Below are 110,488 nucleotides of genomic sequence, written 5' to 3'. Positions count from 1 at the left end.
CAGTACGCGCTGTCCTGGCCCGCCTGGCTCCGAGCCGCCCTCTGATTCCAGAGGGATGCCGGGTTCCGGTCCTCACCCACGTCGCGGCTCCGCCCGGGACCGACCTCCCTTCCCTGTCACTGCCTGTGTCCCGAGTTTGTGTACCAGCCCCGTCTTCACTGCCATCATCCTATCTCAGGCCACCATCCATCCCCCGTTTCGCCGACCACTACCGTAACCTCTTAAGTGGTCTTTCCTTCCTTCGCCCTGTCTGTCCTTACATGCTGTCATCCACCAGGCAGCCAAAGCTCTTATCAAGCGCTTACCAGACCAGGTCGCTCCTCTATAATACCCTCCACTGGCTTCCCAGCACTCAGCCTGAAATCCAACTTCTTAGCCCCCTGGAAGAGCAGAATGACGTGCCTCTCTGCCCTCCTCTCCATCTTCATTGCCTCCACTCTCCTTACGCACATCCCCTAGTTACACTGGCCTTCTTGACCTTCACAGAACACACCAAGCTCATTCCTGCCTCAGGGCCTTTGCACGTGCTGTACCATCTACCCCGAAGGCTCTTCTCTCAGAGCTTTAGTGGCTGGACTCTTCGCTCAGATTCCAGTTCATATGTCTCTTCAGAAAGGCCTTTCCTGATCCATATTTCCCCTACCTTCCCCTCCTACCCCTACCCCCACCCCCACCCCCCTTTTTAAGGAGGCTTTCCTCCAAATTATCATGCTGCAGTATGTTTTCCTGAGGACCCGTCATCACAATATAAAATTATCTTGCTTATGTATTTGTTTATTGTCAGTGTTCTTCATACTATTCCTGCATAGCAAACCACCTCAAATTTAGTGGTTTAAATAACAACCATTTTATAATGCTCATGAATTCTGTAGGTCAGTAATTTGGACAAAACACAGTGGGATGGCTTGTCTCTATGCCACGATATGTGTGGGGCCACAGCTGGGAAGTCTCGAAGGCTGGAGTGATTGGACAGCTAGGGGCTGGAAACATCTGAAGATTCACTCACTCACATGTCTGGCAGTTGATGCTGGCTGTTGGCTGGGACCCCAGCTGGGATGTCAGCCAGAACACACATGCATGGCCTCTCCATGTGACCAGGGCCACCTCACAGCATGGCAGTCTCAGGGTAGCAGGACCTCCTACATCTCAAGGCTCCAAAGGCATGTATGTGTCCCAGCTAACAAGGCAGAAGCTGCATTGCCTTTTATGACCTAGCCTCAGAAGTCACACAGAAGCACTTCTGCTGCATTCTGTTGGCTACAAATGAGTCACCCGTCTGCCTAGACTGAATGGAAAGGATGTTAGACACCACCTTTTGATGAGGAAGAGGCAAAGTTCTAGAAGACATGTGACTGTCTTTGGAAAGTGCCACCTACACAGTCAAGTCTTACCCCGCTAGAATATCGTCTCCATGCAAACCGCTTCTCATTTGTTTATTGTTGCATCCCCAGGGCCTGGCATGGTGCAAAAGCACATAGTAGGTGGTCAATCCATGTTTTAGAATGAGTAAGTAAAGGTCGGTCTTTCGAAGAGTCACTTGAGTGCAGCTCTTCTCCCTGTAAGTGTACTTACTGCCCCAGTCCTTGGTGTAGGCCTGGTCTGCTCTGGAGGAAGCCCAGTGCTTGCACTAGAAAGTAACTATAGCTTTTGTTTTGTTTTGTTTTGTTTCTGGTTGGGGAGTGGGCGGGGGTTGGGGGTCAAAGGGAGTGGAGTTACTAGGGATTGAGAAATATGTAGCCAAAGAGATTCTGGAACAGTGTTCTACTTGTAAGGGATGTTGAAAACCCAGCCTGCTGTTTCTCATGCTGAACTCTTGAAATGCCCAGGAGAGGACGGTGGTTTTGTCCTCCAGGCCATGGGGAGCAGGAAAATGGCCCCATGGGAATGGAGCTTTGGAGAGGTACCTCCAGCAGCAGGGGGAGGGGCTTGTGATGCCTCAGGAGCCATTGCAGAGCCCTCAGGTCTGTACGGATGCACAGGTTCTTCCTGCTGCCCTGTGGGTGTTCCTCCCAAAGCCCGGAGGCACATCCAGTTTCTTCTCGTTTTCTCCTTTTCCACGAGGGGCGTGGGCAGAGGGGCAAGCCCAGCCGTGTCCCTGCGCCCCTCCTCTCCCCAATCTGTCTGGCTTCCCAAATCTCTCCACTGTTGTTCTGAGAGTTTGGATGTCATATTGCGGCAACGGCCATCCCAATGTTCTCCCCACTTCTAGTGCCACCCCCAAACTGGCAATCCTCCAGTCCAGCCCCACAGCGGCTCCCCGCCACCTCTACCATAAAGCCCGCGCTCCTTAGGCCATCAGGCCCTTCCGGTGCAGCTGCTTCCTGCCTCTCCCCATCCTCTCTCCCGCGAGAATCTACCTCCTAGGTGCTGTAAGGTTCTGGCCAGGCTGTCAGGCCACCCTGGCTTTGCCTAGGGCCAGCTTACTCATTGGGCACAGTAGGCATGTCTTGGGCCAACCATATTTTTAAGCACCCTTGAAATGTTTTACCTTCTTTTTTTTAATTTAATTTTTGTTGTTGTTAATCCTAACCCAAGGATATTTTTCCATTGACTTTTAGAGAGAGGAAGGGAGGGGGAGAGACACAAAGAGAGAAACATTGATGTGAGAGAGACATGGATTGGTTGCCTCCCACACATGCCAGGATCAGGGCTGGGGATGGAGCCTGCAACCAAGGTATGTGCCTTTAATGGGAATCCAACCAGGGACCCTTCAGTCCACTGGCCCACGCTCTATCCACTGAGACCAGCTAGGGCTGTTTTACCTTCTTTTTAAAATTAGAAGCAAGAAAAAAAAAAACTTTTAGGTAGGAGAAAATGTTTTAATGCATAACATTTACATACGCATCTTTATACCACAAGTTGGTAAAATATAGTTTAAAAAATATTTTTATGGAGGAAGGAGCCCATGTAGGCAAAAGTGCCCCCGGCTTACGATAATCGTAATGCAGCCCTGGGTTTGCTGGCGCTGTGCGGGCCTCACCCCCTTACTGTCCACCCTGGAGACTTGGTCTTGGAGAATCAGCTCTGAGGCAACCTCTTCAAGGAAGCCGAAGCCATGGCTAGTGTCCTTTGACCTCTCCACCGTAGGACATACTGTAGTTTAGATAATCCGGTTGTAACCTTTCGGTTTTGTGTGTCTCTCCCTCACTGTATTGTTAGTAGCTGCAGATCAACACCCCCCCACCCCCCCACCCCCTTCCCCTCAGCCCCGCTTTTCTCCATCTTGGTACCTGCTCCCCACCTCTGGCAGAGCTGCCAAGTTAGAAGCCAGCTAACTTCAAAGAAAACTCCAGTAGAGGCTCAGCCTGGGGGCACCCGGGAATAGCCCCCTGGCCCCCAAACCAGGGCCGAGGGGGGCGTGGCGTGCGGGTGCCGGCAGCCAGCCCGGGAGGCGCGGGCGCGGGGCGGGGACTCGGGTCTCGGGCGGCGCTGGGCCACACGCCCCTGCGGCTCCACCCGTCCGGGATCGCGAGAAGGAAACTGGCTCTGCGCCTCTCCCTTCTGGCCCCGTGCTCCCCCCCCCCCGCCCCCCGCCGACGCACGTCTTTCCTTCTCCCCTCCCGCCTACCCTGCTAGGTTTCTTAGGAAAAAGTGCTGCTGAGAATTCCCAGAAGGTCCCGGACGTGAAGTCACTGGTGTGAGGTCACCCAGCCCGGTTCCAGGAATCAGATGCTTGTGGGGGAGGAAGGAAAGAACAGAAAGAGGGAGAGTGGAGCCCTGGTTGTCGCTGGCGGGGCAGCCGGGCCGGCTGGGTCCCAGGCTCCATCTTCAGCCCGGTCTCGGCAGTTCTGAGGCAGGGAAAGGTTCCCGGGAAAAGAGGCTTCACTCCTCCTAAATCAGAAATGCTAATTAGACACAAATGCGCCCGACCTGTGTTAACCAAGATCTGGGTGTTGGAGCAGGTGGGCCAACAGGAGGGAGAGGTGAGGAGGGGGGCGGGGGGCGGGGGGGGGTGGGACTGGCTGGGCCTTCCAGTTTGGAGAAAAGCTTGGCCATCGGGTCAGAATTTTAAAGAAACATACCCTTTGGCCCAACCAATTGCTCACACATAGGGATTTAGCCAAGGGACATGAACACAAGGATGAATGCCTACGATGGCTCATAGCAGCGTTGTGTGAAATACCAAAGAGTGGAAGCCACCTTAGTGTCCATCCGCAGGGAACCGATTAAATGAAGGATATGGGATATATACTCTGTGCCTGGGAGACTATGCCTTGTGGGAAAGAATGAGGCGGTTGTGTAGGGGCTAAATGTCCGAGCTGTAGTGTTGGGGAAACAGAACTGGGGAGCATCCTCTGACCTCCTGTCTGTGCCCCCTCCCTTGTGATGTTTTAAAGATATATATTAATTTAACAAAAACTAGTATATACTGAACACCTGCCACGTACCGGGCATGTTGCAGACACGGGATATAGCAGTGATTTGTGCAGGCCGGAGGTGGGAATAAAATGAAACGTACTGGGTTGGGTGTGGATACATGAGTGCTGTGAAGGGAATGGGAGTGAGGAGTTGAGAAAAGGCTGGAGGTCGTGCTATTTTAGACGGGATGGTCAGGGACGGCCTCTTGCACACGTTGACATTTAAGCAGAGAATGAGGGGAGAGAACTTCCGGTATCTCTCAGGCAGAGGGCAGAGAAAGTGCAAAGGCCCTGAGGCAAGATTTTACTTGGTATGTGAAGGAGCAGTGGGGAGTCCAAGCACAAGGGTCAAGGGGCAGAGTGATAGAAGGGAGCGTGGCCAGGTTGGGAAGGTGCGGGAGGTGGGCCATGGAGGCCTCTGTAGGGGGTTTAGCTTTCATAGTGAGGTGGGAAGCCAGGGGAGGGTCTTAAGCAAAGAAGGCCATGATCTGACTTTAATAGATCACTCGGGCTGCTGAGTGGAGAGAGATGACAAAGGGTTAAGGGTGGAATCTGAGAGCCCAGGGAGGAAGCTGTTGCAATAATCCAGGGGAGACACAACAGTGGCTGGACAAGGGTGATAGAAGATGTCTTCTGATAGTCGAACTGATAAAATTTGCTGATAGAACAGCTGTGCCTGTGAGAGAAAGAGGAGTCAGGAGTGATTGTGTAACTATAAGCATAGAGTTGTCATTGACCAGGACAGGGAAGACTGTGGGAGGAGCAGTTTTAGGGAGTGGGGTAAGGAGGCAGTAGTCTGAGCTGCTTCTGTGGGTCAGGGGTTCAGGGGTGACAGAAATATGAGAGCTGTTTGGAATTTGTAGCAGGGAGGGTCCCCGAGGGAAACAGCCAGCACACTTGGGTTGAGAAATCTGAGAAGGGTTTAATAAAAGCACTCTTTACAGAAGTGTAGCAGGGTATAGGGAAACATGAGGACCATGCAGGACCCCAGGGCTAATCGCAATCCATAGTTCTGAAGGGGGAGAGGGGGGAGCTGCTGGAACCTGGGGACAGAGAGAGCTGAGTGAAGAGGACAACATCCAAACTTGTGTGATTTCATCCAAGGAAGGAAGATTCATTTTTGATAGACAAGTTTGAATGTTGCCAACTGACAAGAGCTGAGGCATTTGGTGGATGAGTGCAGCCAGTCTATGGCAGCCCTACAGGGAGAACATATATCCTCACCTCATTCTCGTCCCCCCCGCACCCCCTCCAATCGCATGTCTGTGTTGGCCAGCGGTCAAACCCCATAGGAAACCAAAGGGCAAGAGAATCACTGATTGGCTCATACAGGTCAGCCCCCAGGCACAGAGCAGGGAGGAGAAGGCGGGACAGCGAGTGGAACAGGCCCAGTACAGGGTCAGTGGTGAGGATGATATGCGAAGCCATGGCTGGAGAAGGGGCCACTTGGAGGCTGGATATAGGTAGACAAGGAGCGGAAGTCATTGCCCTGGGGTCATCTGATATTTAGAGATTGAGAGATAAAAGGACCGGGAAAGGATCCTCCAGCAAAGCAGTGGGTGAGACAGGAGAAGAGTCACGTCATGGCCAAGTGACACAAATGTGTCTAGTAGGAGAGAGGGAGGGAGGGGCAGGGAGGGCCGGGATAAATGGTCCCCATAGGTCAAGTAGGATGAGGTGTGAGTGTACATAGACTGTTTCTGGAAAGAGACTAAAAGAAAACCAAAAACAAAACCTCGTAATAGTGCCTCTAGTAGAGATCCCAAGAGTAAGCTGAAGGAAGAAGACCAAACTTTTCATTTTCTTCCCACTTGGATATTCTTAACCATGTACATATATGAATTTTATCAAAGGTACGAAAATATAATTTTAAAAAAAGACTCTCCATGGCAGGAAAGATACAATTTTACAGAAAGTAGACCCAGTTTCCCCTCCTCGCCTGGAAGACAGGCCTGGGGGAGCACTGGGACTTGAGGAAGAGAATTGAGGGAGCCTCGGAGGGCAGCCCAGCACAGAGGTGCAGAAGGGTCTCCCTGGCTAAGTTCTGCCCATGGCGTTAGGAGCAGTGACACCAAAAGCCTGGTGTGAGCCATGTCCTGTTGCTTACTGCAATCCCCTGTTATTTGCACCCGTCAACCTGCTTCTGCCCCACCCAAGATGTCAGGAAAACTTTAATTCTTCACAGCTTAGTATCTTTTCAGTAATTTTACATATCACTCTTTAAGATTTTTAATCTTGTACATAAAAAATAAATCTGCTTCCTCGGAAGAAGTTGCACACGCTTGAAGGAGAGCGAGTCCCCTTAATTCCGATGAAGCTGTGCTTGAGGCCGGTGACTTCTCTGCAGAGTCTGACTCCTTTGGATCGGAAGCATTTTTTCCCCCCAGTTAAGAATCAGCTCCAGGTGAAAATTATTTCAGGATTGTGCACTGATTCTTATCTCTGTTGCAGATGCCGAGGATGGTGACCCACTTAAGGGTCCCAGCAGAACCAGACTCTCAGTAGCCTGAGCACAACTAAGCAAGCTTCTCACCAGCTGGAGGGCTGGGGATGGGAGGAGGAGGGTGGGGGCCACCCTGGGAAACCCGTGTCCCTCCTTTCCTGGGGTTGCTGCATTGGGCGGGGAGGGGAGACTCCCAATGGAACAGGCTTGCGACTTTTCTAACTCAGGGTTTCTCCCAACGGAAGGGCCAAGAAAGGGCCATCTCCTTTCTTGGGGACTGACTGTGAGATGCTCACTCTCCATCTCCCACTCCAGAATAACTCAAACTTCTCAGTATGCCCTCGCCTTTGAGCCTGTCTGTCTCTGTCCTGCTAAAAAAGAAAATTCCAGGAGAGCAGAGACCTTGTCTGTATTATTTGCCACTAATGATCCATGACTAGAACAGTCTCTGGCGTTGTAGTTCAGTAAACAGCTTGAACGAATGCGCAAAATGACTTTTCCGCAGCTCACCCTGGATTTCAAGGAAGAAATCTGGAACACTCTCCTGACCATCCATCACTACACACATTCTCTCCATCTTCTCAGAGCAGGGGTCCTGGGCTGGCAGCCTGCGCCCAGTGGTGGACTGGAGCCACCACCAGCTGCCTGGAGAGCGGTGTGTGCCCATCTCTTCCCAAGTTCACCTGCAGTGCCACTAGCTTGAAACCAGCCGCGGTAAGAGAATTTCTACCACGGAAATTGGGAAACACTGCAAATTATGACCTTTTCTATTTTTTCCCCAGAGAACTGGTTGTTAAACATGTATCGGCTCACTACTGCCTCGGGTCCTGTTTCTGCCACTTACAGGTTCTATAATCCAGGCAAGTTAGTCACCCTGAGCTTCCATTCTCCATATGACGGCGAACCCACAGAACCTACCTAACAGGACCGTCTGGAGGATGAAATGTGATTACAGTCCTGTAATGTCTTTAGCACAATGCTTGGCTACTAGTAAATACACAATCCACTTTAGTATCGTTCAGGTTATCTGTTGCTGCATAACAAACCACCCGCACAAATTAGTGGCTTAACACACAATGTTTATTTTGTTCAAGAATCTATAGTATGGGCAGGACTTAGTGAAGATAGCCCATAACTAAAGAGGCATGAAGGCTGGGGGTTGGGATCATCTGAAACCATGCTCACTCATACATCTGGCATTTGATGCTGGCTGTCAGCTGGGACCTCAGCTGGGGTTAGATAGAGATCAGAACACCCACACATGGCTTCTCCGTGTAAGCTGGGCTTTCTCACCATATGGTGGCTGTGGTCCAAGGGTGAGCATCCCAAGAAAAAGCCAGCCAATAGCTGTATCACCTTTTTTTTTTTTTTTTAACTTACCTTGGAAATCACACAGTATCATTTCTTCCACAATTTATTGATTGGAAGCAAGTCACTAAGGCTGCCTATATTCAAGGGGAGAGGAATTAGATATTACCTCTTGATAAGAAGATTGTGAAAGAGTTTGTGGACATTTTTAAAACATCACAGCTAATATTATTGTGGCCCTTAGCATAGTCCAACTTCTAGTAAGTGAATTGCCCTACTTCTTAGCCTCAGCTCCCTGTGGAAGGGCAGGGATTCATGAAGGTCCCTGCACCCCGCAGCTCTCCACGGGAATCCGGGCCCTGCCCCCTGCAGAGTTCACAAAGGTTAGAAAGTGAACTTCCTCTCCTAGGAACTGGCCTTGACAATTGGTGCTCCAGCTTCTTTGGATGCCATCTCTGCTTGCTCCATAGAGACTAAGGCGAGGGACCTGGGCAGGGCAGGACATGACCTCAACAGGCTGTACTCATCCTGGGGCTGTGGGTGACCAGGAGGGTCAGTTATAAACTCACTCACCAGCCTGCACTGAAGTTGGGACGGCAAGGTCACCATCTGGGAGTCAGGTCATAGGCTCATGGTCTGTGTTATTCCTTGGCCTCAGGTTTCCCACTCTGTCAGTTGGGAATAAGTAAAGGTCTGTGGGTTGGGCATTTGGAACAAATCATCTTATTATTTAGGAAGCTGGGCTAGAAGCCAATTTCTTCTTCTGGCAACGGTTGACCGGGTCACAAGCTACTCTCATAGGAAACAGGGAAAGACAAGGCAGAGAGAAGGCTCCATCTCACATTGTGCTTAGACCACAGACCTGGGGCCTAACCCCAGAGAGAAGTGCGTGTGCATGTGTGTATGTGTGTGTGATGTTGGGGTGACTTCTTTAGGAAAGACCCAGAAAATCTCATTTCAGTGATGGGGTAGGGAATAGGAGGAGCACCCACAAGAGCTGGAGAACAAGCTGGGAGGGGCTCAGGAGGATGAGAAGGTGCAGTGGGGTCACGCGCAGGCCCCATTCAGCCTCAGCTGCCCCTCCTCTTCTTCCTCTCCAGCCCAGTTTATGGCGGCAGTTCCTGTCCTCTCTCAGTAGCTCTTCCAGGTGAGCCTAAGAAGGGCTGAAGGCCCCGTGTGCCACGCCTGGGTCAGGGAGCTCCAGACCCTCTATTACAGCCCCCAAGAGCATAGGACCTCTGCCTGTGCCGGTTCCCTCTCGGAGCTCCAGGACCAACCGGACTGCCTGTGTGTGACACAGTGTGACCCTCGGCACATCAGGCCCCCCTCCAGGCGTCAGTCTTCTCATCTGTAAAATGACCAGAGTTGTCTAAAGCAGTTTTCCCTAAAGTGAGGCTCATGAATCTCACAGTTAGCAAGGGTATCTCAGAGCAAAAACCAGCCTGGGGCTCATTTTCCCCAGAAGCGGGCCCTGAGGCAAAGATGTGAGTGTGGGAGTTTCACTTTGCAGGTGATCGACCCCAGGAAGCACCAGTGGAGGAAAGAGAAGGTGGACAGTGAAGGAAAGGGACCAACCCAAGGTGTGTGGATGAGCATTTGCAATTATGGCTCAGTCCCACTGGGACCTCTGGGACGCAGTGTGGGACAGCCTCAGAGCCCCCCGTCCCAGCCCACTAAGGGTAAGGGCCGCAGCCAAGGGTATCAGCTCCCTGGCACTCCCGCCTGCCCTGTGTGCCAGCCGAGCACAGTTCTGAGGCCAGAGAAATCCCCCGGGGCTGAGAGTTGCATGTGTTTACAGGGAGAAGCCATGAGCACATGTGAGGATTGTGAGTGCGAGGGGAGAGAGGAAGGTGTGGCAGGGTCTGCTACACAGGTAAGCAGTTTTGTTCATGTACATTTCACGAATGTGAGATCAGCAATAATTTCCACAGAAATCCATTACCTTTGTAATAGTTATCATGGCCTTGCAGGTGCACCTGTGCCACCAGAACAGAGTTGGCCAGTTGAGCTCAGTTCATTTTTAGTAAAAAGAATGCTCTTAACTATAGTTCAACTTGCTAAAATATAATTTTTTAATATTTAGTAAATTTATTGGGATGACATTGGTCAACATGAATGTATAGGTTTCAGGGGAGGGCTTCTGTGTTACAAGATCTGTATATTGCACTGTGTGCCCACCACCCTAAAATATTATTTTTACACCACTTTCATGTTATTGCTTACATTTGTTATATTTTCATCTTACAGTTACTATTATACAGTAGTATGGCCCTAAATCATAAAGATGGATCAGTAGTTCCAAAGAGGCTCATTAAAGCAAAAAAGCAGTATTGAAAATAGTAGCAAAAACACTGCAAAATAAAATGTGATTGTGTAGAGCCATGTAGATGAGGTTGTAGAATGAGATAATTTTATACAAGCGGGGGGAAAAAAGTATGAATAAGAAAGACAGCTATGGGAATGAATATCTGCAATGGGATTTTGTTAGCTGGCAATACATTTCCTCGGGTCCTAAAGGCACTTTCTATTATGCAATTTTGTCAAGTAGTGGCACAAAGCCCACTGAGATGTTTGCATCAAGCCTCTCCAGAATGTAGAAAGTAATGATGTCCGGGGTGATATCAATGCATTTTATCATTAAAGACAGAGAAAAGATCAAAACCAGAGGAGTGTCACTAAAGTTGTCCAACTTACACTGAAAACCAACACAATTCACACTATGGCTTGTGAATTGAGTCATAGGCTACTGAGAAATAGTATGATCAGAGAAAAAGTAGAGCAAGCCCTTGACAAAACTCCTCGATCAAACAACACTTTTGGACGTCACAGAGAATCAATGGCACACAGTGTGAAAGAGCCATCGCTGTCCTGAGAGCTGGCAGACAATCGCTTTATTGTTGAATGAAACCACTTGTGGCAAGCCTTGTTCATTGTGGGTCCAGAATTTATCCCATCCCTTCTCTCTTGATAACAGACCTCTGATTTTGATCCATGCACCCAGATCTCCAGTCTCAGGCCATAAATGACGAGTGGTCCAAATCAGTCATGACCAGACCATTTCCCACATTCCCAATCTCCCTTGCTGGTATAGGAGACCATGAGACCCCGTCCTGGCCAATGAAACACGATGGGAAGTCTGCTGAAGGTAATTCTATAAAAATTTTTGGATTTTAAAAAACAAATAGGCAAACGTGCTGGGACCTCTCTTCCCCTTTCTTCCTAACTTAATGATGGTCATGATCCTGGTGCTGGGCAGCCATCTTTGCAAACAGGAAGCAACCAGCACAAGGCCAAGCCTGGGAACTCTAAGACGCCAGCATTGACATGACTGACGTGACCAAAGGTGAGTGGCTGCCTCCTTCCAGCCTTCCTGTTCAGGCACAGGAGCAACCCTCTCTCTGTTGAAAGCCACTCCATTACCGGTAGTTGACAGCATTCCTAATGGGTCTACCACTGATGTGTCTGCTCTCTACCTATTTGCAGAATACACGAGAGAAATGTACCTGATGACTTTTTGTTCTCTTTGCAAGATAAGATAAATGAGGCCCGGCCCGCCTGGCTCAGTGGTTAAGCATCGACCTATGATCCATGGTTCAATTCCCAGTCGGGCCACATGCCTGGGTTGCAGGCTCAATTCCCGGTGTGGGGCGTGTAGGAGGCAGCCAGTCAGTGATTCTCTCTCATCATTGATGTTTCTCTTTTTCCCTCTCTCTTCCTCTAATGAGCTATAGATCCCAGTTGGGTTTAGCCATGAGGAGCCTCAGCAAGAAAGGGAAAGGGAAGAGACTGAGATCGAGGCATTTAGTCCCCTGGGTCCCTGCCTGTGAGTCTCCATGTGTTGGATACATCCTTCACCGAGGGGCCACTGAGCCTCCCGAGGCAGCCAGCCCACTCTACTCGGTTCTCTCCTTCTGGTGATTTTCCCCTGCCCTTTCCTCTTCAGGTGCTAACAGCTCTGTTGGTGCTCATGCAGGTTATTGCACCATTCCTTGGGATGCTCCTACACGAACACGTCAGTCTTTTTGTAAATAAGCTTTGGATAGTCTTTTTGTAAATAAGCTTTCCTAAAAGTATCCTATTTTTTGAGTGTGCTATTATATTTGGTAACTGGCTGAACAACCAGCATCAATTCACAGGTTTAAAAGAAAACACACACACACACACACACACACACACACACACACGCATCTGAATGCCAATCACACACCACTGTATTTATAAACACCAGCTGTCAGGCAACAATCTGGCTCCTGATCTCGGTATGTGTGGAAACAAATAGCAAGAAGGGTCAATGCCCTATATTCATGTCTTCTCCGACGGACTGTGTCTTTTCAGACACTGTGGGGAGAGATGGACAGCAAGTGAGAGACACTGTTAAACAGTATGCTGCCTGTTCAGGAAAATATATTCACATGAGGTTTTGATATGAGAGGCGATACAGCATCCCTTTGTGCTATCGCTTTTGCTATAGGTGGCTGGCTCAAGCAGCATCTCAGTGGCCTGTTCAAAATCTTGATTACTTCGAACTCTTCGCTCCAGGGCAAGACTATCACTATTTTCCACGTTGAAGATAAGATACCAAGAATTCAAAGACAGAATGGTGGTGCCAAGGCTCAACCTTTGAGAGTATGACTCTTTCTCTACATATGAAGGTTTTCTTCTCTTGGCAGAGAAATAACTCAATATAAAGGCAACCACTAGAAAAATTAAAAGCAGACTATAAACCTTCAAATCATCAGGCAAAAATACAAACACATGTGCGCGCACACATGCATATCAAAGAAAACAAAAAAATACACATAGTAAAACAGAGAACAGAGGAAGCATTGAAATAGAAAACACAGAAGATAAGATGACAGAATTAAGACTAATATATCAGTTACATCAACAAATATAAATAGGATAAACCCGTCCTTATAATAGAAAAAAGATTCTCACATTGGATCAAAAACAATGTCCTGTTGTGTGTTGTATAGAAGAGATACATCATTACCAAAACAACGTGGAAAAGTTAAAAATAAAATGTAAACCAGATATAGAAGAAAATACTGAGTTGAGGCTGCAGTGCTACCATCAGCCAAGAGTAAATTTAAAATAAAAATGTTAAATGAGACAAAAGGAAGTTAAACAGAAGAGAGAACAGTATCCATATTCAGAATCTAGTTTTTAGAAATCTCTATGCACCAAATAGCATAACTTCAAAATCAAGAGTAAGATATGATAGTGGAGAATAAAAATATACAGAAGACGCAAGTAGAAAGGGGGTGAAACAGAAGAGTATATTTTAACTGAGCACATCAGCTCATGAGCTAGCAAAAAAACAAAAGACAGAGAGGAATGTGGAGAATCTGAATAATATTAAATATGATTGAGCTTGAGGTGCAAAAATCTCAAATAAAATACAAGCAAATATAAATCATCAATATCTCAAAAAAATCAGTTATCACCTCCAAGTAAGTTCATTGTAGTAACATTCAGGTGGTTCAATAATATTAGGGAGTCTAATAAAATTGACCGTATTATTAGATCAAAGCAGAATGACATAATTTCTTCTCAATAGATGCCAAAAAGAGATTTGATACATATCTACATCTAGTCCTGCTTAAAACAAACAAAACCATAACAATAGCAAAAGTATGTAGAGATGATGCGATTGAAAAATGCACAATAATCAGAGACAAAAAGAATTCAGGATGAGGGTGGTTTCCAAGGTTAATATAAAAAACTCAGTAGCCTTCTTTTATATTGAAAAAATACAACTTATCAGAAAATATAATAGCAAGGAATTGAAGTGACAATAGCACTCAAAAAGATGAAATATTCAGAAAAATATTTAAAAGACATATAAGGGCCTTTACAAAGATAATACTAAAGTTATACAGGGAACATTCTATACTGTGCTTTTGAATAGAAAGACACAATATTAAAATGTCAGTGCTCCCGGGCCGGGTAGCTCAGTTGGTTAGAGTGTCATCCTGATACGCCAAGGTTGCCGGTCTGGGCACATACAAGAAACAACCAATGAATGCATACATAAGTGGAACAACAAATTAATACTTCTCTCTGTCTCTGTTTCTCTCTCTAAGCATCAATAAATGTAAAAATGTAAGTGCTCAATTAACATGTTAATTCAATGTGATCCTAATTAAAATATATTGACCCTTGAAAAAGTGGAGTTAGAGGCACTAAACCCCTGCAGTCAAAAGTCTGAATATAACTTTTGACTCCCCCAAAACTTAACAATGGTCTTCCCTCAGTATCCACAGGGCATTGATTCCAGGATCCCCTGCAGATACCAAAATCTGTAGATGCCCAAGCCCCTTATATAAACTGGCACAGAACAATGCACACAGCCCTCTGAATCCAATGACTCCCAACCATGAACTGAAAATACTGTTTTCCGTCAGTGGATGGTTGAACCTTTGGATGCAAAACTGAGGATACAGAGGGCAGACTGTATATTTATTGAAAGAGTCCCCATATAAGTGTGAAGTTCAAACCCATGTTGTTTAAGAGTCAACTATATTCATAGGACTTTTTTGTTTGTCAGGTGGGGAACGCGTAAAATGATATGAAACTCAACTGCGGAAATAAATAAGAGCCAGGAAAGCCCTGGAAAAGAAAAGTAACACAATGGGTTCCAGGGGTGGGCAAACTTTTTGACTCGAGGGCCACAATGGGTTCTTAAACTGGACCGGAGGGCCGGAACAAAAGCATGGATGGAGTGTTTGTGTGAACTCATATAAATTCAAAGTAAACATCATTACATAAAAGGGTACGGTCTTTTTTTTTTTTTTTTTTTTTTTAGTTTTATTCATTTCAAACGGGCCGGATCCGGCCCCCGGGCTGTAGTTTGCCCACGGCTGGGTTAGACCTATCAGATGATAAAACCCACTATGAAATTATAATCTGTAAAGCAATGTGGTACTTAAAGATGAAATAGATAACCCAGTGGACCAGAATAGAGAACCCGAAGCAGGTCCCAATATACATGAGAAGTCCATTTCTGTTTAAGGTAACTGACATTAGAAGAGAAAGGAGATAGGAAAATGAACTGATCATGTTGGAGGGGAAGGGTAAAGTGGGAACCCTATTCCATTCCTTAAATCAAAATATTCCAAATGGATAAAGGTTTTAGATATTAAAAGACAATAAAATGCTAGAGAAAACAATAGGTAAATTTATTTATAATATTCTGATAGGAGTGCTACACAACAAACCCAGGGTCCCTCAATGGACTGTACTATAAACATTCAAAACTTCTGTATGGTAATACAACAGACTAGAAACCAAGGTAATAAACCAACCAGGAATAAGTGTGACAGGCAGAAGGGCTTATTTCCTCACTCCTCAAAGACTTAAAACAACCCAATACAAAATAAGCAAAGACTATAAACCAGCAGTTGAGAGAGAGATATACAAATGGCTTATAAAAGTCTCAACTTCACTCATAATTAGAGATATGCCAATGTAAGCAGTAAAATATCTTCTTTGTTTCTCCTATCAGATCGGCAGAGATCAGTAAGTTTGATAAGACCTAGTGCCAGGGAGGGTGTTAGGAAACAGGCATGTTCAGATGCTACTGGCTGAGTGAAATTGGTGCAACTCTTGGGAGGATGATTTGGCAATATCTGTCAAAATCCTTTGACCCAGAATTCAACAGCTCGGATTTTTAATCCACAGATCTACACTCAAAAGCCTTCCAGTTTAGCTCAGCCAGTGTGGCTCAGTGGTTGAGTGTCAACCCATGCACCAAGAGGTTGTCCATTCGATTCCTGGTCAGGACACATACCCAGGTTGTGGGCTCGATCCCTGGTAGGGGGCATGCAGGAGGCAGCCGACTGATGTTTCTCTCTCATCGATAAACAAGAACGTTCCTTGTAGGAACATTCACTCCTACATCCATAGCAGGAGCCTGGAGAAGTAAGTTCCTTTGAGTAGAAGGAGGAAGAGGCAAGGTGGAGACGGACAGGACTCTCCCCAGGACTGGAGGGGTGGGGCTGTCCAGAGACGGGTGTTTGAGCATCCTAAGGAGATGGGACCTTAGTCCTTACTCCCAGCCTCATGAAAGACTCCTGTCTTCCCTCCCACAACAGAGGTGCCACCACCTACTCTGGGTAAATCCATAGGCTTGGATAAGAGGTTGTTAATGTAAAAAAAACCATTGAAACCTGTAAAGAATTTTTGTGAGTTTATTTGAGCCAAACTGTCGACATATGCCGGGAAGCAGAACCTCAATGAATTGAGATAGTGCTCCGGAGAAGGGCAGGGTTACACCTGTATTTATACATGAAATTCATTGGTGACAGATTTAAGGAGGTGGGATTAAGCTAAGCAGGGGGGGCGGGGGGGGGGGAAGAGGGCGGGGGGACCTCTGTGATAGGATAAAAAGTAAAATGATGGACACATACTTAGGTGGGTGCAGGATCAATTAACATGATAATGAAGGAATTTGTAGTATCTGTCCTGGCGCCCAGAACATTTGGTTGTGCTCCAGGGGCTCCAGAAAAAGGGAAGTTACAAGTTACCCAGACATTTCAAGGGTATGTTATCTTAGAGGCAAAAAGGCAAATGGACTCAGTAAGGATCAAAGTTGATCTTGTCAGTGAAGATACTGGCCTAGGACATAACTGCCCACCATAACTGCTTTTAGTTGAAGTTTAATTTCAGACCATCCTTTGTGGTTATTTTAGGTCTCTGAGTCTGCTAGGCTGCCATGCAGGCCTTCCCTGAGCTTGTCAGGTCAGCGTGTGGCCCCTTTCGTCCACAAGGTGCATTAGCCATGAGCAGACAACTTGGATGAAAAATCAGCCAGGCCTTCCTCGACAGAGAAAGGCATCCCCATGTGTGAGCTAAGCCTTGGAGGTGGTGGGGTTGGGGCAGCACGTGGGAGAGTGTCCCTGCGGACTGAGGTTGAAGTTCTGGGGACTCAGCTGCTTTGATTTGATTTTGAAAAATAATATCTTTTCAATCAATGTTGCTGGAAAAACTGGCTATTTACCTGCAAAAGAATGAAGTTGGACTCTGACCTTATACCACATACAAAAATTAACTCTTAACTAAAAGACCTAAATGTAAGAGCTAAAACTATAAAACTCTTAGATGCAAAATAACATGTAGCTCCTGGCAACCTAAGAATCATGGTGGAATAAAATCCTTCCCCGCTCCACTAATGTAGATGGAGAGAACCCTACACCGTTGAAACTGACCTGTGAGCCCCAGGTATCCCTCATTGATAAGGAGGTGGACTTACTGGTGGAAGGCTGAAAACAAGGGCACCGACTGTCGTGCCCTCTCCCTCCTCTTATCAAGGCAAAACCTGCATGGAGTGAATCAGTCTGAAGTGTTGAACTTGACTTCTTACATGTGGACATACTTGTCCGTCCAACCACTGCCCAGATCAAAATAAACATCTCCAGCATCTAGAAGATTGGCTGGTGGCTCTTCCCAGTCACTACTCCCTAAGGTAATGTTATCTGTTGCTGTGCTTTAGTTCTGCCTATTTTTAAACTTCATGCAAATAACTGGAATCGTAGTTATTCCTCTTTTATGGTTGGCTTCTTTTCCTCAGTATAATGTTTTAAAGAGTCATCCCTGTCATTGAATGAAGCAATTGTTTGTGTGTGTTTTCTCAATGCTAAAATTCCATTGTATGATAAATCATAATTTGTTCCCACACGCAGGTTGGATATTTAGGTTGTTTCCAGTTTTAGGCTGTTAGGAATAAAGCTGCCATAACATTCTTGTGGCTTTTGGTGAACATTAAAACCTTTTTTTCTCTTGGGCATATACTAAGGAAAAAAAATTATAAGATCATAGAGTTTACCTATGTTTGACCTTAGTAGGTACTACCAAATTATTTTCCAAACTGTATCAATTCACTGACCCGCCAACAATGTTTAATAAAGCTGGTGAATTTTCAATCTTGCTGCATTTGCTACTATTTTTTTAAAAAAATTGTCCTTTTAATTTTAGTCTTTATGATGGGAACTCATCAATTTTTAAAAATATTTAAAACTAGTCATTTTTTATTTACCTAAAACAGGTGGTCCATGGATGCTGAATGTATGAGAAACTTGTTGGACTCTCCTAAGTATTCAGCAGTTCCCTGAGGATGTGTGGGTGTGTTTCTGCCATAGTCATAGATGGATGCTGCTCCAGACCCCACCCTCCCTGACTTGGAACAGACCCTTTATTTCCCCACCAACAGGAAGCACTTATTTGGGATCCCAGAGGGAGATGTTTTCCATCATCGGCAACATCTGGGCAACATCTGGCGAGCCCATCCCAGGTCAGGGAGGCTTTTCTGGAGAAAACGCACCTCTTATTTGATTCTTTTTAGTCTCCTATATTTTCCCTTATTGTCTCCTCTCTTCCTGGCCCCAAACCCCGTCATCCATTGGGCTCCCTGCTCTAAGCCCCCAATCCCTTGCCAACTCCCTGCCCTGGTGCCCAACAGGATGCAAACCCAGGCAGCCTGAGAGATCCTCATGAACTCTAGTGCTCAACCTGGCCCAGTTCCCTGATCAGCAGGCAGGGTCTTCTCACTCAAGGCATGTTGAAGCTGGTGGGGTTCTCTGGTCTAGTGCTCCCATTTATGAGAGAGGAGAGGAGAGGGGAGGGGAGGGGAGGGGAGGGGAGGGGAGGGAATTAGAGACAGGAAGGAGGCAGCTACAGGGAGGGCATAGCTGAGTGCCTGATGGGGAGGGTGGTGGGCATCATAGCCCTAATGGCTGAGTCACCTCTAGCAACTGACACCCAGCTCCACAGCCTTTACACTCCCTCCTGAGCCGTCTCAGCCATCAGCTGTGGCTTCAGCACCAGCCTTATGCTGATGACCCTTCCGTCTCCACTTCCAGCCCCACCTCCCTGTGCACATTCACTGGGCGCATGTAATTCGCTCGGCAAGCTTGCCCACGTGCAGGACACACCCTAGAGCTTTATCGAGGGTGTGGGGTGGCAGTGTAGAGGTAAGGCTGGGAGAAACCGAATGAGATACAGAGTAGATAACCTCACGTGTAAGTTAAAACTGTGTGCAGCTGGACCGTCGTTACAAGCACAATGCACAAATAAAAAGAAATGCGCACAAATTAAAGACGTTAAAATGGAGGTGGGAGTATGAAGAGAGCCCCAAGCCCGCACAGATGGGCCAGGGAGTTAGTGGAGACGTCAACCTGAGGGCGCTGCGAAGTCACGGGAACGTGGCCGCAGCTGTGCAGACACCTCCGGCGGCCGGCCCCGGTCCACACACTCCGGGAAGGACGGGGACCGTGGCTGCCCCCAACCCGCTTTCTCCTACTGCAGCGGTTCTCAACCCTGGCTGCACATTAGAATCACCTGGGGATCTTTTTAAAATCCTGCCTTCTGGGCCTCATCCTCTGGAAATTCTGTTTCTTTGTTATGGGGTGAGACCACAACATTAGCAACAGAGAAACTGAATTCCCGGAGGATGAGGCTCAGAAATCAGGATTTTAAAACGATTCCCAGGTGATTCTAATGTGCAGCCAAGGTTGAGAACCACTGCACTGGTGCCCCTCCCTGAGAAATAGAGGCAGGCAGCCCCTGCTACACGTACAGTTCTGGCGGAAGAGGGGCCTTCACCACCATCGCCGAGGCAGAGCCATCCAGGGAGCACCCCCAACCCCTCCACACACCCCTGGAGGGGGGAGAAAGGAGCACTGAGCGCTGGGCTTGTCGCTGACAACTTTCACCTGGGACAGTCCGAGAACCCAGGATGCTGCGGGGGAGGCCTGGGCGGGGGAGGGCCAGGCGTCCCCGCAGGCTGCCCGGAGGAGGCACTGGAAGCTGAGGCCTTAGGCGATGGGGTGCTAGGCAGCAGCCAGCGGTCGGACAGGCGAGAGGACGGGCTGCACGAAGGTGTGAGGGTGGGGACGCTCCGGGACGCGTGGTGGGGAGGGTGGCGCCCGCGGCCGGGAAGAGCGGCGCAGCGGGGCGCCCGCAGGGCTCGCTGCGGGCGTGCACACCTTCCCTGCGGGAGTGCGGGGAGCGCGGGCTCGCGGTCCGGCCGGGCCGGGGCGGAGCGGGGAGGCCGTGAGCGGCGCCGGTGGGTCGGGGGCGGTGCCTCCGGGGCGGGGCGGGGCGGGGCGGGGGCGGTGCCTCCGGGGCGGGGCGGCGGGAGGCCTGGCCAGCGGCCGGGCTGCGTCAGCGCGGCCAGCCCCGGAGTTTTCCACTGACGACGAGGGCGGAGCGGCGGGCGGGGCCGCGCAGACTGTCTCCCGCCGCCGCCGCTGCCGGACCGCAGAGCCCGGGGAGGCAGGGCCGACGGCTGCGGGCCGAGTGGACGTGGGGTCGCGGAGCGGAGGGCGTCCGGCGGGACGTGGGTCGCGTCGGGGTCCGTGGAGCGCACCCGGCTGGCAGGTAAGCGCGGAGGGTTCCGGGCCGGACGGGACGGGACGGGACTTTGGGGAGGGGGCGTCCCGCGCCGGGGCCGCTGCTCCTCGGCCCGCCGTGGGCCCCCCGACCCCTAGAGCGGGCGCGGGGCCAGGACAGCCCCGCAGGCCCCAGACGGCGTGACACGGCCGGGGTCCGGGCGGGGGGCAGGGCGCGGAGGCGCCGGCTTTCGGCTCCCCTCCCCCGCCCCGCCGCGGGCACCCCACGAAGTCCCGGCGCCCCGAGCCCCGTGCCGGCGGCGGCCGAGCGGAGCTGCGCGCGGAGGCCGGGGCACGGGGTGCGCGCGTCCGCGGGCGAGTTTCCTTTTGACCCAGTTGCCGGCGAACTTTTGCGAAGTTCCTCTCGTGGCCGGAGCAGGTGACATTTGTCGCTTTCTTCCTCGGGCTCCCCCCGGGGGTGGATGCTGGGGCTGCGGCGCGTGCCCGGCTCCCCTGGGAGGCGGGACCGGGAGTGGAGGGATGAGCGAGGAGGAGGCTCCGTGAGTCACGGACCCCGGGAGAGAGGGAGGTGGGAGGAGGGAGGGGGCGGGATCGTGTCGTACACTCACCTGTTTGTCAGTCGCCGTCACACGCAGAGGCCACCACGGTGAGTCACGGCGCAGCTCCACCGGCCACCCCGGGCATCGCGGGCTGCCTCCCACGCACTTCCTCTCCTCTTCCCAGCACGCACTTCCTCCCCGGCCTCCGTGCCCGCCCCCCCGGGGGGCTTTTCCACCGGCACCCACTGGAGATGCCGGCTCCACAGCAACCGCCACGCACTTAGTCACTCCTGCCCCCTGGCACAGTCACACGCAGAGCCCACACTCCTGACACACAGGGTCCCTCCCCAGCTCCACTGCCCACCGACACCCCCGTGCAGATGCCCCACAGCCCTTCTGGCACAGCTCACCGCAGCCCCCACACCCCGAAGGTCCCTGCCCTCTGCGGTGTCCACAGCCTGAGGTCACCCAGGCCACTCACCTTCCTCCCGTGTCCTTGTCCTGTCACCTCTCGCTGAGCTCAGGCTGCGCGGCGCAACCCGTCACACCCCCTCCTGTCCCGGTGCTGAGCCATCTTCTTAAAATGCAAATCTGGCATTGTCACTCCCTGCTGAAACCCTGCTGTGGCTCCCTGTGCCCTCGGGCTGAGGCCTGACCTGGGCGCCCGGGGCCTGCAGCACCGCCCACCCCGCCTCTCCTCTCACGTCCCTCACTCACGCTGTGCCCCCTGTCTGAACTCTTTCTACATCCTTCCCGCGGAGAGCCCTGTACCCCGCCTGCCCACCCCTTCCACCTACCCTCGCGGCTCACAGCAGGGCTTGTAAACTCTGATTGTAGCCCTACCCCCTAAACTCGGCACTGCAGGGGGCCGCACCAATGTATGTCTCGCTCCCTCTGTGCCCAAGTGCCTGAGCAGTGCCTAGCACCTCACTGGAGTCCAGTAATTATTTGTGGGATGAATGAATGGAGGAGAGTGAGGGAGGCCTGGCTGGGTGGAGGAGGCAGCCGCTGTCAGGTGCAGCTTCCCTGCTGCAGAAGCAATTGCCTCACGTAGCCAGCAAGCATCTGGCACCTGCCCAGTGCCAGGCCCTGGAGGCCAAGGCGAGGAACTGTCCCCGCCCCCCCCTGATCACTTTCAGAGGGAGAGGTGGGGGAGGGGTGTGCCCAGGCTTCCTGTCTGCCCTCTGGGCTGCCCAGGCTGTTTCTCCAGCCAATCCCAGTGGGGGCCCCAGTGCTCAGAGGTGCCCTCCCCTTCTCCCAGGAAGTAGTCGGGGGTTGGGGTGGGGGTGGGGGGCTCGGGGCTTGGGGGAAACTGACCTGCCCTAGTCAGGGGCTCTGAGGTTAAATGACACATTTTTCAGATTCTTGGAGTTAGAAGGAGGCTGCTGAAGGTGACCCCTCCCCAATACTAGGCTGGGGCATTGGGACTGCTGAAGTGCGCAGAGGAATTGGTGTGACTTCAGAGGCCCTGAGATTGTCTCTTCCCCCAACCCCTACCCCCTCCCACCCCCCACAATAGCCTTGGTTTGTTTGGTGCCCAGGGTGAGGTGCCCTGTCCTGGATTCACAGAGTATGGCCTGAGTGTGTAGAGAGTGATGGTGAGCAGGGTCGGGAGGTGTGCCCCCCTCGCCCTGGACTGTCAGCTCCTGTGTGTGTTGGCAGGAAGGCGGTCTGATTCTCAGGGCCCAGGCAGATCCCGGAAGAAGCCTGGTGGTTCTCTTTGATTCAGGCCTGTCTGTGGGGCTCCTGGGGGTGTGGCATTTCTGTCTGAGCCAGCTCCTGGGAATTGCTTTTCCTTCCTCCAGGACCCTGGGAGGGGGGCTGTGCTCACCCTGGGAACAGAGCCACGGCCGGGAATCTTGATTCCTGGGTAGCTGCTGGAGGCCCCTCCCCCACCCTCTGACTCACTGTCTGACACTTTTCTTGGACTCTTCCACTATCTTTCATTCCTTTTTCTTGGCTTCTCCTTGTCTCTGGCTGAGTCTTTTTGTCTTATCGCCTGCCTCTGCCTCTCTCAGCCTCTAGATTCCCAGGTGGGATGGTGGCTCTTCCTTCTTCCCTCACCGCAAAGGAGTATCGGGGAGGAGATGGTTTCTCGTTTGATTCCAGGCCTGCAGATCCTGCGGGGTTCATCACAAAACCTGCAGTGCGGCGGCCCTGGTTTCTCCGTCTGCAGTTTTGGAGCTGGTAGCCCCTCACCTTAAGTTCCCATTCTGTAGCTATCCCTGAGGCAGAACCACAGCTTAAACCTGATTCCTTGACCCCGCAGTTTGTTTACTCGGGAACAGGGAGCCTCCTGAGATGCATGCGTTGGCACCTGCTTTGGCACCTGCTTGCAGCAGAGCTTTCTTCTCCCTCAGAGCCACCCCCTTCTGGGTATCATTCTAGTTCAAACCCTCTGCTGCAGGCTGGGGGAGGGGTGTGAACCCCGCCCCCCTTAAACTGACTGTGACAGGAGCATGCGATCACACTGACCACTCACTCCCCCCCCCCCCAACTCCTGTGCTTAATCTTGTTTCTGTGTTTATACAAAGGACCCACCTGCCTACCTCTGATGGTCCTCAGTTGCCTTCTCTATGCCAGACTCCGTTCTAGGCCTGGGCACAGTGACAGCCAGGCTGAGAGGCCCTCAGCCTGGTGTGAGGGAGATGAGCAGTGAAGCCACTGCAGGGTGGGGAGGTGAGGGCTGTGTTGTGGGGATCTCAGAGAGGCATGTGGTGAGTGAGGAGCCGGGGGGTTTCGGGGAGGCCCTCTAGGAGATGATGGGCCAGGAGGTAAGCAAGTTGTGGCGATTAGGGGTGCCACAGTTCTGCTGGAGTGTAAAGTGAGAGGTGGGTGGGGAGACTCCCAGGATGAGCCTGGAGGATGGGCTGCAGCTAGGCCTGCTCTGGCCTCGCTGGCCCTTCGTGGAATCCCCTAAGGGAGTGATTCTAAACGTGGGGGTGGCAGGCAGATAGGGGGTTTAATAAGAGTACTCTGGCTGCAGGGTAAAGAATGGCTGTGGGGTGAGGACATGGATAATAGCAGTGAGGGTGGAGACATAGGGTAATAAACTTTTTAAATTGCAGGTGACGTACATAAAATGCATGACGTATATGAATCTTACGTGCACAGCTAGATGGATTTTATGGTTTTAGACACGCATGGAACAAATATCAACTCAGATCAACTTAGAACATTTCCAGACTGCCCCCCCCCGCCCCCCCGCCCCACTTCCGCCAAGATTCCCTCCTGGCTGTTCTAGTGCATCCCTCCCCTCCCCCAGTAACCACCGTTCTAACTCGCATCAGCATTGGTGGGTCTGCCTTTTCTTGAGCTTCATTCACATGCATTCTTGCGTCTGGCTCCTTTCATCTAACATGGCATCAGTGAGATTCATCTGTGTGTGTGTGTGTGTGTGTGTGTGTGTGTGTCCAGGAGCTCATTCTTGACTTCACGGTGCAGAATGACGCAGTCACTAAGCACTTGACGTGAATTGACTCAAGAAAGCCTCCGAACCCTGCGAGGTTTTATGACAGAGGATTGGAGTGTCGTGGTTAAGGAACTGACCCAGGGTCACTCAGCTAATTAAGAGCTAAGCCAGGGTTCAATTGCAAGCAGTCTGGTTCTGGAGCCAAGGTTCTTAACCCTGTGCTGGGCGGCCTCCATGATACCTGCTGAGCCCGTGCCGGGCCCTGTGCGGGTTGAAGGAGTTAGTGTGTGACTGGATGTGGTTGGAGGGAGAGAAGAGGGAAGAAGGAGTTGAGGATGGCTGCAGGTTTCTGGCTTGAGTAACCGGGTGGGTGGCAGTGCTGTTACTAAGATAGGGAACACAGGAAGAGGAACAGATGGCACGGGCAGGGGGGTGGGGAACACAGACGAGGGGTTCGATTTGGGGCCTGCAGAATTTTATGTTTCTAGGGAACAGCCAGGCAGAAATACCAAGTGGGCATTTGGTTTTGGGGGAAGGGGTCTCAGGCTGGGTGTGTGATTAGGGAGCCACTCAGCACCCCGTAGACACATCTGGAGCTTGGGAAAAGATGGACCTCGTTGTGAGACTGTGGTGGGGACAGCGGGCCTGGGTGTGGTTTGTCCCTGTGTGTCTGAGCGTCTCTGGTCTGCATGTGTTGTTATATGTGTGCATGCCTGATTCTGGGTCACAAAGTCCCCCCATCTCCTGGGAGAACCTGCAGGTCAGCTGCGAGCTGGGTTGTTTTTGTTTGTGGTTTGGCCCTGGGAGGGGGTGCCAAGCCTGAGAATGCACCCGCCGAGAAGCCCCCGGAAACACCTGTGTGTCCTCTTTCCCCCTGGGCCCCAACGTGGAGAGTTTGCAAGGAGGCCAGCCCTCTCTTGCTTCTCTTGTGCCTGCAGGGAGAGGCTGTCCCTGCAAAGAATGGTATCCAGTAAGCCTACCAGGAAGTTGATTGACAGCACACCCTCTGGGTTGAGGATCCAGGGACTTTGTGAGAGGCTGGGCGGAGGGAGAAAGGGGTGTTTGGAAAGGACACCTGAGGAGGAGATCGCCAGCCCTCTGGTTGGTTTTTCCTGTTCTCTCTCGTTTCCTGTGATAGCTGTGGGGGAGGGGCTCCCCAGGACTGGGGCCCCTGCATCGTTTCCCTTTCCTCTTGGTGACCTCCTGGGGGCCGAGCCCTGAGTGCCACCGGATGTGCAGAGACAAGGTGATCAGCCCTTGGGACTGAGTCCTTAGGGGATCCCCAAGGGGGTGGAAGGGGCTGTTATTTGCCTTGGCATTTAGGGGAGGGAACCCCAAGTCCCCCCCACTCCGCTTGGATGGGGCTGGCCAGCCTGTGGGAGCCTTGTTGCATTCCCGCGGAGGACTGAGACCTGCAAAGGGAGCAGGAGCAGGGTGTCCTGGGGCGGCTCCGAGCCACCCAGCTGCAGACTGGAGAGAGCGGGACATGGTCTTGGCAGGTCGGTTTCACTGGAAGAGTTGTGTTTTTTTTTTAATGGGAAACAGTAATTTCCATGGGAAGTTAATTCAAACAAACAGGGCTAGATATTGGAGTAGAAGGCAGATGTAGGTGACCTTTTAAGACCAAACAGGAGATATGAAAGCGACATGAAGCCTAGGTGTCCCACAGTCATGACTGGAGGCAGGTCCTCCGTGGGGCGGGGGTTTCTGAGGGAAAGTCTGAGCAGGTCCTTCGCGGGAGAGGAGGGACTCGGGAAAGTCCTGGGCCTGGGAAGCAGGGCCAGCAGCAGAGTGAGCCTGCTCCCCCGCGTGTCCTGGTTGGCCTGGCCCTGGAAGCAGGGCCCACAGCTGCTGCGTATGTGCAGGGCAGTGTGCCTGCGGGTGTGCTTGGTGGGGAGGGGGCGGAGGAAGCAGAGCCGTGGCTGCGCCGACAGTCTCACACACAAAAGCACACAGATGTGAGCCCTGTGAATCACCCAGCCAGTGAGTCAGCCCCCAGAATTCCTGTCGGGGAGTGAGCGAGGCTGGGCAGAGGTCTGTCAGTCCATCTGTTCTTCTGGTGTGTGCGCGCCTGTGTAGGTGGGTTGTGGGAGGTGGTGAGGAAGGTGCTGGGCAGGGTCCTGGAAGGGCTTTTGGGCGGAGTGATGGGAGTCTCCAAGCACCAGGACGAGGGCTTGGGCCTCTCTGCTCTGTCTTGTGCAAAGAAGCCCCCTGGGGATGTGCCCCTGCACGTGGAACTCCGGGGCCGGGGCGGGAGGGCCTGGGACACCTCGAAGGGTAAGTGGGAGAGGTGGCAATCAGAGCTGAGCCCGCCTCTGAGAGCTTTCTCCTTCCTGTTCCAGGCTGTCTGTGCCCGGTACCCACCATGGCTGGGCTGCTGAAAAGGAAGTTTGACCAGTTGGAAGAGGATGACTCCTCACTCTGCTCATCTTCGTCTTTGTCCTCTTCGGGCCACCACTCTGGCTCCTGCTCCCCAAGCTCTTCAGTCTCCCCAGCCTGGGACTTGGAAGAGGAGAGCCCCTGGGATCAGATGTCCCCGTCTGACCGAAACTTCTGTGGCCCCCAAAGTTTTACCCGTGAGTCCCTACCCTCCTGGGAACCCCACCACACACCGCCCCCTTCTTCCTTCCTTCCTAAAGATGAAATTGGGAGGCATGTGACAAAGCATTCCTAGCCACTGGAGGCTGTGTCCCCATGGCTTTAGCTTCCCACCTCATCCACTTCCTGGAATACAGTGGTTACTTAGGAATGCCCACTGTCCAGAGGCGCTTGGTCTAGGGTACATTCACCTTTGACCTTGGGACTCCCCTGTTTCCAAGTCATGACATTCAGAGCAGAGCTCCCGAGAGTGGCCCTTAGCCCTCCCACCCCGGCTCCTCCCTTCTGTTCCAGTTTCGTTTCTCCGGCTCTCGCCCTGTCCTCCTTCCAGCTGCTCTGCCAGAGCCCCACGCCCGCACTTCTCCGCTCTGAGGCCTGTCAGGCCGGTCTCTCTCCTGTCAAAATGCCGCTTGGCTTTACCTGACCGGAGTGAAAGGTTTTCCCCCAGTTATTTTTCAAGCTGGCAGGTTCTGGTTCCAAACTGGCCAAGGAGGCCCGGGAGAGTTTCTCAACCTTGCTTTGTACGGTCGCTCCCTCCAGCCCCAAGGAGCCTTTGTAGACCGCTTTTTCCCTCATCCCCCCCACCTGGTATTTTCTGAGCACAGAGATGATGTTCGTTTAGGTACTACTTGCATGTCTGTGTTATGTATAAAAAAAGTATAATTCTTAGCACATAGATCTAACGGTACATTAACTGACGAAACAACTGTGGGTTTATCCTAGAACTAGAAGGATGGGTTAATATAAAAACCAATCTCATAGTTTACCAACTGACTGTGTCAGAGGAAGAAAAATATAAGAGCTACTCTAGATGCTGAAGAATATTTAATAAAACGTACGGTTCCTTCTAGATAAGATTCTTGGTAAGGTAGACATAAGTGAATTCTACTTAAATGGTTAAAAAATAGGTTTCATCCCAAAAGCTGATCTAACTATTGAGGAAAGACTGGAAGCATTTCCCACTAAGTCAGGAACAAGAGGAGGATGCTGTCTGTCACCACTGTTGGTTAACATGGTTCAGGAAGTGCTAGCCAATTCAGTTTGCAGAGAGAATAAGAATTCTCCGTATTACATTGGACAGGCCAAATTGCCACTAATGTCTCTAATAGCATATATAAAGTGATGCTACAAATCAATAAAAAAAAAAAAATTAGGAAACTATACAAGGGACCTATAATCTATATATATAAAAGGCTAATATGCAAAGTGTCCCCTTGGGAGTTTGACCGGGAGACTGGGAGTTCAGTTGCTCACTATGACGTGCGCTGACCACCAGGGGACAGTGTAAAATGGAGGAAGGCTCCGGCCAGCAGCCGGAAGGCCCTGATTGGTCCTGATTGCTGGCCAGGCCTAGGGACGCTACCTGTGCACGAGTTTTGTGCACCGGGCCTCTAGTTGGCTTATAAAGATGGGAAAGATGTTTACACTTACAAATGCTCTCATTTCAGCTGGTAATAGCAATAACCTAGTATTGGCATAGGGGTGGTGTTCAATTTTACCAACTCTAATCCCAGCTAGCCTGGCTCCTCATTTTTTTTGGCTTTTAAATTTGAATCCATCTCTTTTGGGGGGGGGGGGTGGTGAGGAGAAAGGAGGTGTGAGGAGCAGTGGATCAGGGTCCTCTTCCAGGGGGTTGTGCTGTGTATCACAGAGAACTCATGCGCTACCCCTGCTCTGCTTGCCTTCCAGCCTTGTCCATCCTGAAGCGGGCTCCCCGGAAGCGTCCAGGCCGCGTTGCCTTCAATGGCACCACTGTCTTCTACTTCCCTCGGTGCCAGGGCTTCACCAGCGTGCCCAGCCGCGGTGGCTGCACTCTGGGTATGGCCCCTCGCCACAGTGCCTGCCGCCGCTTCTCCTTGGCCGAGTTTGCACAGGAGCAGGCCCGGGCACGGCAAGAGAAGCTCCGCCTACGCTTGAAGGAGGAGAAGCTGGAGGTGCTTCGATCGAAGGTAGGAGACCCCTCAAAGGTCCACAGTGAAGTCCTAGCCTTGAGGGGAGGGGCATCAGGGGCAGGTGCTGGTTTGCCCACTATTTGGGGAAAGACATGCCTGGGGCCAGTAATGGCTCAGTCGGGATCTGTTGCCTGGGTTATGTGCAGGCAGAATGGGGCATGGTACCTGAATCTGTCTGCCTCACTGGGGAGGAGGGTGTGGAATTGACGGACACCGGGGGTCGGTGTATCTGGCTGGGGGAGGGCGTTTGTCCATGAAATGGACAGGAAATCTATTTGCAGATGCCCTGAGGGCAGTGTTCTTGGGTCCTGATCACTGGGGAATCCACAGTGTTCAGCCCAGAGTAGCACATGGGGGGTGTTTGTCGGATGACTGGTGGCTGTGGGGACGAAGACCACCACATCTGTGCCTCTCACATCCCTCCTCTCCCCACTGGATGCAGCTTACAGAGGCTGGGGTACCTGAGGCAGAGGCCGGCCTGACTCTGACCCTGGATGCCATTGATGATGCCTCTGTGGATGAGGAGTTGGCAGAGGCCGTGGCAAGTGGCCGGTTGGAGGAAATGACCTCCCTCCATCCCTACCCAGCCCGGAAGCGGCGGGCCCTGCTGCGGGCTGCAGGCGTGCGGAAGATCGATCGAGAGGAGAAGCAGGAGCTGCAGGCTCTGCGCCAGTCCCGGGAGGATTGTGGCTGTCGCTGCGATAGGGTCTGTGACCCTGAGACCTGCAGCTGCAGCCTGGCGGGCATCAAGTGCCAGGTACGGTGGTCGGGCTGGGCTGGGAGCGGGAGCCTGAGCTGGGGGGCTGCTGCTCTGGGCTCCTCAGGATCCTCACTCATGCCTCTACCTTCTCTGCAGATGGACCACACAGCGTTCCCCTGTGGCTGCTGCAAGGAGGGCTGTGAGAACCCCAAGGGCCGTGTGGAATTCAATCAGGCGCGGGTTCAGACCCACTTGCTGCACACACTCACCCGCCTGCAGCTGGAGCAGGGGGCTGAGAGCCTTGGGGAGCTGGAGGCCCCTGCCCCGGGCAGTCCACCCAGCCCTGGTGGGCAGGTCCTGACCCCCGCTTTCTCACTGGCCAACACCCCTGTGAGCAGCGAGCTGGGAGACCACAGCTGCAGCAGTGACATGACTGATTCCTCCGCAGCATCGGGCACTAGCGAGCCCCCTGACAGTCCTGCGCATCCAGCCCTGCCTGACCCTGGCTTCCAGCCTGGTATGGATGATGACAGCCTCGAGCGGATCCTGAGATTCAGTGACTCAGACCTGGGTGGAGAGGAGGACGAAGAAAGGGGTGTGGGGAACCTCGACAACCTCAGCTGCTTCCACCTCGCCGATATCTTTGGTTCTGGTGACCCCGGTGGCCTGGCTGGCTGGACCCACAGCTATGCCAATACCAGCTTCACATCAGGCATCCTGGATGAAAATGCCAACCTGGATGCCAGCGGCTTCCTAAACAGTGGCCTTGAAGGGTTGGGAGAAGGCAGCCTCCCTGGCACCGAGGTGCCGCCCAGCATGGACGCCGGCCAGAGCAGCTCAGTGGACCTCAGCTGGTCTTCCTGCGACTCTTTTGAGCTGCTCCAGGCCCTGCCAGACTACAGTCTGGGGCCCCACTACACCTCTCGGAAGGTGTCTGACAGCCTGGACAACCTTGAGGCACCCCACTTTTCCTTGCCTGCCTTTTCCCCGCCGGGGGACACCGGTGTTTGCTTCTTGGAATCCATCATGGGCTTGTCGGAGCCAGCTGCCGAGGACGCTGGCTTCCTTCTGGAACAGCCGGTTGTTTGAGGACACTGCCCTGGCATCACTGCTGGAGCTCGTGCCTGTGCGAGGACTAGGGGCCTTTTCCCGGCCCCGAAAGCCCTGTTGCTGCTGTGCCATAATTTGGGGGCTCTCTGGGGCCTGTAGTAGGTAACCGTCTCCCATTGGCCGGCTCACCCATGTGGGCATTCCTAATTTCCATGCAACCCTCTGGGTTGATTTATTATTTATTTTTGTAACTTTCTGTGCTGGAGAGTGGGAGGGGGCTCCCCCCTTCAGCCACCCAGCCCCTGGTGCCCAGTTTCTCCCACTTCCATGGCGCGTGCCAGGAAGAGGAGGGCATGATGTTTCTTAGCCTAATGACAGCGAGACAGAGCTGGAAACATCTACCTCTTCCGGCTTCTGCCATCCTGAGCCCTCGCCCCCTGGGTGGCTGAATCCTCTGGACTGTGAAGACTATAATTTATTTCCATAATTTATTTGGAGACTAGGCAGCTTAGGCTTCTCATCCCTGGCTGGGGTCAGGGTGGGGCACAGACCCCACGAGTCCCTTTTACCTTACAGTCCTGCAGCCCTGCCTGGTCTTAGGTGTAGACCAGATGTGGATTCAAACCCTGTGTCTACTGTGGCAGCTGCCTGGCTCTGGATGGTTGAGCAGGCAGAGGTTAGCCTCGGACAGTGTCTGGGCAGAGGAGGGACTGAGGTGACCAACCGTGACCCACTCAGCCCCCTCTACTTCCTGTCCTCTGCCCCATCTCTCCCCTCCCACAAGGGCCATAGCCTTTAGTCCTGGTCCACCAATGTAGGAAGGGGAAGCAGGAGGCCAAGAGCACGCAAGGGGCTTGCCTCAGTGCCTCGGGGCCCACCGCATGCCCTTGAAGACATCTCAGGGCTTTCTGGACACTGCGCTCCAGCCTGGCCCACCTGCCTGTACCCTTGGCCAGTTGGCCAAGACAAGGGGTGGTGCCTTATGGCTCTTATGCCCGTTTGTTGGTGATGAATTTTGCATCCTAATTTCTATATTGTCCCTGAATATTGTAACTATAATTTATTCATTTTTTCTCTGTGTCTGTGCCAAGGAGCCCAGGCTCTGGGCTTGCCTTCTTACCCAGGAGGCCGTCAGCCTGTGTGCTTGTGGGAACACCTTCTACCTGAACTTACAGGTACCAATAAAAAGGCTCTATTTTTAATGGTGCGGTCTGCATTTGTGGGAAGACTAAGAACACAGGTGTTCGCTCAGAAGTGAGGGGGAGGGAAAGGGAGACAGGCCCTGCATGGCAGCGCGGATACTGAGGCCGTGTTGGGAACGGGAATTGGGGACACAGTATGCTGGGCCTCCTTCCACGAAGGCCAGGCACCCTGGAGACTGGAAGCCAGCTGAGAGGGGCTGATTGGGCTCACGGAGCAGTTCTCCCTTTGGAAGAACCCCTCTCTCTCCAGGGGTCTCCTGGGGTGGATAGTCTGAGACAAGCTGTGTGCTTGGATGGGTGGGGGCACTCACCCACACTGAGCTGAGGCTCTAAGGGTGAAGTCGCCGCCCCTCCCCCAGGTGGAGGCAGGCGGAGGGGTAGGGTGGGTGGAGGCCTTGTGTGGGGCTGAGCTACTGATGTCCCTGGGGACTTGAGCACCACACACCGGAAGCTGTAGAACTTCATCCATCTGCACCAGCCAGACCTGTCCGACCTGTCCCTGGCCGCCTGGGCTGCAGGCCAGAGGAGCAAGCTGCACTCTGCCCTGGTGAGCCCCAGTCTGGGGGCTTGAGGAGCAAGGTCAACCTCCCTCTTAGCAATAATAATTTGCACAAGTGCTGGGAAGGGGACCCAACAAGGAGACCTGACTTCTTGTTCTAATCCTGCGCCTCTGTTGGTTCGCGCGCTCTGTGGTTTACTGGTTAAGCACACAGACCCACGGTGCCAAGTTTGAATCCCAGCTCTTCTGCTACCAAGTGAGATTTCTTATGCAAATGACTTCCTCACTGTGCCCAGGTGTCCTCAATACTGTGCAAATAACCCTGCTCACCTCCTGAGCTTGTCTAGTTCATGTATATACAGCACTCTGAAGAGAGTCTGGAACATGCAAGCTTCATGACTTCCATGCTCTTTTCATGCTTTGGCCTCTATTTCTGTTTTATCCTTTTTTTTTTTTTTTTTTTTACCACGTTTGCCATCTTTTAGGTACATCTCTTGCCTTGGGACATGCATGCACATGGTCACATGCCACATGGTCAGTGGCCACTAGAGGACTCGAGGCTTCGCGTCTGGCCCATGGTGGGGTCGGCTGTCCTTGTGACCAGCTTAGGCAGGGACAGCCTGTCTTAGGCTTCTCATGGTGGACACTGAGTTGCCCTGTCTCTCTCACTGGCCCCTGGGAATCCCTTTGTAGAGATTGCTTCAGCACGAGTGAGCCAAAAGCGCATCTCTCCAAAGGCAGTGAGGCTCAGCTCTGAGCAGCCTGGGGTCTGGGTGGCAGCCTCCAGCAGCTCCAGTACCCCTGCTGGAAGACCCTGTGAGCTCCTACCCCGTGGACACAGCCCATGGCTAGACTCAACCTGCTCACACCCCCTCTAGAGCCACAGGGCCATTGGCCTTTTTTTTTTTTTAAAGATAAATGAAGACGGTTGAGGTTTTACAGCAATGTAAGTGCTGCATATACAATCTTTTACGGCATCATTTTCCATACAGACAGACCTCTCCACACAGCCCTTGTGGAGAGGGGCTAGTGTTTGGACAGGTTATGGGTCGAACCTGTGGTCCCACGTGGCTGTGATTCAGGCTGCCTGAGGTGCGTGCAGCAAGTAAACAAAGCTTGATCAGGTGCATGTCATTGAGTAGAAACCCACGAGAACGTTGTAAACATCTTGACCACGCCCTTACTTTGCCTTGTGGAATCTGGCTATAAATAAAGACTCGGCTTGCAGGCCATGGCGCTGTCTCTCCATCAGAGAGGGCAGCGTCCCAACCAGACCCAGCTTTCCTCATCTGTCTTTTCTAAATCCTTCACCGCCCCCCCCCCCCCCCCCCCGCCCTCAGGCTCACCGAACCTGGCTGTGCAGGCGGGGCACAAGCCTTCCCGAAGAAACGGCGTTGTAAAGCACCTCATGGTCCAGTGGACTGTTTTCCCATAAGGAAGATGGTAGTAACCTGGGGAAAGCCTTCCAGGTCATCGACTCATACCCAGAGGCCATGCCCGCCACCCGTCAGTCAGACACCAGGCTCAGCAGCCAGCAAGGACAACTTGAGCTGCTCTGAAAGGGACCCTCCCCTATTCACTGTTCCCAAACCTTAGTCACCGGCCTTCTCTCGATAACTGCCATATCCACATGCTACTCAGACTAAGCATTTTACTCCGCATCAATTACATCCACATGCTTAAAAGTTAGACCCAGTCCGTGTGACACCACCCACGGATTCAGGGGTTGGTTGTGCTGTTCTCCATTGTCTAAAACTATTGAAACACACAGTTATTAAACTTTAAATGTGTTTGCTAAATATCACCCGCAGGGATTTGTACCATGATTTGGGAACACACGGATCTGGTCTAATTTCCTGCCACAGATGGGGACCTTGAGTCCAAGAGAGGGGAAGGAAGGGTCTTGGGAAGGTCACACACGGACATTCTGGACCTCCTGATTCCCAGAGTCCCTCCCCCCCCCCCCCCCCCCAGGTCAGACGGCCCATTACTGCCATCCTGATAAACAGGAAGGCAGGCACTGGGAGCACAGCAGAGGTGACCCCTCTCACCCTCTTGCCAGTTACAATGAACGATATTCACTTAAGTAGGGAGCCCTGCTTTTGTCCCCTTAGGTGCTAAAGGGTTCCTCTGGAGGATGAAGGAGTTGGTCAGTGTCTTTTACAGAAGCTGAAGTGGGAACTGCTTTTTCTTATGATGCATTTCCCTGTACCAGGCAAGGGCAATTTCCCAAAGCAGTGGGGACCGGCAGAGGCCAGCTGGGGACTCGGGGAGGAGGAGACAGAACGCCAGGGACAGAGTGGCCGACGACCCTTGCAGCCTGCAGGGTGGCGGTCTCTCTCTCTCACACGGCACCGCGGCCTTGGGGACCTTGTGCAGCTGGTCCTCCCAGCTGCTCCTGTTGTCAGGGAGGACGCAGCGAGCACCATGGCAGGGAAGAGCATCATGAAGAAGGGCTGCTTCTTTAGCTCCAGGACTCGGGGGACCAGACAGGAGAGGAGAGGCATTTACGGGGCTGCCATAACAATATTAAAATAGCTGTAGGGTATTTCTTTAGCCACCTGTTTGCTCCCCTATGTCCCCTCCCAGAGTCCGGAATAAGGGTGGCTGACCGAAGGGGACCTGATCTAAAAGAGGGGTGCCCAGTGAGCCCAGGGGAAGCTAAGCTGCTTGTTGTCCTTGTTCCCCAGAGCAAAACTGCTTCTTGTGCCTTAAAACACATAAAGCTTCAGGGCGCCCTTTAGACCAGAGGAGGTATGGCTCAAATAAAGGACACGACACGGACATGGGGAAGAATATGTCATTTTCTGAATCTCTTCTCCACTGGCCCACGTCCCACCCCCTCCGTGAAATGTCCGTAGGTTGGTGGCTTCCACCCAACCTGGCTCCCACTGACCACAGCTAGGCCCTCAGGGACCCCTGGGCCTTTACCAAAATTTCTTCTCTGATTTTGGGGTAGTTGGGGTACTTCCCGAGGACCTTGAACAAAGAGAGAAAGGGGGTAAAAACATCAGGCAGGCTCCCTGCCATACACCAGGCCGCTGCCCCAGGCCACCCCGCCTCCCCCCCCCCCCCACCCCGCCCCGCCAGTGTTGGTGGCTTACATTGTGGCAGACTTCGATGGCCTCCACGAATTTCTTGCCCTTCAAGTAGTTGAAAGCTAATTTGAAGCCTGTTCAAGGGCAGAGAGAACACACGCACCCTGATGACCTGAGTAACCCTCTGGTTCCCACACGGGCCTGAACACAGGCCTTGAGGCCTGCGGTAAGGTCCCGGTGGCGGTCCTGGACGGGCGGCCTTACCGACGGCAGGGTTGGCGTAATGGCTGTACTTCCAGGCCAGCTCGTAGTTGGTGGCTGCGTCCTTGTAGGACTGCTCCTTCTCCATGATGAAGCCCAGGTACTCATAGGCCTTGTAGCAAGACTGCAGAGCAAGCCGGTCAGAGCCTCTGCAGGGGGAAGCCACCGCCGGCCCCAGCGCCGGGCACCCGCAGCCCCTCCCCGCCTAAGCGACCCCGGGACCCCGGAATCCTTCCCAGCTCTCTCCCCCATCCCATGCTCCCCTTGGCTGCCCGCCTTTGTACGCCTCTTTATTTCCTTTTAAATGTGTTTTTATTTATCAGAGAGGAAGGGAGAGATAGAAACATCAATGATGAGAGAGAATCATTGATCGGCTGCCTCCTGCATGTCCCCCACTGGGGATCGAGCCCACAACTTGGGCATGTGCTCTGATGGGGAAATCAAACTGTGACGTCCTGGTTCATAGGTCAACGCTCAACCACTGAGCCGCACGGGCTGGACTGTACGCCTCTTCTTGCCTTGTCCTGTGCTGTGCTGCCTGTTCCCATCCTGCTCTTTCCTGGTCTCTTCTCATCCCACATCTGCTCGACCCTAGACGCCTGCCACCGGGTGTCCCCTGCCCGCCCCCCCCCCCCCAGGGCATCGCGCCCCTTGCCTTGTTGTACTGCACGCAGCGCCGCAGCAGCTCTGAGGCCAGGTCAAACTTGCCGCCCTGGCAGTAGATGTCGGCCAGCAGGAGCCAGCTCTTCTCCAGGTCCTCGGCCTCGGCCAGCGCCCACGGGGCCTTGGCCAGACGCTTCAACTGCGTGCGGGCCTTGGGGACCTGCTTCAGCAGCATGTAGGCCTGCGCCATGGCCAGCAGCGCGGGGACGCTGTCCCTCTGTGCCCGAGGGAGGTGGGAGGCAGACGTCTGCGCTGGGAACCTCAGCCTCTCCCGCCCGCGCCCCTGCCCGCCCGGCCAGGCTGCCCACCTCAGCCTGTGCCATCTGGATGAAGGTGCCCAGCGCGGCCTCCATGTTGGCCTTCTCCTTGGTGGCCAGCAGGCAGAGGCCCTGCAGCAGCTGCAGCTGCGTCTGGCCCCAGGCCGTGTGCGGGTGGAACTCCCGCAGCAGCTTCTCAGCGGTGCGCACGCCCAGCTGCTCTGACTCCTTCCTGCTGGAGGAACTGGAGGCATCGGTGAGCCTGAGGCCACTGGCTGGCTCTCCCCGCGTTCCCAGGGTCCCGCCCCCGCCCCCAGGGGCCAGCCAAGCCCTTACATGCTCTCGGGCACAAAGTTGTAGAAGGCCTCTCCTCCCACTATCTCGTTGTCTGGGTTCAGGCAGATCTGCACCATGTAGCAGGTGGCGCTCTGGCCCCAAGCGCTGTCCTTGCGAGCTTTGTTTAGGAACTTGAGGGCTTCAGTGGGTTGCCCTATATGCCTGCAGTGGAGGAGAGAAACACCGGACTCAGACGGGGAAACTGAGACCCGGGGCGTGCAGGGGCTGGAGCGCTGGTCTCCCCGTCCCCTGGTCTGGAAGCTGAATTTCTGCAAAAGCCCAGCGTGCCTGCCTGTTAAGGAGAAAGCCTCCTCACTGTAAAGGCTGGACGACACACCCCCGGCCCCCCAACCCCGCCGGCTCCCCCCCCACACACACGCACTCACACGCACTCACCAGTGGTAGATGCCTGTGCAGTAGTTGAACCCTGGCTCCAAAAGCACGCGGCTAGACATCTTCTTGGCCAATTCAAAGAAGACAGGGGCATCTTCGAGCTTGCCACTTCTTCGTAGCAGATCAGTTAGTTTATTCAGTACAGAAAAGTGGTCTAAAATAAGAGAGCAGCGATCTCCAGGCTGGGAGAAGGGAGGACGGGGACACTGCCCTGGGCTGAGCAGGGACATTCCAGCCGCTTCAGTCTCCAGCGTTGAGAGAGTAGGATAATGATGCATAAAGCAGCAATAACCGCAGCTAGCAGTTATACTGAACCTGGCCTGATATTAACTACACAATGAAGCAGTTACTCTTATTGTTCCCATTTTACAGATGAGGAAGTGAGACACAAAGAAGCTAAGAAATCTGCCAAGGGTCACACAGCTGATAAGTGGAAGACCAGGATTCAGACCTAGACATTCTGGCTCCAGGACCCACCCGCCTAACAGCTAGGATCTGATGGGCCTCTGGGCAGACGGCTGCGGCCTGCTGTGTCTGGCGCCTTCTCCAGCCAGAAGCGGGGGAGGGGTCAATGCGGTAGTGAGAGGTAATGGAGCTACACACCAGGGGCGAATTTCTTAGCCACTTCCAGGGGGCTGTGGCCTCAGAGGGGACTGGGGTGGATCCCCACCGCCTGGGGTTTGGGGACAGACAGGCTGTCCCGGGCCCAGTGCCCAGCACTGCCCTGCCTGAGACCCGGAACCGGCCCCTCGGACACGGGAAGGACCAGCACGTTCCATCGGGGCTTTATCAGTTTCCTGCCTCTCTGGGAACAATCGGAGAGGAAGGGGTTTCCTCGGCCCAGTCAGGAAGGAGGGGAGAGGGCCCACCCTTCTGGGTAGAGCGGCCCGATGCCACCCCCCCCACCCCCCCCACCCCATCCCCCCCACCCCCACCCCCGGCAATCTCGGTGGGCAGGCTGCATGCAGGCAGCTACCTGGCGCTTTCTCCAGGACTTGGTGGTAGAGGTTGATGGCAGCTTCGTATTCCTGCTTCCTAAACATCAGGTCTGCCATCATCTATCAGAAAAGACACAGTGCTCCGGAATTCCTGACAGCAGCTTGCAAGGGGGTAGGGGCGGGGCTAGGGGTGGGGCTGAGGAGCGGGGGTTGGGGGGGGGTCAGGGGTAAGGAGAGAAGGTAGAGAAGCGTCCCTGGGCACTGGGGGAAGCTGCCACAAGAGGAGCCCAGAAGGTGGGGCTGCCTGGGGGATCTGGAGGAGGGGGGCGAGCAGCATGGAAGTGGGAAGGGAAAGCCAGGGCTGGACACCAATGGGACCTTTTGACTGCTAGCACAGCCAGCCCCTCACTGGTGTCTGAGAACTGCCAGCCCGAGGCAGGGGAGGTAGAATGGGGGCTCCCCTGCTCTGCTGGGGTGGCCCTGGTGGTGGCCTGGGTGAGAGGGACAAGTGGCTCTGGGGAGGGGGGCTTTTCCCACACACACTTCCCCGAGCCCCAGGAACCAGCCCCACCCTTGCCTTCACCAACAGTGGGTGTGGTTTCCCCTGGAGTGAATGGACCTCACCGCCTCCCCTGGATTGTCCCTGGAGGTAGATGCTGCCCCCTGCTGACAGCCCACCCCTCCCGTCTGAAGGACAGCAGGTCCACGCCAGGAGTCTCCTCTGCCCGGCAGGCCTCTGGCCGGGTGAGCCAGGCCTGGGAGGTTATGGGGCTGGGAAGCAGCCTGCATGTGGTTGTGGGCGCCTGCGGGGGGCGGGAGGAGGTCCAGGGGGCCTCTTACCACGCAGGCGGTCTCATGGTACTTCTCGGTCTCCAGGAGGACTGCACAGTACTGCTGGCACAGGTCCAGATGTCCCTGCAGTAGCGAGACCCGCGCCAGCTCCAGCACCACCTGGAACGAGACCAGAGCGATGAACCAGCCACGGAGCGCCACGGGACCGCGCGGGGACGGACGCCTCGTTCTCTCATGCCCAGTTCTGCCCGCTCTGCCTCCAAGATAAGTCTCAGGTCCCCGGGAGAGCTGGCCCTCCTCTTCTCCCCCCAGGACTTCCAGCCATGCCCTGCGTTTCACTATTGACCCTCTCAAAGTTGGGGGCGGGGTAACTCGCACTCATCCTTCAGCTTCGACTCTGACCTCACCTCTCCTGGGAAGCCCTCTGCACCCCAGACTCAGGGACAGGCACCCTTCTGCTGAGTTCCCGTCGTGTCCTGACCCACATGCAGGCACAGGTCTCATGGTGGCAGAACGGCTTGTGTACTTGTCTACAGACCGTTGCCTGAGGGCAGGGACCATGTCTTGCCCCTGGGTCTCCAGGGCCTAGCGTAGTACCTGGCACGTACTAGAAATCGGTGAGATGAGTACAATTTCAATGAATGAATGGGTCTGTCACTAAGCTTTCCATTTACTCTCTTCGCGTGAACTCCAGCCTCATTCCCTAACCGGAGCCATACCTCCCTCACGCCTCCAAGCCTCCTTGGAAACTTAGCCTGGGCTTCCTGCCCAGAGTCCCTGGCAGCCACACACTCATTGTCTCCCCACCTCCAAGAGGGACCTGAAGACGCCAGACTAACATGACTTGCAGCAACGTCTTCCCACCCCACCCCCCACAAATGGCTGTCAAAGTGGGGCTCCCCAGCCTTGCTCCAAGGGCTGTGGTGGGAGAGGCCCCGGGGTCGGCTGGAGCGGGCCCTCCACACCAGAAGCCCCATGCCGCTTACGCCTGGGCTCCTCAGGGAGCCACAGCCTGCGCCCTGCTGGCCTGCGCCCTGCTGGCCTGCGCCCTGCTCAGGGAGCTCAGCAGGGCATCGTGCCCTGAGAGAAGGAGTAGGGCCTGGCTTTGAGGACCCCACCTTGTTGTCAGTGGGCGAGTAGGAGAGGGCATCCTTGTAGGACCGCACCGCCTTGGCGTACTCCTTCTCCACCACGTAGTGCTCCCCAAAGTGGAAGCAGATGGAGGCTGCCAGCTCCTTCTGGGAGGGGATCATCTCCGGCTGCTCCAGCGGAACACGCTTCAGTATCCGAGCCTGGAGGTCCAGGGCCTTGGGGAACCAGTCAGCGCAGGGTCAGGAAGCTGGGGCCTGATGTGCCAGGCCTCAGGCCACTTCACAGCCAGTCCCAGCTCTGGTTCCAGAGCCTGCAGCGTTAGAAAGGGCATCTCAAGCGCCTTTAGCAAATCTGGGTCCCTCTGGACACGCCAGGCCCGCTGGCCGAGTGCTCCGGTGGCAAGCTGGCACCACCTCTGGGACAGGCCCAGCGCAAAAGCACTCAAACAAAACACGCTATTGTATTCACCTTGTTTGCCTGTTTCCATCACACCTTGGCACTGGCTGTGTCTAACTGGCTTAGGCCGAAGGGCTAGAACAAGCACACAGTAGGTATTCAATGCAAGCTGTGTTTTGATGGGTGCATTTGTTCTGAATATTGCCCTGCTGGGAATTTGAGGCAGCCCTCACGCATGCCCAGGACGTGCAATGACCAAGTGAGGGAGTAGAGAGCATCAGGGCGAGAGGAAAAGGACGATGCCAGGGTGAAGTTTCAGGAAGAGGGCACAAGTCGGCACTGAGCTCCTGGGGGCCAAAGGAGGAATGGGGACCCCATGCAAACAATGGAATAAATCCAGCAGTCGGAAAGCGGGCTGTCCCTCTCCAACCACAGAATGCACCCCAGGAACAAGGGACAGGCCACAGCCTTGGGTAGGAAGAGAGAGGTAGCAAAACAGGATGGGCAGGCACTGTCCCGTCAGGGGCAGCCCAGGGGGGAAGGGTGTGGGTCGGGACCGGCCATATTCTGGTTCAAACCTCAGCTCCACCACTTTTGAGCAGTGTGACACTGGGCACATTTCTTACCCTCTTTGAGCCGTTTCTGTCAAATAGTAAATGTCACAGTGCCTTTCTCAAAGGGCTACTGTGAGAATTAAATAAGAAAGCAAGAAGCCTGGTACAGAATCCAGCATAGAGCTATGGGCATTGCCCATTATCACCACCACCAGCATCCTTGAGGACAAAGGCATTATCTTGCTCCCAGCCCAGCCCAGCCCAGCCCAGCCCAGCCCAGCAGGGCTCACAGCACTTTGGTGCACCGTCAAATTAGTGAGCAAGGGTTGGGGAGTAAATGGAAGGTGGAGCTCAGAGGTGTAACGAAGCCTTCTTTTGAGGACCAAGCCTAGAGGCTTCCAAACCTGTAGTCCTATCCTTCCTTCTTCAGCTCCATCAGAAAACGGCAGATACAGACCTTGCGTCTACTGGTCAATTACCTTGTTCAAGGTTTCCAGCACATCTTCTTTCTTATGGCTCTTGTAGACCTTTGCCAGCAAAAGCAAGCACTTGACATCATTCATCATGGATGGGATGTCTGTGGCTGCAAAATGGAAACTCAAATTACTGTTCTCTGCCTCTTGGGGATGAGTGGGGGTGCGGGGGTTGGGTTCAGGACCTCAGCTAGTGTCTGGTCCCTGCACCATTCTGCAAGAGAAGAGAGAACAGGGTGGGGAGCAAGATGCCTGCTCCCAACGCAAGGGGAGTGAGCTAGAAGGCTACCTCACCTGCGTCATGTTCCAGCGCCTGCTTCAAAACCTTTTCTGCTTTGTTGAACTTCTTTAACTTCAGGAGCAGCTCAGCCAGATCACAGCACAGAAAGTCCTGTCCGCTAATCTTCTGGGCCGCCTCATAAAAGTTGATTGCCTTTGTGCAAACAGGAAATGCTGGCATCAGGTCGGGCTCTACACTTGAGCGCCTGGCCTTGTGTTCCCCTCAGCAGCCGCCACACCTGTGGGCCCCTCCAGAACACAGAAGCCTAAGAGGAAAAGGCCTTCCCAGCTGGCAGGGCTCAGGCTTCAGCCTGCGCAGGTGTGGGGAGTGGTGGAGTGTGGCCGAGTTCTCCCCTTGGCACCCCATTCCGCAGGGAGCTCGGGGGGGGGGGGGGGAACTCAGCCACTCCCCTCCCATCCTGACACCCTCTCCCACCCAGGCACCCTCCTCCCTCTTCCCTGCTGGGCTGGCCCTCCCCACCTCTTCCCGCCCAGCCCAGCCCAGCCTGACCTTGGTGTACTCGTGGGCCTTCACATAAGCGCGCCCGATTCTGCTGACCAGGGAGGGGTCGTGTGGGTTCTTTCTATAGGCCTCGTCGTAAGCCTCCAGGGCCTTCTCGGGCTGGGTTGGGAGGAGAGGGGAGAGCTGTCAGGGGTCTCTGCCTTCTCTCCCACTGAGCAGTTAAGATTGGGGGGCGACGGGCCAGGCCATGAGGCCCTTGCTCACCTCCAGAATGTTCATGAAGGCATCGCCCAGCAGCAGGCTGGTGTCGGGGCCAGGCAGATGTTCGCAGAGCTCCCTGCGCAGGTAACCAGAAGCCTATCTCAGACCTGTGCATCCTTCACATTCCTGAGCCACCACCTTCTCTTCTTTCCAGGAGTCCTGGCTGACATTCGTCCATTCATCCAATACTCACCGAAAGCCCCATGTGCACGAGGCTCTCCTCCTCTGTCACCTGGGCCGTGGCCAGAGCCTCCGCCCAGCCCTCCAGACCCCTCTCCATGAGGCAGCCACACTGCTCTTCCTAGGACTCCCATCTGACCACGTCACCCCACTGTGTAAGGTTTCCCACTGCCACTGGGATAGTCTCCCCTCCCTCCTCCCAGCCTGCCCCTCCCACCTGAATTGCCAAATGGAGTTTTGCCTGAGGAAAGGGACTGGGGAGGTACCCTCTGGGTCCCAATGTCAAATCTCAGAGACGGCCTTGTTGGGGCTTCAGATCGGCTCTCCGTCCTCCTTCACCTCACATTAGTCACATCCAAGTCATTGGACATTTCCTCGAGGATGGGCAGAGCGGGGGCCAGGGCAGAAGTGCATTCCCATGGTTCCCCCCAGAATGTGGGCCATACAAGGGGGAGGGGGTGCAAGCAGGGCTCAGTGTCCTCAGAACTCAGCAAGGAGCCAGCCTGGCTGACCTACCATGCTCAGTTCCAGCCCTCGGGGAAATTTCACACTCTCAGCCACCGCCACTGCGAGGAGGCTGCGGGTGCGGGCGCGGGCGCGTACCGGTAGCACCCAATGTAGAGGCGGACGTCTTTGCGGATGTGCAGGTAGATGCTGGCCATCTTCTCCTTGGCTTCCGTGTAGTGGGGCTGCCTGGGCGTGATGTTCCTCAGCATGCTCAGCGCCATGTCCACGCTCCCCTTGCTCAGGGCCAAGTCCACGTTGGCGATGGTGATGCGGGTCTCCTCCGGCGTGCCGCTGAACTCGTCGATGGCATCTTGCATGACCTTGGTGGCCTCGTGCTAAGACACGGGAACCCAACACACCCTCCGCTCGCCTCCACCCACCGCGGGCGGCCTGATCACACTTCACATCTCTTCTAGGAAACGTAACGCAATCCCCCTGCCCAACCTGGCCCGGGAGAGAGAGGAAACAGGGAGACGAAGGCCGGGAGCAGTCCTGCTACATGGGAGCCAAACACAGGATGACCCACCTCCACCTGTGGAGAGGCTGCAGGGGCAGAAAGGAGGGAGATCGCTTTGCTGTCCAGGGCCACTGTTCTTGGAGGGCAGGGGGAAGGTGCCCAGCTAGCTGGGGGGTACAGAAACCCCCAACTGTAAGAAGCTCCCGATTCCTTACCACCTCAAAAGTCTTCCCATGGGAGACCTATGGACGCATGTCCTTGAACTTCCCTGCTTAAATGTTGTGGGATTGGGTGCAAAGAGGTCTCTTGATATTTTCATTATATTTGTACCCTTGATTATTTTAATACAGATACTTTCTTTGCCCATTTTGGTGCTTTTTGCCTTGCATTCAGCCTTCCCAGCATTTCTCCCTCAACCTCTGCCCAATCTCCTACAATGTCCTCAATGCTTTCTGTGTTCCACTGGTTCTCTCTTCTGTAGGAACATGGGTTAAGCCTTTAGCGGAGACCTGTTGTCTTTCTTATCCATCATCCCCTCAAATCACTTATTTTTCCTGGTTTCTCAACCCTTTCCTCCAGTCAGAGAGCTTCAGCAAGGGCTAGGCTACTTTCCACTCTTTCTCGTGAAATCGTAGTTTTCTAACGACATCCTTGTTTTCTGTGGTTACTCTAACTCCGCCAGCTGACTTTTCATCGCTCCCCATTTTACTGGGACTCCTTTCTTGATCTCTTACGTTCTACTTTGAGCTCATTTTTTAAGACCCCATGTTCTGTTTCTTTGCACTGAGTGTAGAAAAGTTTTCTGAAAAAAAATTTTTTTCTTCTATTTCTTATAGCACTCTTTCTCCTAAAGTATAACCTTGTCTTTGGTCTATTTTATCCCCCCTCCCTCCATTCACTCAGTAACCTATACTGTAGTTCCACACTGGGCCCATTCTGATCACCCCTCTCCTCTACGGGAACAGCTTCACCTAAGCTTGCCTTTCTCACGAGCCGGGCTGGGAGCGCCTCTCCCTTAGCTTTCTCCCGCTGGAGGTAGCCTTTTCGAGAAGCCAGGGTCAGGCTGGAACCCGCTGGCTCGCAGTGAAGGCCACGGCTCTCAGGTCTGTTATCTTGGCCCAGGGAGCTGCAAAACGGCTGCCAGGTTATTTCCCTCCTTACTGTCCTCTGGCCCACCACCCCGACGAAGGAGCCTGGGACAGAGGACACCGCGGGCCTTTCAGGGGGGAATTCTCGCTCAGCAGCCTGCCCGTCTATGGGCTGGATGCGGGTTCCTCCAGGAATGTCCCTGCTTTTCCCGTGGCTTCACCACATCCCCAGTTCAGAAAGTTTCAAGCAAAGGCCAGAACCTCAGGCCCCCCACTCACTGCACCCTGCTCTCTCTCTGTCACCCATGGTAGCTTTGGCGAGGACGGGGGTCTTGTGACCTGTTCTCCTTTATCCGGGGCCTCAGCCCAGGGCATGGCATAAAGCAGGTCCTCCATCCACCACTGAACGAATCACTGACTGTCAACTATTCTTAGAGACAGCTGTCCCCTAATTTTGTTACAGATGGAGATTCCTTCCCTTTTAATTCTTTTTGGCAGATTTAAGGGAGGGAAGTACCGTAAACAAGTTTCCCCATCCCCGTCTTTGCCCAGGAGGCAAATTTTAACTTTAAGAAGAAAAGTCCTCGCGGACTGATACCCCTGCTATGCCGCGATCACCGTAGGAGGCAGCAGGATGGCCCAGGACTGGTGGACCATGGAGGTAGGTGGTCCTGGGGAGCAGGTGAGTGGGCAAGGCCAGCGAGGCTAAGGGTCACAGGCAGAGTCCAGCTCTCCCAGCCCTGGCCTTGCCCCTGCCAGACCTCCCGAGGCCCCGGGGCTGCCTCACACAGGTCAGACACTGCAAAACTCCAAGGGGACACAGTTCATAAAGGTGATGGCGTGACTGGCATCCACTGGCAGGTAGGCATTGCCCAATCTGCACAGCCACCTGGGGTGGGCCGGAGGGGCCTGTGTGTGCCGCCTCCCTGAGATGCTGACGGGGACAGGGACACAGGCGGGGGGCAGATCAGGCAGGTCCCCGTCAGAGTGGGGCTTTATCTTGAGGCCCATGAGAGCCACGGAGGCCTTTTAGGCAGGAGAGAGCTATGCTTTCAAGCGAATAAAGACTCAAATGTTAGCCTAAGTAAACATTAGCCAGAATCAAAAGGCCTGGTGCCCAGGCCGACCCTGGCCCTCCAGCATGCCCCAGTCCCCGGGGAGAAGAGCCTGGCCATCCTTACCAGCTCCCCGTTCATCCGGAGGGCATCTGCCAGCTCCAGTAAGATGGATGCCCGCTCACTGGGCCCCACAGAAGGCCCGCGGACCTTCTTGCCTTCTTCCGCCTTCAGAGTTGGTAATTTGATGATCATTTTCAGGGTCTTGATGGCTTCTGGATAGTCCCCAGACTTGTTGAGGGCCCTGGCCTTGATGAAGTGGTAGAGGGGGTGGTCTCGGACCTAGAGGAGCCGAGTGGAGGGTGGGGCTCCATCACCGCTGCTGCTCATGGCACCCAGAGCCCACTAGGCCCTCCCCCGCCTGCGGGCCAGCGGAGGGGCAGAGGATGCAGGGAGCTCCCGGGGCTCCTCTCCCAAGGCCTGTGGGGCCCGCAGCCAGCTGGGCTTGGGGATGCTGAGCAGGTGACAGGGCGCAGAGGAGCCCCACCTGGAAGTTGTGGCTGACGCCCAGCTCCAAGCAGTGGGAGCACATGGCAAAGTTGCCCTGCGCCAGGTAGATCTGGGACTTGAGGAGGTGGGCGTGCACGGAGGCGGGGTCCAGCTCCAGGCAGCGCTGCACGGTGCTCTGGGCATTCTCCAATTCCCCTAGAAACAACCAACAGACCCCTGCGTCCAGGGAGCCTGGGGGCCTCCGGGAACCCAGTGCGCAAAAGCAGGGTGACCTTTACGTGTCCTGCTACCCAGGAGCACCCAAGGTTGGCATTTTACCCAGTTCTGTTCCGCCTCACTCAGAGGGCTCCTCCTAGAATGAGAACGACACAGTTTTTGTGAAACTCAAACCTCAGTGTCACACCTCCCTCCTGTCACTGCACGGCTCCACCTGGAAGCTCCGGGGAACACCCAAGTCCTGGTGCCACGCCGAAGGGCAGGATGAAACCTAATAATAACGGCAACTGTACTTGCCACCACTTACCAAGCACCTGCGCGATGCCCCACCCACGCAGAGCGCTTCGGAAAGGCTGGCTTAGTATTTGCCCAGCCCTGCAAGGTTGGTATCGTTCTCCTTGGTTCTTAGCTGGAAGGCTGGGACAGAGCCAGCATGTGAACCTGGGCCCTCAGTGCCTGAGGCTGAGCTGTGGACGCCCTGGCACTGTGGGGCTGAGAGCCTCCCTGCGGCCGGGCTGGCCCTTTGCGGGGGCAAGTGGCATCCCAGGGGTGGGGTGCAGTGAGCTAGGAGGGGAGCCAGGTCCCTCAACAGCTCCTGCTCCAGGAAAAACAAGCATTGAAAACACAAGCTCAGGGGTCACCAGAGGCTGGGAGCAAAAAAGGCCATGGGCCAGCCAGGGCCCCCAGCAGCCAGGGCCCTCCACCGCATGACCTGGCGGGTGGGGCACACCTGCTCCTGGGTCCCCTACGCCCTGCTCCTTCCCTGTGAGCTGCAGAAATGTCAAGATGTCTCCATGGCAACACCACCAGCTGGAGGCCTTCCCTCACCTGGTGCCCAGGAGGCCTTAAAGCTGTGGGTAAACCTGGTACCCAGATGAACACTGGGAGGACCAAGGATGCAGACAGGGGGACCCCCGGCAGAGTGCCACCCACCCAATGCAGCGCCAGAGGACAGACAGGCACATGGCATTCGGATGCTTGGGAAGCCCCGAGACAACAGACGTCAGCTTGGCTCTCAGGCCGAGGGGTGAAAGGCCTCAGGGAGAGGGAGGGAGGGAGAGAGAAGGCGAGGGGGCACCCAAAGGGGTGTTCCTTCTTCCCCACTCTCTCCAGGATCTGGGCCTTGAGATGGGAGAAGGAAGCCACTCTGGCCACCCTGAGGCTCTGAAAGACGAATGGAACAGGCGTCCCCTCCCCATGAGGCCTTCCTGACCTCCGATAAAAACCATAACCCTACCCCCCTCCCTTCCTGCTGTAGCTTTCTCCTGATAAAACAATACAGTGTGCAAACTCCAGGAGGGAATTTCTGCCTCTCTGACTGCGAGGGTATCCTGGCGTCAGAGCAGTGCCTGCACACAAGGCAAGTTCAGTGACTGCTCCCCGGCAGAGGCCTCGCAATCAGCAAAGGTCTGGGTGGGAGAGACCCCTGCTGGTGAGGGAGGTCAGGAAGGTTTGAGGGGATCCGAGGCTGGAAGGCATGATGGGGCAGGCCTGGTGAGTGTGTGTGTGTGTGTGTGTGTGTGTGAGTGTGTGTGTGTATGTGTGTGTATGTACGTGTGTGTGTGTGTGTGTGTGTGTGTGTGTGTGTGTGTGTGTGTAAAGCATCCCAGTCAGGGAGCCCATGGACACTAACCCAGGGGCAGAAGTCCCACCAGGTGTCTGAACAGATGCGGGAGGACGCAAGTCCCCACCTGGCCACCAGGACCACGGGCTCACCTGAGAGATACTTGATCTGAGCCATCACATACAAGGGGCCAATCAGAGCTGGTGCTGCCTTCACGACAGGAGTCAAGATCATCGCAACTTGCTTAAGAAGTGGAGACACGATCTGGCCTGGCAACCGGGGCTGCGGGAACGGGGGCCTGGCTGTGAGGTTGCCCCATCCTGGGAGACCCCTGGAGCCTCAGAAAAAGCTCTCCCAGGAGGGAGCGGGACTCCACACAGGTTTATTGCCCGCTCGGTACACCTGGTGCCCAGCAGGCGCTCCCGGGACAGGGACTTTGTTTCGTCCATATTGTGCCCGAGTGCCTAGCGTGGTGCTGGGCACGGGGCAGAGCACTCAGTAAACAGTTGTGGGGATGACTCAGGCCAGGCATGAGGGCTACTAGGCATGTCAGATCTGATCCCTGCCCACAAGAATCTCAACTGGCTGGGAAAGCAGGACGGACAAGTCAAGACGAACATACTTCTTCGAAGCTTCTGGGAAAAGGGAGCGCAGTTCCTCTCTAGGATAAAGGCCGGGGCACGAGCCAGGGGCCTGCTCCTCCAGGTGCGGTTCCTGGACCAGCAGCACTGACATTACCTGGGGGCTTGTTCCAGACGTGGGGCTTCTACCACCGAGTCAATCCCTGCACCGGAATGACCCCCGGGTGATCTGTGTGCTGCACGTGCGAGTCTGAAAAGCACTGGCCCGCCCCCCGCCCCCCCCCCGCCCCCCCGACCTGGGGCTCGCAGAAGCCCGGGGACTGGCCAGGAGAGGCCCCTGCCGCTGTCCAAACCTGTACTCCAGGCCCCCGCCATGAAGATGCGCCTGCGGCTAACCTGCTTGGGGCAGAAGAACAGGTACTCCCTGACGATGCAGACCAGGAAGAGGGGGTCCAGCTTTTCGAAGTACTCGGGGCCCAGGGGGAGGCCCTGCATGTAGGAGAAGTGCAGCTCGGCCGCCTCCTGCAGGAGCGCCGTCACCTCCTGCTCCCCCTTGTGCCTCTTGGACGCCAGAAGGGCTTGGAGGAAAACCAGCACCTGTGGAGGCAGGCCCGGGGCTTGGAACCAACGCCAGCCGGCGGAGTTGGTCGATGAGGGTGAAGCAGAGGGCCAGGCCATCTTGGCTACTCTCTCCATTGGGGTGGAGGAGTTTGGGGAGGGGGACACACTCCTGGAGCAACCCATGCCCTCGGAACTCTGACCTCTGACTTCCCCAGGGACTGCTGCACCTCCTTCAGGAATTCCAGCTGGTGCTCGGCCTCCTCCAGGTGGCCCTCTAGGATCTGGCCCCAGATGATCCCTGGGAATGGAACAGAACATGGATCAGCGGCCAGCTCCCAAGCGCGGCCAGCAGGCCAAGGAGCGTGGTGGGACCACGGCAGGAAGGATCTCAGGGTGGGGGACCTTTTCCAACATCTTCATAAACTTAAAGTGATACATGCTCATGGGAAAGAGTTCAAATCTTAAGGCAGAGTAGAAAAGCAGCCCTAGTTCATGCTCAGGCTTTAACCGTGCCTCCCTCCAGAGGTAACTTCAGGTTATTAACGCATACACAGCTTTTCCTAGCAGTTCATACACATCTACCCCATTCTCTTTAATGAAGATGTGATATTCCACAGCGGTTGGAACCATTTCTTTAACTGTTGCCCTACTGAAGGATGCCTCATCCCACACTTGGTTTGTGTGCAATGACTAACCATTGCAGTGCTGCTGTGAGCATTTTGTGTGCGTTCCAATCCCTGAAGCAGAGGCGATGGGTCAAAGAACATGCGTATCTAAAACACCGAGAGATAAGGCCAACTTGTCCTCCACTGATATTTGAATTCATATTACTGCCAAGAATTTGAAAGTATCCTTTCCTTTTCACCTCGCAGACACACTGTACTCTTTGCCAGTCTAAAAAGTGAATTCTAACTTGTTTTAATTCACATGTTTTTGATTATTAGGAAGAATGAACGTCTTTTCATATATTTAATGGCCTCTTCTTTTCTACTATGAATTTTTTGTTCAGAGCTTTTTCCTGTTTCTCTTTTGGGGTGATTCCCCCCCCCCCTATATTATTAACTCTCTGTAGCTAACATTTCCTATTAGTTTGCCATTTACCTTGTCACTATTTTTAGTGTCTCTTGCCATCCATGAGTTTCAAATGTTTACACAGTCAAATCAGTAAAATATCTTCTTTACAGTTTCTGAGTGTGTGGTCATGCCTAGAATCCCCAGTGAACCCAAGTCCAGTTTAATGTTTATGTTTAAATACTTCATTCATTTGGAACTTGTTACTGAATATGGTGTGAGGTGCAGAGTTACCTTTAGTTTTCTTTCTTACTGGATAGCCAGTTATCCAACTGTGATCATTGGACTTGGGTTTGGAGTCTATTGGTTTGAAGTGTCATCTTTATCCTGAGACCTGTTTCGATCCCATTTTATCTGTTGATTCCAGTACTGGCCTCAAGCTGGTTTAACTACTGTTGTTTTGTGATACGTTTTGAATTTGGGAGGACAAATCCCTTCTGTTTCTACTATTCTTCTGTTGATGTTTTTTTTGGCCATTTGGCTATAATTATTCCTGTCTTCCGAATCACCATCTTGGTTTTCAGTGATATCTGTCCTGCTATTTGGCTCATCGATGGAACTTTTTACTTGGTATTCACATTTTTAACAACTCTTTTTTGTTCCCTGTATTTCTTCACAGTAGCATGTTCTTGACTTATTGACATCACAGCCTCTGGAGCCAGCTGACTCTGGAGGTGTTTGGTGGGGGAACGTCTTCTCTGTGTCAGCCATGACCTTGCACGTCCCCGCTCGGCCCCCCATTCAAACTGTCAGAAGATTTACACAAGGACGAGGCTCATTCGTATGAGCAGCTGGGCAGGTCCCCCGAGTTGTGAAGGCGACTGATTTCCTCAGCCAGGCCAGATACCATGGTGACGCCAGGATGCATGTGAGTGGGCCTGCCCTGGGCTGGAGCCCGGGGGACTGCCCCGTGGACTTCCCTTCTGGCCCCCCGGCTGGGGCTCTCCTCTTAGATGAGGAAACAGGGAAGGAGTCAGCCTGATGGAGGAACATTTGAGGGGGTTTTGCCCATGTGCCCGGCAGCCACATCCTGTTGTCCTGCTTGTCCCTGTGGTGGTGGGAAGCCACCTGCTCGGGGCAGAAGAACAGGATTGTTTCTGCTTCCTCCTGAGCCTCCTGATTGTGTCTCTGGTCGCCAGTGTTGCTTTGAATCCACTTTTGAGTGTTCCTGTGCCTCTCCTGTGCGAGTATTCCTATGCTTGTAGATTCACGGAAAAGCGCCCTGTCATACAATGCACCCCCAAACGCACACACCCTCTGGGGACAGTGCTCCCCCACACCTCTCTTTTGGGCCCAGGAAGGCCACCCTGCTTGGCTGCCGACCCCTGCCCTTCCAGCGCCCACCCTACCCAGCCTGCAAAGACCTGTCAAGGCGGCCACACTGTTCTCGTCCACTTTCATGGCCTCCGAGTACCACATAAATGCCTCTTTCACTTGGTCCTGCAGGATGAAGAGATAGCCCAGCTCTATGGCCAGGTGGGTGTAGGTGGGTGCGGCCAGAAAGGTACGTTCGATGAAGCTGCACACTAGCTGTAGAATCATCTGGTGCCTCCCACACTGCAAGGAAGGGACACACAGGGAGGGGTGACCAGTCAGCGCAGTGGGTCTGAACAAGGCCACATCAGAATTGGGGGGCATTTTAACAGGCCTAGGAGGGGGGCTCAGGAGAGCCTCAGAGGCACCCTATGTCCAGGCAGCTGGGTCTGTGTCGCTGATCAGCTCCCAAAGAGCCTCCCACGGGCCACAGCTGCCTCCGGCCCGAGGGACCCATCCCCTGTCTGGCCGCAATAACTGGTCCAACGAATCACCAGGAGGTTTTTCAGAAATTGCAGCTGGGTGAGAGAGGTTCCTGAGCCCCGCTGACGGGAAGTGACCCCAAAGGCTGCGAGCAGCCACTTTCCCTGCCATGTGCGGGGTCCACAGAGAGACTCGGCCCAGACGTGGAGGGAGAGATGGCCTCCCAGTGGCATCTGAGCCCACGGTTCTGTCCCCTGAGGCCCGAGAACCACCCCTGTTCTTACAGCAAGTCCTTCTAGTGAACCCTGCTTTGGGGCTGATGGGGCTGACAGAGGCCGACGGTTTGGCGGCCTTGCCTGATGTCAGAGAGGCCTCCTAGACGGGCCGGCCTTCCCAGGTCGCTTCCGCAGAAGGAATATGGGAGTTGGGTGCCCGGTACCCTGAGGCCAGAGCTGGGCATGGCTCTGCTGGGCAACAGCCATACTACCACCCTCTTCCCTGAAAAGAGGCGCCACCCACTCTAAAAGTGCTGCCTGATGGCATCTCCCTGATCTTCTTAGCATCTCTGAGGGGCACCTGGGCCACCATGACACAGGTGTTGGCCAGAGGCAGGTAGGGGCCAAGTTTGAACCAGAGAGAGGAGAGGTGGAGTACACAGGGAGCTTCCAGGGGGACCATAACCCACCCCCCCTGCGCCCGCCCGCCCCCCCCCCCCCCCTCCTGGCTCCAAGGGACACAGTGAGAAGCAGTAGTTCAGAACCAGGAAAGCGCCTTCTTACCAGTCTGCTAACCACAATAATTTTTTTAAGATGGAGGCTTGGATTTTGGGGTTCTCTTGTCTCTAGTGCCTTAATCAGATTTCTAATGTGATCGGCAGCCTGCAGGGACAAAACAGACGACGTCAGAGGCTACGTGTCCAACAGGAGTTGGGCAGAGGTTCTCCACTCCGGCTGCGCGTCACCATCAGCTGGGGAACCTTACAAACACCCACCCCTGAGTGCCAGCCCCCGAGACCCGGATGTAACTGGACATGGGGGTCCAGGTATTGGCATTGCTTCAGAGCCTCAGAGGGGAGCTTTCAGGAACATTGTCCATCGAAGAGCTGGCACTGCCCCTTGGGTGTGTGAAGAGAAGCTGCCCTTTCACACCCACCCAGGCAGAGCCTGGGGCCAGCTGTCACTGTGCCCACACCGCAGGGCACCAGGCCAGCAGCCGACTGCCTGGGAGGGAGGAGGGAGCCAAGATCCAGGGAGCACCCGCCAAAGCCTTGGGGTTGGAGGTGCTATGAGGGGTTCCTCCATGGCTATGTTTGTTCCAAGGCTCAACTTCTGAGTCCTGAAAGAACTTACTGTGGTCATGTTTCCTTCTCTTGCAAGCTCGTGCACAGCTAGAATTTGGTAGGCATCGATATTTCTTTTATCTTTCTCTAGGATTCTGAAAGAGGAAGAGGAGCCACATGAATGGAGAGTATTCCTAGGCAAGGCGAGGATGGTGTAGCAGCGTCAACTTCTGGTTGTCTTCCACCATCCATTCTCCCCTCTTTTAATACTAGAACTCCCGAACTGGTGGGGCACATGGCGACCCAGAACAAAAACTACACTTCCCAGCTTCCCTCTGCAGCGTAGGTGTGGCCATGTCATTGAGTTCTGGCCAATAGGATACACACTCAGGTGCCCAGTGTGATATCCAGCAGTGCCCTTCCAGCATGCCTTCCAGTTCTTCCTTTGCCTCCTTCCTGCTGGCTGGCACGTGGACCATGTGAGCCACATCCTAGGGATGGTAGAGCAGCGAGACAGAAGGGGCTTGGGTATCCTATAGCCCTGAACCACCAGTCAAACTTTTTCCTAAGAGAGGAACAACCTTTTATGTTATTTAGGTCATGTATTTTGGGGTGTCTTTGTGAGAGAAGCCTATTCGTATCCCAACGCACACAGACATGAGCATGGTACCAGGGTGTGGGGTGGGGCAGGAGGTGCACGCAGCTGCAAGATGGAGAGGGCACTTTGGTTTCCATCCTCTGCCATTGTGAGGGAGGCTGTTTCTGGTCATATTACAGACTTTACAACATTCTGTTTCTTCATAGGAAACTTCATACCTTTTCAGTCTAGTCAGGGAATGGCCTTCTGTTTCATAGAGGGTTACTCTGATTAACATGTAGAATTCAACACCATTAGGCACAGTCCACATTCAAGGAGTTCTAACCATTTACAATGCTTGTGAACCTCATACATTTGGAGAAAAAAACCACCACTTGTAAATGATTTACGGACTAAAGAATCAGAATGGATATCAGAAAGTTCTTAGAATCAAGTGATAAAAAATATGTAGCTACTACTAAAATGGTACCTCAAGGGCCAGCCGTAGAATGAAATGGTTATATTTTAAAAGAAGATTGAGAATGGAGGAGGCAGACATTCAACTTAAGAGTTAGAAAAAAACACACACAAAACAACAACAACAAAAACCCAACAGAATAACTCCAAAGGAAGCTGTTGGCAGGAAATAATAAAGAACAGAAATTAATAAATCAGAAAACAGACATAATGGCATCAACAAAACTCAAAGCTGGTTCTTTCATAAGACAGATAAAAACAACAAATTATTTTAACACTGCTGAAGAAAAATAAGAGAGGAGGGAAAAAATAAATAATATTAGGTATGACCAAAGCAACACATCCAGAAACAGCAGAGATTTAAAAGTGGGAGGATTCCATGAACACCCAGAGCTGGCAAAGCTTTGGGGAGGAAGGTGTCAAGGTGTGAGGCGCAACCCCCTGGCACCAGACTCTGCGTCCCTGTGTGTGTGTGTGTGAGGGGGGGGGGGGCGGGGGGCAGCAGGATTTGGGCGAGGGTGGCCACGTGTGCCCAGGGCTGTGTCCTTTCCAGCCAGGTGCTTCTAGATAGCCGGTGGGCCCAGGTCTGAGGCTCCAAAGCAAGCTTCTGACCCAGCTCCTGCCAAGGACACTGGCCAGGTATCAACAGAGAGAGGGACGCTGGGGGCCCACAGAGTCACTGCACCTGTGGGGCCCTGTAGGCTGAGCAGGGTGGGATCACTTTTTTTTTTTTAAATATATTTTTATTGATTTCAGAGAGGGAGAGAGAGGGAGAGAGAGATAGAAACATCAATGATGAGAGAGAATCATGGATTGGCTGCCTCCTGCACACCCCACACTGAGGATCCAGCCTGCAACCTGGGCGTGTGCCCTGACCGGGAATCGAACCATGACCTCCTGGTTCATAGGTCAATGCTCAACCACCGAGCCACGCCCGCCGGGCGGATCACTTTCAATTTCTACCAGCCCCGCTCTCTCTGAGACGCCAGTTCCACTCATCTTCAGAGGAATGACCATCTCTTCACAGGGAAGGAAGAGGTTTGTTTTTGTGTTGTTTTCTTCCCAGCTGTGCTGTGCATCATCACAGAACTTATTAACAATTCATAGTGACGCCTGGGGCATTTAGGGGAAAAAAATGGAAGATCCACAAACTCTTTTCAGGGAGAAAATCAGTATCATACATTTTAGCATTACTTGATAGAAACAGTTAAAGCCTTAGAGTTAAAAAGACAAGCTTCAGTTATCTAGAAAACACCATCCTCAAAAAAAACACAAAAAACTCCCATCAGACATTCCTCCCCTGAAACTGTCTAGCTCTCTTCACAGCTACCCTTGGCCTTGAGCTTCCACAGTCTTAGTAACTCCTGAAATCTCCGCCGTTTTGAGGACCTGCCCAGCCCCAGACTAAAAGTCTTCTCTCAGTCATCAGTGACCTTTTGCCCCTAATGGTTTTTTATTTTTTTAAAATTTTTTTTAACATTTAAGGAACCATATTCTTTTTTTCTTTGTTTTTTGAAACATACTTGAATTTTCATTGATTTCACAGAGGAAGGGAGAGAGAGATAGAAACATCAATGATGAGAGAGAATCATGGATTGGCACACCCCCTACTGCGGGTGGGGTAGGATGGAGCCTGCAACCCCTGCATGTGGCTCTGGTCTGAATCAAACCTGGGACCCTTTAGTTCGCACCGACTCTCCATCCACTGAGCCAAACCGGCGAGGGCACCCCTAAAGTTCTTATTAACATAAATCATATCCATATTTAAAAAAAATTAAATAGCACAGCAGTCCTTAGTCCCCTGCTTTCACCCTGTAACTCTTGCTGTTTTGGGTTCTATAGGCAGTTCCCTCCATCTTTTGTCTAAACGACATGCTCAGACCTCGTAGGATGCCCGTTTCTGATTTTTCCCTGCAGGCCACAGGGGCCGGCTTCCTGCCGTAGCAGATAGGTGTCCTCCCTCTCCTCCCCCTCATGATGGGATGCTATCAGTACTCACAACTCCCCTGGTGACAATTTTTACTTTTTTGGTTCCACCAAATACACAGTATCTCCCACCTCCCCACCTTGCACGACAGGAGCATATTAGGGGCATGGTTGCCCCTCGCCCCTCGCCCCTCACCTGTGTCCTGTTTCTAGCGCCTGCTCCCAGTCCTGCCGAGCCAAGAACAGCTTCATCTTGAGGATCCAGGCGGGCAGGAAGCTCTCCGAGACCACAGTGATCTGGTTCACCACCTCCAGGGCCCCCGAGTAGTTCTGCTGGGTTATGTGGAACATCGCCTGGAGGAGCCGAAGAGCCTCCATCAGTGCCCACAGAGGGTGGTGGCGATGCCAGTGTCTCCACCAGGTCAGGAGCAGAGGCGGACGCCTGGGCACCCAGTGGCCAGTCCAGGAGGGGCTGGGTTCCAGGAGGGGCAAGGCAGGGGCATCAGGGAGAGAGCTGCGCCCTGAGCAGGCCTGGGCCTCTTGGAGGCCATGCGAGGGCTGCCCCCTAGGGACAGAGCTGGGGTTGCAGGCCACTTGCCAATTCTAGAACCGGCCCATTCATTTCCCATCCGCTTTCCTGAAGCTTGTCACTGAACACTGCCCCCTGGGGCCCAGGACAGCAAATTGGTGTCAATGAGGGTTTGAGAGCAACCTCCTCTACAGCAAGGTTGTGGGGCTTTTTCTGTGTCACGGCCGCTGGGCTGGGCTGGCCAGTGCCAGCCACCAGGTTCTCCTGGGTGCGTCTGACTCAGGGGTGCCTGCGGGGTAAGGGGCAATGCTCCTAAAAGACTTGAACCCGCACCCTGAAAAGGCTGAGAGGATGCTTATGTTGGACCTATAGCAACCTTCCGGGGGGGGGGGGGAACTATTCTAAATGAAAACGTACAAATAAACGTGTCACCGCAGCACTTTTTCCAAGTCTGCAACTGGAAACAACCTCAATATCCAAACAGGAGAGCCGGCTGGCGAGTTACGACAGCCCCGTTCAATAGGGGACTGGCTCTGGGTGGCCATTCCAAATGGCGTTTGCTGACTGCAGCTCACACAAGGGAAAGCGCCCAAATGATAACATGCCCCACGATGGTGACTCTATTGGATAACCCTACGACCCACCACCCTACGGTGGGGGCCCTGTGTGATCCCCTCAGGTCCAGGAGAGTTGGCAGCTGGTGGCTCTCAGGGGAGCCCCCCTCCTGGGATCGCCCTGGACCAGTGGTCGTCAAACTGCGGCTCCCGAACCACATGCGGCTCTTGGGCCCTTTGAGGGTGGCACTTCCACAAAATACCACGTGCGGGCGCGCACGTACAGTGCTATTGAAACTTCGTGGCCCATGCGCAGAAGTCGGTATTTTGTGGAAGAGCCACCCTCAAGGGGCCAAAGAGCCGCATGTGGCTCGCGAGCCGCAGTTTGCCGACCACTGCCCTGGACTGAAGGGAGCTGCCTGCTGCCAGGTCATCCCGTTCCCCGGGGGCGGCCCATACCCAGCATCTTGTCAGCGAGGCGGGCAGTGAAGGGCCATCCCAGCTCCGCAAGTCCAAGCAGAGCGGGCCGGGACCTTCGCTGTGTCGGCTGTAGCACCCAGCCTCTCCCTCTGCCCAGCCCACCTCTTTCTCCTTCCCCACAGGTGCCGGTCCCAAGGGTGCTCCCTGGGAAAGGCCCCGCATGACAATTGCCATGAAAAGCGGCCGTGGCACACCCCGAACCCACGCACAGAAGAAAGACGGGGGGGGGGGGGGGGTGGGCACCGCCCTGGAGAGTTAACATGAGCTGTTAACAGGAGTGGGAGAGCTCAGGGCGTCATTTTCATTCATCTTTTGACTTTTTAGACTTCTGCTTTTTAAGGAGTGCGCACACAATTCGTAAGAAAGATATACACAAACAGAAGAGAATAAAGGGGTCGATTCCCTCTTAGACTGATTTAGTGAGCGTCACATAAGGAACGAGGAACTTCATTTAAATGAAGATCAGAAAATACAAAAACACAAAGCCATACCTCCCCCTTCACTGATGGCCAACCAAGTGACCTGAGCAGGTGGGAAGAAAAAAGGTGACATGAGGAGTATGTGAGAGAGATGCGGAGAAAGGGGGCGGTGAGCGAAACCAAAGGCAAACAAAGCCTGGAAACGCTAAGGCAGGACAGACCCTGCGGCGGAGACCCTGAAGACGCCATGCAGAAGGAGACAGGAGCCCAGCCTGAGCAGGAAGGAGCTGGGAACTGGGCTGGCTGCTGTGTGACCCTGCCCCCGTCTGCTCCCTGTCCTGGAGATTGAGGGTCGGGGCTGAGGTCGCCTGGTGGGTCGCGGGCTCCAAAGGCCCAGTCAGCGCTACCCACTCCCCTCCTCCCCGCTGCCCACCTTTCCCAAAAGCCCCAGCACATCTTTGTTGTCCTGAACCCCTTGTTCCAGATACTTGATGGCTTTCTTTGCAGTTTGGGGCTTGTCTGAGGTGAGGTCCACCAAGCCTTTCAGCATGTAGCCCTGGGATAAGAACAAGAGGAAAGAAAGATGAGGGCTCTGGTCCTGCTGAGCCTGGAGTCAGCCGTGTCTCCTGCCTCATGTCCCACCAGGTGTCACCGCACACCTGCGCCCCGCCAGGCACAGCTGCATGCAGATCCCGGGGCAGTCCTGCTGGCTCTCACCGCCAGGCCTTGCTTTGTCCCTACCGTCCCTTTGCCTGCAATGCCCTGCTCAGCACACGTCCCCCAAACCAAAGTATGTCCCCTGATTAACGACCACTAGTCTTTAAAACTCAGTCTAGGCGCCCTTCCTTGACCTTCCGGGCTGGGGTTGGGCCCTCCCCAGGACCCCCAGCTCTCTCACTCCCCAGGACCCCCAGCTCTCTCGCCGAGGCACTCTCACCCCTCTCGTCACGGCCTGCTTAATTTACACTGCGCTCTGGAGGCCAACATGGGCCGCTCCTGCTCTCTGCAGGTGAGCCGGGCAGGCCCTCTGAGCAGGCGAGCAGGAGCCATTCTGAGCTCACCGGCCCTGCCGGCCCCCCTCCAGCCTTCACCCAGCCTCTCCTGGCCGATGGGGCAGGCAGGGAGGGTGGGGGGCTCAGAGGAGCCCTAGGCAGGGCGCCCGCCCTGGAGAATCCCTCGTGGCCCGGACCAGTGTTTCTCCACTCTTCCATTACTGCCCTCCTGAGGAGCCCTTTTAGACATTTTCCCCCTAATCATCCCCTCCCCCGCCAGGAAATTTTAATATCACAGATATACTGTGATACATGTTGTATGTATATCTGTGCCTTCCTCCCAGAGCCAGTTTTCAGCCTGTTGGGGGGTGATATCTCCGCGGCTGAGAATGCACGGCCCTGGCTGAGGCTGCACTTCTGCTCTCAGGGTGGCTCTGTGCCTGGGAGGTCTCTGGTGTCTGAGCGCCCCCTGCTACCCAGCAGATCCGTGTCCTCGAGAAGGACTCGCAGGCCCAGTGCAGCTGGTTCATCTACTTAAACAAACAAACAAACATGACATCTGGACTTTTAGCTAAAAATCTTCTGATTTCTAAATGTCAGCGATGAATTCAAGATTTTTAGGATATATAGTGCAGGCCACGGGGCGCCTATCTGCAGAGGGGACTCTGGACAAACGTCAGTTTGTCCCGGACTAAAGCCCCGAGACACCCTGGGTGGGGTCACTTCGAGCCCCTGGGTCTTGGCAGTGCGGGCCGGGCTGGGGCCTCCCCCATCCCCATGGCCGTCCGTCCGTGGGAGTAATGGCCGCTCTACTCTGATGTGATGGGACGCTGCTGTCGCCCTGGGGACGCCCGTGGCGAGTACCTCTCTGGCGCCGTTGGACAGCTGCAGCATGCGGTCGATGTACTCCTTGGCCTTGTCATGGCGGCCCATGAGCCAGAGGAAGAGGCCGGCGTAGTACAGGGCAATCCAGCTGGCCGTCTTGCGGATTTCCTTCAGGCTGCTCTCCAGCTCCTGAATCGCTTCTTGGTCTGTGAATCCGAGAGAGGAGTGCGGGCGAGGAGGTGTGCCTGGTCCCGCAGGGGGCACCGAGGGCCTCTGGACACTCTGGGGCTCCCACAACACATGGAGCCAATGACACGGCAGCCCGGGGCCTGGAAACAAGGCACACTGGCCCGGTGGTGCCCCTGGCGCTGCCCAGGCCTGGACTTGGGCTTGCTGTCTCTTCTCCTCGGTGCCCAGGGTGGATAAATAAAGATATGCTGAGCAGACAGGCCAAACCCAAATCCCTCACCTCAGGTGCACAACTCATTCTGGGTGGGGGAATAGTAGTTTGTGGTCTCTTGGAACCTCTCTAGGGAAGTGGAGATGAGTAATAGAATTATTTATGTCAGTGTGATTTTTCCTGACAACATCTTGGCAAAGGAAAGCAAGGTGTCTCCCCAACTTGGGGTCTGGAAGGAGGACCCCTCCCACTGTTATGCTCTCTGCCTATGGCTCCCACTCAATGGGGCCTGGGCACGGGGTCTTCTTTTGAGGGATTGCAGGGAAGGGGAACAGCAGCCACTCCTCAGAGGCCAACAGAACCTGCAGCCACCAGGTCACCTATGTCCTTCTGCAGCCCTGGAGGGGCTGGCTCCCGGAGTGGGGCCATCTTTCCCTGGTGGGGCCAGGCCACGCTGGGCAGAGCTGCACTCACCGATGGTTTTACAGCACTTGTGAGCATAAATGAGCGCCATGATGGAGCACAGGGACACGTCTGGGTGATTCCGGAGGCTCTCCAGGCTGCTGATGGCATCCTGGATGTGCTCTGCCAAGTGAGACCACGTGGTTATGCTTTGGGCTCCAGGCCCAGAGGGCAGAAGGCTCCATGGCAAGTACATGGGGATCCTCATTAGGGCTGACCCGTGGCTTGGCACCACCTGGCTTGACCCAGAATCAGAGGACTAACTGGTACAAAATGTCCCCAATGGCCTGAGGTCCCTGAAGACTGACGCTCCTTGAAATGCTGCTGGCACCATGGTTCAGGCTGCCAGGGGCCGGAGGGCTTGGAGCTGAGGATGTACCCGTGAGTACACAAGGGATATCTGGGAGGTTGAGATTTTTGGCTTGGGAAAGTTCTGGAAAAAGAACCTCAGGGCATTTCTAGTTAGTTGCACAAGAGCCAACAATTACATTTATCCCTCCATGTCCACTGACGTTGGCCATGGGCAGCTCAGCCTGTCCCTAGCCCAGGGTCCTTCTGAATGTCTGAGTCAGCACCTGTATGGGCCCCGCTCCTCCCCTGTGCCGCGCCAGCACGGCCAAGGGTAACCCTGAGCGGGTGTGGTGAAGGATTTAGAAAAGACAGACAAGAGAATGAAAATCTGGGTCTCGGTGGGACCCTGCTTCTTTGATGGAGAGACAGACAGCACCACAGACGACACGCCGTGTCTTTATGTCCAGATTCCACGAGGCAAAGCAAGGGCGTGGTCAAGATGTTTACAACAGTCTCGTGGGTTTCGATCCTACTCAAGTACAGGCACCTGAACTCTATCAAGCCCACATCACTCAGGCACCTGGGGCCACGTGTTCGGACCATAGGTTCACGCTCACAACTACAGCTGTTGGCTATAATTGTGCTGGGAGGGCTCTGCCCTCCAAGCTGGGACTTGCACGTGGCCATGAGAGGACTGTGCCCTCTCATCAGTCCGAGGCTTGAACCTGTCCAAACACTGTAGCCGCTCTCCACCCCCCCCCCCGCCTGCCCCTGTACCATACCTGCTGGTACCCACACCCACCACTTCCTCCTTTTCCCGCACTCTCAGCTCTCAGCTTCCAACCTCGGGATCAGGTCAATAATCGTGCAGCCATTTCTCCACCCACTCGTTGTGCAGCTAGGGAGACCGAGGTGCAGAGCAGCAGTAGTGAGCCCTCTGAGGTCTCAAAGGCGACTACCTATGGATGGCACAGGCTTCTGCGGACGAGCCTGGCGATGACGGGGGTAGGAGTGGGCGTCTGGGTGGAGTCAGTGTTTGTGCTGGGCTAGTGCCCAGGGCAGGAGGCCAACAATGACGAGTCCTTACCTTCCCTGAAGGCTCCATAGGCTTTAAAGAACTGCAGCACAGGGTCATTGCTGAATTTTTCCAGGCCCGTGGCCGCGGCCTGCTGCAGGTGGTGGAAGTACTTTTCCTGGTTGTAGTAAATGATCCCGGCCTGTGGGAGGGGAGACACCCACTGCAGTAGCCCTTCTCCGTCTGTTCTGACCTCTCCCCTCCCTGTTCCCTGCTCCTCCTCAGTTCCGTGAAGGAAAGAGAAAGAGAAAGAGAAGTTTCTGGCCTCATCCTGTTCACCAGGCTCAGGAGCAACTCCATGCAGTTTCCCCAGGAAGGAGCCTGGAGGAGTCTGTCGTGGAATTATCCACAGATTCTGGTTCAAAGGTGGAAAATTCAACTCAAGCTGTTTTAGGAAGGGGCTCAGGGGGAAGAGAGGGGACCAATACTAAGAATAATTGCATCAGGAGTTAGTTACAACGTATTGTGGCCTAACCACCTCTGGAAAGTGTACCCAGGGCTTTATGTCCATTACCTTCTGCATCATTCTCTTCACAGCCTTCCCAGTTAAGAAAGCTGAAGGCCATGGCGACTGTGGCTTGACAGAAGTCACACAGTAACAGGGGCTGAGATTTTAAAGTGAGTCTCACTTCCCCTAAGGTTTCTGGGTGCTGGGGTTGGAGACAGATGTGGTTGGATTGTAACAGCCTTGTGGGCCATATGAAAGGGCCCAGGCATCAATCTGAGGATAATAGGACGCAGTGGGAATGGTTTTATGCAGGGGTGAGGGACGTATTCAGATGTGCGTTTTTGCAAAAACCACCCTGGTGGTTGTGGGTGTGTGTGTGTGTGTGGGGGGGCTGGGTAGAGGGGGGATGGCTGGTGAAGAGAGCTGAAGCAGAGAAACCAGTTGGGTGGGGGACTGTTACAGGTGCCCAGGGGAAAGGTGGTGGTGACCCAGGGCTCCGAGGTAAAAGTGGGTGATCTCAGGAGACATTTAGGAGCGGACGTTTCTTGCTGATAGATAGGACCAGGGGATGGGTATGAGGAAGAGTTAAAGCTGGGGGATCAAATGGTGGTGCCATCTACTGAGGTCGGGGACACAGAAGAGGCACCAGCAGGGAAAGGGGAGCTGATGGCAGGATGATGGAGACGGGTTGGGTGCGTTGGTTTGGAGGAGCTTGGGGAGGGGACTGGGTGGGGATGCCGATTTGGGGCTCATGGTGCACAGAAAGCACCAGACGGGATGCCCTCATCAGGGAGAGTGAAGCGAGAAGGGTCAGGACCCCAGCAGCAGCGGCGGAAGACAGCCAAGTGCGGGTCAAGGGGATGGCAGGAGCAGGTCCAGAGGGGGCAGGAGAGCGGCAGGGCTGGGGTGGGGGGTGGGGGGTGACCGGGCTAGGGGCGGAGAGTCCCAAAGGGAGCGCCCGGCAGCGCCCGGGCCACGCACCATCAGGGAGGAGTCATTGCTGTTCATCTCTGGACGCCAACGGCTCGGAGTCGGGGTCTGGCGGGGCGAAGCGGGGCCGGATGCCGGAATCGGGGTCCAGGGCACGCCTCTAACCGCCGGCCGCCGGCGGCGCGCGCGTCCTTGGAGACGGAGCTGCCGGCCGGTTGCTAAGAGCGTCAGAATCCGGGGTGGGCGTGGCAAAGCGTCCACGTGACCAGGCGCTGGTAATTGAGCGCCGAGAGGGCGAGTCGGCGCTGGTGGCACCGGGTCTTCACTGCGTTCGGGGACGCTGGCGCCGGGGTCGGGCCGCTGCCATGGGCCTGGGCTCCAGCACCGAGCAGCCCGCGGAGACCTCCGAGGGCTTCCACCTGCACGGGGTGAGTCGCTCCCGCGGCGCCGGCGACCGGGGCCGGGCGTCCACACCGACGCCGGGCGTCCACACCGACGCGCCGGGACGCCTCGGCGCTGGCCCCCGGGCGGCGGAGGCAGGGACCGGCCCTGGTGCGGCTGCCCGGGTGGAGGGTGAGGCCCCCTGGGCGAGGGGAACGGCCCGCGAGAGGCGGCCCCGCGGCAGTCCCGGCCCCGGCCCGTCCGCGGCAGCTGTCGGCCCGGCGCCCGCCCCAGTGCCAGCTGTGCAGGAAGCGGGAGCGTTTCCTGGTCGGGTCGGGCCCCAGCAATAGCCCTTCTCCGGGCGGGTGTTGCACCAGCCCCAGGCGGGACGCATCTGTGCACGGAGGTCGCCTGCGTGATCGCCTGCTGTGCAGTGTGTGCCGCGCTCCGTGCTGGGCCTGGACGCGGTCCCCGCTCTTGGGTCCGCGGGTCGGGAAAACCAAGTGGACGCCAGCTGCGGGGGGGCTGGCGGGCGCACACGCCGCCCGTCCTGGGGCCGGGAAGGCTTCTGGGGCTCGAGGACCAGCGCTAACCAGCCGGGGAGAGCGGGAGAGCCCGCAGCCGACGCGGGGACAGCGTTTGCAGCAGGGGAGGGTCCCGGGTGAAAGATCGCGGCGGGTCGCGAGGGTCCCGTACGTAGCCCGATGGGGATCTGGGGGTCGAGATTTGTACTGTAGAGAAGGAGGGGCTGTAACGGAGGTGAGCAGACCAGGGGGGCCTCCGACCACTGGGTCAGGACCCCGCTTCCCTTGTGTAGCGTGGATGGCTGCAGAGACCGGCGCGAGCTTGTCAGTTCGGTGCCTGGCTGTTGCCTGGTCTCTGTGTTGTGATGGTAGGCTCTGTGGGTGGGGGGCTGGAGGGTTGGACGTGATGGGAACCCCCAAGGGAAAGCCAGACAGAGGGTCATGCTTGCTGCGGGGGTCCTGGGGAGGGGGAGGGAAGGGGTGTAGTGGGCAGCAGCACAGATAATTTCTTCTGTAGGGCCATAGTGGTCAATGACAAGGCCCAGGGCCAGGGCAGTAGTACAGCCAGGCCGAGCACAAGGCCACAGGAGAGGGTAGACGGAGGCTCTGGGTGGTTGGGAGGGGGCTGGGCCTGGAGACTGGGGGCCTGAGCCTCTGGACCTCGTTAATGGTGGAGGGCAGCAGTAGTGGGCAGGTGCCAGGAGCCGGGTCTTACCAGAGGGAGGTGGGGTGGCTTAGAGTGGCCCCGGAACATGGAGGAGCGCCTCTTCCAAGCTCTCTCTGATGAACTGTCCTTTGGTTTCCAAAAGCCACGGAGTCCCAGCTTTCCCCTAAAGGGGTGGGGTCCTGGGGCTCTAGTAGATCCTCTCATTGGAAGCCACGGCAGCTTGGGAGGTGGCACGCAGGGGCTCGGGTGGTGACGCTGCCACGAAGGAGGCCAGGGGTGGACTGGCTTTGATCCGAAGGCTCAGCGGTGAGCGGTCCTTCAGTTTGGGGGATCCACGCCTGGAGGGGCTGGTGGGTGGCGGAAGCCCAGGGCCTTCCCCTGGCAGAGGCGAGCAGAACCAGAGGCCACAGGAACCCCAAGCCCTCTGGGCTGGGGCCTGGCAGATGCCTGGTCATCAGGGCCTCAAGCGATGACACCCAAAGGCCTGAGGGGTGGAGCCCACCTTCAGGGTTGGGACCTGAAGGGAGATAAAGGCCGCATTGTTCGGGCAAGGCTCTGTAAATGGGGCCTTGGAGAGGGATTGTGGCTGCAGCTGCAGCCCTGGTTGCGGTGCTTTTGGAGATGGGAGGAGTTGGGAGTCCAGTGCCGGGAGGGAGCACCCTTGGGCCAGGAATGACTCCTATGCCCTGCATGGGAGCGGAGGCTGAACTGTGAGGCGCGGACTTGGCACTGCTCACCAGGCCCCGTGGCTCAGGCTCCTTCCTGCCCCTGCGGTCTGCTCTCCTCAGCAGCTCCCATCACCTGCTGGGCTGACCTGGGATCTGTCACCACAGGGTCTGGGGCCCCCTGGGATCTGGCCACAGGCTGCCTTCCCCGCTGCCTCTTTCTGGCCACTGCCCTGGTTCTCTCTCTCATGGGGCCCTGCCCACTTCTGTACGAAGGGCCCTCCCTTTCTGTCCACATCTTAACCTTTCTGGGAAGCCCTCCTGGCGTTCCCTGTAGGCCTGCGCCACCCTGTTCCGTGGGGCCTCCTGGTAGCCCCCAGACTGCCCAGGGCTCTCCTACGAGGCATCCCTGGAAGCATGATCTGTGGATCATGGTCAGGGAAGAGCAGTTTTCCTAAAGAGGAAAAATGTGTGCCCGGGAAGGTGGTGGGAGAGGAGGGAGGTCACCTTAGCAGTGCCGCATGCGGCCTGCCCGGGACGGTTCATGCCAGTGCCCGTTTCCTCCTGGGACACGGGACGTGGTGATGGTCTCTGACATTGAGGGCCGGGGCTTCTTGGAAGTTACGGGGCGGGCTCCGTGACCGGCCTCTGCCCTGGGACAGGTGCAGGACAACTCCCCAGCCCAGCAGGCCGGCCTGGAGCCCTACTTTGACTTCATCATCACCATCGGGCACTCGAGGCTGGTGAGCTCTGCTGTGTGTGTGTGTGTGTGTGTGTGTGTGTGTGTGTGTGTGTCCCGTATGCCCCAAAGGAGGCTCCAGCCCAGCTCCCGTCTGCCTTTTCTTCTCCCTGCCCAGCACTCAGCTCCTGAGCTCTCTGGGGTGGACTGGAGGTCAGTGGACTCTTGGAGCTGGCCACGGGGCCCAGGGGCCTGCCTCTTGGGGCATGAGAGATGTGAGGGCTCTGGCGGGACAGTCTGCAGTGCCCTGAACCCAGGAGGCTCTTTGATGAGTGTTGTGCTTTCTGGGTCAGAGGGGGAGCTGAGGGAGGCCCATTTAGCACTACTTGGGGGGTGGTGTGGCCCCGCTGGGGCAGCAAGCCACCAAGGCCCTTGCCCCACCTCCGACCCAGACTTGTCTGAGTGGCCGGATGGGGTGTGGGGGTCCTTGGAGTCAGCCCCCTGCCCCCGTAGAACAAGGAGACTGACACGCTGAGGGACCTGCTGAAGGCCAACGTGGAGAAGCCGGTGAAGCTGGAGGTGTTCAACATGAAGACGATGCGGGTGCGCGAGGTGGAGGTGGTGCCCAGCAACATGTGGGGCGGCCCGGGCCTGCTGGGCGCCAGTGTGCGCTTCTGCAGCTTCCACAGGGCCAGCGAGCATGTGTGGCACGTGCTGGTGAGTGGGTGGGGCTGGGCACGGATGTGGGTGGGGCGAGGAGTGGGGCATTCTGGCCACAGGCCAAGCACTGCAGGGGAAGGTGGTGGGGCCAGAACACGTGACGTGAGGGCGTTTGGGGGGGGGGGGGGAGAGGGTGGTACCTGGGGGTGGGAGTAGGGTGTGGGGGCAACTGGGACAGGGCCAGTAGCCAGGTGGGCTATTGGAGGACTCCCTGAGGGCAGGGTCCTTCTCACTCCAGTGTCCAGAGAGGGCAGCTCTTTACCTGCATGGCGTGCCCTGCCTCTTGTTAGCCGTATGCCTTTGGGCACTTGTGACCCTCTATCCCAGGGTGGGGAACATCCAGCCCGCGGGCCAGGTGAGGCCTGCAAAATCATTTAGTCTGGCCCTGCCAAGGCATGAGCGGTGAGTTAATTAAATGTTTGACCAAATAGAGCAGGCTATTTTTAAGTTGATAATTTTGTGTGGCCCTCGAGTGTCATTATAAATATCCAAATGGCCCTTGGCAGAAAAAAGGTTCCCCACCCCTGCTCTTTACATGGTTTCTTATTTCGAGAGGTGGGGCTGCCACCTACTGGAGGGTGGTGGTGCCGCCACGGTCGCCTTGGTGTGTTTTTCCGGCTGGTCCTCTGAGACGCCTGGGCACTGGGCTGGTGCCTGGGGCCTGAACCTTGTGAGTCTCGGTGACGGAATTGTCACAGACGTTGCTGTCAGTGTCCATCACAGTTACACGTGCACACGTGACATGTGCGCCCACTGATGGTGCCCAAGTTCGCAAGAATGCTTGCTCCTGCGACCTGGTGACAGGAGGGTGCCCTGAGTTGGAAACTGGCTGGCTTTCCAGCCTCCTCTGTTGCTCACCGACTTCTCGGGGAGCCTTCTCAACCTTAGACCTACCTCAGCTTGTCCACTAGTGCCACGGGGCGAAGATGGAAATCCCTGTGCATTCCTAGGAGGCTGGGATGGGCCAGTGGCTCACGGCTCCTCTAAGGGAGAGGGTGATCCTTATACCCAGTCCTGCCCACTGCCCTCGCCTCCATCCCCTCCCCAGGGGCCTTAACAGCCATGCAGTTGGGCTCTGGCTGTGGGCCAGAGGGTGGTTTTCATTCTTTGCCTATATTACTTGTAAAATCTTCCCAGCACCCTATGAGTGAGCACTGCATATAGCAGTCTTAATTGTTGGGAACCTGCAGCTGAGTGGTTAAGTATTTGTCCAATCGCCCAGCCAGCAGTTGGTGGAGTCAGGAGTTGAACCCAGGGCAGATTCCAGAGCTCAGTGCTGTGAGCCATGCCACGGTACTGCCCTCTGCTGGGGAGGTAGGGGAATTGGGGGGTAAGGTAGAGAGTCTGGGCTCGAGGCCTTGGCCTGGGGACAGAGGGCAAGTGTCCTACAGGCTACCTGGAGAGGCAGCTCCGGCACCTCCTCCACGCCAGTAGTGAGGTGATGGTTCTCTACTCTTCCCCAGGATGTGGAACCCTCTTCGCCCGCCTCCCTTGCTGGCCTGTGCCCCTACACAGACTATGTGATTGGCTCAGACCAGCTCCTGCAGGAGGTGAGGAACCCGAGGCCCAGCCCTCCCCAGACCCCAGATGGGTGTGGAGATGTGGGTGCTATCCATGGGAAGTGCCTCCAGTTCCAGTGCTGGGGCCAGGGCTCAGGCCCGTGTGTTTGTCCCAGTCTGAGGACTTCTTCACGCTCATCGAGTCCCACGAGGGGAAGCCCTTGAAGCTGATGGTTTATAACTCCGAGTCCGACTCCTGCCGGGAGGTGTCTGTAACTCCCAACGCAGCCTGGGGTGGAGAGGGCAGGTACTTCCGGGAGTCGGAGGGCTGTAGGGTGGAGTCCTGGTGGGGCCCTGGGTGGGCCTGGCTGGTGGGCATGGACCCCAGAGCCCCGTGGTGGGGGGTGGAGGGCTGGGCCCTGGTTTGGGGATCCTGAGGCTGACCATGGTCCAGGAGGCGTCCTTTTAGCCCCCTCACTGCCATTGGTGGGTGGGGGTGGCAGGCATAGGAAAGGCTGTGGGACAACTCCTGGATTGAATGTTTCTGGACTTCGGCAGTCTGGGGTGTGGTATCGGCTACGGGTATCTGCATCGGATCCCAATCCAGCCCCCCAGCTACCACAAGAAGCCACCTGGTGCCCTGCCACCTGGTACCTCGCCACCTGGCACCCCACTACCTGGTGCCCTGCTACCTGGTACCCCATCACCTGGTGCCCCGCCATCTGGTAACCCGCCATCTGGTGCCCTACCACCTGGTACCCCACCACCTGGTGCTCCACCATCTGGTACCTCACCACCTGGTGCCTTGCCACCTGGTACTCTGCCATCTGGTACCCCACCACCTGGTGCCCTGCCTCCTGGAACCACCCCCCTGGACTCTTCTGCCCCTCCTGGCCCAGAGATGGGCTCCAGGCAGGGTGACTACTTGGAGGTACGTGGGGAGCACCTGTCGACTAGGGGATGTGGGGAGCTTCATGTGGACAGAAGGAAGAGGGTACTGGAGGCCCCTAGGAGGCCCACCTGCTTGTGGGACCCGGTGGGAACAGGTGGGCCCATTCTGGGACCATGAAACCCGCTCTGGTTCTCCTGCCCCTGAGGTGGGGAGGTGAGGCAGTAGTTGTCACTCACATTTCACGAGAGGGAAACAGGCGCTGGGGCGGGCGGAGCCTGCGCTGTGCCTGAGTCTGTGGTAAGGCTGGGCCAGAGGCTGGGCATCAGAGCTGGTTGTCCGGCCGCGTCTGCAGGAGAGTGCTGGTCTTGTCTTCATGGCTGTTGAGCAGGTCCCTGATGCCTTTAGGCACGGGGCTGGTGCCTGGGACCTGTGCCCGGGGCATGGGAGGATTGCTTTCCAGGCATGCTGGAATTCAGGGAAGGCCCTTCCTTCTTGTGGGTCATTGACGGGGCCCAGCCAGATGGGCACCTGGGCTCCTCAGAGTGGCAAGACTGCTCCCTCTCCGGGTCGGCACTGCCGGGGAGGCCAGCCAGGCCCGTCTGACTTCACATCACCTGTAGAGAGGGACCGACCGCCAAGGCTGTTTGCTCCTTCAGGCAGAGCGATGCTTCTGGGGCAGGTGGGGGCTGGGGTGAAGCTGGACTACACTGTCCCAACCGCCCGCTCCCTGTGCCCTCTTTTCCCTGGCTCCCCTAGGCCCTGCTGCAGGCACCTTGCTCCGCCATAGAGGGACTGCTTCCTGAGCCTGGGCCTCTCAGCTCTGGTGTGCGTGACCTCGGGGAACTGCCACGGCCCATGGAGACTCCTCTTCAGCCGCCGCCTCCAGTGCAGCGAGTCATGGACCCAGGTAGTGAGCAGGTCCTGGCAAGGAGGCTAGGAACCTGCCACCCCTGGTGCCGAAATGGGCCCCAGGCTCAGGCCTGGACTTTGGCAACAGAACCAAAACCTTCCTCAGACCTACTGACCCCCTACTCTGTGCCAGGATGGTTGCAGATGACCTCATACAGTGTGTAGACGGGGAGACTACTCTCCAGAGAAGAGAGGTGCCTGCTCAAGGCTGCAGCACATTGGGGCCGGAGCAGGGTCTGGTCCTTCTGCCACTGTGCCACTCCCATGATGCCCAATGCCAGGCCCCTTTCTTTCCTTAGAAGCAAGCAGTTGGGGTGGGGGGTCGGAGCCGGGGGGGAACCTCTGGGTTGGGTTGGGGGCATCACCACAGGCTGAGATTAGTCTCAGGCTGAGCCAGGTGCCCCAGGAACGGGGCCGAGGGAGCCAGGGGACTGGCCTTCAGCAGGCAGGGTCTTGTGCTAGCAAACAGCTGTGCCCCTTCCCCTAGGCTTCCTGGACGTGTCGGGCATCTCCCTCTTGGACAGCAGTGCCAGCGTCTGGCCCAGCCTGCCCTCCTTCCCAGAGCTGCCCTCCACCGCCGTGCCAGCCGCAGGGCTGGAGGACGTCGGCTCCAGCAGTGGCTCTCACGAGCGTGGCGGTGAGTGGCTTGCACCCGCAGAGGCCTCTGGGAAGGCTGTCCCGTTTCTCCATGGGTCAGAGGCTGGCGTGTGGGAGGAATCCGGCCATGTCAAGGTGTTTGTACACTGGCTCTCTCCTCCCCCTCAGTGTCTGGGGTGGGACTTGGAGGTCAGTGGGGTTACTGCCCCGGCCACACAGGCCCCAGGTTCTGCAGGCCTCCTGAGCCCCCTCCTGTGTGTTGCAGGTGAGGCCACGTGGTCTGGATCAGAGTTTGAGGTCTCCTTCCCGGACAGCCCCGGTGCCCAGGCCCAGCAGGACCACCTGCCGCAGCTGACCCTTCCCGACAGCCTCACCTCTGCAGCCTCGCCGGAGGACGGGCTGTCTGCTGAGCTGCTCGAAGCTCAGGCCGAGGAGGAGCCGGCAAGCACAGCAAGTCCAGGTCTCAGGGCGGAAGCCGAGGCAGCCAGCCAGGCCCAGCTCGCTACCCCCGAACAACACCCTGGGCAACGGCAAGGCCCCTGATGGCATTTCCCGAGGTCCAGGTGTGGGGAGGTGGCTCAGGCCACACTACGGGCCCAGCCCCTCGCCTGATCCCAGCCCAGTATGTCCAGCTTCCTGGGCTATGGCTCCGAGTGATGTGTGGGGACTTCTGTAGGTGAAGGGCTCGTGTCCACTCACCCTGCTGGTTTCCAAGAAATGACCTGCCAGCATCTGCGGGATGGTCCTGGCTTTGGGGAATTGAGCCCTTGTTTGAGAATCTTAAGCACATCTTTGGGGTGGTAGGGAGCTGGGAGCAGCACCCCAGGGTAAACCGGTTTGGCGGGAGCTGGGGGAGGAGAGGAAGGCTTCTTTGCTGCTAGTGTGGTGCATGGAGCCCTGGGGGTGGGGAGAGGAGGTGTGGGCCTTGGGGAAGGGCATCTTGGCCATGTACGCTGAGGCCCAGTGCTTGCTCCTGCGTGGTCACTGGCTTCCCAGGAAGCAGCAGGGCCCAGGCGTGATCAGGTGTGGCAGTGGGGTGTGGGGTAAGGGAGGAAGGGGTGGGTGTGGTGTTTGCCTAACTGCTTTGCAGAGCTTGCCTTCCTGCACAGCTGAGCCAGTGCTATCTACTGGAAGGCACCCCAACCCTGGGGACCCTTGAAGCCCCAATTACTGTCTCTTCTGTCATGTGCCCCCATCCCTGTGCCACACTGCACAGCTGGCTCAGGTTGACTGACATCTGCCAGTCACAGCTGGAGAAGAGAGGCAGTGGACTTGCCCACCTCTCATGGGAGAGGAGGGTTGGAAATTCTAGAACCTTCAGCAGATACTCATCTGTGCTTAGACCACGATGTTTCTTCTTCCCCCGGGCCGACACCCCACAGACCTAGCATCTCCAGTGTATCCCCTGTCAGCTCCCAAACTTAAACAACAGTCTCTTCTACATACACAAGGCACCTGGCCAGCCCCAGTGGTGAATAAGTTATAATTTAAATTCACACTCTCCAAGCCAGTCCTGACCAGATCTCTTTACACACAGCTCTCCCCACAAGGGGAAACGAGAGGCCAGGGCAAGAGTGGGTGAGGGCCCTTCTGTCCTCTCCCAGTGTGTGTGTGCTGGTCCTCCTACCACCGGGTGCCTTGGGAGGCTAAGGCACGCATGGGTCTTGTGCTCTGTCCTGCAGGCGTCCTCACCTGCCCCGGCAAGAGTCCCTTGCCTTCCCACACTCTGTGCTCGTTGCCATGAAGGCTGCCTCTGGCCTTGTCCTCTAGTCTCTGTCCACATTGAGTCCCCACTGCTGCTTGATTTGTAATGTTCGCATGTACAAGCAAATTCAGAGCTCTTAGGCCCGTAGCACAAGGACGATCAGCCGAAGGTGGCACTGGCCAAGTGTACGGAGGGAGGCCCCCAATTAGTGAACACCGAGTTTCTAGCACTCTGATCGCACGGACAGCGAGCCCTGTCCGGCCACCAGCGCAGCCACACTGCAGACAGGAGGCCTGGGTGCAAGGCCAGCGCCGGGGCCTGCTCCTGGGCTGCCTGGGAGCCCAGCTCCGCCTGCGGAACTGCAGGAAGAACAAGCCCAGGGACTGCTCCGAGGGCAGGTCCCTGCGCTGCAGCCTGGCGCCCTGGCCCCGGCGCCCTCACCCAAGGGTTCTGGTCTTCCTTGCTTCACACATGCCTCTTCCCAAGTTGCAGGATAAAGTGGATACCAATGCTAATCATTTCCAGGGTAAACAGGAAAACCAGGTTTCTCAATTTCTCCATCATCTGCTCTGAAGGAAAATGACAAGTGAAAAAATAAACATGTACTATGCTTTGAATATTTTAACTAAAGCCTTTATTCTATACAACTGTGAAATACAGATTTTTACCCTTTTGGCATTGCAGACTGTCCACTTTTCTGGAAACTTACTGGTTTGACGGGAAGAAAAGAAAAAAGTACAACCATGCTGGGGTCAGGTCTATGACAGGAAGGGAGCACAGCCGCCCCTCGGGAGCACGGCAAGACGGCCCAGCAGCAAAACCCTCCCTTTAGCCCAAGGGCCCCTCATGCAAACACAACAGGGCTGGTAAATGAGTTTGGTGTGTTTTTTGACATGAATTCACGGCTATTGCTAAAAAACGTGCAGCAAAAGTGCACCGTTGTATCCAACAGATAGAAAGGGCTGTTTACAAAAGAAGTGGGCTGCTCTCTGCGTGAGGGAGGAGGGCTCGGTGGAAGTGGGGCTCACGTCCTCAGCCAGCGGCAGTGACCTGTCCACTTCCCAGAGGAGGCTGCCCGCGGTGAGGGAGGGAGGGAGCCCTGTCCCTACAGCTGTGCGAATCCCAGTGTCTCAAACAGGAAGGTCTGGACCGAGGCCCATCAGCTGCCTTCAGCTGAACCCGTGAAGACGTAGAAAAGAAACCCTTCCTCACCCCGCCCCGGGCCCCGCTGCTATGGGCGCCGCTGCACACGAGCTGGGGAGGCCCCTGGCCTGGAAGGAACTGCCTCTGAAGGCACTTGTGCTTCTGGCTCCACACGGGAGGCGTGTCTCACGTAGTCTGGTCGGGGCAGACCATTGCTCTTGTCTGAATACAAATGACCTTGGGGAGAATCCAAAGTGTTTTTATGCCAAAAGTTGAAGTGTTTATCCCCAATAAGTTATATTCTGTACAAGATCCAAATGATTCTATGAAAGCTTTAGATTGTTAGAAAGAACAGTGAAAAGCAATCTGGATAGAGGTACAACAACAAAAACCTGCATATAAAACTCTGGAAAACAAGTATGTATGTTTCCAGGCTATGAATTACCAAAGCAACTCACCATGATATCCTTGCACTGACACCATACATTTTAGGTAGCATTTTAAACGAAGTTAAAACTTCACCACCGTCTTAAGTTTTGATGGTGCCTTGCTGCTCACCAGAGCAAGTACCGCTGGTGCCACCTGGCTTTGCCCGTAAATAAAATGACGCAGTGGAGGAAGGAGTACGACAGCTGCACCTCCCTGTGGCTGCCGGACAGTCTGGGGCACGGGCCAGTGTGGCATCGCTGGGCACAGCGGTCCAAGTGCTATGGCCCAGCCCCTGGAGGTGCCACAGCTCCATCTGCAGGAACACATCTGAGGGGCAGCAGTAGAAACAAGCCCGACACTAGTCATTTATGAAATGGGCTGGCTCTCGAATTGTGCATCAGCAAGTTCCTATTAAAAATAACTGTCTTAAATGGGAAAACAATTTGTTTTTAATGACAAACTTGGAAAAAGCCTTCATAGGTACTGCACGAATGGAATGTACTCTTAGAAAAGCTACTCAGCACGTGTGAAGTGGAAACACAGTGACAGATATGGCCCTACAGGATGTGTTTCTAACAAGTGCTAACGCAGATAAGGTCCTTTGAAATAAAAGGAGGAAGCCAGGCCTGCGCTGGCCTGTCAGTTCTCTGTACATCTCGCGAGACACTTGGCTGGGGTTCTGCTCTCGGACTCTGCCTCCCTGGGGACAGCTTGCTCTACACAAGGAGACTGGTTTCTATATTACATTTCCATTAGTCACTGCAGTTGAAAGAGAATCTCGGTCCATACCAAATCGGCCATTAGAAGTCTGGCTCCCACTGGGCTCAGTGGGCTTCCTAGGACTACTCTTGGGGCCACAGAGGAAGGTCAGGAAATGGATACCCAGGAGCGCTCGCCCACCCCTCACGTGGACTTCTGCCGGTAATGGAGGGTGAGGTCGCCGCCACTCTTCCATATGAAGTGTTTCACTGTCCGCAGGTCCATATTTGGGTCCAAAACCTGAACAGCAAAACGTAAATTAGAAATGTCAAAGCCTCTGCTATCTAAGGCCTTTACGGTTGCCTCACAGGTGATCCAGTGCGCCCTCCCCTCCCCCACCCTCGGGGTGGCAACCCTGGGCGCAGGACACGTCTCCAGCCATTCCTTGCGAAGGCCTTCAGTGCATCTTGTTTTAAAACAGCTCCACCTACCCCACTTCACATCCTAAACTAACAGAATCTGCTCTGCAAATCAAGATGACCCTGTGTCCTTTCCTTGGGAGACACCCCGAGTTCCTTAGAGCCTCTTTAAGAGCAGAAGCCCCTACTCCCCCCAAAGGCAACAGACCTGGGAACCATAATCAGACCCCGTGATGTAACTCCGAGCACCGGCCCTGGTCCGCAAGCCCACCTACCTGGTCCTGGCACAGAAGTTCAATTTTCTCCTCTGCCAACACAGCAATATCCTCCTCTTTCTCCTGTTCTCCTGGCTTTTCATTATTAGAAGAGCTAGTGGTTTGCGACTCATTATCCAAGTTGATGATTTTCTCATAAACATGTTCCATGACTTTCCGGACTTGGAGCATGTCGCTAGCAGAAAGTCTATCTCTGTAAAAGGCAAGGGCAGACTTGACATCAGGAAGTCACTGGGTATTCTCTCTTCCCTATTCTTTGGTGTTAACATTTTATAAGAATGAAAACAGACCACAGAATCATAAACCAATACCAGTTTTGGTCACTGCCTGACGCCATTTCCAGAACTGCCAACTGACCTCCGCGGTGCCCTCTAAGCCATGACTGTGCTGCACCGGAGCGGACACACTACCTGCTCGGGGAGGGCAGGCGCCGGGGCTCCCAGGCCCATTTCCCCCAGGGCCTGCCTGCCTGCAGCTACAGCCTCCTGCCCCAACTCCACCCACAAACCCGACAGCTGACTGGGAATCTCCAGCTGGCTGTTCCCCAGGAACCTCACACTCTCCATGTCCAAACCTAGATTCATCGACGGCCTCACCCCCAAACCTACTGCTGTTTCTCTGATGTCAGTTAATGGTTGAACCAAGCAGGCTCAGGCTCAAACTCTGAAAGCACCTTGAGTTTAGGGTCATTACATCTAGTGAAGTGAGATCTAGGGCAGTGATGGCGAACCTTTTGAGCTCGGCGTGTCAGCGTTTTGAAAAACCCTAACTTAACTCTGGTGCCGTGTCACATATAGAAATTTTTTGATGTTTGCAACCATAGTAAAACAAAGACATATTCTTGATATTTATATTATATATTTAAATGCCATTTAATAAAGAAAAATCAACCAAAAAAAAAATGAGTTTGCGTGTCACCTCTGACACGCATGTCATAGGTTCGCCATCACTGATCTAGGACTTGCTCCTGTGTGTGTGCAGGCAGGTGGGGGGAGGGTAGGAGGAAGTAGCAGATGAAGCAAATGTTTGGCCGTGTGTGGAGAATGACTGGAAGCTGCTGGATGGGATAATGGGGGTTCATTCTCCTGTTCTTTGTTTTGTATATGATTGGAAATACCCCCCAACAAAAGGTTTTAAAGTCTTATTCATTTTATTTGCTAGGATATACACCAATGAAACCGGAATTTCTTCTCCGACTTCCCTCTGAAGTTATCCTCTACCCCCCCCCCCCCCCCCCCCGCCCCATCCTAGGCTGCGGCACAGAGGTCCTCGCTAGTTTTCAGTTCTTGCACATGCTTCCACTTCCATGTCCCTGATCAAACCATTTCCTGGACCTGGAATATCTCCTGAAGTTCTATCCATCCTTGCAGGTCTAGCTCAAATTCCGTGTCCTTTGAGAAGCCTTTCTGGGAAGCTCCAAAAATTCATTTCTTTCCCCTAAGCTCATGATTTCTTAAGTATCCATAGAAGCAGTTATTGTGGATACACAGGAGCACTCACCCACCCCTCACGCGGACTTCTGTCAGTAATGGAGGGTGAGGTCACATCACTCTTCCATATAAAAGAGTGTCGGGCACAGATTATGGCAAGAGACAAAATCCATGTCTTATTTTTGAACATCTGTAGCTTACCACAGTAGGTACTTGGTAAATGGTTAACCTGTATGAAGTGATATTATAAAACTAGCCTTATATCTAGTCCTTGCCTTCTTTGCTATAAAAGCAATCATAAGGAATAAAAAACCTGTCTGGTAATTAATTAGATAAAAGCATCACATGACAGTACATTTACTTACTTTTTTAAGGTTTTTGCTCCTGAAGATGCATGAGGTTGGAGGTAGAAAGGAATTTTGTTGAATTTGGGCATATTTTTCTGAAATATTAAAAGTAAAAAATGGCATCATAGTTTCTATTAACTGATAGATTAAAATGATGTCAACAGGAGAACATGATTTACAAGTTAATAGTTTTACAATTAAAAGTCACTTTCTATGAAATTTACAGTAAGCTATCAAATTATCTAAGTCAGCCTTAGACAAAATGTATCAGAAAAGTATAAGGTTCAGTTTTGTAATAACAGATTATATGTAATGTCAGTGGCAATATGAACTTGCAAACATGGCTCTTTTCAAATAACAATGCAAGATATTAAAGGGAGACAAATTTTATTTTAATTCGTGAAGCCATACAAACTGAAATCTAAATTCTACATTAAACTATTAAGGCTGATCCCTAAAGGCCCAAACAAAAAATTAAGTGCCTTGAGAGAAACCCATAACATTTGTCTTTGAGCAAAACCATAGTCTACGCTGGTGAGGCCCCTCATGCAATGGAAAGGCCACCAGGCCCTCCCCCGCTCTTCCCTCTGACGTCAGAGGGCTGAGGTTTTGCACAAGAGTGGAAACTTCAGCCAACTAGCTAGACATCTACCGTGAAGCAAACCACATACTTAGTGAAAGATAAAACTAACTGGTATCTTTTCTCTGGGTATCAGTCCCCTCCGAGCCTCCATGCCCTGGCCCATCCAGATGTCTCCTCTCAGGAATAAGCCACAGGCCTAAAGTATGCCAGGTGAGTTGCACACTCAGAGGAGTAGTGGTTTATGGGGGAGCTCGGACTTGGAGACGACCACAGAATACCCACCAGGTGTCACACTGGCGTGGAGGTGGTATATCTGGGACAGAAAATACTTTCTGAAGGTTCTAGAGATTAAATCTCTTTTCATATGGCTTTAGGGGTATACAAAACAGGTCAACAGCACAGAAGAGAGTCTAGAAACAGACCCATGTGTATGCAGAAATTTAGTATATGATAAAGACAGCATTTCAAATTAGTAGAAAAAGGATAGATTATTTAAAAATTGTGTTGGCACACTGGCTATTGTCCATTTGTAGAAAGTTAGCATCCTACTTCACACCAAACAAAATAACTAATAGATTAAAGACCCAGACATAAACAATTTTCATAAACATACTAGAGAATACAGAAGAACATTTTTGCTACATAAGCAAGACATGAAACTCAGAACCATAAAGTGTCAATCTGATTATATAAAATTAAAACTTTCTGCCTGACAAAAATACCACAAACAAAGTAAAAATTCAATTAAGAGACATAATAGTCAAAGAGTTAATATTTAATATGATGAGCTCCTATAAATTAATAAGGAGAAATAACCCAATAGAGAAATAAGTAAATAACACAAGCAATTCACAGAAGAAATAGAAATGGCCAATATGAAAAGATACTTAACCTCACTACAAATTAAAAAAAACACCCAAATTATATTAAAACAATGAGATAGTATTTGTCTGTCTTTTAGCCAAGACTGAAAGTACCCAGTGTGGGTGAGGGTGTGGGCACGCATATACTGTGGAGAAAGTGCGAACTGGTACAGCCTTGTGGAGGGCAATTTGCCGATATCTATCAAAATTTAAAATGTGCATACCCTTTGATCCAGCAATTCCACTTCTAGGAATTTATCCTAAAAAGTACACAAAGTTATATGTACAAGGATGTTCTCTGAAGCATTGTTTGTAATAGAAAACATTGGAAACAACCCAAGTGCCCATTAATAGGGTACTGGTTAAATAAATTATGGTACATTTATACAATGGAATAGTATACAGTCATTTACAAGAAATGATCCAATCTGTAGAGTCATGAAAAAATGCTCAAGATAGATTTTTAAGTAAAAACAAAAACAAAACAAAAAACCACCAAGTTGCAGAACAGTATGCATAACAGATCTTGTGAAAATAAAACAAGCTACATGCAGGTAATATAGGCTGATGTAGCATAAGAAAAGCACTAAAGGCTCTGCACTAAACTAGTAACAGTTACTACCTCTGGGGAGAAGGACAGGGGGCAAATGGAGAGAAGGAGTGATTGAGAAAGGGATGGGAGTTTCACTTTATTCATTTATGTTCTTTAATAAGCATATATTATTTTTATAGTTAAAAACCAATACAGATATCCACAGATGAATACCAATACTACTTCTGCAACTTTGGAACTACAGGGAAGCAGAAGAGGATTCTACCTGGCAGTCTAGTTTTTACTTAATAAATTTATTTACAAAAAGTGAGACTGTAGAGGGACGGGGGTCCTCGGGCAGGGGCCTGGAGAGCTCTGTATATAGGGCTGTGAGACAAGGGACCCGCCAGGTGGAAGGGTGCTTTGTAATCACATAAAGTAAAAAGGGAGTTACAACCACTCCCTCCTCCATCCTCGATTAAAAAGACGTCTCTGAGCCGAAACCGGTTTGGCTCAGTGGATAGAGCATCGGCCTGCGGACTGAAAGGTCCCAGGTTTGATTCCGGTCAAGGGCATGTACCTGGGTTGCGGGCACATCCCCAGTAGGAGATGTGCAGGAGGCAGCTGATCGATGTTTCTCTCTCATCGATGTTTCTAACTATCTCTCTCCCTTCCTCTCTGTAAAAAATCAATAAAATATATTTAAAAAAAAAAAAAAAAGATGTCTCTGAGGGAGCCCAGAGGAATGGGGAGCCCAGGACTTAAGGGTGTTGGAAGGGTTCCGCGTGTGCCAGGGTTGAAGGGGTGTCCCCGGCACCAGGCGGCTCCTGCATCAGCTGGTAGAACTGCACGTAGCCCTCACTGGGTGCCGCCTGGTTTTCACTGACAGGAGACACAGAAGTCACTGTGGACATGCCAACCAGTCTGGCACCGGCGCAGGGCTGTGCAGTGGCTGCAAAGGGCTTAGAGCTGACACTCGGGGCTCCGGCTCTGTCCCTGGCACAGCTCCCGGGGCTCCGTGGCTGCAGCGGGAGGGCTACGCCTACTGCTCTCTTCCTGACGGAGCCTCGGGAGGCGGAGCACGAGGATTCGGGGATGGCTGTCCTGTCAGCTTTCTGGGGTTTGTTTTCTTGGCAATCTAGTTTTTATGACACTTTCAGGTTATACAGTCTGAAGCAGTTCTGAACTGGCTTCGTGATTTGGAAAACACACAAGGGCGAAGTGGGACGGGAGGACACTTACATCCACAGTGATGTCGATTACCCATTGCGGCACCGTCTCATTGAGGAGCATGGACTCGGTCTCCCCTCCGGAATCCCGGCAGAGCAGCCTAAACACAGCCACCAGGTAGTGAGTGACACGACAGCACAGATGACAAAATCACTGTTATAAACACTAGACAAAGGGACAGGGCCTGACAGAGTTCCTTCAGGACAACCCACGGAGCTGAGGAAAGAAGTGCAGCCAGCCGGGATGGCTCGCTCAGCTGGAGCGAGAGACTCCGGGGCCAGCAGCACCAGCGCTGCCTCTGAGCCCCAGCGTAATGCGGGAAGCCTGTGTGTAGGCAAAGCCCTCGAGAGATCCCCTGCCAGCGCTGCAGCCGCCGGCACAGGCCTCCCCATGGAGCGGGGCAGGGTATTTTGGTAACACACTCAGGAAACCACCATAAAGGCAGAGAATGCTGCGCTCAAGGGCAAGACAAGCCCCTTTCTTACTTATGGCCCTACACACGGCTCTCATGTGCTCTCCCCATCACTCTAGCAGGCCTTGCTGGCAACGTGTAGGTAAGGCCAGTGTAGCTCTTTCCTGCAGGGACACACGCAGGCCAGCCTCACACCTCAGATCAGGCCATCGCTGGGCCCAACAATTCCCAGGAGCAGCCCAGTCCATCCTGCCTGACCCAGCCTGCGGGCAGTCACCTACTCTGATGCTGTCCTGTGGACAGGGACTTCTGGTGCTGCCATCTGTCCCCTGACCCCGGCAGTCATGCTGAATAAGTGAAAGAGTTTCCTGCAGACGCCACCAGAGAAGCTGCCCCGAGGCAAGGTGTCGACCTCATTTAACAGCAGAGGCTCAGCTCTCAGAACAGTGGTCTAATAGCATCACTAACTCTCTCACGGAGATGAGAAGCTTCCCAAGCCCGGACACCTCTAGAGTGGTAATGAACAATCTGTAGCCTCCGCTTCCTTAGACATGTCTCCAGCCCTCCTCGCTCATACCTGAACAGTGTGCGGCCTCCTGCTTCACCAAAGATCACGGGGGTGTGGGGGGGCACTTGGAAATAGCCATTCCCCTTCTGTACTCGGTTCTCCTGCTCCCCATTTACTAGGAAAAGATACAGACGGTGTCAGATGCAGAGTTAGTGCAATGAACAGATTCTAAACATTATGTTTACCCAGGCTTCAAACACTGCAATTATTTTTAAAGTTAAAAGTCCTTTAAGTCGGCCAGAGTAAAAAATAACTGCAAAAAACAAACCAAGTCAAATTCCTGAAAGTAAGAAATACTTGGTATAGCAACTTGTGATGTGCCCCGTGAGAAATGACTATGTTTCAGAGGGTTTTAGTAGAAGAGATTAATGTTTGAGATTTGAAGCAAAAGCATAACCATCTGCTTGAACCACAGGGGAGCCTAGGAAAGTGTGTTTATAAATGGTAATCTGGTGTGTGTTTTTAGTAGAACTCTAAGCTTGGAAAAATTTCTTGGGTCAGAAAAAAAATTATTTTCATGGCGGCCAGAACTAATGGCAGAGGGATCAGTGAAAAATAAAATCCCCAGAGAGGTCATACTCTTGTTCATATTGTTCTCTGCAGATTTCATTTCACTGTTTTCTTTGTAATCTTTGGACCCAAGTGCAGTTAACCCCCACTCAGGTGCCAACTTGCTCATGAATTTCCCCAATGAATCCGGAAGCAGCCCCGTCCTCTGAAATCCTACAGCACCTTCAGAGCCACTCCCACGACACACAGCACTTCTCCCTGGACTCAGAATGCTTCATGCAGGTAGCTCTCTGCCCAGCAGAACGTCAGTCCTTGCAGGACAGGGTCCGTGCCCATTTATCTGCATTATCCCCAGCTATAGCTTACTAGAGGCCCAAGTACTTGAGCTCAATAATATAATCTAAGCAACTCCTGAGTATCTGCTGAGCACAGCAGGTACAGCAGGTTACCAGACAGGTGGACACCATAGTGTCCTGAGCTCTGGCTGGGGAAGTGGGCGGGCCCTGCCCTGCTTCACTGTGGCACTTTGACTTGAATGACTTGGGGTTTCCTGGGACTTCTTCCCCCAACCCAAACCTGGATCCAAGAGGTGCTGACAGTAGCACTGTTTCTTGACTAATCTTTATCAGACACTTGGGCCTCTGAGGGCATCCTGTCGGTGATGTTATAGATGGAGGACAAGCGAAGAACAGGACAGGACAAGCCCACAGCTACACCGCTGATAAATGGCAGAGCCATACCAGAGCCTTGCTTTCTCAACCCTCGGTGGAGAGATCTGTCCACTGAGTTTCCCTGGGTCCCAGCCCACTGTGCAATTCTGATGGGGAGGTGACATAAAAGAAAAGCCACATGGGGGGACCAGTGCCCTCTCTCTGGCAGGGACATCAGAAGACTTTCAAGGCTTTCAAGGAACATGCCATGCTTACAAAAGAGATTTAAAGTCCAAAAATCATTCTGGATGAGTCAGTCAGCAGAGCGAAGTCCCTGCTAGGTGCGCATCGCTGCTGACCACCAGAAGCGGGCCATCCTCAGCGGACTCCAGGGAACTCAGAATCCTCAGCAGAGTGGGCCCTCAGTAGGTGGGACACAAGGCATCTTCAACTGGCTGTAGGTTACACATGAGTTGTCAAATTTTAAGATCTTTCCTCCCCTTTCTTTAATCAGACTGAGCCTGTGAGAAGGTTGCTGCCCCTGCCTGTGGCACACACAGTCTTCGAATGTCCTCAAGGGCATTTATTCTTTATATAGACGCGTTCACTTGTCCTGACACTTCTGAGTTGGAATTTGATTTTTTTGAAACATTCAGAGCCAAGATCAGGCAGATCATCCGACTAGGCAATAGCAACATTTCAGGCCAACATGAAATAGGACAATACAAGGCCAACCTGGCTTTCTGAGGCCGCTAACTAGCTGGCTTGAAGGTAAGTCCAGCAGGTCCATGGATACCCTGGGAAGCAGCTTCAGCATAAGCCTGCTAAGCTGTCTACTTTTAAGGACAAAGGTCATGTGAATATACAGGGTTTATTCTCTCTATATTGAGCAGTTTCACAGATTGAAAGTTCCTTGGAATTTCAGTGAAGACTGGATGGATGTTCCTTCTTTGGGATGTGGAAGGGAAGGCAATAAATTGGGCACATCACAAATATTATGTCACAATTTAGCAAATGCTTAAAATGTTTCTTAAAATAACAACCAGTCTAAGTCTTTTTAACTTCTGAGTAATTGTTAACCATTTATCCCGATATAAAAGCACGAACCATGGTTTACTTCATTTTCTTCTTCGTCTATGGGATTCACATGTGTTCTAGGCCAATATTCTAGGAGTGCCTGGAGCAAAAGTCCTCCTAAGTTCACTGCAACAGAGTTAATTAAAAAGGAAAAAAATGGAAAAGAGAATTACTCATTTTTACCTAAAAATAGAGGGAAAGAAATAAAAAACAAGTTTCCACATATTCTGATGTTAAATTCTTTTTCCTAATCCTCACCTGAGGATATGTTTTTATTGCTTTTACAGAAAGGAGAGGGGGAGAGAGAGAGAGAAGAGAAGAGAAGAGAAGAGAAGAGAAGAGAAGAGAAGAGAAGAGAGAAACACCACATGTGTTCCGACTGGGGATCAAACCCACAACCCTGTGGTGTATGGGACGACACTGCACCCCCCCAAGCCACCTGGCCAGAGCCTGATGTTATATTCTTAACCCAATGCCAATGATGTTTAAAAGCAAGACTTCAGAGATTTTGCCAAGTCTATTAAAATTTTATCTTTGAATGTTTAAAGCAGTGGTAATATGGAGCAAACGTATTCTATTCAGATATAGCCATTCTTTAAAAGGCTATTTCATATGAAGCCACTAGAACGGTATTTGTATACATCGGGTACATGCTACATTCTTAGGAAAATCCTGACCAAAGACATCATCAACACAACAGAACAGACTCTTAGAAAGATGAGCACAAGGAGGGAGCACAGACCCACCTTCTCTTTCGCAAGGAGGAAGAGAAGGAAGGACACACTCACGTTTTGGATCTGACCCGTCAGGGCTGCTGAAGCCGGCATCTTTGGCAGAAACCCAAGCAGCAAAACAGTCGCTCTCGTCCAGAGTAATAGTCAGCATCTGTCAGAAACAAGCGTTGTTAGCGGCATGCCGTTTGGATACACTCTCCAAATGCGTATCTAAACCTTTATTTGTACTGTTTAACGAAAGTGCTAAGCCACAGACTCAGAACCAAAAAGTGTTTCATGCAGTTCTATGCAACTACAGTTTAATTTAATAGGACACCAAAAGATACTTAAACTACATTTTGTAAGAATTAATAATTTTTTCCCTTTCACACTTAAAAACATAGGACTCTGTAATTAATGATACTTAATTTTGAGCTACGTTAGAAATTTTCAACTATCCCAAATTGCACAAGTACCAACTGTGAACTTACCCCTGTTTTTAAGTCTACTGAGAACCAATTTGGTACATACACCATCTTAAATCTTTTTTTAATTTCATCTTCAAAATCCACTTTGCCCAGATCTTCCACTTTACTTGCCTATACATAAAAAAGAAAGTATAATAATTAAGTGGCAACTTAATTTGATTCTGACTTAGCTACTCAAAATTTTACACATTTTCACATTTTGCCTATTAATATGGAGTTTAAAACATTTAAAAAAAATGGTCCAACATTTTTATTTTAGAGCAGTTACCTTTAAATAACTATTACAATTTTAAATTAAAAAACCCCCCACAAAATATTTGTTTTGGAAACTATAGCCTTTTCTAATATTCACGTAAGAAAGTATCTACCCCCCAAATAAAGTATTATTGAAACGAAATCTTAATTTATATACTTATTATCTTGGTGTATATCTATCTATGTATCTACATCTATGTATAACTATATCATAAAAAATAAGTGGGAAACATGAACCAGTATCATATATTTAATATAAAAGATACTCACCTTCAATACGTCCCAATATGCCACATTGTTATTGGTATCTTTTGTTAATATATGTCTCTTATCATTCAGAATGTGGCACTGAATAATACTGGCGCCGCCTAAAGGAGAAGAACCCACACAATTAGCGGAACAATCCTTCTACTACATTTAAATTCACTGTGTGGCAATAACTGTGAACTGGTATCTAACAGAACATAAATCATACTAGCCCCCCAGGAAGAAGAAGGCAAATCAGAAGACTATGTCATTATATCTAAGGCAATTTAAGGCCAAACAAAAACAGTCTGGTTTTAATACAGATTACAGATTAAAAGAATCCTCACTTCAACACGGGACTACTGGTTGAAACTGTTAAGGGCAGACAGTTTTACCCGCTGGGAAAGTCCAAATGATGACAGGAAACCTTTAAATGAGCCCCATCTCTCATCAACTTTTGCTTCCTATCTTCCTTCTCTTTATGCTCCTGCAGGAACATTGTTCTTGAATGTGTCATTCAATATTCTAATCCCAAGCTCTGACATTAAAGTCAGAGGTGCCATTACAGCTGTAGTCTGTAGAATTCTAGAACCAGATCTGACTTTTCTGGCTTGTGCTAAAAGACAACACTAAACTCTATATATTTTTCAGAATGGCTGTTGGCTTTACCAAGGCCGTGACTATCCTGATGCTGGGTAAAAAGATTAATTAAAGAAAGCCCACATTTTGAAGTCACTAAATAGCAGTTTTTAAAAGCTTTCTTCTATTAAAAATACATCAAAATGCTATTATGAGTCTTTTGTTGACATCAGAATTACATTTAAAGGAAGGTCACTCCTCCATTTCTGTCAGTCTCTTAGTAACTACAATTAATCTCCACAAAAGGTACTAAATACCTTCCAATTTCCTTACTCACCTTTAATAACCTGGTCAGGTTGTGTACAAAGGGGTGTTATAGGATTTGTACAGTCATTGTCATAATCTCCAGAGGCTCTAAAGTTGTGAATTCCCTTCAATGTCTGAAGGAACAAAATTTATTATTTAATCATTTTATGCTTTATAAGCTCTGCCAATCTGTTTAAAGTGGCAGGAAAAACAAAGAACAAACAAATGAGAACAACCCAACAATAAAAACATCAGCCAAAAAATAGTGACAAAGTATGATTATCTACCATGATTTAAAAAACCCAAACGAACATTAAGAAGGGAATGTCTTTTTGGAGAGAACAGCAGGCATTCTTTCAGGTAAACTATGTTGACCGCAAATTAGCACAATGAAATTTAGACAAGAAATGTAACATTTGTTACAGTACAGAGACAGACCACTTGACCTGCATAATAAACAGGAATAAATATAAACACTTGTTCTTTTGTTATCCACGAACAGTCTGGTAAGAAAACTTAAAGTCTTCAATTAAGATTTAAGCATTAATAGTACTTTTGATGACTTCTCTCTGACCATCCTCTTATTTCTCTCCCTGTTTTTCATACTATGAAGAAAAAGGAAATGAGTCTGAAAGCAGTTTTCTGTTTTGAGAAACAGAAGCCTAACCAGTTTCCCTGCTGTGCTGGTACTGGGCTGCCTGTTTCAAATGCAGCTCCATGAGGTCAGAGCTGTACTAAATCTACTGGCTGTATCGGCCATAGCTTAGGCATGTCACATATATTTCTTGGCTTCTGACAAAGACATCGAAGTGTCATTTTGACCACTACCTTAATTTCTGTACAACCCTTAGGCCCACACCTGCATTCATAGGGGCGTTTAGATTTTTGCGCTGTTGAAAGGCATGCTGAGCCAGGCTCATACTGAGCATTTGCTACTGGGCCTAATCCTTTATCAGCTTCTAATCCTTAGTCAGCTGTACAATGGCTCACTTACCCATTTATTTACTGTAGATTTCGTTGTTGCAACCCAGATTGCAGGAGGCGGATCAGCTGACCTATCAAGCTCCATCTGAAAACAACACACAAAAATACCGCGGTGTGGAATGCTGATTCTTCTGAGCTGCCAGGACCAGCTCTACATTATTAAATAACTCCTCCATTCAGCACTGTGTGTTGACTATACCATGGCACGTGTTAAAAGCTAGGGATTCAACAAATGAATGAGGAAGTCTGTGCTAAAGAAATTCATGACCCTATAAAAGTGTAGCAGCAGTGACTTCTCACCAAAAAGAATGGCTTAAAGGTTTAAGTGTGGTTAATTTAAGGCAGGGGTGGGGAACCTTTTTTTCTGCCAAGAGCCATTTGGATATTTATAACAACATTTGAGGGCCACACAAAGTTATCAACTTAAAATTAACCTGCTACATTTGGTCAAACATTTAATTAACTCACACCTAATGCCTCAGCAGGGCCAGACCCAATGATTTGCGGGCCTTACATGGCCTGTGAGCTGGAAAATTCCCACCCCTGATTTAAGGAATCTAAATGGGCACAGGCCAAAGGAGACTTAACAGAATTTTTTTATGTTCTTAATAACAAAGAAATGGATTTATTTTTCTCTTTGAAAATGTTAGTAGTAAAAATATAGCACAGCAAAAGTGAAAAGTACCCCACATAATCTACCCCCTCACCCAAGGATAGTGCACTTGTGAACAGTTTACTGTGTGCCCTTCTGTATTTTTAAAATACTAAATGTATGCCTTAGCTGGTTTGGCTTAATGGATAGAGCGTCAACCTGCAGACTAAAGGGTCTCAGGTTCAATTCCGGTCAAGGGCACGTGCCTGGGTTGCGGGCTCGACCCCCAGTGGGGAGCATGCAGGAGGCAGTCAATCAAAAATTCTCTCTCATTATTGATGTTTCTATCTCTCTCTCCCTCTCCCTTCCTCTCTGAAATTAATAAAAATATATTAAAAAATACTGAATGTATAAAATATATAAATGCCCATATATCATGCAACGGGAATCACTCTGCATTAGCCCACTGTTCTTCCTGTACCAGGAAACCACAGGACTGGAGCTGCGGGGACAGGGCCCGACTCTTAGCAAGCTGGGATCCTCTTCAGTTCAGAGTGACGCTCCTTTTAACACACGGCTGTCTGCACTAAGGTCTTTTTCTCCAGCCAAGAGACCCTGGCAGCTGCAGGACCCACAGCGCAGTGTTCCTCTTCCCCACCTGTCACCCCATCAGCTGCTTCCTGCAAACATGCTGTGTCTGTGATGGCAGCCCTAACTCGCTTGCTGTTCTCTAAAGCAATACTGGTTTGTCCATTAGGACGTGCCCTCTACCTTAGAGAACTGCACTCAGCCAGACCACAGGCATCCTCTCAACGTCTCCTCGACCTCTGTTCCCTGTTGCAGCCCTTCCTCCTATGTTGGTCTGGGTGTCAGATGTCACTCAGCTTCACAGATGGATATTTGCAGTTGTTTTTTGCTTTCCCTGATGTTTGCAGATGATTTCTGAGAAGACAGGGTAGTCTGTCTGTATGCTCCCTTTGAAAGTTCCTCGCTGTGTTTCAGTGTGCAATTCTAGGACTATCAGTGAGGCTGGACATCTGTCCCGTGATGCCTGGCCATTTTTTAGCCTAGGCTCTACTTCTAATAGCTGTCAATATGGATGGCTTCCCAAGTACCCATTCACCCACATCCAGACCCCGATCAGGACCACTCCAAGCAGTCACGTGTAGGGTGTGAGCGAGCTCATTCCCTCCTCCCGAGGAGTCCTCTTCCACGCTCTCCCTCCCTCTTGAGCAGTGGACAATTTCTGCTTACAGATACCTGAACTCCTCATATTCCTCCTCTAATGACAGGTTAAGACAGCCAGGCGCTCTCAGGAGCAATGTAACAATCTTAGTTATATAAACTAAAATATATGACATACTGCCCTGATTGACCGGTGTGGCTCAGTTGGTTGGAGTGTCGTCACTTGCACCAGAAGGTGGTGGGTTCGATTCCCAGGCAGGGCACACACCCAAGTTTCGGGTTCGATCCCTGGTCGGGTCGCATACAGGAGGTAACCAATCAATGTTTCTCTCTCATATTGATGTCCTTTTCTCTCTCTCTCTCTCTCTTCCTTCCTCTCAAATCAATTTAAAAAATATATATCACATACCTTGAGAACTGGTGCCTTTTCTTCACAAATCAGCACTCGAATGTCAGGGTTTCTTAGGTCTGTACAATAAATCTTCCGGTCCCTCCCTCCAGAATACACGTGTGTGAAGGCGTCATTGACTTGCAGAGCCCAAACACCTTCATCATGGACTCGGTACGTCGCTATACATCTCTGCTGACCGAGGGACCACAGGCGAATTGTCCCATCAGAACTGCCAGAAAGACACTGGGAACAAAGAAAGTAAAGGTTAGAGATCTGTCCGAAAGCTCCTGTGCTCTGCCCAGACTTCTCTCCTAACGCCACACTGTCAAGCACACACCCCTAGCAACCTGTATTTCTGCCTCTGAAAAGTGGCTTGACCCAGGTATGCTGACACCAATCAAAATAATTGCTATGTGACGGACCTCAAATCTTAAGATTTGCTAAGGATCTTACGCTACAACAAAGGAAGGGAGGCAATAGGTTGCTGTCCATGATATTCACTGGCCTATTATACATCACTAGAGGCCCGGTGCATGAAAATTCATGCACTGGAGGGGGGGTCCCTCAGCCCGGCCTGGCCCCTCTCACAGTCCGGGAGCCCTCAGGGGCGGGAGGTGATCCCGTGATCAGGGGAAGGCAACGCCTCATCACACTTTGCTGCTGCCACTGCCGGCAGCGCAAGCCTCGGCTGGCCCTGGTTACCTGTGCCTTGGGCCGGCCCTGGGCGGCTGGAGGCCTGAGGGGACTAGGGATCTCCGGAGGCAGGCCGCATGCCTGCCGCCCTGGTGAGGCTGAGGGGACTGGGCACTGCCATCTTGTGGCTGTGGGCACCGCCATCTTCAAGGGTGTAGCAGTCAATTAGCATATTCCCTTCTTATTGGCTGTGGGCGCCACCATCTTTACAATGGTGTGAGGGTCAATTAGCATATTCCCTCTTTATTAGATATGATACGTCCTTGAATCACAATGCCACCAGAGACCCAGCATTAGAAGCTTGCAGAATTCTGCAGATGCAAAATAAACTCTGGTCCAGTAACTGATATCTAGCGCTTCTGTCTCAAACAAGAGTTTGAGAATCAGTAGCTGACTTTAATGAAGTGCACTGACTTGTATTTAAGTCATCTTGGTTTTAAAAAGCACATTCATAAACGTATATATAGAAACAAGGCATGGAGTGTAGCAGTCAGGAGGATCTTTAGCAAGTCTGCCAGGCCCAGGGCCCTCTTCTGGAAACCATCGTGTCTACAGCCCGTATGTAAGGGCAGTCCCATGGAGACCATACGACCCAGGCAACCTGGACAAAGCTTAGAGAACAAGGCCTGGCACCCATCTCCCACGCAGCCCAGCAGCTACACTGCAAAAGTTGAACAGCTGACTGCACTAGGCTTCTCGACTCACATGAAAATGGGGCTGCAAAGGGTTCAAGGGCTCTAAAAACCCAGGGATTACGACAAGAACATACTCATTATTTCTAATCTTCTCACCTACTACACAAACTAAATATGATTCCCACTTTGCAGATGAGCTAACTAAGGACCAGGATGAAGTCCTCCCCTCCAGGCCACTCAAGGCATTAACACGGAGTGCCTTCTACATTTCCAAGCCTCTCTTTGTCTGGCTCTGGAAAGTGATTTCCTTCCTTTGGTTAGTTCTTCAAATCTTTCTTTCACCTTTGGAGACAAAAAGGTTTCTCTAATTCACTTGTGAGGCAATTTTCATGACGTAATTTCCACAGAAGTAATAGAATTATGGTGTTTCTCATCTCGTAATTTTTCTGCTCTCCCTTTTCTAGCTCCATCACAATCAATCAATTCCAATTAGCTGTGACCTTCCCCTGCCCCATGGAAAAATGGCCGGGGAGCAGGAGGACGTGCTGGTGGAGTAAGTGGTGCTCAGTTTTTGTTTTTTATCTACAATGATGAAAGGTCGCTTTTCCAAAATTGGGGTTATTAAATGTACAAATTAATATTTTAAGGATTTAAATTAATCCACAGTTTATAATAGATGCAGCTTTGTTCAATCAGTGTACGCAGCAGTTCACTAAGTGGGGGCATTTCTGTTGTATGAGACGTTGGCAAAGCGATTAGGTCAATGCCCACGCGAGGCCGCGTACCTGGGTGCCGTCTCTGTTCAGCAGCAACGCTTTCACATTATCCGTGTGCCCTTTAAGCTTCATCAGTTTCGCACATGTTCTTGGGTCCCATACCCTTAAAACCTGTCAATTTTAACAAAATATTACATAAACTGAGTACATCCACGATCAAATTTCAATAACAGATGACTTTTATAAATCAAATGACAGCCACTAAATTCTGAGAAAGAAACATTGCTTCTGCCAACAGACACTGTCTAAGGCTCCCTTTTCAAGTGGGAGGAAGCCTCTTTAATGTCAAAACATGAACAGGCCTTTCCCACCCCGTCCACCCACCCCCATTACCACACACGACAGTAATTACACAGTTACGCTCTTATCTGTTCAAATAAAACCTTTCTTTTAGCATTCCACCAAGCAAAACTACTGTCTATATGGCTAGTAATGACACAGATCAAATTATTTTGGTTTCTTTGTTTTCTAGAGTTAAGGTACACCCTTTAAGCTCCCCTTTAAGCTTACCTTTTCAGTGGACCCTGATACAATGATTGTTCCCAGTTGATTCATTGCCAGGCTATAAATGGAATCTTTGTTCCCACTTAAAGAAGAAGCTATTAAGGATAAATGGAGCTACATGTTAACAAAATTACCAGATGTTTAGTAGCTAGTCAGCAAAAATTGCAGGCTTAATTATTCAATTTAAAAAATCTTATCTTTATAAGTGCTCTAAAGAAATCTATAACAGAGATATCAAGTTTTACATCTTTTCTGGATTTGAGTATACACAAATGCTCAATAAATATTTGCTAAATTGAACTGCACTGCCATTTCAAACCTATCCACATAAGTAATATATTTTCAAAGATATACATGTACCACTGAGGTATATGAAAAATATGTCCAAACTCACTATTTCAAATAAACAAAAATACTATTTTCACCAAGTCAGATTAAAAAGAAAACAACAAGGTAATATTCAATTATCAGAAAACATAGTAAAACGGCACTCTCACACACTGCTTGTGGGAGGACAATGTGGTACAACTCTTCTGGAAGGAAACCAGGCAACATGTACAAGAATCATGCTCAGGCCCTTTGATTCAGAACAAAATATCACTGAAGTGAAAAAAAAAAAGCATATAAAACTATATAGTATGATGCCAATTTTACAATAAAGAGTAATATATGTAAAGTATTTAGAAAAGTAACTGCTTGTAGAAGTGCTCAATAAATGTTAGCTATTAGTATTTCTATAATCACAAAAAACTTATGAGGTCCTCTCTCAACTATTCTAAGCCCAGACATATCTGCTGTAGAATCTGTAACCACTAAGCCTAGTCTCTGACCTTGAGACCATCCTGCTGTTTTGCTTTGTTCCGTTTTGTTAGTGTCTCTTTGAGGCAGGACTTCCATCTACAAAGAGCTAAATGGATCATGATAGCCTCAGCAGGGACCAGCTACTGAAGCACTGAGAGAGTGTACAGGTGGAAAATCAAGAACAAGGGGAGAATAGTGTTTAGACCTTCACATATCTCCCAGGGGGAAAAAGCAAAACAGTATTAAAAAAATCATAAACACCAGCCTCCCAACTTGCCCCTCTTGGCTCATACTAGGTTTTATTAGAACTGCCCTGGCTATGTCAGTGTGAGTGTTCCACAGTCATGACAAACTGAATCTGTAACACAGGGATCTAGATAGTTCAAGTCCACGTCCTGAACACAGACCTTCCAGGCCAGGCTTAGCCAAAAAATGTGCTCCTTAGAGTCCCGTCTGACACCTGGCCTGCAGGACTCTAGTAGACTGGGCCAAGCATGAGGCTGAGTTTCAAGTTTAGACTTGGATGGGTCTGACCTGGTCATCCGAGATCTCTTAGTTGAAGAGGCATCCATGCTATTAACCTGCTGCGAACGTTCTGAATCGCCTCTCGCAGCACCCTAGCCTCCCTGAACTCCTCTAGAATTGGCTGGATTCTTTGGGCTACTCTAAAAAGGTCCTGCAAAATTCGCACTCAAAACCTTTTCTTTCCTTGCTTTGGGTATTTTCCATCTGGGCCATTAACTCAAAGGTTCTTAATATACAGTCACACTTTTGAAAGTCAGAAGCTGCCTACTTTGCCAGGTAGTTACCACCTCCATCAACAGTATCTGCTGCGTGTGGCTTTGGCAGCGAGGCTGTGGGAGATACAAAGGAGTAGTGAGACAGACGCTGCTGCCTGCAGGCGCCCAGGCTGCAGCTGGGGATCTAAGACATGCACATGAAAGCTGACCCTTGGAGAAGCTACCACTTTAGATGCAGCGAGGAACTAGCTCCTTGGCCAAGCACACTCTTGGGGGCTAGAACGCTGGAGGTAGAAGCACTCTCTAGATATGAACCACTGTCTCAAAACAAACTAATCCAAAATATTTTATAAACCATTCTTTGTTTATGTCAACTTGGAGCACTTTCAAAGACATTTTTTTCAAACTCCTTACTTGTGACAGTGTTATTTGAGGCAGTCAGTGCTGTTAGAGTATTCACATCCCAAAGGAATATTTGTCTGTCCAACCCAGCCGATGCTACCAGTTCTTTATCCTTGGCATATGCTAAGGCCTTTACATAATCCTGTAACAGAACACACGTACTATGATCTACACTGTAGATCCATAAGAAAATGAGCCACTTAAAGTACTGAGACCCCAATATTACACTAAAGACACTGAAAATTGAAATATTATGTTAGCTCTTTTACCTTATGTGTCCTTAATGTTGACATACAAAATCCCTTATGTGCATTCCATACTTTTACTGTTGTGTCAGAAGAAGCAGATATTACTAGAAGAGGCAAAGAATTAACAAACACTTTAGTGGTATATACTTCAATATTTATAATATTCCTAATATTAATTCAAACATCTGTTCATGTTTATACACACATATAGTACATATATAATCTAAAAGCTTTTTTCTCTCCCTAGCTGGTTTGGCTCAGTGGATAGAGCATCGGCCTGCAGACTGAAGGGTCCCAGGTTCGATTCCGGTCAAGGGCACATGCCAGGGTGTGGGCTCAATTCCCAGTGTGGGGCATGCCGGAGGCAGTCAATCAATGATTCTCTCTCATCATTGATGTTTCTGTCTCTCCCTCCCTCTCCCTTCCTCTCTGAAATCAATAAAAATTTAAAATATATATATTTAAAAGCTTTTTCTAGAACCTATTGTATTCTGCCTCAAAATTTTATTGTTTTAATAGCTAAGGCAAATATTTTTTAAAGTTCCAGTTGAACTAATTTGATTGGGAAAATTTCTCTAACACAGACTGAAAAACCAAGAAATGGATCCTACCATAATAAGAACAGAAAGAGATATTAATAAGGTTAAAAGAAGAATACATAGTATATGAGTCTATTTATACAGACAGTTCAAATGTAGGCAAAACTAATCTATAGTGTTTAGAAGACAGTGGGGCAGGGGATAGTGACTGAAAGGGTGGCACGGGGCGGGACACTTCTGGTAATCTGTTTCTCATATGGGTGTTCGCCTTGCAAACTTGTACTCTCGAAGTGTGCATGCTTTTCTGTATGTATGCTATATTTTAATAAAAAGCTTACATGAAAAATGAAAAAAATACATCAAATTAAATGAGAAGCTTCCTGAAGCCCGATAATCAAAGAAATACTTACATGTTTTCCCATTACAACAGAGTACAATGTCGTTTACCCAATCGGTATGGTGCTCCATAGATGCTATGTATGGGTCTTGCTGAAATTAAAAGAAAAATCACAGGATATCATTAGCTTATCTTAGAGAATGAACTGTATTACAAATTATAGATATGTTTAGATTCTTCAATTAGTGTGACACACTGCTCTATGACCTTAAAATCTAGCGCCCAAGAGTTGATGCTTCCAGATAACATGTGCACAGAAGTTTTGTTTCAGGACAGTTTTATTACTGATAAAAGCCTAGGTTTCCAGGACAAATGCTTAATTTTTATGCCTTGAGTCAGTGAAGGCAACAGCGCTAGAGGAAGGCGTTACTGGAAAGGACAGGGCATGAACCCCCCTGCAGGCTGGGGGGTAGGAATCAGTGGTGCCGAGGGCTCACAGCACACAGCAGGGGCAGAAACGAGGCGGAGCCCAGCCTGCTGCAGAGGGAGATGGACTCTTTTGCTTTTAGCTTCTACTGTGGTGTTTACCTTCTGAATTAAGTGTTTTCCTCATTTATCTACGGTCCGTCCGAGAAGAAATGGAAGCCAAGGGCTAAAGGAGTGCTACCCCGGTCACCATTTCAATTCAGTAATTTGAGATTCTTCTATTCCTCTCGCTTGGCTTAACTACCAAGCCAAGTATTTAGTTACATCCTACACCTAAGACAGGCAAGTTCAAGAAACTTCCTGGCAAAGAGAACAAGTCTATTTGAGAAACGCTATTCAATCCTGTCATAAAACGAAGATCAGAAAAAAGATGTTTAAGGGCAGCATAGGCAGCTTTCTAGATTCTTCCAGGTTAGTTTTTGTGACTGTTTTCCCATAGTCTGTTTGAAATGCAGTACTGTTAATTCCCAGAAAGGTGACATTCCAATTCAAACGTTAAGTTTCAAAAAGCACTTAAAAGCCACGATTTTCCTCCTTCCCATGTCTCTGACATTGGGCCACCTCTGTGGCCACTGTTTAAAGAATCCAAAGCCCACGAGACCAAAATCCATTTAAAGAAACATCATCTAGCAAGTGTGCAAAATAGTGGGTCTTTTTTGGACTGAACATCAGACTTGCGGAGCTTGCTAGGAAGACACAGACTTTAAAACCCTAAGGATTAGCGCCAGGGCTTCAAGTCAGAGGGGCTCTAATTCCCTGTCACCTACCAGCTATTTAACCATGGATCTCTCTGAGCCTGTTTTCCTGTCTCCGAACACGAACCGTAACAGCTGCCTCGAAGGAGGACTGTGAGAATTAAGACCATCTTGGATATGAAAGTGCTAAGAGTGTCTGGTACACAGCTAGGAGCTCAAGAAATGTCCTTTTCTTCCCCGAATCTGCCTATGTCATTCACAATACAGACATTCCAACAACACAGAAAAAGAATTCCTTGCAATTTGACGGGATTTGTCTTCACATGTGTTTAGATACTGGTCCGTTTAAGAAAGCAGGCTTTAAATCTGAAGAAGGGCAGCAGGTTACCTTCATACTTTTACGGCAACCTTGAAGAAATCTAATATTTGTTCAAGATTAGTTATCATTGTAAAAGCAGAGTCAACCTTTTCTTAAGAGCAGTGAAAAGGGTGGCCAAGAAGCTTTTTGGGAACGTAGTTACAGCAGAAAAATAAATTGTTGCAAGTAATTCCTCTACCAGACAAATCTCTTTATGTCTTTCTTATCAGCGGCCTAGTTTTATGGAGTCCCTGCCTTATCTGAAATACTTCGGAAACTCCCCGAGGGGTGTTTTTCCCAAGGGCTCACAGAAAGCTGGCTGCATGCCTTTACAGAGCGTACCAAGCAACGCAGCGCTCAGAGATTCCAGCGGGAACTCCGGAAGGCCTGCGTAGGCGAGCACAGTTTTCGGAGGATGGCTTTCAAGTGTCCCCTCGACCCCTGCCTTACCTTGTGCTGATTGACGCTCCATATCCTTATGATGGAGTCTCGACCCGCCGTGAAGAGCCTGTTGAGGGCCGGGTCCAGCTGCAGGGCATTGACTCCGTTCCGATTGTACTTCTCCACTTCATCGCGAATCACATAGGAAACCTGACAAACGAGTGGACATTTGCTTTTTACGAAGTGACAGGACATGCAGTAAAAGGCAGCCTACCGGCGGCAGATCTGAAATGCAACATCCCATGTTTTCCATATAAAACTTATTTTTCAATCCAATAAAAATTTTATTTTACTCTATAAAAGAGTGAAGAGCCGAGGAGAGAAGAATGACATTCCTAGCAGCCTCGTCCAAGAGGAGGCGGGCTGATGCTGAGCTACGATAACCGCTTCTGAACGGGCCTCCCCCACGCTGCGGTTTGTCTTTAATCCATTCCCCACAAAGCAGCAAAACTGGAGTGTGTCTCACCTCTGCTCAAAACCCTCTCCGGTGCCTGCTCTCCCAGACTCACGATTTGACCAGGACTCCTCCACACGCTGCAAGTGCCCTGCTCACCTCTCCTGCCACTCTCTTTGCTCACGCTGCCCCCACTGCCTTGAACACACCTCCCTGCACACAGAGCGCCCCATGTCCTGGTCCCTCAGTTTGGAAGGCCTTCCTCCCCTCTCTCTGGCCAATCCTGCTGCAGTCCTTAGGGTTCTGTTTAATGCTTCCTCAAAAAGCTGTTTGCCGACCTGGCGAGCAAATGAGTCTTGTGTCCTTTAACACACCAGACTTCTCCTTCTGAGCACTTTCCACGATTCTGTTACTGTCGGTCAGTTCTGTCTGCTTCATGTGAAACTCACGAGAATCAACCAGTTACAATTATGAAAAAGTCAACAAATGGCCAGCAGCCAAAAGCAAAACTTTTCTAATTTAATGAAATAAACTGTTAAGAATAGAACAGGAGGTTCGGGGAGGGGGGGGGGGAGACCTATTTACAACAGCAACAAGAACGAATACCTAAAATAACTGACAGAACAATGTACATAAAAGAAAAACTTGAATAAAGGAGGTGCCATATTATAGCACAGGAAGATTCCAAATTAACAACTGTTTCCTAAATTTGTGAATTTAGGAAACCCAACTTTGGCCAGAATCCCATGGAATTGCTTTCTAGAAGTTGACAAAATATATAGTATAATGTTTTGTGTGTGTGTGCAATATCCAGTTATTTTAAAAAATGAAAGCATATTCTTTAAAGATCTTAAAAGGTTTTATAAAGCTAAAGCTACCAAAATTACAATGAAGTACCACAATAGGAATATATTTAAAAAATCAATGGAATAAAACAAAATCTGGAAATATTTTTTCTATTATAAATTTTTTCTTTTGATGTAAACATGGTGTTTCAGATCAAAGAGGGCATGATAATTATTAAATAATAAATTATCTAGGAGCATCTAGTGATTCTATTGGGAAAAATCATATATCCTTTTTCCAAATTTTAATCCAAAATGAATTTTCATGTGGACTTAAGATTGAAATAGAATAATTTACTCATAAAAATACATTTTAAAAGACAGGTGAATATTTACATAAAACTACTTGGAGAAGGCTCTGCTAACATGACAAGAAATACAGTAATTTTTACAAAGGAAAAGAGCAATGCTGATTTGACCAAATACCAGTCAAAACCTTTTGCATGTACAAATGTTCACTGCAGCATTATTCACAAGAGCCAAAAAGTGCAAACAACTCAAATGCCCATCAACTGACAAAGAATAAACAAAATGTGGTATATGCATGCAATGGAATATTTTTCAGCCATAAAAGGAGTGAAGTACAGACACATATTATAATGTGAATGAATCTTAAAAACATGGCAAGGGAAAGAGGCCAGTTATAAAATGGCTCCTGTTTGAGGATCCTATTTATTCTAAATGTCCAGAATATGTAAATCCACAGAGACTGAACGTAGATCAGAGGTTGCCATGAGCTTGGAAGAGAGGAAAATAGGGGGGACTATTAATGGGCTCAGGGTTTCTTTTTGGGTTGATGAAAAATGTTCTGGAATTGGGTGATCAATGCACAACTTTGTGAATATAGTAAGAAATCATTGCATTGTATACTTTAACAGGGTGACTTTATAATATGTGAATTTTATCTCAATAAAGCTGTTACCTTTTTAAAAAGGCTTTCTGAAAAGAATAGTATGAACAAGGTTAAAGGGCAAACATCTAACTGGGAAAATAATGAAATAAATACCACTACACAAAAGTTTAATCTTGACTACATACAAAGATTCCTTACAACACATTAACAACATGTCAAACTCTCCAACAGAAAGAGGAGTAAAGATCATGAAGAGGCAATTTTTTTTTTTAAATGGCCAATGAACATAAATAATCAATGACATGAAAAGGGCTAGAGTTGTATACATGAAAACAACAAGGATGTTGTCTTAACTCAGTCCTTTGGGTACAAGTAATGTAGCTGAGATCTACTCAAGCCTGCTTAAATTGAGTAAAGAAACATGTTAACACAAGGATACAAGATATCTAACAGCCCAGGGGCAGGAAATACAGTTATGACTCACAAGACATTTAAAAATAAAATCATGACACTTCTCTGCTGAAGCCTTCCAAAGGCTTTTTTTCACTACATTTAAAGTTCAAATTCCCCACATGCTTCCTGCATTTTCATACTCTCCTCAAACTAACTCCCCCTCGTCCCCCCTCCCCCCCGCCCCCCCCTGAGCTCCTTTCATGGTAGTCACACCAAACGCCTGATCCTCAATACATCGAGCTTTCTTCTCCCATCCCTTCCCATCCACTGTGCCCCACGCTGAGAAGATCCCCCCTCTCCAGTCCCCACAGGCACTCTTCCCCAGCTTCTACCTTGTCTGGCTCACCTTAACCCTTCCGGTCTTAGCAGAAAGGCCACCTCCTCTCAAAGGCCTTCCCTGATCTCCACCCTCTGTCACTTACACTACTTATTTCTCTCACATCTTACCACACTCCACATTGATCTTTTCTGTGGCATCTTCTTCATTCTAATGTTGCAAGAGATCAAGAAACTTGTCTGCCGTGTTCCTCCCACCACTCATTATAGTGTCTGGCATAGAAGACATTAAATAAATATTTGTTGCATGAATCAGATATTAGAAAACCATCAGGAACCAAGTTGGCGTCAATGTCAATTTCAGTCTCTCTCGATCTCTCTCTCTCTCTGGGGCTTTATGACCCCTTATTTGCTTTTCTCCATACATTTCCTTTAATAGAGACTCTGTAGCATGTACATCTTAATTTTCAGATTTCTCGGGATTATCTGATTGGTCCAGTGGGGAAGGGCCAGGTCCTCATTTTAGGTAGAAAGTAATTTTTAGCAAACAAGCCTGGGCCACTTCTTCAAAGGTATCCACCACAGATGCGCGATTAAAAATGGCAAAGAATTAGAAGTATCTTAATTGGATAAATTTTGGCACATCCATAAAACAGAGTACTATTTAATCATTAAAAATGTTGACGCACATCTAGAATGAATGACATGGGAAGACAGCCATGCTATATTTAAGTGAAATGTGTGTGGTCTAACACAGCTGTGTATAATAATCATTACTGTAAAAATGTTTCAGACTATTAAATATATATTTAAAAAATACATATACAAGTTTGGAAAGACATACAAATAAAAAACTATCCCGAGTAATGGAATTATGGTGACTGTCACTCACGCCTTTTTTATATGGTATGAACGTTTTACCATGGACATATATTACTTAGTTTTTTGAATTTATAATTTAATTTTTGTCTAAGTAATTCTTGCCTATACTCAGAATATGAAATACTGAAAGACTGTAATGAAAAATCACATACCTATTGTCTGTGTAATACTCCCCATACCAGTCTTATTCCCTAGGAGTAACTAATTTCAACTCTTGGTTTCTTCTGGATAGTTACTGCATTTCTTGAAATACTGTGTTTATTCTATAGCTTTCCGTTTACCCATTGTAGATTCACCTATTTACTCAGGCTATGGTAGATTAGGATGTAACTCTGAAACTACCCCCAATAACCCTCCCTCTCCTCTTCTGATATAGATGCATCGCTATTTTTGGTTGAATAAATAATCAGTGCTACACTGTTTGACTCTGTAATTGCTATCTGCCGACTAGCTAAGTACTATATTATGAATACATTTCCTCCCTCGGAGAGCTTTTTCTTTTCCCTAGAGTTCTATCTTTCTCCCCTTCTTCTACTGGTTTTCCTCTACTTTAAGTTCCATTTTCTTTAATTGCTGCACCATGTTAGATATTACAGCAAGAATCCACCCCACCCCCTTCCCCAGGCTTCCCCCTCAGCATCCTCCACCTTGCACTCAGTCTGGGCTGGCTGCCCTCTAGGTCTGCTGGCACAGCCTCATCCCCTGTGCCTCCCTTTACTGTTTTTCTGGGCTACAGCCATTGTTTCCTGAATTCCAATGTTTCCCTTCTTGGTTTACTCCGTTTACTCCCACCCTCTCCGGCAACGGAGATCCCTTTCATGCCTCAAACCTGACTTCTGCCAGGTGCAGAACCTTCTTTGCTTTTAAGGGCTAATATGATTAGACTGGACCCACTTGGATAATCCAGGATAACCCTCTATTTTAAGGTCTGTAACCTTAATTATATCTGAAAAGTCCTTTTTATCACATAACATAACATATTCACAGGTTCCAGGGATTAGGGCATGGCATTTTGGTGGGAAGGCACTCTGCCTACTACAGTAACGAAACAACTTTTTATGTGAAAACAAATGTGGATATATTATGGAATAAGTACAAAATTCACAATACTTTTAAGAAAAGAAGGGAGGTTCTGAAAGCATTTCTGGTTCACAAAGGGAATATTCTGGGCTCTTTCCCCAGGCTCCCCTGAGGTGTGTGTGCATGAACTCATCTCCCCTTGGGTGCCTCACACACATCGTAATCACGGCATGTTCCAAGCCCAACTCTTGATAGTCCTCCCCGAAACAGCTTTTCCTGGTCTTCCTCATTGATGGAGTTAATGGTGACTTCATTCTTCCAGTTGCTCAGGCGCAAAACCTTGGTGCCTTCCTGACTTTAATTCCAAGCACTTCTCAGGAGCCTGGTGGGCCATCATCACCATCACATAGCATCTGGCCTCCTCTCTCTGCCCTGTGCCCCCACAGGAGGTTCTGAACACAGAAGCCAGGCCACCCTTATTAAAACACATGTATATCCTGTATATCCCTCTGCTCAAAACCCACCAACTACGTCCCATGGCACTCTAGACCTCACTATGCCCTGGTGCTCTGTCTACATGGTCCGGCCAGCAGTTACCGCTCTGATTTCATCTCCGGCGCCTCTCCCCTCACTCTCTCCATGCCAGCCACAAAGGCCTCTTCACTCCACAAACGGGCCAGGACCATTCCCACTCAGGGCCTTTGCATGTGATATTCTCACTGGAATGCCCGCCCCTTCCATGGCACTCTCGTTTCCTCATTTCTTTTGGATCCTTACTCAGAAGTCAGCCTCTCAACAAGGCATTCTCTGGCCACTGCAACTGAAATTTCACTTCCTCATCTTCTGCTGCTCATCACTATCTAACTATTGTTTAAGCTTTAAAACTTATTTTCTCTCAGCCTTTTATTATGAAAAAGTTAAAACACAAAAGTCGAAAGAATTACACAGCAAACATTCATATACCTGCCACATATATCTATTCTACAACTAACATTTTCTATAGTTGCTTTACCTCGTAACCATCTATTCATTTGATCCATGCTATTTTTCAATGCCTTTCAAGGTAAGTTGCACATCATCAATAACACTCCCCCCTAAATACTTCAGCATGTATATTATTAACTAGAGTTCATTATTTATTCATGGCTCCTTTTTTAAAAAGATAAACTTTACTTAGAGTGAAATGTACAGATCTAAGTGTACATAGATACTTCTGAGAAATGAATATACCTGTGCAATACAACACCTACTAAGATACACTGACCATTGCACCACCCTAGCAAGTTGCCTCATCCTCGCCCCCCACCTCTATACCCCACTCCCAATCTAGATCTGATGCTTTCTCCATAGATTAGCTTTGCCTGTTCTGTAATATCCTATAAATGGAATCACACAGCTCTTTTATATAAGGCTACTTCTAGCTATCAAGCTAACTCAGGCTAAATTTGGCCAAGAAAAACTGGCTAAATATCAATAATTCTCACATCTGTTTTTCCTGCTCAATCTTGTGGACCATGACTTTCTGCTTGAACCTATATTTTTGGAGTGTTAATTTTAAAAAGATTCTGAAAAGCAGTCTTGCCTGACTTTTCCTACTCATTGGCTAGTAAAAAACTGTCCTTGGGCCAAATCCTGTTTAGTAAACAAGGGTTTACTGGGACACGGTCACACCGATGCATTTAGGTATTTTCTATGGGTGGTTTCACATTATAATGGCAGAGGTCTGGTTATGACACAGAATGGCCTCCAACGTGTAAAATTCTTACTATCTGGCCCTTTGGAGAAATTTTGCAGACCCCTGTTCTATACTGACACCACAGTTCTAATTACCCATCCTGCATAAAAAGTAACTCAGATATGGCTAATTGTAAGGGTCTTTTCTTGAGGAGCCAGGATTTGGCATCATTCTACTTCCTTTAAAAAGTATCAAAGATTAATCAACCAACCCAGAATTGGGACTCAAAATCAGGACTCAACACCATACTGAGCTCTGAATAGGTGTAGACTAACTAAATATTTAGCAGGGAAAAGAGTTAAGTACTGGCAGAATAGGCATTTGTTGGCTGTCTCTCCATCCCTCACTTCTGCTCCCAGTGTTTTTTCCTCAAGGCAAGCAGATTCTAGGAGAAACTAGACAGGGACTATTTAAGAGACTCTATCTGCCAACTGATAGTGTGGTGAAAGGAGACAAGGTCTGGGTTCGAGACAGCCACCATGCCACCAAGAGGGGAGGCCTAGAGCTGGAAGTTTGGGAATAGGAGAGGACCGGCCCGTGGTAAAGCTGACTTTACATCACTTCCTAGGGTAGAGAGTCACAGTGAGCTCTCTGGTTCGAGATTTGCATGCAACTAGCACTGCCTATTGAGCCTGGTTGAGTTGGAGTCATTTCCAATCAAAATAATTGTTATGAAAGAGCAAGTATTTATATTATTGAATGATCACTAAGTATTACAGCATAGTTGCTGCTCTTAAACCAGGAATACTAGTGACTTTTGTCTAACCCCACCCCCCCTGCACCCCCAAGAATTCTGAAGCAAATGAGAGGAGGCCGTATTGAAGGAAGGATGGAGACAGAGCCAACCAATAGACTCAGGTTGTTGGAAAATCTTAACACTAAGGGACCACCAGGGAGTGAAAAGACTGGCTTTGACATCTTGATTACCAGAAAATAACTGCATTATATATCTGAATTCACATGTTTGATTGTCTGATCATGTAAGTCGGGTATACGTGCATGAAGTGTTACGAAACACTGGTTTTCAACCAGTGGCAATTTTGCCTTCCAGGGGTCATTTGAAAATGTTTAGAATCATTTTTAATTTTCACAACTGGGAAGGTGCTAACACCTAGTGGGAAGAAGCCAGAAAGATGCAAAACTTACAATGCATAGGACAACACCTTCCCCGCCTAAAGAATTATCCCGCCCAAGATGTCAGTAACACTCCTGGTGAAAAACCCTGGTCTAAGATTGTATGTCACACTGTCCATAGTTTTCTTTGAAGAGTGGAGGACAATTATCATTTATACTTTTGTACTGTTTGTGGGTTTTTGCAGTGAACATGCTCTGGTTTCAAAAACACTTCCATAAATAAAAGTTCTGAAGTGTTGAGATAAAATCAATCTCTGTGGCTTTTCACATTGGTTCTAGACCTTGGGGGGGAATTCTGAAAGCAGCTAACAAGACTCACTGAATCTTCTGTTCAGCAGACGAGTCTTCGTTCTTTTGAGTGCTCTTCGTAGGAATAGTTTAAAGTCACTTTATTAACCTCATTGCCGTATCTCAAACTCTAATTCACTCTGATCAGTGAGAGTGGAATGATCACCTCTCTCATTCTACATGCAATAGCTCATACTCAGCTTATTAAAACACCCAGTTTTTCCACACACGCTGCAGATTTATATTAGCCCGTCCTATATTGCCTTTTAAGTCTAAACACAAGAAACGAAGTGGCCTGATGAGCTCTCCTTACTACCTTAAGGAGTGTACCATTCTAGTGCCTGGAATACCGTTCCCATTTTGAGTTACAGTATACTCAGAAGCAGACATTCTCCCCACCTGGTTTGCATGCTGGGTTACTTAAATTCTGTCAATGATACACTTAAACATCACCTAACAGCCCCGGCCAGGTGGCTCAGTAGGTGGGAGCGTGGTCCCATACACACAAAAATTTCCGGTTTGGATCCCCAGTAGGGTACCTACCTAAGATGTGGTTTGATCCCTGGTGGGATGGGGCACATACTGGAGGCAACCGATCGTTTTTTCTCTCACATCGATATTTCTCCCCCCCCCTTCCTCTAAAATCAATAAAAATATATCCTTGGGTTAAGGATTAAAAAACAGTTTTTTAAATCACCATACAGGGTTAGCTATTTTAGATCTTTATTCATTTCACTCAATTCAAAATCCATTGAATGCTTGGATACTGTACTCATCAATGAGATCCACAAAACAAAGAAGGGACTGCCCAGAGGACCTTACGGCTCACAGCAACTTGCTGGGGTTGCCTTACTGAGGAACACTCACTGATTTCAACCTACAGACCATGCTGTTTTATACAAAGTCTGGGTGTCACTTATTCCCCTGCTCTCTCCATTCTTTGCAAGGTAAGTGCACAGTAATGTTCAATGCATGAGTGCACCATACCCTCACTACTACCTAAGCTATCCCTGCAGCATACACCTGTAGTAAGGCTTTACTCCTTGCATCGCTGAAAACAGCGAACAGTAAACTCTCAAACGTACCCGACACACAAAACCAGGTTCACGAAGGCTGCAAGCACACACGGAAGGGTAAGGTAACTCTTTACCCTTAGCTAAGAGATTACAGAAACAGAAAAGAGGATCCAAGGCTGCACAGTGGAGATGAAGAAATGGTGAAAACGAAATTAAACTCCAAAGCAGTAAAAATCGTATTTTCCCCACCAACGCCAGCACACTCCCCAGTCGTTTCCACCGCAACAGGCAAAAAGCCCCCGCATAAAAGACCGCAGGCGGCTCTCACGTGCAGAAGCCCCCGCAGCCACCCCGCGGAGCGGCCTCTGCCCCGCCACGCCCCCGCACGGGCCCACTCGCGCCTCGGCCGCCAGCCAGCTGGGAAGCGCCCGGAGGCCTCCGCTCCGTCGCGGCTTAGGGACGGGGGAGGCAGGTGGGCGGAGAACGAGCCTCTCCCGGCCTCGCAAGCCCATTCCCCGGAGAAAGCGGGCGATCGGCAACCCCGGGCTCCGAACGGAGCACCCGAGGGTCCCGGGACGGGGCCCAGGCAGGCTCGGTGGGCCGCCCCCAGCCCCCCGCCCCCTCCAGAAGCCGTTAGCGCCGCGGCCCCACCCCTCGCACCCGACCGCGCCCGACATCCCACTCGCCCCAAGTCGCTACACCACCGATCGCGGCCCGAGGCATCTGCTCGCTGTGGGTGGGCCGGGCTGGCAGCCACGTCCGGGAGATCGAGGAGCCGGGCTCCCGTACCTGCACTTTCCTCCGCCCGGCCGTGTTCTGCCGGTGATGGGCCGCCATCTTGCATGTTGACACTCCGACGTCACTTCCGGAAGTGGCTCCGTCCAGGCGGAAGTCGCGCCTCTTCCCCTTGGCCGAGGGCCGGCGGCGGGGCGAGTGTCCGGCTGCCGGCGCGTCCCTCCGGCGCTGTGTGTGGCCGCGGCCGGGGGCCCCGTGCGGAGGCAGGACCGCAGAGTTGTCGCGTGAGTGTGATGCTGGCGAGAGCTCGCCTCCGAGCCGAGGGAGCAGTCCAGTCCGGCTCCGTGAGCCTCCGCCCCGGCTTGCTCTCCCCCCAGCGCCGTCGCCGGAGGCCCAAGCCGGCGTCGGGGAAGCGCCGAAAGAACCCGTCATGCCGGACCTGGGCGGCTTGCACAGAAGCGCAGAAACCCTCCCCCCAAATTCCCCTAAGCAGCCCAGGGAACCCCCAGATGTGCCATGACACCCCACAGACTGGCTTCAAAGGAGGAGACTGCAAAGGAGGGAGGGGGCCCCCATCTTCAGGGGGAGCCAAGTATCTGTTTAAATACGAGGGGACCGGCTGGTAGGAAGGTGAAAAATGCACACTGGTTGAAAGTGTTCTCTGGGACCACCTCCGGGTGGCAGATGCTGAAGGCGTGGGGCTCACTCCAGACCCGGGCGTGAATCACCTCGTCCCGAGCGGCCCTTGTGGGTGAAGGTTGGCCCCGGAGTTGCCCCGACACGTCCAGGTGCTGAGGACACGCGGACTCCGGGAAAGTGGCTCCTTTGGGACCACGGCGCCCCACGGAGCCCCCCTCGGAGCCCCACGCAGCCCCCACTCGGCGTGTGTGGCCCGGGCGCCCTTGAAGCACGGCCCGCTCACGTGGAGATGTGTAACTCAGATGCCCACCGAATATAAGAAACTTAGTACAAAGAAAGGGATGCAAAGTGTCTCAATAATTTTCATACTGGTTACATGTGAAAATGATAACGTTTTGAATATATTGGGTTAAATAAAATAAAATTACTTTTTATAATGTGGCTATTAGTATATTTAAAGTTTCATATGTATTCACTTTTTTTTTTTGCATAGTGCTAGGATAGATATAATGCTTAGGAAAGTTCTTGTCTAAACAAATGCCTTTTTAAATTAATAAAGAAATGCAAGTTAGAAGAGTAGAAAATAATGGCAGGAAGCATCTTAAGCAAAACTGGCGGTGATAACTTGTAGGTAAATTACCTGTACTGCATTTTATTACAGACACATTTATTTGTGTATTCAGATATTATTTAGCACCTATTAAGTATCAGGCACTATATTAGGTGCAGGGAGTCAGTGTTAAGTGCACATCGTCATAGAGTTTAGGGTCCTGGGTAAGACAGGAATTAAACATATAAATGAATATGGAGATAATTACAGTGAAGAAAGATGGTTATAATACAGGAAATGATCCTTGAGTCAAGATCTGAGGATGGCGTTAACTAGGCAAGGAGCGGGAACAGTCTGAGCAAAGATTAGTGGCAGGAGGGCGCTTGGAACATTCCAGGAATTAGGGGCCAAGGTTTAGAGTACAGAGAACAAGAGGAAGGAGTGTATACAGAGGCCATGCCTAGCAGGATCTTTAATGTCAGTGGGAAGCTATTGGCTTAAAGCAGGGAAGGGATGTAATCTGCATTTTAAAAGATTATTTAAAAAATACCTATTGGCTACCTGTGCTGTGCCAGGCACCAAGTTCCTCAGGACAATATGCTCATGCCTGCCAGAAATGGACTGTTAGATGGTTGTGTTCCCACTTTGGACCTGAAGAACATTAAAGTTGCGAAGTCCGTTTAATGGACAGCATGTCCAGAGGGATGTCTTGAAATTCACGTTGCCTGAAAGGAGAAATGGCCTTTGGTAGTAGTTCATGGCCAAAGACTAATTGGCCAGTTAGTCAAGGACATGGGAAGAATAAGATTGCAGAACTGGTGATAAGGCATACTTGGAAAGGGATATTCTGGAACTTGCAGAATAAATCTGGAGGACAATATGGATGACATGAACCCCTGTGTGGATGAAACTTAGCCTCTTTTCTCAGGCTCATTGGAATTATGGGGAAAAAGGCAAATGATAGACAGGATTGAGCTGTGCTTGGGATCACCGAGCCATTGCTGAATGTTAAGGTTGCCAGCAGCAGTGACCAATCCTGAGCTGGTGATATACCCCATGCTCCAGGAGGATCAGCCAACCACCTGGAGGCAAGTTGATTCGATTGGCCCTTCCCAGTCGTTGAGGGAATAGTTATTTGTCCTCTCTGAAACACATTTACTGTAGATTTAGATTTGCTTTCCCTGCTTGCTGTGCTTCTGTCAGCACCACCATCTGGGGACTTACAGAATGCTTCCTAGCCTGTTGTGTCTGACACCATAATGCTTCTGACCAAGAAACTCACTCTGTAATGAAAGAAGCAGTACAGTGGGCTCATGTCCATGGAATTCATTGGTCTAATTGTATATTCTGTCTCCTAGAAGCACCCGGTCTTATTGAAGCCTTAGTTATGGTGCCTTCTGGGAGGTAACCCTATTTGATGTGACTTCTAGGATGCAGTGTATGCTTTGAACTAGTGTCCAATATTTGGCACTTTTTCTTCCTGTTCCTATATTGCTCTTTAACCACCTCAAAACTTAGTGGTTTAAAAACAACTACAAAATGTGCTTTGTTTGCAAATCCGTAATTTGTGCAGGGCTCAGTGGGGACAGTTTAGCTGTGTTCTACTTTTCCCATGATTCAGTTGGGGCAGCTTAAAATTGGGGAGTCGAAACCATCTAAGGGACCACTCACTCCTTCGCTGTCTGGTGACTGATGCTGAATCTGTACCACGACACCTACTCATGGCCTTTCCAGATGCTGGTAGCTTCCTTACAACATGGTAGCTGGGTTCCAAGGGCAGGCATCCCAAAAAAGAGAAATTCGGGTGATCACTAATTAATGCCTTTTCTAAGCTACCAGTGGAAGTTCTGCTGCATCACTTCAAACTACATTTAGTTTATTAGGACTTACTAAAGGTGGTTATATCTAAGCAGACTCATTTTTAATGGTAGAAGTGTCAAAAGAACTTGTGGATATGTTTTTAAAACCACCACAGTTCCATAAGCAAAATTTGATGGATTTAGGAACAAAGAAATATACCTAGTGACCCCCACTTAGAGGATTTTTTGTTTTTTAAACTGCCGTTCTTTGA

At 51.4% G+C, this 110,488-nt stretch overlaps 4 protein-coding genes across 5 annotated transcripts; 2 read left to right on the top strand and 2 right to left on the bottom strand.

Annotated features, from left to right (window-relative positions):
* Window positions 1–20,304: 20,304 nt before the first annotated feature.
* On the top strand, window positions 20,305–31,912 carry CSRNP1 (cysteine and serine rich nuclear protein 1). Its single transcript, XM_081105850.1, has 5 exons — window positions 20,305–20,487; window positions 26,753–26,986; window positions 28,698–28,957; window positions 29,403–29,717; window positions 29,817–31,912. The coding sequence occupies exons 2-5, from the start codon at window positions 26,776–26,778 to the stop codon at window positions 30,747–30,749; spliced, it is 1,719 nt and encodes a 572-aa protein (XP_080961976.1). The 5' UTR covers window positions 20,305–20,487; window positions 26,753–26,775; the 3' UTR covers window positions 30,750–31,912.
* Window positions 31,913–35,198: 3,286 nt separating this feature from the next.
* Window positions 35,199–64,039, bottom strand: TTC21A (tetratricopeptide repeat domain 21A). 2 transcript variants are annotated; one of them, XM_081105848.1, is made up of 29 exons: window positions 63,850–64,039; window positions 62,433–62,562; window positions 61,067–61,177; window positions 60,232–60,398; window positions 58,809–58,931; window positions 56,590–56,747; window positions 53,484–53,568; window positions 52,914–53,012; window positions 51,762–51,954; window positions 49,527–49,624; window positions 49,162–49,362; window positions 48,337–48,466; window positions 46,442–46,599; window positions 46,021–46,236; window positions 43,391–43,629; window positions 42,611–42,683; window positions 42,395–42,505; window positions 41,899–42,037; window positions 41,611–41,714; window positions 40,208–40,396; window positions 39,138–39,248; window positions 38,336–38,417; window positions 37,363–37,513; window positions 36,967–37,128; window positions 36,682–36,874; window positions 36,366–36,590; window positions 35,714–35,834; window positions 35,516–35,583; window positions 35,199–35,390 (listed from the first exon to the last, which is right to left on the bottom strand). In XM_081105848.1, exons 1-29 carry the CDS (start codon window positions 63,874–63,876, stop codon window positions 35,313–35,315), a joined length of 3,942 nt encoding a protein of 1,313 aa, XP_080961974.1. In that variant the 5' UTR covers window positions 63,877–64,039; the 3' UTR covers window positions 35,199–35,312. The 2 variants fall into 2 exon arrangements, with proteins under 2 accessions (XP_080961974.1, XP_080961975.1); XM_081105849.1 differs by having other exon boundaries at window positions 36,682–36,862.
* Window positions 64,040–64,085: 46 nt separating this feature from the next.
* On the top strand, window positions 64,086–73,709 carry GORASP1 (golgi reassembly stacking protein 1). Its single transcript, XM_081105847.1, has 9 exons — window positions 64,086–64,226; window positions 66,698–66,778; window positions 67,228–67,431; window positions 68,898–68,984; window positions 69,110–69,240; window positions 69,492–69,864; window positions 70,582–70,732; window positions 71,222–71,371; window positions 71,597–73,709. Exons 1-9 carry the CDS (start codon window positions 64,164–64,166, stop codon window positions 71,872–71,874), a joined length of 1,518 nt encoding a protein of 505 aa, XP_080961973.1. The 5' UTR covers window positions 64,086–64,163; the 3' UTR covers window positions 71,875–73,709.
* Window positions 73,643–108,299, bottom strand: WDR48 (WD repeat domain 48). The gene is made up of 19 exons (XM_081105846.1): window positions 107,283–108,299; window positions 97,607–97,747; window positions 95,691–95,769; window positions 94,763–94,845; window positions 94,506–94,635; window positions 92,557–92,645; window positions 92,056–92,157; window positions 89,961–90,185; window positions 87,785–87,859; window positions 86,822–86,924; window positions 85,930–86,027; window positions 85,408–85,515; window positions 84,992–85,088; window positions 84,234–84,329; window positions 81,976–82,081; window positions 80,999–81,086; window positions 77,797–77,873; window positions 76,002–76,194; window positions 73,643–75,607 (listed from the first exon to the last, which is right to left on the bottom strand). The coding sequence occupies exons 1-19, from the start codon at window positions 107,658–107,660 to the stop codon at window positions 75,512–75,514; spliced, it is 2,364 nt and encodes a 787-aa protein (XP_080961972.1). The 5' UTR covers window positions 107,661–108,299; the 3' UTR covers window positions 73,643–75,511.
* Between the last annotated feature and the right edge of the window lie 2,189 nt (window positions 108,300–110,488).

This window comes from Myotis nattereri (genome assembly GCF_964212035.1).
Source record: "Myotis nattereri genome assembly, chromosome: 14".
In the NCBI taxonomy this organism is placed as follows: domain Eukaryota; kingdom Metazoa; phylum Chordata; class Mammalia; order Chiroptera; family Vespertilionidae; genus Myotis; species Myotis nattereri.
The sequence above is the reverse complement of the archived record's forward strand: the minus strand, read 5'-3'. Positions and strand labels throughout refer to the sequence as shown.

Bases quoted from the DNA above. Each gene is read 5' to 3' on its own strand.
- GORASP1 (XM_081105847.1), top strand. From the start codon at position 64,164: ATGGGCCTGGGCTCCAGCACCGAGCAGCCCGCGGAGACCTCCGAGGGC. The intron at 67,432-68,897 runs GTGAGTGGGTGG...ACTCTTCCCCAG, and splicing joins AGCATGTGTGGCACGTGCTG to GATGTGGAACCCTCTTCGCC. The intron at 69,865-70,581 runs GTACGTGGGGAG...TGGCTCCCCTAG, and splicing joins GGCAGGGTGACTACTTGGAG to GCCCTGCTGCAGGCACCTTG.
- CSRNP1 (XM_081105850.1), top strand. From the start codon at position 26,776: ATGGCTGGGCTGCTGAAAAGGAAGTTTGACCAGTTGGAAGAGGATGAC. The intron at 28,958-29,402 runs GTAGGAGACCCC...CACTGGATGCAG, and splicing joins TGGAGGTGCTTCGATCGAAG to CTTACAGAGGCTGGGGTACC. The intron at 29,718-29,816 runs GTACGGTGGTCG...CCTTCTCTGCAG, and splicing joins TGGCGGGCATCAAGTGCCAG to ATGGACCACACAGCGTTCCC.
- WDR48 (XM_081105846.1), bottom strand. From the start codon at position 107,660: ATGACGGGTTCTTTCGGCGCTTCCCCGACGCCGGCTTGGGCCTCCGGC. The intron at 92,646-94,505 runs GTAAGGAGTTTG...TATCCTTAATAG, and splicing joins CTCAAATAACACTGTCACAA to CTTCTTCTTTAAGTGGGAAC. The intron at 90,186-92,055 runs GTACGCGGCCTC...CTTTGTTCCCAG, and splicing joins TGAACAGAGACGGCACCCAG to TGTCTTTCTGGCAGTTCTGA.
- TTC21A (XM_081105848.1), bottom strand. From the start codon at position 63,876: ATGAACAGCAATGACTCCTCCCTGATG. The intron at 56,748-58,808 runs GTGGGCAGCGGG...CGGCTCCTCCAG, and splicing joins TGCTGGGGCTTTTGGGAAAG to GCGATGTTCCACATAACCCA. The intron at 37,514-38,335 runs GTAGCTGCCTGC...CTCTTATTTTAG, and splicing joins AGTCCTGGAGAAAGCGCCAG to ACCACTTTTCTGTACTGAAT.